The sequence below is a fragment of the Leiobunum rupestre genome, chromosome 1 (genome assembly GCF_980474605.1).
Source record: "Leiobunum rupestre chromosome 1, qqLeiRupe1.1.hap1, whole genome shotgun sequence".
In the NCBI taxonomy this organism is placed as follows: Eukaryota; Metazoa; Arthropoda; class Arachnida; order Opiliones; family Sclerosomatidae; genus Leiobunum; species Leiobunum rupestre.
Window position 1 is genome coordinate 52,454,693 of NC_143384.1, and position 144,179 is coordinate 52,598,871.

Consider the following 144,179-nt stretch of genomic DNA (forward strand, 5'->3'; position numbering starts at 1 on the left):
ATTTGAAGTTTCTGATGGTATTCAATTAGTGCCTATTAATGTGGATTTTATCAAAACGGTTTATTCGTTCCTTGTTACCTACACACGGAACATATAGTACACTGTTGATAATTTCATAAAGCCACGAAATTACTCTCAAATGTAAGTACTATTATTTTTCCCAACAAGAATTTGAGGTTTTTAATGGAACCAATTCCCTTCTCTGCTGAGATGTTGAAATTCCAAATGAACAACAGTCTACCCTTATTATTATTAGATTGATTTCATAATAAAGAACACTAAAATAACAAAATTATCGTGATTCAAAAGGAATTTAAGCTGGTTATTATTATTAATATTAACTTTTTTGGCCAAAATTCACTAGACTTAAAAAGCGTAAGACCAAGTTTATGTGTAGATCAGGGTAGTTTATTTAGGAAATTCTGCTTTTTCTAACAATTAAAAGCCAGTTTGTTTTTATGAGATAATAACTGTTAATAACCGGTTTAAGCCACCTATTTTACTTTTTATCCGATTTTAGTTTGTTTTTTAATGGCTCTTTTTAATTTCAAAATGATATTTAAAAAATATTCGCGAACAATAAAAATAAATATTATAAAAAAGTTATAGCTATAGTGAGTTGCAGGCTAAGAAAGACAAAATATATAGTACAGTTGGTGCAAGGATACCTCAGATCATTTCCGGCCAGTCGACCGCACGTAATTTAAATTTGACCACTTTACGGTCAATTTCAAATAGCGTGAGTTTCATCGTTTTTTCGCGCCATCTAGGAACCGAAATTGGAATCTATTTTTTAATTTCATGTTGTCACGAATTTAATTACTGAATACAGCTAAAGAAGGTTCGATAATTGAAGCTCCAAATATTTTAAATAGCCCAAGAGGTTACTATAAAAAGCATGATAAAGGTTTATTGTTAACAAGTAAAGAGAAAAATATAATTTTAAACGTCTATAGCTCATTAAGACAACGTTACCCCCAAGAAAGCGTTTTAACTATTTTAAAAGAAACTGCTTATTTAACTGGTAAGACATAGTATGTATAATTATTTATTTTTGTAAATTTCTATTTTAAATTTAAGAATGATAGGAATGCCTTATTTTTTAAATTTGCTCGCCACCACAATTATGAAATTAAAAATAAAGATTCCAATTTCGGTCTCTAGATGGCGCTAAAAGACGACAAAAAGAGCAAAATTCGAATTTGACCGTAAAATGGCCAAATTCAAATTTCGCGCGGTGGAATGACCGGAAACGATCTGAGGCATCCTTGCGCCGATTGTACTATATATTTTGTCTTTCTTAGCCTGCAACTCACTATAGCTAGTTTAAATCAGCCTCGCTGGTTCTTGCCAACCCTAAAGAACACTCATAAATAATTATTTATTATGCATCAGCTTTCCATGACAGTTACCTTGACTAGCTACAGCTCCACGATAATCTGCTCCTCTAGAACCGAAACTGGTTCGAGGGGCCAAGGAATCAGCGCCCCTAAAACCGAAAGAAGCACGAGCCACAAAGGAATCTGCGCCATTAGAGGTAGATCGGGAGGGCGCATCAGATCTGGTGAAGGTTCTGGATCGCGACGGACAGGGAGAAGGGCCTTTAGAGGTAGATCGAGTTGGAGCATCTGATCTGGTGAAGGTTCTGGACCGGAGAGGCAAGGAAGAAGGACCCTTAGAGCTAGATCTCGATCGAGCCGCCGAGGGTGTTGCACCACCCGAGCTGGATCTGGCACGATTAGACAAATATTCTTCTCGCCGGAAAGATATTTTAGACTCCGAAACAAAAGAATCCGGACCTCTAGAATTTGAGCTCGCTCTCGATTGGGTTGCTCTGTAAAGAAATTGAACAACCAATAAAAGGTTTATTCTTGAAAGATTATTGTAAGATATTCTTACGTGATAGCTCTTGTCAACGTTGCAGTTCTTTTCACAAATGAAGGATGACTCTGCAAACCCGATTGACCATTTTTGTCCTTATTACCTTCGTTGTTCTTATTAGAAGCTGGTTTATCGGCAACAATACCCTTACATGCAGACGACCTCCATTTGCTATCTGGCTTCTTTTGGGTTGGTTTTCCATATTTATTGGTGCCCCCAGTACTTCCCGTATTCTCAATTGGCGCTCGAAGTTTTGCTTGGAAAACCTTTGCCGTATTTTGGGAACTACCAACAAAATATTGTCGCAAGGGTTTTGGAACTGTTGTTCCCATGTTCTTTTGTATTCCAGGCTTGGCGTATTTGCTGATTTTAGAGGAAGTGGTTGGGGATTTGCTTTTTCTTGGCTGGTCCAACTTCTTATTTGAATTAAAGGTAGGTGTCGTTGAAACTTTAGTGCATTTCCCGGAGCTGTCCGATGTGATCTTTTTAAATCCTACATTGCTTTTCATTACTTGTTTAGGAAGTAAACTAGCTTGAACCTTTATTTTTTTATCAAGTTTAGCAGTGTTATTATTGTTTATATCTACAGATTGTTTTTTAGTATTCTTTGGTAAATTTACAATTGAAACGTCAACTTTTGAAGTAGTGCTGCATAAATCCAGCTTGGGTTCCACTTCGTTTTGCTCATCAACTTCCAACATGAATGGAATGGTCTTATCCAGGTCTGGTGAATCGGGGGCTTCTTCCGTAATAGACGTTATCACTGATATATCACAAAACGTTATGGATTGATCGGCTAACATCGTCAAGTCGTTTATATAAGAGAATCCTGGCATGTCGTCTTTGAAGGAGGACTTTCCCAAAACGTCCAATTCAAGGCGATCCATCAAGCAGGTTCTAGCTTTAGGTTTGACTTGATCAATTGCAATATTCACGTGGTTCTCCAGTTCTTGAGTTATATTTAAATCCGAACTGTCTCCCATCGGAGACATATCCACGGTAGGGTTTACTGGTGACGTGGTAAAGGTTCGTCTGGCGGCACTTTGAATGTCAAGTGGTGTTGATGACGTCCTGTGTAGAACGTTTTTCGATGTCAAGGCCTTCGGCGTATCACTTAATTTGAACTTACGTGGCCTGGACTTTACGGTGGAATCTTCGAGCGTACCTTCTTCAGGGATGTCATTCAGATCATCGAAAAACCGAGTAATTAAAAAATTTGAATGGAAATCAGCTTCGATTGTAAAATCTCGCATTTGACTTTCGGACAGTATACCTAAACTGTCATCTTTCCCGACTTGATGTTCCCAAGTTGAGTGACCGCTAATTTTGAAGGTTGAGTTTAGTGGTACGTGTTGACGGAATGTACTTTCGTCTTCTATAGAAAATGTGTTGTTCATATCGCTTAAAACCATGGTTGCATCAGCTGCTAAGGGTGTTCCTAATGGATCTTGTTTCGGAGCTAGAAACGATGTTTCGCTGTTGGACGTAGAATTCATAGCTTTATCTCGGTGATTGGTACTGACCCGAGTTTTGGTTGAAAATGTTTCGAATGTAGCTAAGTTCATTAACTAGATCATGTGGAAACCGTTGGTTTTTTGTTTCTGAACATCAGATATCTTTAGAAAGAACGAAACCACTTGCAGTATAAACGGTTTTTAAGATTGTAAAAGTTTTTAACTACACAATTTAATTTAGTTTAATTTAACTTAGAGCAATCTCATTGTACAAATCGGGGCTTTCTTGTTTAACCCAAGATATTTTTGGCGATAACCACCAAGTTTTTTAAAATTGGTTTATTTTCTTTAAAAATGTTTTTTTTCACCCTGCCTCTCACAGATAACCGAATATTTTCTTAGACAAATTGAGTTTCGATTAATAAATGCATAGAGTTATAACTAACTTTTTAGTGCCATCTCTTATTATTGATCATCAATTTTAATTTTAATCATTCTTATTCCGCCTTTTCCAATTTAATATTGGAATATTTTAGTTCCATATTTGGACACGTTCAATTCTAATACAGTTCGAAATTAGAGAGATAACAATGCAATTTTACGAGAATTTATTTTTGTTATCAGGCAGGAATTTTTAATTAAAAGTTTCATTTAAAGTAATACCTCTGCGTGTGGTGCCATACCAGAGTGACTGAGAAAAATCATATCACCTCGGGTAGGAATCGAACCTACGACCGATGGGCTAGTCACTCCGCGTAATCGGTGTACAGGCCATCTGACAGTGGTTAGCTCCTCGCCTACGACCTTTGGGTTACGGTCTCAACGCCGCTACCATTGGACTACCGATGCCACGAATAATCAGGCCTCGGACACCCAATTTATGAATGACTCGATCTGGTTCACTTTATTGACTGGATACATTTAACCGGTTTTTTTATGATGCCGTAGCATTTAACGTCAACTAATTTATAACAGGTCCTTGATAGCCTGTAGCAAGAACCCATAGACGTACTAAGAACACGCAATCGTAACTTTAGGCCCTCGTGGAGCCTCTTAAATCTATATTTTCAAAAGAAGCCCCGCCTTTTTCTTTTATTTTTCCTTCTTTAGTAAATTTTTTCGGGCAATCTAATTTGCCGGAATATTAAAAATTAACGGCAGAAATAAAATTAAGCTAAATCAAGAACAAAGCATGAGCTTTCCTACAGAATTGAATTCGTAATCAGTTTTAATGGCAATAAAAGTAACAATAGTGGTAGAAGACTATAGCTCCGCCTCCTAAAAAATATAGTTTAGGAGGCGATCCAGTCAAATTCCCATTCCTCTGTTCTTAGTACGTCTATCGGTTCTTGCCTGTAGTCATAACAAATGATAATTTATTTGATATATTACGCAGGGATTTTTAATTATGAGTTTTATTTTTCTCAGTCACTCTGGTATGGCACCACACGCAGAGGTATTCCTTGGTTTAAATGAAACTTCTAATGCAATTTTAAATTTTTAACAATAACCCAAATATAGCTAAGTGCTACAAGTGAGATGCGTCTCGCCAAATTCCGTTTCGCGATTCCAGGGAAATTATAAATTCGGTACTTCTGGCTTCTTTTCATACATAATAAAAATAATAAGGGCAGCGCTAATTTTTGTCATGGTAGTAATAGTAGTTATTAATTTTCTTACGGAATACTCATGAGATAAATAGCTATTTCATAAGGACTTAATAAAATCAATATAAAAATACATTACTTTATTTACAACTTAAAAACAATAAAAGTTGGACACAACGTTTCGAGCCTTACTAGGTTCTTTGTCAAGTGTAACATTTGTTCGTCGAACTAGTCTATTTATTAACTTTATACCAGTGGAATATTGACGTCCCCTTTTTTTTACTGTAAATAAATTTAGGGGAACAACATCAAGTTAGGTCGGGGGGCGCAGTATTTATATTCTGAGTGACCATGTTACCATTTTCTATATTCCATATAGGGGAGATATAGTTGTGATTAATCAAGTTTAAGTTGCCAAATTTTTTCATTAGGATTTTTTCTGCGATTTTTCTTTAATAATTTGATTTACCGAGAAATTATTTAAGTTCCGCTTCCACGGACGCTTGTAGCTTGAAGTTTAATAGTTTGTGATATTTATTTTTGCATGAATTTAAATTTACTTCAGAATTTCGCGCTAATCGCCAAATGCCAATAGATTTGTGTTTCCACGAAGTATTTCGTTTCGGCCTCAGAGATTTCAAAAAACAATTCTTTTTTTTTCACTTTTTAATAATCTTGTTGTGATAAACCCTACGCGGGACCTATGGTAACATCTGGAATTGAGGATTTGCACTACGAATTCAAAATAGTTCCCCATTGGCCGACTGCAGTCACGTGGGTAGCCCAACGCGCCAAAATTGGCTTGGGTGTGTAAATATCAAGTTGGATTTGATCGAAGCTAGAAAGTTGTACCAATCCCGTTTCGCAAGCGCAAAATACAAGCTAAAGATCAAGCGATCTTGGAATCGAGATGTTTCTTAAATATTTCTTGCTCAAGCCAAATTTTATACGGTACATGCGTTCGTGGAAACCCGCCTTCAAGATTGTTGCCGATTTATTTCCATATTTTATTCGAATGAAAAACCATTAATTAAATTTACGAACAATGAATTTCGTGGTTTCAGTTAAATTGCCTTCGAAGTTTTCAACTGTTTTGGGAAATGAATTATAACTGTCGCTAAGTTGGTAATTTTAACACAATCCGCAAGCGATTTTTTGGTACTACTATAAAGTTTGGAAGGGTCTATGATATGTCAAACGAAAGCAAAGTTTTTGAAATCTAATTTTCCCATTTTTGTGGTTTTTTGCGATTATAGCGTTAAAATCTACATCCTTTTTTTAAATGAATATCGATTTGTTTGAAAATTGTATTTTTAGTTAGGAGTGAGCATTTTTGAACTACGTTTTCAGTTGCATTAAGAAATACGCACTATTGTGATATTTGTATTTCGTACAAATTGATACTGTCACAATCTAACGCCCAAAAATTTCGTTTCGCTACCTTATTTAGAAAAACAGGTAACTAAATTACCGGTTTGTCTAAACATTAATTTAAACTAACGTGTTTGCGTTTCGCTTCCTTATTTTCAAAACCAGGCCACTTGAAAAATTCCTTTTCGGGAATATTCTTCTTAGACCCCAAGAGGCCTCTAGTTCTAACCTTTGTATATATAAAGTAACCTTGCAAACTATACAAAAGCATAGTTTGATCATAAGGAGGATATGCTTATTCTGATTAAATTTAAACTTATTGCATCAAACCTCTAAGAAACATTTAAGTAAGTTCGGAAATCATCATAACTTAATAAAGCATAGACCAATTTTATCGAAAAAGAATTTTTCGAGTAACCTGGTTTTGGAAATGAAGTACTGAAAAATTAACACGTAAATTTAATTTAATTTTAAGACCAACCGGATTTTTTGAGTTAACAGGTTTTGTAAATATGACAATAGTGCGAACGCGGGTTGTGGGGTCCCGTGAATCGGCCAGAAATCTCACTTATAATTAAAATTTCTCAGTGAAACCAGAAATAATCAGTATTAACTACGAAATAAAATAATCAACCAAGTCGCTCTTAATTTATAAATACTAAAATTTTGTTCTATGGTCGAATATCTTAATGTAAAATTTAATAAAAGTTCTGCTACTGCTCTTAATTTAAAAAAGTATGGACATTTTAAGGCCCCGATCTCACCATGCCGACGAGAAGGTTATATTTCCAATTGATTGACTTATCATGTGTTATGGTACCTCTACCGTACCGTGATAAATCGGGTGAACTTAAGCAAGTACAATAAACTAATAAAAATTATAATAATTCTATATAATGGTAATATATTATTACGTTTTGAAATAGTATAAAATTATAACGTAATAAAATAAAACAGAATAGCAATCATGTAATAATAACATATTATTAAACGCAATAAGAAAATTATAAATATCATTATATTAATGAAATTATATAAAATATCAGTATTATAACATAACGTAATAAAATAAAATATCAATCATGTTATAACAATATATTCTAATTTAATAAGAAAATTAAAAATATCAATAATTAAAGATAAATTAATACATTAACTCCACTAGTTTGTAAACGGCAGCCTAATTTAAGTTCTAAACTATACAAAAGAAATTGTAAAACCAAGTGAAATATTTTGGCTTACCTGTTAAATGTTTAAATGAGCTACCAAATATTGTCTTCTTTTTAAGTATGTAACTTCAATGAAACACAATCAATGGTGATGGGTGTTTGAAACCGATTATCATTGCACTGTGAACCTGATGCCCTGTGAATATGGACCGAGTATACCCAAAGAACAAACTAAGTGTTGAAAACGCAGCGTCGCGGTGTAACAATTGGTGGTTTTCGTTAAATTTTAAAATAAATCGTAACAGCGTGATTGGTCAGAAGATTATTGTATCAAAGCATTTGGTCATGGATAGTAGATTTTAGAGGATTGGTAAAAAGCCTGGTTTTTAGCCCCCGTAAACCAATCACACTAAGGGAGTCGGCCAAGGTTATTTGAAAAAAAAACAAGTATCGCTAAGAGTGGACGATACTGTTGGAAAAAAGTAAAAAGATAAACACGAAGTATATTTTCACGCCAAAAGGTATTTTTTCACGTTTTTATAGATTACATATGATATACTAAATATCAGTTGATAGTTTTTATTGAATTAAAAATCCAAAATTAAAAATTACGTAACAATATCAACCGCTTTAGATTTCCATTTTGAAATTTTAAGATCACGTGGTACAAACGACCTTGCAAGACTACCTCGGAGTCACTCGAGCTGATTGATACGCGGGGAGAAATAAAGGGTATCGAAAACTTGTCCTCTTAATTTACTGTCCATGATTTGGTAGGGCGTATTGACTTTGAGGAGCTACACAAAGTATAAATGCTTCTGATGTTACAATAGGACTAAGGTATTGATTTTACACAATCTCGGTGAACCTTTTCCAGTTTACATAGATATGCCCATTGCAAGAAACTCGCAAACTTCGGGATTTTAGTCTGCTAAGCAGAACCAATTATGTGTCTTAGAACCTCATACGTAGGACACGAAAATCCGGAAATTTTTTAAATAATCGCTTTGTTTGCCACGTAGCAAAGTGATACTGATAAGGCTTGTGCCGTATTTCGTATAACTCCTCATACGTTAAGATAACGGTAAATGGGACATCAACCGTAATGAAAATGCAATCGCGCATATGCCAATTATTTGCTGATGGAGTGCAGAACTCGGAAAGTTCTAATTTTAGTACCTGGTTTCACATTGTAACGTAAGACGCCATAGAGCGCTTCAACACACTAGCGAGAGTCCTCGGGGCTATCGTCAATTCGTCATCACTGAAGTGTCATAGCAAAAGCAGCCCGAAAAATAAGTAATTAAAGTTGAATCTTATGTCCCACTGGAATAGAATTCGTTCGTCTAAGCTAGGAGCAACAAACACAGCACCCCACACAAGGAGAACGCAGCTAACCTTAAACACGCTACCGCAGGGGCAGTGTTATGTACAACTTCCATGGAACGAGCCTTTACGATGAATATTTCACCGAAAAGGGGAAAGAAAATTTCCGAATTTTCCCCTTCCGACGCCAGCAGGTGCTAAAGCGTCTAACCAAAGAACACTGTACACAAGAAAATGCACGCCTTGTGACTGGTTGATTTCTCCTTGTGTGGGGTGCTGTGTGTGTTGCTCCTAGCTCTAAGAGTATTAATATATGTTTTCTGTAAACTTTTTAATTTAGTATGCCTGATGAAGACTGCTTGGACAGTCGAAGGCTTGCTGTGGCTTTTTAGTAATGAAAGGTTTTATTAAAATTCAATGAGTTCCTTCTTTTAAATATTGTATTATAAATTTATTTACCATGGTTCATGTATTTCTGATGATATCAATAGGTTTTAAAGTTTTAGTATTAATATAGTAAGGTGCGGTGGGTTCAACTTATTTCGTTTACCACTATTAGAATTTTCATCGGTTCGACGATTTAGATCTTAGTCCATGAACTTTAAATATTGAGCAATCCAATTTTGGCTTTTCACTGCTACCTAATTACAACGTGCTAGTGGGTGGCGGATCTTTAATCTATCTTGGCTAAAGGTAGGCCACTGGTAGGCCTTTTCGTCGGTAGGCTTTTTAGTAGCTCCCGTGTCGACTGTTTATAACCCCCTAATATTGTGCAGCGCCGCATTTTATCCAAAAACATTTCAAGAACCTCATTCCTGTGTGGTTCAAAAACCGTTTACGAAATTTTTGCATTACGGGAATAGGAAGAGACGTCTCTATATTATACAGTATACACTCCGATACACTCTCTGCAATTACGCACTTCTGGCACCTGACCCACGCACTTTTAATTTTAACGGAAAAAACCTTGAAAATAAATATTTTTTGGCCATACGTGGCACTAGCGTCGGGCTTACGTCACATCATTCCCTCACCCATTTTCAGACAAAACCAGCCTTTATTTTTTTTCACCGTCTATATATTATTTTTTTTTTGCTAGAGACGCTAATGTTGTTATTGTATTCCTCGATGTAGGTGGTTACAGTAGAGCTCGTGATAGTTTTTAAGTTCGATTGATGTTATTAGTAGTGCTGTTTTCTTGTACTGTTATAAACATAGAAAATTAAATATAATGGAGATTGAAAGTGGACATATTAATTAAGTCAATATCGTTTAAGTTAAATTGTAGATTTGTCATTTTGAAAATGATCATCTAAATCATCACTTGTACTTTGTGTGTGCTACTACACCCCTAAAACATATCAGCATTATACCACCTTAATATGTATACTTTTCCCACAAAAAAACAAAATATTGAAAAAACCTAAATAAAATGGATTTTCTAAAATGTTAATAAATAAGCGCGATAGGACCAAAATGTTCACACTAGACAAAGAATCTAGTTAAGATTCGAAACGTGTCTGCGCGAATTTATGTTTGTAATAACATCCTGGCTTTTGTTCTAAACCAATGCATTAAATTTACTTTTAAAACGTCATGAGTTTCAATGTAACTTCAATAAACTTACAAGGAGACTACCCGAGGTGTAACTCATCGATTTTGTTTAAATTCAGGGATTATTAGCCTAGCTTCATATAACTTAAAAAATCCCAAAGGGAAAAAGTGCGATGGGCTTTAGTTTTACCATGGCAACCGAAAACTTTTTGACAACTAACATATTATATTTCTCTATGTTAATTAACATGGCTAAATCGAAGATTCTTAGGGTCCCCCCTTATGAAATTATTCCAAATTTCAAAGATTTTTTAAAACAGAGGTGGTTAAATTTGGGTAAATAACTAACTTTGGGTAAATATCTAATTTTGGGTAAATATCTAATTTTGGGTAAATATCTAATTTTGGGTAAATATCTAATTTTGGTAAAATATCTAATTTTGGGTAAATATCTAATTTTGGGTAAATATCTAATTTTGGGTAAATATCTAATTTTGGGTAAATATCTAATTTTGGGTATTTAAATTTGAGTAATAATTTGGGTAAGTATGTAAATTTGTATTAATATTTTAACTCAGGTAAGTATGTAAATTTTGGTAAATATTTTAATTCAGGTAAATATTTTAATTCAGGTAAATATTTTAATTCAGGTAAATATTTTAATTCAGGTAAATACTTTAATTCAGGTAAATATTTTAATTCAGGTAAATATTTTAATTCAGGTAAATATTTTAATTCAGGTAAATATTTTAATTCAGGTAAATATTTTAATTCAGGTAAATATTTTAATTCGGGTAAATATTTTAATTCAGGTAAATATTTTAATTCAGGTAAATATTTTAATTCAGGTAAATATTTTAATTCAGGTAAATATTTTAATTCAGGTAAATATTTTAATTCAGGTAAATATTTTAATTCAGGTAAATATTTTAATTCAGGTAAATATTTTAATTCAGGTAAATATTTTAATTCAGGTAAATATTTTAATTCAGGTAAATATTTTAATTCAGGTAAATATTTTAATTCAGGTAAATATTTTAATTCAGGTAAATATTTTAATTCAGGTAAATATTTTAATTCAGGTAAATATTTTAATTCAGGTGAATATTTTAATTCAGGTAAATATTTTAATTCAGGTAAATATTTTAATTCAGGTAAATATTTTAATTCAGGTAAATATTTTAATTCAGGTAAATATTTTAATTCAGGTAAATATTTTAATTCAGGTAAATATTTTAATTCAGGTAAATATTTTAATTCAGGTAAATATTAAATTCAGGTAAATATTTTAATTCAGGTAAATATTTTAATTCAGGTAAATATTTTAATTCAGGTAAATATTTTAATTCAGGTAAATATTTTAATTCAGGTAAATATTTTAATTCAGGTAAATATCTAAATTTGGTAAATACTTAAATTGAATTTAGGTAAGAATTTAAATTTGGGTAAGTATTTATATTTGAGTAAGTATTTAAAATTGAGTATTTAAATTTGGGTAAATATTTAAATTTGGGTAAATATCTAAATTCGGGTAAATATCTAAATTGTGTAAATATCTAAATTGTTGTTAACTTCTAAATTTGGGGTCATTCCACGACAAACCGACCAACTGTTTTGGAATTTCCCACCCTACCTTTTTTAATTTGGATAAAAATTAGTCTTAGGGTTATTCTCGTCGATAAAGCTGAATAAATAAATTTATGTAAAAATTAGTCTTAGGGTTATTCTGATCGATAAAGCTGAATAAATTTGGGTAAAAATTAGTCTTAGGGTTATTCTGGTTGATAAAGCTGAATAAATTTTGGGTAAAAATCTAAATTAAAATGGGTAAATTGGGTGAATTTACTATAAATATTCAGGTAAATTGGGTAAATTCATATGATATGTCTAAATTTGGGTAGATTGATCAGGTACTAAAAATTGGGTAAATTCATATCTAATGTCTAAATTAGATATTTACCCTAAATTAAAAATTATACACGTACTTAATAAAGCTTTTCGAATTAAATAACCTGATAAAATTTCATCCAATTCACAGTACCTGATAAAATTTCATCCAATTCACAGTACCTGATAAAATTTCATCCAATTCACAGTACCTGATAAAATTTCATCCAATTCACAGTACCTGATAAATCTACCCAAATTTAGATATTTGATATGAATTTACCCAATTTACCTAAATTTAGATATTTATAGTAAATTTACCTAATTTACCCATTTGAATTTAGATTTTTACCCAAATTTATTCGGCTTTATCGCCCAGAATAACCCTTATGACTAATTTTTATCCAAGTCTAAAAAGGTAGGTTGGAAAATTCCAAAACATTTGGTCAATTGGTCGTGGAATGACCCCCAATTTAGAAGTTTACCCAAATTTAAATACTAACCCAAATTTAAATACTAATGTCTAAATTAGATATTTACCCTAAATTAAAAATTATACACGTACTTAATAAAGCTTATGAAATTATTCCAAATTTCAAAGATTTTTTAAAACAGAGGTGGTTAAATTTGGGTAAATAACTAACTTTGGGTAAATATCTAATTTTGGGTAAATATCTAATTTTGGGTAAATATCTAATTTTGGGTAAATATATAATTTTGGGTAAATATCTAATTTTGGGTAAATATCTAATTTTGGGTAAATATCTAATTTTGGGTAAATATCTAATTTTGGGTAAATATCTAATTTTGGGTAAATATCTAATTTTGGGTAAATATCTAATTTTGGGTAAATATATAATTTTGTGTAAATATCTAATTTTGGGTAAATATCTAATTTTGGGTAAATATCTAATTTTGGGTAAATATATAATTTTGGGTAAATATCTAATTTTGGGTAAATATCTAATTTTGGGTAAATATCTAATTTTGGGTAAATATCTAATTTTGGGTAAATATCTAATTTTGGGTAAATATCTAATTTTGGGTAAATATCTAATTTTGGGTAAATATCTAATTTTGGGTAAATATCTAATTTTGGGTAAATATCTAATTTTGGGTAAATATCTAATTTTGGGTAAATATCTAATTTTGGGTAAATATCTAATTTTGGGTAAATATCTAATTTTGGGTAAATATCTAATTTCGGGTAAATATCTAATTTTGGGTATTTAAATTTGAGTAATAATTTGGGTAAGTATGTAAATTTGTATTAATATTTTAACTCAGGTAAGTATGTAAATTTTGGTAAATATTTTAATTCAGGTAAATATTTTAATTCAGGTTAATATTTTAATTCAGGCAAATATTTTAATTCAGGTAAATATTTTAATTCAGGTAAATATTTTAATTCAGGTAAATATTTTAATTCAGGTAAATATTTTAATTCAGGTAAATATTTTAATTCAGGTAAATATTTTAATTCAGGTAAATATTTTAATTCAGGTAAATATTTTAATTCAGGTAAATATTTTAATTCAGGTAAATATTTTAATTCAGGTAAATATTTTAATTCAGGTAAATATTTTAATTCAGGTAAATATTTTAATTCAGGTAAATATTTTAATTCAGGTAAATATTTTAATTCAGGTAAATATTTTAATTCAGGTAAATATTTTAATTCAGGTAAATATTTTAATTCAGGTGAATATTTTAATTCAGGTAAATATTTTAATTCAGGTAAATATTTTAATTCAGGTAAATATTTTAATTCAGGTAAATATTTTAATTCAGGTAAATATTTTAATTCAGGTAAATATTTTATTTCAAGTAAATATTTTAATTCAGGTAAATATTTTAATTCAGGTAAATATTTTAATTCAGGTAAATATTTTAATTCAAGTAAATATTTTAATTCAGGTAAATATTTTAATTCAGGTAAATATTTTAATTCAGGTAAATATCTAAATTTGGTAAATACTTAAATTGAATTTAGGTAAGAATTTAAATTTGGGTAAGTATTTATATTTGAGTAAGTATTTAAAATTGAGTATTTAAATTTGGGTAAATATTTAAATTTGGGTAAATATCTAAATTCGGGTAAATATCTAAATTGTGTAAATATCTAAATTGTTGTTAACTTCTAAATTTGGGGTCATTCCACGACAAACCGACCAACTGTTTTGGAATTTCCCACCCTACCTTTTTTAATTTGGATAAAAATTAGTCTTAGGGTTATTCTGGTCGATAAAGCTGAATAAATAAATTTATGTAAAAATTAGTCTTAGGGTTATTCTGATCGATAAAGCTGAATAAATTTGGGTAAAAATTAGTCTTAGGGTTATTCTGGTTGATAAAGCTGAATAAATTTTGGGTAAAAATCTAAATTAAAATGGGTAAATTGGGTGAATTTACTATAAATATTCAGGTAAATTGGGTAAATTCATATGAGATGTCTAAATTTGGGTAGATTGATCAGGTACTAAAAATTGGGTAAATTCATATCTAATGTCTAAATTAGATATTTACCCTAAATTAAAAATTATACACGTACTTAATAAAGCTTTTCGAATTAAATAACCTGATAAAATTTCATCCAATTCACAGTACCTGATAAAATTTCATCCAAATCACAGTACCTGATAAAATTTCATCCAATTCACAGTACCTGATAAAATTTCATCCAATTCACAGTACCTGATAAATCTACCCAAATTTAGATATTTGATATGAATTTACCCAATTTACCTAAATTTAGATATTTATAGTAAATTTACCTAATTTACCCATTTGAATTTAGATTTTTACCCAAATTTATTCGGCTTTATCGCCCAGAATAACCCTTATGACTAATTTTTATCCAAGTCTAAAAAGGTAGGTTGGAAAATTCCAAAACATTTGGTCAATTGGTCGTGGAATGACCCCCAATTTAGAAGTTTACCCAAATTTAAATACTTACCCAAATTTAAATACTAATGTCTAAATTAGATATTTACCCTAAATTAAAAATTATACGCGTACTTAATAAAGCTTATGAAATTATTCCAAATTTCAAAGATTTTTTAAAACAGAGGTGGTTAAATTTGGGTAAATAACTAACTTTGGGTAAATATCTAATTTTGGGTAAATATCTAATTTTGGGTAAATATCTAATTTTGGGTAAATATCTAATTTTGGGTAAATATCTAATTTTGGGTAAATATCTAATTTTGGGTAAATATCTAATTTTGGGTAAATATCTAATTTTGGGTAAATATCTAATTTTGGGTAAATATCTAATTTTGGGTAAATATCTAATTTTGGGTAAATATCTAATTTTGGGTAAATATCTAATTTTGGGTAAATATCTAATTTTGGGTAAATATTTAATTTTGGGTAAATATCTAATTTTGGGTAAATATCTAATTTTGGGTAAATATCTAATTTTGGGTAAATATCTAATTTTGGGTATTTAAATTTGAGTAATAATTTGGGTAAGTATGTAAATTTGTATTAATATTTTAACTCAGGTAAGTATGCAAATTTTGGTAAATATTTTAATTCAGGTAAATATTTTAATTCAGGTAAATATTTTAATTCAGGTGAATATTTTAATTCAGGTAAATATTTTAATTCAGGTAAATATTTTAATTCAGGTAAATATTTTAATTCAGGTAAATATTTTAATTCAGGTAAATATTTTAATTCAGGTAAATATTTTAATTCAGGTAAATATTTTAATTCAGGTAAATATTTTAATTCAGGTAAATATTTTAATTCAGGTAAATATTTTAATTCAGGTAAATATTTTAATTCAGGTAAATATTTTAATTCTAGTAAATATTTTAATTCAGGTAAATATTTTAATTCGTGTAAATATTTTAATTCAAGTAAATATTTTAATTCAGGTAAATATTTTAATTCAGGTAAATATCTAAATTTGGTAAATACTTAAATTGAATTTAGGTAAGAATTTAAATTTGGGTAAGTATTTATATTTGAGTAAGTATTTAAAATTTAGTATTTAAATTTGGGTAAATATTTAAATTTGGGTAAATATCTAAATTCGGGTAAATATCTAAATTGTGTAAATATCTAAATTGTTGTTAACTTCTAAATTTGGGGTCATTCCACGACAAACCGACCAACTGTTTTGGAATTTCCCACCCTACCTTTTTTAATTTGGATAAAAATTAGTCTTAGGGTTATTCTGGTCGATAAAGCTGAATAAATTTATGTAAAAATTAGTCTTAGGGTTATTCTCATCGATAAAGCTGAATAAATTTGGGTAAAAATTAGTCTTAGGGTTATTCTGGTTGATAAAGCTGAATAAATTTTGGGTAAAAATCTAAATTAAAATGGGTAAATTGGGTGAATTTACTATAAATATTCAGGTAAATTGGGTAAATTCATATGAGATGTCTAAATTTGGGTAGATTGATCAGGTACTGTAAATTGGGTAATTCATATCTAATGTCTAAATTAGATATTTACCCTAAATTAAAAATTATACACGTACTTAATAAAGCTTTTCGAATTAAATAACCTGATAAAATTTCATCCAATTCACAGTACCTGATAAAATTTCATCCAATTCAGAGTACCTGATAAAATTTCATCCAATTCACAGTACCTGATAAAATTTCATCCAATTCAGAGTACCTGATAAAATTTCATCCAATTCACAGTACCTGATAAAATTTCATCCAATTCACAGTACCTGATAAATCTAAACAAATTTAGATATTTGATATGAATTTACCCAATTTACCTAATTTAGATATTTATAGTAAATTTACCTAATTTACCCATTTGAATTTAGATTTTTACCCAAATTTATTCGGCTTTATCGCCCAGAATAACCCTTATGACTAATTTTTATCCAAGTCTAAAAAGGTAGGTTGGAAAATTCCAAAACATTTGGTCAATTGGTCGTGGAATGACCCCAAATTTAGAAGTTTACCCAAATTTAAATACTTACCCAAATTTAAATACTAATGTCTAAATTAGATATTTACCCTAAATTAAAAATTATACACGTACTTAATAAAGCTTTTCGAATTAAATAACCTGATAAAATTTCATCCAATTCACAGTACCTGATAAAATTTCATCCAATTCACAGTACCTGATAAAATTTCATCCAATTCACAGTACCTGATAAAATTTCATCCAATTCACAGTACCTGATAAAATTTCATCCAATTCACAGTACCTGATAAAATTTCATCCAATTCACAGTACCTGATAAATCTACCCAAATTTAGATATTTGATATGAATTTACCCAATTTACCTAAATTTAGATATTTATAGTAAATTTACCTAATTTACCCATTTGAATTTAGATTTTTACCCAAATTTATTCGGCTTTATCGCCCAGAATAACCCTTATGACTAATTTTTATCCAAGTCTAAAAAGGTAGGTTGGAAAATTCCAAAACATTTGGTCAATTGGTCGTGGAATGACCCCAAATTTAGAAGTTTACCCAAATTTAAATACTTACCCAAATTTAAATACTTACCCAAATTTAAAAACTTACCCAAATTTAAAAACTTACCCAAATTTAAATACTTACGCAAATTTAAATACTTTCCCAAATTCAATTTAAATATTTAAATTTAAATATTTACGAAATTAAAATATTTACCAAAATTTAAATATTTACCTGAATTAAAATATTTACAAAAATTTAAATATTTACTTGAATTAAAATATTTACCAAAATTTAAATATTTACCTGAATTAAAATATTTACCAAAATTTAAATATTTACCTGAATTAATATATTTACCAAAATTTAAATATTTACCCGAGTTAAAATATTTACCAAAATTTAAATATTTACCTGAATTAAAATATTTACCAAAATTTAAATATTTACCCAAATTATTACCCAAATTTAGACATTTACCCAAATTTAGACATTTACCCAAATTTAGACATTTACCCAAATTTTGACATTTACCCAAATTTTGACATTTACCCAAATTTTGACATTTACCCAAATTTGACCTTTACCCAAATTTTGAAATTTACCCAAATTTTGACATTTACCCAAATTTTGACATTTACCCAAAATTAGACATTTACCCAAATTTAGACATTTACCCAAATCTAGAAATAAACCCAAATTTTGACATTTACCCAAATTTAGACATTTACCCAAATTTAGACATTTACCCAAATTTTGACATTTACCCAAATTTGACCTTTACCCAAATTTTTACATTTACCAAAATTTTGACATTTACCCAAATTTTGACATTTACCCAAAATTAGACATTTACCCAAATTTAGACATTTACCCAAATCTAGAAATAAACCCAAATTTTGGCATTTACCCAAACTTAGACATTTACCAAAATTTAGACATTTACCCAAATTTAGACATTTACCCAAATTTAGACATTTACCCAAATTTTGACATTTACCCAAATTTTGACATTTACCCAAATTTGACCTTTACCCAAATTTTGAAATTTACCCAAATTTTGACATTTACCCAAATTTTGACATTTACCCAAAATTAGACATTTACCCAAATTTAGACATTTACCCAAATCTAGACATAAACCCAAATTTAGACATTTACCCAAATCTAGACATAAACCCAAATTTAGACATTTACACAAAATTAGACATTTACCAAAAAATTAGATATTTACCCAAAATTAGATATTTACCCGAAATTAGACATTTACCCGAAATTAGACATTTATAAAAAATTAGATATTTACCTAAAATTATATATTTACCCAAATTTAACCACCTGTGTTTTAAAAAGAATCTTCGATTTTGCCATGTTAATTTACATAGAGAAATATAATATTTCAGTTGTCAAAAACGTTTTCGGTTGCCATGGTATAACTAAAGCCCATCGCATTTTTTCCCTTTGGGCAGTGGCGTAAATAGGGCCCCCGCAACCCCGCGGTGCGGGGGGGCCGGAGTTCCAGGGGGCCCCTTTTTAGTTCGTTTTATAACCTTGCTTTTGTTCTATCACGGCACGAGCTTTCCAGTCTGTAGGAAACGATTTTCGGTCGGCGAAATTATTTGAAAAAACTACTATTACACAATAAAATGTTTTTATTTTTACGTACGACATGTTTTTTCAAATAATTTCGCCGGTATTATACACAAGCAAAAACGCTTTCTAGATTAATTCGATTTTCGGTCATCATTTCCGATAAATCGAGGATAATTATAAGTGAAGAAAGTCAAGAAACTTCGTTAGCAGAGTTTCTTAAAAACTTGTGCAGGGGTGGCGAAATGGGGTACGCAACTGCGTACGGGCGCAAAGATTTTTAGAGGCGCAAATTTTCTAGTTCTATTTGGTAAGCATTTTTTTATTTGGTGCAGTGGCGGTGTTAGGAAGTAGTCTTATTTTTAATAAAATAAAAATTTACCCTGCCAAATGCATCTGATACAGTTAAAAAATAAGTTACAGAGTAAATTAAAGAAGAACAATCAAATAATAAATCATAAATATAAATGAATCTGTATTAGTATTATTATGCTTCCCTGAGTCCAGCGGCTAATAACATAGTAATAACCGTCGAAAGAAGTTGGTCCGATTCCGCCGAAGTTTAAGCGGATCTTGTTCAGTTTTTAGATTAACGGAAACGGATTATACAGATAGTTATTCTCTTTACTGTGTTCACTCATTTGACACTGACTTTTAAGTTTGAAAGTTCTTTTTCTTTTCTATATTTTATATTACTTCATTATTTCACATGACCTTGATAATACATAGTGTAAATTGTTAACCAAGTTTATTAATCTTGAATTAACCTTTTAAAATCGAAAATCTTACATAACCTAAAGTGAAACTAAAACTATCGTTCCATATTTATTAATATGTAATAGTGTGCACGACCACACAAGACGACATAATATTTGTTTAGGTAATACCATAAGTCTATATTATTGTTTCATAAGTTTGTCACTTTAGGTAATATTTTACTGAGAGCTAGTAACGGAGTGACGTCATTACAAGTAGAAAATCTCCCTCTAGCGAGGCGCTGTGAAAGACTACGTGTGACGCGTTAGCAAGCGGACGCAAAACGGTTACTAAGCCCGTAATGCAGGCTGTCTTGTGAATAGCTCTCAGTAAACTTTAGCATGTGAAGAATAGGTAGTGTCACACTTATGTAACAATATTATATTTTATTTTCAACCATTCTCTAACATTTATTGAGGCTAATCAACATGCCACTAAATTATTCTCGAGTTATTTTATGGTCGAGTTATTTTATGGTCGAGTTATTTTATGGTCGAGTTATTTTATGGTCGAGTTATTTTATGGTCGAGTTATTTTATGGTCGAGTTATTTTATGGTCGAGTTATTTTATGGTCGAGTTATTTTATGGTCGAGTTATTTTATGGTCGAGTTATTTTATGGTCGAGTTATTTTATGGTCGAGTTATTTTATGGTCGAGTTATTTTATGGTCGAGTTATTTTATGGTCGAGTTATTTTATGGTCGAGTTATTTTATGGTCGAGTTATTTTATGGTCGAGTTATTTTATGGTCGAGTTATTTTATGGTCGAGTTATTTTATGGTCGAGTTATTTTATGGTCGAGTTATTTTATGGTCGAGTTATTTTATGGTCGAGTTATTTTATGGTCGAGTTATTTTATGGTCGAGTTATTTTATGGTCGAGTTATTTTATGGTCGAGTTATTTTATGGTCGAGTTATTTTATGGTCGAGTTATTTTCTGGTCGAGTTATTTTCTGGTCGAGTTATTTTCTGGTCGAGTTATTTTCTGGTCGAGTTATTTTCTGGTCGAGTTATTTTCTGGTCGAGTTATTTTCTGGTCGAGTTATTTTCTGGTCGAGTTATTTTCTGGTCGAGTTATTTTCTGGTCGAGTTATTTTCTGGTCGAGTTATTTTCTGGTCGAATTATTTTATGGTCGAATTATTTTATGGTCGAGTTATTTTATGGTCGAGTTATTTTCTGGTCGAGTTATTTTCTGGTCGAGTTATTTTCTGGTCGAGTTATTTGATGGTCGAGTTATTTTATGGTCAAATTATTTTATGGTCGAATTATTTTATGGTCGAATTATTTTATGGTCGAGTTATTTTATGGTCGAGTTATTTTCTGGTCGAGTTATTTTCTGGTCGAGTTATTTTCTAGTGGAGTTATTTTCTGGTCGAGTTATTTTCTGGTCGAGTTATTTTCTGGTCGAGTTATTTTCTGGTCGAGTTATTTTATAATCGAGTTATTTTATGGTCGAGTTATTTTATGGTCGAGTTATTTTCTGGTCGAGTTATTTTATGGTCGAGTTATTTTATGGTCGAGTTATTTTATGGTCGAGTTATTTTATGGTCGAGTTATTTTATGGTCGAGTCATTTTATGGTCGAGTTATTTTATGGTCGAGTTATTTTATGGTCGATTTATTTTATGGTCGAGTTATTTTATGGTCGAGTTATTTTATGGTCGAGTTATTTTATGGTCGAGTTATTTTATGGTCGAGTTATTTTATGGTCGAGTTATTTTATGGTCGAGTTATTTTATGGTCGAGTTATTTTATGGTCGAGTTATTTTATGGTCGAGTTATTTTATGGTCGAGTTATTTTCTGGTCGAGTTATTTTCTGGTCGAGTTATTTTCTGTTCGAGTTATTTTCTGGTCGAGTTATTTTCTGGTCGAGTTATTTTCTGGTCGAGTTATTTTCTGGTCGAGTTATTTTATGGTCGAGTTATTTTATGGTCGAGTTATTTTATGGTCGAGTTATTTTATGGTCGAGTTATTTTATGGTCGAGTTATTTTATGGTCGAGTTATTTTCTGGTCGAGTTATTTTCTGGTCGAGTTATTTTCTGTTCGAGTTATTTTCTGGTCGAGTTATTTTCTGGTCGAGTTATTTTCTGGTCGAGTTATTTTCTGGTCGAGTTATTTTATGGTCGAGTTATTTTATGGTCGAGTTATTTTATGGTCGAGTTATTTTATGGTCGAGTTATTTTATGGTCGAGTTATTTTATGGTCGAATTATTTTCTGGTCGAATTATTTTCTGGTCGAGTTATTTTATGGTCGATTTATTTTATGGTCGAGTTATTTTCTGGTCGAGTTATTTTATGGTCGAGTTATTTTATGGTCGAGTTATTTTATGGTCGAGTTATTTTATGGTCGATTTATTTTATGGTCGAGTTATTTTATGGTCGAGTTATTTTATGGTCGAGTTATTTTATGGTCGAGTTATTTTATGGTCGAGTTATTTTATGGTCGAGTTATTTTATGGTCGAGTTATTTTATGGTCGAGTTATTTTATGGTCGAGTTATTTTATGGTCGAGTTATTTTATGGTCGAGTTATTTTCTGGTCGAGTTATTTTCTGGTCGAGTTATTTTCTGTTCGAGTTATTTTCTGGTCGAGTTATTTTCTGGTCGAGTTATTTTCTGGTCGAGTTATTTTCTGGTCGAGTTATTTTATGGTCGAGTTATTTTATGGTCGAGTTATTTTATGGTCGAGTTATTTTATGGTCGAGTTATTTTATGGTCGAGTTATTTTATGGTCGAATTATTTTCTGGTCGAATTATTTTCTGGTCGAGTTATTTTCTGGTCGAGTTATTTTCTGGTCGAGTTATTTTCTGGTCGAGTTATTTTCTGGTCGAGTTATTTTCTGGTCGAGTTATTTTATGGTCGAGTTATTTTATGGTCGAGTTATTTTATGGTCGATTTATTTTATGGTCGAGTTATTTTCTGGTCGAGTTATTTTATGGTCGAGTTATTTTATGGTCGAGTTATTTTATGGTCGAGTTATTTTATGGTCGATTTATTTTATGGTCGAGTTATTTTATGGTCGAGTTATTTTATGGTCGAGTTATTTTATGGTCGAGTTATTTTATGGTAGAGTTATTTTATGGTCGAGTTATTTTATGGTCGAGTTATTTTATGGTCGAGTTATTTTATGGTCGAGTTATTTTATGGTCGAGTTATTTTATGGTCGAGTTATTTTATGGTCGAGTTATTTTATGGTCGAGTTATTTTATGGTCGAGTTATTTTATGGTCGAGTTATTTTATGGTCGAGTTATTTTATGGTCGATTTATTTTATGGTCGAGTTATTTTCTGGTCGAGTTATTTTATGGTCGAGTTATTTTATGGTCGAGTTATTTTATGGTCGAGTTATTTTATGGTCGAGTTATTTTATGGTCGAGTTATTTTATGGTCGAGTTATTTTATGGTCGAGTTATTTTATGGTCGAGTTATTTTCTGGTCGAATTATTTTCTGGTCGAGTTATTTTCTGGTCGAGTTATTTTCTGGTCGAGTTATTTTCTGGTCGAGTTATTTTCTGGTCGAGTTATTTTCTGGTCGAGTTATTTTATGGTCGAGTTATTTTATGGTCGAGTTATTTTATGGTCGATTTATTTTATGGTCGAGTTATTTTCTGGTCGAGTTATTTTATGGTCGAGTTATTTTATGGTCGAGTTATTTTATGGTCGAGTTATTTTCTGGTCGAGTTATTTTATGGTCGAGTTATTTTATGGTCGAGTTATTTTATGGTCGAGTTATTTTATGGTCGATTTATTTTATGGTCGAGTTATTTTATGGTCGAGTTATTTTATGGTCGAGTTATTTTATGGTCGAGTTATTTTATGGTAGAGTTATTTTATGGTCGAGTTATTTTATGGTCGAGTTATTTTATGGTCGAGTTATTTTATGGTCGAGTTATTTTATGGTCGAGTTATTTTATGGTCGAGTTATTTTATGGTCGAGTTATTTTATGGTCGAGTTATTTTATGGTCGAGTTATTTTATGGTCGAGTTATTTTATGGTCGAGTTATTTTATGGTCGATTTATTTTATGGTCGAGTTATTTTCTGGTCGAGTTATTTTATGGTCGAGTTATTTTATGGTCGAGTTATTTTATGGTCGAGTTATTTTATGGTCGAGTTATTTTATGGTCGAGTTATTTTATGGTCGAGTTATTTTATGGTCGAGTTATTTTATGGTCGAGTTATTTTCTGGTCGAATTATTTTCTGGTCGAGTTATTTTCTGGTCGAGTTATTTTCTGGTCGAGTTATTTTCTGGTCGAGTTATTTTCTGGTCGAGTTATTTTCTGGTCGAGTTATTTTATGGTCGAGTTATTTTATGGTCGAGTTATTTTATGGTCGATTTATTTTATGGTCGAGTTATTTTCTGGTCGAGTTATTTTATGGTCGAGTTATTTTATGGTCGAGTTATTTTATGGTCGAGTTATTTTATGGTCGATTTATTTTATGGTCGAGTTATTTTATGGTCGAGTTATTTTATGGTCGAGTTATTTTATGGTCGAGTTATTTTATGGTAGAGTTATTTTATGGTCGAGTTATTTTATGGTCGAGTTATTTTATGGTCGAGTTATTTTATGGTCGAGTTATTTTATGGTCGAGTTATTTTATGGTCGAGTTATTTTATGGTCGAGTTATTTTATGGTCGAGTTATTTTATGGCCGAGTTATTTTATGGTGAAGCCAATCGTAACGCGCAAAGAGTTAGTGAATTGTTCACCGTTCGATATCAAGATAGAAGACCAAGCCATAACACGGTTCTTGGAGCTGTTCGTGACTTTCAGACTTACGGAAACGTCAATCCCAGATTTCGTGAACCAGGTCGTCAAGACATCAACATGGAAGACACTGTTCTAGCCTATTTTGTTGCGTATCCTCAAGCAAGCGTCAGGGGTGCAAGCGACGATCTCGGGTTATCGACGAATTACGTGTGGACCACTCTTCACAATCATAACTTCCATCCGTATCGAGCGACCCTCCAAATCCTCACTAGGGTTTTCCTCACCATCATCAGCAACAACTAGAACTGAATGTTTGGGCGGGTTTGCTCGAAATCGAGTTATTGCCCCTTTTTCTTCCCAGCTCGTCTTAATGGACAACGCTACTTGGTGCTTTTGCAGAACGAAAAACCAGACGCTGTAGAAGGTATTCCGCTGGAAGCTTACCGACAGATGTGGCACCAACATGATGGCGCACCACCCCACGTACCTAGATGTGAAGTGGAGCATCTTAACAACGAGTTCCTTCAGCGTTGGGTCGGCAGGAATGGTCACGTTCGATGGCCTGCGAGGTCTCCGAACCTAACTCCGATGGACGTTTTCTTGTGGGGGTTCATCAAAGCACAAGTTTACGGGACACCCGTTGAGAATATCGAAGATTTGCATCACCGAATCATTGCAGCCTGCGAACTTGTCACTCGTGATATGATCAGACATTTTCGACAGCACTCTACAACGTTCTCATTGAAATGTTTTTTCTAGCACCTACCGGTAAAAAAAAGATTTTTTTACAAAAACCCGAAATTATTTCTGATTTTTCTGAAATTTAGGTATTAAAGCGATCCCACACTAGAAATAATGCCCTGAACATTTCGCAACTCTATCTCTTGCAGTTTCTGAAAACAATTCAATTCAAAACACCCAGTATAAAAGCCGTTTTAATTCTTACTTATTCTAAGTTTCTACGTAAAATATGTTGGAAGAATATAATTTGAAACTCTTTATAGTTATTCTCTATACCGAAAATTCTGTTTAAATACATAGTCAGTGAGTCATGCCCTGAGTTACATTTTCATAGCTAAGGGTCATTTACGAATCAATTTTCGGGCCGGTTTTCGCTAATCGGGAAGGTTGGGAGAAAAGTAAAGGTGGTTGAAACATTGCTTTGAAAGTGCTAAATCCCCAAAACCCTCCTTAAATACGCCATTGTTTATTAGTAGTAAGCAAAAGCCTCGCTAAAAGAGTCAGATAAGGGGGCCCCAAAAAGAGTCTCGCGGGTGGGCCCCGAGGACCTTAGTTACGCCACTGCCTTTGGGGGTTTTTTAAGTTACATGAAGGTCTACTAAATCCGTGAATTTAAACAAATTCGATGAGTTACACCTCGGGTAGTCTCCTTGTTAGTATTGCTAAGTAGAAGGAAAGTGAGGGTGTGGCTCCGATCCCGGGGTCGGGGTCAGGTTCGGGATCGGGGTCCGGGATTTAAGGGGTGAAATGAGGGTAAAATCGTCGAAAACTCAATGTATTTATGATATTTCTCGCGACGATTTGGTTTTTCGTATATCAACATATTGTGTCCAGGCCAACTTGTTCATTTATCTACGCTTATCTCGAAAGATACTTGAACGTATATCTTATCAAGCTTTATCGTACGGAATAAGTTGAAATGATGTAAAAATTGATAACCTAGGCGGCGCGTGCGCAGATTACCCCGGGGGACGCGGTTAATTTGAATTGAAGTGTTTTGACGTCATGGAATATTCGTTGTTAAAGTAGAATGGAAATATTTTTAAACTTCATTTTAATATCATTGTAGTACGCTTGACACTTGAACCAATCTCACGAGTATTTCTTAAAACGAATATCTCGATCGCGTTTTATCGTACGAAATAAGTGGAAATTATGTAAGTTGTATGATACTTAATAACCTAGGCAGGAAAATAGCGCGCGCGTGCGCGGATTACCTGGGAGGCGCGGATTGCCCGGGCGCGCGGTTAATTTGAATTTAAAACATGGATTCCCTCTCCGAAATAATTCATGTACCCAAAATTGGACCGCAAGTTTTTTTTCTTTTTAGGGGAATCTCTATGGGAGTTTAAAATTACAATAAAGCTAATAGGTCCAGTTTGGGGTACTTTTGGTCCGAAATGGGGTACATAGGGCCGAAAATGGTGACTTTGGTCGTTTTTAGGGTACTTTTGGTCTAATTTGGTCCATTTTTGGGTACATCAGAAAAGCAGTTGGAAAAACGAAGAGCCTTTTTTTTCTTCCACCCATCTCCAAACCCCAAAAATTTATTGCTTTAATTAATTTATCGCTTCCGTAGGTATAAAATAAGATAAAAACCACTTACCTATATTTTAATTACGGTAAATTAAAAATACTTAATTAGTGTACTAAGTAACGTTTAAAAGAACCTTTTGTAACAATTCCAATATGTAAATATAGGTAAGAGACAAGGCTACCATCTATAGAAGCGTTTTACAGTTCATTTAAAAATCTATTTTTTTTTAAATCATCATCTCGTTCGTAATTGCCTTTCTATCTCTTCAATTTTAAAAGTATCCTAATTAATTCTATATTTTTAACATTAACAAGTCTCCAAATTATACCAACTTTTAACCAATTTTCCCCAATTATACTAATTTTTAACAGAATTTCCTAAATTATTCTAATTTTACCCATAAGCCAACTTAATTTCAAAACTATTGTCTATTTATGAAAATTGAGTTTTGTACGTATTTTGAATCGTTTAATTTTTATCCCTAAAATGGGTGATTTGTAGGAAATTTATATTATTTTTATTGGCTTTACGATATTTCAAGTTAATTTATAAAATTTATAAATGAGTTTAATTAAATTAATAATTAAGTTTCGTTCGTATATTCAATCGGTATTTATTTATAATAATTTTTCTACCTAGATTAATTTTTTATCCCTCATACTCTCGATATAGCTCCCTACTATACGTGTCCATTTATAATATCAAAATTGAACCGTCATGAATAATCCATATAAACGTAAAAGACGCGGGCGTCTTGAAGTCCAAGTTTCGTTTCCACTGAAATAGAAACAACAAGAGGAAAGGGTCTTTCTGGTGACCTAACATTTAACATTGCTGGACGTTTTATATGTATTGTGTTCTGATACTTATAGGCATATGGATTTCCATTCATTCGAGGAAGTTAGTGAAATAGTAGAAGAGTATAATAGGACGTGGTTAGATATACAAGAAATAAAAGAACATTTGGACGAAATAAAAAAGCATTCAAAAAAGTGGGAATTGAAGTTAGAAGAAGCTTGTCAAAGGGAAATTGTACTGAGAAATAAAGTTAAAGATATAAAAACAAATACAATTGAGTAGAAGGAAAGTGAGGGTGTGGCATCGATCCCGGGTTCGGGTTTGGGTTCGGGATCGAAATCCGGGATTTAAGGGATGAAATGGGGGTAAAATCATCGAAAAGTCAATGTATTTGGGGTATTTCTCGCGACGATATGTTTTCCCGTATATCAGCATATTGTGTCCAGGCCAACTTGTTCATTTATCTACGCTTATCTCGAAAGATACTCTAACGTATATCTTATCACGTTTTATCGTACGGAATAAGTTGAAATGATGTAAAAATTGATAACCTAGACGGCGCGTGCGCAGATTCCCCGGGAGGCGCGGTTAATTTGAATTGAAGTGTTTTGACGTCATGGAATATTTGTTGTTAAAGTAGAATGGAAATATTTTTAAACTTCATTTTAATAGCATTAACGCGTAAGTAGTACTTAAATATGCTTAACACTTGAACCTATCTCACGAGTATTTCAAACGAATATTTTAAGTATGAGAAACGTATTGTTCTCAAATGATACTTGAATATACTATAAAAGAGGTTGTATAGCGTTGTAGGAGGTCATTCCACGGTTAACTGCGGTAGCTATATTCAAGATGCCTAAAGCCCAACATATTTGCCCTACGTGCGCGAAAAGTTTCGCTACCAAGTCCTCCTTAAATCGGCATGTTAGAGAAGTACACGGTGATAGACATACGTTTGTCTGTGAAGTATGTGGTAAGAATGTTGCTAGATTGGAACATTTCAAGAGCCATCAACGAACTCATGACTTGAACGCACCCGGCCCTTCCGAACCCATGGACCTGTCTCGCACACCGTCACCAATGCAACGTTCGCTAGCATCTTTCCGTCCACCATCGCCATACCGTCCACCTTCACCTAGTCTGGTTCAAGAAATTCAACTGGAATCTATCCAACCATCTACAGCGGATTTACCCAACAACCCAACGCCATCACCTGTTCCCGCCTCATCAATACTTGATGAAACACCACCAGCATCTCCAAGTATGGTCCAGGCCTTGAATGATACGTTAGCATCTATCCGTTACAATGCTGAAGAATATGATATTGATGCGGGGATGTTTATCGGACGTTACCGAGCCGCTTTCAGTAAATTTCTAATGGAAAGACTCACCAGTAAACGTGGAATTAAATGGTTCCTACTCGTAAGATCTGTTTATATGAGACCTTTAGGGGGTGAGGAACAAAGAGCGGAAGTACGACCCTATTTCCGGAGCACTATGCAAACAACATTAACGCCCGATGTCATTGAAAGCCAGCCGAATGAATGTCTTGAAACAATACAGTCAGCAGCGGAAAACTTTGAAGCGACAGGTATGTACTAAAATTTATAAGTTATATTTTGAACTAAAACATTATATTTTTGATAGGATCGGGTTGGGTAATTGACCGTGTTCTGTATGTAGAATTAAATGTAGCATCTTACCAACCGTTGCAAGGGTCATCGTATATGGAACTACCTGAAAAACTATCTCGACGTCACGCGATTCTTAATATTAGAAACGAAAATGACGAGAAATGTTTTCTCTGGTCAATTCTCGCTAAACTTCACCCAGTTCCTCGGACTCAAAACGCTAATCGTGTTTCCAAATATACACCTTATGAAAATGAACTTGATACCAGTGATATATCTTTTCCTTTCAAATTAAACGCTACGGAACTTAAAAAATTTGAATTAATGAATAATTTATCAATATCTGTGTTCGGCTTTTCGGGAGACATATTCCCCCTTTACGTAAGCGCTAACAAGTGTTGTAAGGAAAGGGAGGTTGATTTGCTATACATCACCGACGAAACTAAAGATATTGACGATGGGAATAGACATTACTGTCTTATACGACACCTAGGAAAACTGCTACAGCATCTAACAAAACACAGAAATACAAGTTATTATTGCAGGTAATTTAGTTTCCAATATATTAGTGTGCAATCTACTAATTATTTTCTTTATTAGAATGTGTCTTCACCGATTCAGTGGAAACAACGCGGAACAGCGACGTGATGCGCATATCGAAGAATGCGCCACCCACGGCGTCCAAAAAACAGTTTTCCCTACCAAGAAGAAGACGCTTTATTTTGATAAATATGAGTGGACAGAAAAGGTAAAAATAAAAATTATTTAATTTAACTCTTAATGAAATGAAATTATTAGGTGCAGTATGTATTTTACGCCGATTTTGAAGCAATCCTACCGAGAGTTCAAGGATGTGATCTAGATCCCGATTTAAATACCAGCAAAGTAAACATGCACATCAGCTGCGCGTATTCGTGGGTGCTTGTTGGGCCTAACGGTAAGTTATTTGACAAAATTCCCTTTAGATATATTACAATAGGATACTTATAGGTGTACCTGTTCGAACCGATTGCTATCGAGGACAAGATGCAACTCGAAGATTTCTGGAGTCTATTCTGGAATTAGAGAAGGAGTTGATGGAACTCATTGAGACAAATGTACCAATGATTATTACCCCGGAGGAGGAGGAACAGTTTCAAGCTGCTACGCATTGCTACATTTGTCAGAAGCAGCTAAATCAGGGAAATATGCCCGCTGTTCGAGATCATTGTCATTTCAGCGGCAAATATAGGGGGCCAGCGCATAACGTCTGTAATCTTCAAAAGAAAGTTCCAGAATTTATCCCTATTTTCCTTCATAACCTTAGCAGGTGAATTTATTAAGTTAATTAACCAGGAAATAAACCTAATAATAATAAATCTTCATAGATACGATTTACATCTTATATGTCAGGAGATTGGTCATTTTAAGGAACAGACACTTGACTGTATTCCTTCCACTAGCGAAAATTATATTTCGCTGAAACTAGGTAAAATATATTTAATTATGAATTTAACCTTAACATTAATTTTATTGTTTTTTAGGGAGATTTCGGTTTTTAGACTCTTATCGATTTCTAAGTGATAGCCTCGATGCTCTAGTATCTAATCTCGTTTTGGAAGGAGCCAGTAAATTCCAGATTGTTAAGAAATATTTTGAAAGTGAGAAAGTTCAACTGCTTTTGCGGAAGGGGGTCTACCCGTACGAGTATATGGACGATGAAAAGAAATTTGACGAGACGATGCTGCCACCTAGAGAAGCGTTTTTCAGTTCATTGAAAAATCAAAATATTTTAGAATCTGATTATTTACACGCCCAAAATGTTTGGACAGCGTTTAATATTCAAACATTAGGTAAAATTACTATAGTATAAATATTTCAAATCTCTTAACCTCGGTTTTCGTAGGGGAATACACCGACCTCTATGTGAAAAGCGATGCGTTGCTCTTAGCCGACGTTTTTGAAAATTTTAGAACATTATCTATAACCCATTATAAATTAGATCCCGCTCACGCTTACACCGCACCAGGTTTAGCCTGGCAAGCAGCTTTGAAGATGACCGATGTTCGCCTCGATCTCATACTTGATATAGATCAACACTTATTTATTGAAAAGGGTAACGCTTTTGTGATATTTTAAATATTGTTGTATTTACATTGAATTTTTAGGGATTCGAGGCGGTGTTTCAATGATCTCAACTCGTTATTCTGAAGCGAATAACAAATATATGGCCGACACATATGATTCGTCTAAAGAGAGCAGTTATATATGCTATTTAGGTAATTTACATTTTTTTAAAAATAAATATTTTTTTTTATTTTTATTTTTTTTATTTTAATTATTTTAATTTTAATTATATTAATTAACTTAATTTAACTTAATTGAAGATGCTAATAATTTGTACGGTGCTGTTATGTGTGAACCACTACCGCTAGGCGACTTCCAGTGGGTTCAGGAGGATGATTTGCAAACACTCAGTGAAAATATTCTGAGTATTCCCAATAACGTTGAAAACGGATACATTTTAGAGGTAAATAACAAGTGTTATAATTATTGAATTATATTTTTAAAGAATTGTTTCCTTTGCAGGTGGATCTTGAATATCCTCCAGAGTTGCATGACTTACATAACGATCTCCCAGTAGCGGCGGAATCTAAAGTTATTACACATGATATGCTATCCCCATACTCCAAAGATCTCTTAGGAAAATTAAATATTAAGGAGAATCAAAGTCTACCAAAACTTCTTCCTAATTTAAATAATAAAGAGAAATACATAGTACATTACCGCAATTTAAAATATTATGTAGAATTAGGTTTGAAAATAACCAAGGTTCATCGAGCTCTAACCTTCACTCAAGGAAAATGGTTAGAAAAATATGTTAGATTCAACACTGAACAGAGGAAATTATCCAAGAGTTCATTTGAAAAGAATTTCTGGAAACTAATGGTTAACTCTGTTTTCGGGTAAATCAATTTAAATAATTTATTGCTGTTTTTTCCCTTACTTCATTTAATTCTTTAGAAAAACAATGGAAAATTTACGGAAGCATATAAATTTCGAGTTGATTCATAAACCAGAAAGAATGTTAAAAGTTACAAGTTCCCCGCAGTTTGAACACTTTACCATCTTTAATGAAGAGTTAGCCGGCGCTCATAAGAAGAGAGCTAAAATTGTTCTTAACCGGCCTATATTTACCGGATTCACCATTCTAGATTTATCCAAGGAGCTCATGTATCGGTTCCATTATGGATTCATAAAAAATACGTACGGGGACAAAGCATCACTATTATTTACAGACACTGGTAATTTAATTTAATATGCATTTTTTATTTAAATAGTACTAATATATAAAATATTTACAGACAGTTTAACGTACAACATTAAGACGGATGATGTTTATAAAGACTTTGAAGTTCATAAAAACCGCTTTGACTTCTCTGATTATCCACCTTCGCATTTCCTTCATTCTAATCAGAATAAAAAAGCTCTCGGTTATTTTAAAGACGAGACAAATTCGCAGTTAATTCAAAGCTTTGTAGGACTTCGTCCAAAGCTTTATTCTATTAAATTGTACGGGGAGTCTAAGACCGCTGAAGAGATAGAAAAGGAGTTGCGATTGGGGAAATCTTTAGAGTCAATTTTAAACCATAAAAAGGTTTGTAAGGGCGTTGCCATGAACGTTATTAGAAACGTCATCCGCCACGAAGACTATGAACGTTGTCTTTTTAATCAAGAAACCATGTCAGCCGAGATGATGCGTATAGCTAGTTTCAAGCATGAACTATTTACTATAAATACTAGAAAACTTTGTTTATCACCAAATGATGATAAGAGATACATTCTACCCTGCGGGGTTCGTACATTAGCGCACGGTCATAAAGATATTGAAAAATTATAACGAATGCTTGTATTTATGTATATATAAAAAAAAAACTGCTATTGCTATAAATTGTAAAAAATTATTTTATTGAATACATTTTGCACATAAACTCTTTAATCATTTTATCGTTTACATATTTATCTTTCTTAAACCTAGACACAATGTTATACATTTCTATTCCTTTACACCTGTTTATAGCAAAATAGATACAGAATGCTCCACACGTATTACTAGAATTACTCTGTAATTGATTAGAATTAAAAGTTACAGTTTTACTGTTTCGTTCAATAAAGTCATTAAATTTAAAATAATCTGGCGGGTTTCCAAAGGAATCCATGAATTCACAATTTTTATGTTTAGAAAAATATATTAGAACCCAGTGTTCTCCAGGTTCAGCACTCGTATCGGTATTTACAATAAATAGAGAAGGGAATATTTTTACGTATTTAGGTAGCTTGTCAGCCGCGAACACGCCTTGAAATATACTTTTAGTACTTAAATCTTTTTCAAGTATTTTAGTTATCTGTAGCGAATCCATTAATTACTGTAATCGAAAATCACGGTTCGATTTTTATCAATTTCAATCAAATTTTGAAACTCGGCGTAAATTAGAATGGAAATCGTCTCCGGTAACGGTTTTGCAAATTTTAATTCTAATCTCAGGTTACTGTTTTTTACAAGATGCAAGTGATTAGCGTTGTTATTAAGATCCGAGGTTAAATTGTACGCGAATAAACAATTTCCGTTAGGGTAATCTTCCCGACTTATCTGATTCCCTTCATCTACGTTCCACTGATTAGTTTGAATGAAAAGATTGCAATACGCTTGAATATATAGATTTTCCTCAAAGTTTAGAGATAACGCCTTATGAGGGACGCTGCTACCGTCAATGTACAATCCAATGCTTGATAAATCGAAATGTTGAAAGTTGTACGGGGATTTTTTCAAATCTCCTAGAAACGCTTTTTGTTCCACAAACCCGATAACAACTTTCTTAGGTGCTTGTCCGGTAAATAAATGATCTTGCACACTAGCCATAAGACCAGCGGGTATAGAAAATGAGGTGCACTCCGAACGAGTTACAGGATATTTAGCGGTTCCATATTGTAACGCCTTGGCTTGAGCGAGCTATAGTTCCGGTATCACTTTAACTTTCCTCAGATAAAGGGAAGCTGATAAAATCTCCACTTTACATTTTACGTCGGAATGAACGCAAAAAGCTGCTCTATTTTTATCGAATTTAAATTTCAAATCAACCATATTTAATAAAAAGCGTGGTTGTTGACATAAATCAGTATGGACTACGCCTAACAAGTCAATCGCCCCTTTTTGCGCTAAACTCGCTCGTTTAGAGAAACCATCGTTATCGAAAAATGAATCGAACTTTCCAGGCGTATCCCGATAGAAAAGTGAACTCGTTAAATAACTTTTTTTCGCAGAATCTCCGAACGTTAATAAAGTTTGTATCATACTTTTATAAGCGTAATTTTGACTGGAAGGTGTTACTGATCTTTCATTAAGAAATACGTGGACGTCGCTAAAAAGCGAATGAAGAAACAAATTCTCGGGGGCGATATTGTCGGCTGGAGTTCCGGCGGCCCCACCCGCAACACCTGAAACCGCGGGTTGCGGTAGTTGACCATTATCTTTAGTTACCTTAACTCGAACGTGCAGCAAAGTTTGTGAAAGGTCTATATACGTTTCAGAGTTACCGTTGATAGAAAATGTAATTGATGCGTTATCAACTATATTTGATATTGGATTATACTCAACCCATTCTCCACCAATAATCGAAGATTGTGTCATAGGTACTTGAAACAAATCTAGCTCGGAATTTATACACTCAACTGAGTGTGGGTGTAAAAGGGACATTATGAGAATATATCGGAACGTTTAGGGAACCGTCCTTTCGCTATCCTGCCTGCTGTTGAAATGGCGCTTTTCGACTGAGTTCGTTTCCTTTTATTTCCGGAACCCGTCATTCTTTTAATATGATCCGTAGCTGAAGATGTTAGTCTCATGGCTTCATCAGCTGCTGAAGCTAAAGTTTCCCTTCCAGCGTTAATAGAATGCGATTTAAGCGCTGTTTTAATTGGGACTCCACTAACAACATCGGTCGCTACTTTCGCTCCGGTACTTAAAAGTTTTTTCCCCAAGTAAGAAGCGCCTTTCTTCAGTAAAGGTACCGCGAATCTAAACGCTGAAGATAATATATTTCCTAGTCCATGTCCTCTTTGCACGGCTAAACCTCTATATACGGTTATTCCACCGAAACCAACCTGGTTTAAATAGTAACTTTCATAATCAGTTCTTGAAGGTGAATATTCAGACCTCATGATGTTAACTGTTCGCTCTCTTAAGCTAGAATGAGGGTGTGTCCTGAATGATTAAAGGTTTATAGTGAAGTCCACATTTTACGGGGTTTAAAATGTAATACAACGTGAGCTTTTCCACTATGAAACTGTATTGGCTCACCTAAATCATCTGTTATATTAATCTATATAGTCTTAATATTATTACACACGACTGGTAGGTAATGAGGTTGTGAAAATATTTTTGTAGTTGTTTTCCCATTAGACTCGGCTTTCTCTTCGACGCTTATGATTCTTAATAGAGGTGCTAAACTATCCCCAACAACGCTATTTTCAACCAGATCAGAATAAACGAATAAGGAATGTAACCCAGCGTTGATATCAACTGGGTAGGGGGTTATCATTGAATTTAAAATGGTGAAATCATTATCTCTTCTATCCTTAAAACCTAGTAAAATCGATAGATCAGGGCCAATTACAGCTCTGATTTTCGGTTGCAATTTAACTTTAATTCGATTAGAATAATTTAAATAAGCGAATGTAACTTGTTCTTCTTGGTTGTGGACGTTCATAACATGTAATAGTTCTTCCGGAGTTTTATAAAAACCCGCGGGAACTTCAATTATTTTATCATATTCGAGAGGGTCTTTAACTAGAGGGTTATCAGTCATTTTATCATATTCGAGAGGGTCTTTAATAACCAATAGATTAGGTTTTCGAACGTTATGCCATGTCCGAGGATAGCTTATTTCCGCTAACCCAACTTCGTACTGTTCCTCAAATCTTAACGGTTCAGCTAAATACGTTCGAAATTTACCAACGCTATTATCTTGGTAATATAATGATGAGGAATCTGAAGGTAGCGTTACGTAAAAACTCATTTTAAATCCACTTCTTGTATCCAAGAATTAAATGTAGGGTCGTAATCTTGCCACTTGACATACAGTTCTACGCGGCCGTCCGATTTTTTCCTCTTTTTTATTACTTTTTCGATTATGAAGTAACAGCCTTTTAAATCTCGACCAACAATCTGAACCTCCTCTCGATAGAATACTCCTAAAATGGGGTTAGAATTTAAATCCATCAGCTTATATACAGGTGGGTCACGTGGCAGTCTCTCAGCTATTTTAAACAATTCTGTAGTAAAATTCGGGTTATATTTCTTATCGAAAATTGATAAATTTCTACTTATTCTACAAATATCTCCAATTTCAAACGCGTATGTTAACGGAGGAGAAAAATTTACCGAACCGTAAAGATTTTTCCATATTTTAGCAGAGTTATCTAGAGTAACTTCCGCGGGTTTACATTTAATTGATCTGTGATAACTATTGTTATAAGCGTTTATAATATCATCTAAAACGTCGAGATATTTAAGGGTGTTATTCTGCGTGAAATAGCGATATAAACGAGATTTAAAACTTCTAATGAATCTTTCAATAATGGACGCTTTCATTTCCGATCGGGTAGCGAAAAATTTAATGTTCCTTCTTTCTAATTCACTCTGCACTTCTTGACAGACAAATTCGTTTCCATAATCACTTTGAATTCTTTTCGGTTGACGGCCTTTTTCAAAAACGTTACGTAACGCTTCTAAAATTGTTACACCTTTCTTATTTTTAACCGCTACAGCCATAGCGTATTTGCTAAATATGTCGATAATACATAATACGTAGCGAGATCCTGAATTATATTTAGACAGCTTCTGAAAATCTGCCAAGTCCGCTTGCCACTGTTCGTCAATTCCATAAACAATAGTTCGATTTCGTTTGAATCGTCTTCTAGCAGGTTTATGCAGCGTATATGTATCCTGCTTTATTAGAAATTGTTTTACTTTTTCCAATGAAACCTTTAAACCTTTATGTCGAGCTGAATTATAGAGCGCTCGAACTCCAGCGAATGACCCTGGGTCTGCGGGGTTAGTATAGATCTGCTCAAGTTCTTTCTCCATATTGGGTAATATTTTGATGTAATGGCATGTAACGTCAAAAAAGGAAATTAAATAATTCTAATATTATAATAACTATGATAATTAATACAGCTGTGATAATTTTCGGTGATTTTGAAAATGATTGTGATAAATAGGCTAAAAGTCCTAAAGAGACCGTTTCTGTACAACCTTCCATTGTAGGCTTATACTATGAAATGAGAACAAAATTATCAGGTTAATATATTTTATTTAGTATGTATCCAAGATCTTAGAGGACTAGGTGAAGATGATGATAACATTGAACTACTTGGTGGTGTATGAAATACAGCGAATGTTTTTAACAGTGTCAATCTTACAGGATTTTTAATTAAACGTTTTGAAATATTTGACTTATGAATGCCCTCGTAAAACTCTGTAACTCCTATAGGATCAATCGCTGTTCCAGGCGTTTTTCTCACAGCGTCATACAAAAGATCGATTATATTAGATCCTCCAATCACTTGTCCTCGAATAGAAAGCTCTCCTGAGTTAGCCCATCTAATATATCTCGGATCTTCCGTAGTCGCTCGGTATAATGAAATCGCATCACTAACATAAGTTGCAGGTAGAGAATAAGATATTTGCGCGAACCAGGTTTTAGGCCGTTCAGAGTTTTCAATAACGGGAGAGATTTGCTCTTTACGTACGTAAGTTAACCGTCGTTGGAGAGTTTGATTGTATAATGCTAATTTCTCTGATTCGTTTAAATCTGGATTATCTAGAATAGATTTCATTTCATCATCGAGTGTCTACTCTTTTTGAAGAGGTGTTTCTTCTGTTTTGGAAGGTGGAGTGTTTTTTAATCTCTCCATTACATCTTCAGGTACTAGAAGCATTTTTCGAGCCATCATCGGTTTATAGCTCGGCTAATTGCACTTCCGGCGACTGAGCTAACGATAGATAGCAGTGGCGCTAATAAAAATGGAAGAAAACCACCTTTTTGTACCAGTATCTTTCGTCGTTTTGATATAGGGTTCTTCTTCGACACGTTTCGTATAACCGCGCTATGTTTCTTTAACCGCTTACGATGACGTTCTGACAGTTCAATTGTTCCGTGTAATACATTTATACAACATTCAACGAGAGCCAGTATAGCTTCCTTGCTAGCGTATTTAATAGCTGTCTTTCTTTGATTTAGATTACAGGATGTCAGGAAACGTAGAAAGTCTAGGTTTTCCTTTACTCGTTTTGAGACATCCATTTAGAGATTTTCTTAGCCTTTCTTAAAGCGCAATGAACAGCTTCGGAATGAAAAGGGCAGTTTAATTCAACGTCTTCTAGTTCTGATAATTTAGGACAGCCGGTATCTTCGATGTTAGTTACTGAAACACCGAGGAGTGTCGATAATACTGCAGCTTTTTCTAAACCTTTGGTGAAAAACGAAGTAGCTTTTTCCGCCATCTGATTGCAAATGTCACGTCTCGTTCTGTAAGGACGTTCGCCGTCATCCCATCGAAGATGACAAATGTTATGAGATATCCATCTGCATTGTCTTTTATTTTCGTTTGAAAGCTCTTTGAAAGGGCATGGAGATTTGAAAGTAAACACTTCCGATTCTTCAGTTTCTAATACTACGTAAGCTAATTCTTTAATAATCCACTCTCGATTAACCCTAAAAAAATTCCCTTCTATAATACACTTCATTTTGGAATAAAGACAGCCGATTCTTCACCCGGTATTAAACCTGTTCGTAGTAAATACTGATCTGGGGTGTGAGGTTTCAAGTCAACTAATAAATACCCAAATTTCCGTGACGTAGCTTGTTGAAACGCATCAATAACGTATTTGCTATTGGTTGGAGATATCTGCCTCGCGAGATGATAAATTGTTGATTTATCTCGTGGTGATTTAAAAATAAATAGATAATGAGCATTTAAATTTAAAGTTCTTATTTCTTTTCCGGGGTAATAAAGGTTTTGCATTAAAATTAGTACGGAGGTGTTTCTGTGATGAGATCCACGAATAAATAAATTAGTTACATCTTTATTATTAGATATCTCGCATAACAAATCGTCTAAAATAACTAAATTCCTAATTTGCGGGTTTAATATATTAACATCGAGTAACCCTTCGTGAAACTCGACTGAAGGTGTGTGTTCTAATATTGATTGAAATAGTTTCGGCTGATACTCGGTATAACACCATATTATCCTCTCCGGAGGAGGGGATATGCAGGTCTTCTTATGTTGAATCAACCGTCCCACCAGGAATGACTTTCCGCATTGGGTGGACCCGGCTACAAGCCCATTCATTGGATGTTGTAAGCTTAAATCCATAATGGTTAATGAGAATCGGAACATTAGTGCAATCAATTTTATTAGTTTTTTAACAAGTTTTTAGCATTGCATATTATTAGTGACATTATATTATTTAAAATTTCTTTCGACAATTCACAGCGAATAGTAAACATTTCAATAATATTTTCACAATCTACCGACATAATTATTTCATAAAAATGCAAATCTACACGCTTAGAATAATCCGTCATGATACAATCATGCTGGAGTTGAGATGGATGATCAATTTGGCAGCCATTGCACGCTTTCTTAAGAGCTCCGTGTAATTGTTTAATTACAACGTTAGTCATCGCCTCCTTTATTTACTTGATTTGCTTTAAACACTTCTGAATAGACTCGTACTGGTCGAGGAAATTCAACCAAGAAGATTGAGCGAAAGCTACCCCCTCTTTAGTCGGTAACAGTTTTCCATAGTTTACCCCATAACCATGGTACATTTGTCTAACATCTAAAACCTTTTGTTCGGTAAATCTATGAACCGAAAACCGTTTGGTTTCAGAACCTGTGAAAACCCATGAAGTTTCAGCTTCGTTATTGAAATAAGCTTCAATGGCATCTTTCTTTGTCCATAGCTCTTGCAGTTCCGCTTCTGTTAGTTTAATGCCCTTTGTTAAATCTAATAGACCGCAGTAGATGGTTTCATCTGCATAAACGATTAACCCTTTATCACCAGACACAGGAAATGAACAATTCCTATAAAATAAATACATTAAGACAAGTTAAGAATTATCACTGAGTATTCTTACTTACATTTTAAGGTTCCTCGGAGTCACTTCCAATACAATTCAGATGGTGAACTTTCTAAATATGGTCTTACTATTATACGGTTTTCCCTTTTTATACTCTGAAATTATTTATCTTCGATATCTTATTTATTAAAATGGAGTTTAAAATTAATTCCATTCTACTTATACGCATTTTGAAGTGTATCGCGTTACGTATATAGGGATTTACCCGGTCCTCATACGGAATCACGTGTACAATTACAATACTTGAGAACGATACGTTTCTCATACTTAAAATATTCGTTTGAAATAGTCGTGATATAGGTTCAAGTGTTAAGCATATTTAAGTACTACAATGATATTAAAATGAAGTTTAAAAATATTTCCATTCTACTTTAACAACAAATATTCCATGACGTCAAAACACTCAAATCCGCTACAATTATATTAAAATAAAGTTAAAAAATATTTCCATTCTACTTTAACAACGAATATTCAATGACGTCAAAACACTTCAATTCAAATTAACCGCGCCTCCCGGGGAATCTGCGCACGCGTCGCCTAGGTTATCAATTTTTACATCATTTCAACTTATTCCGTACGATAAAACGTGATAAGATATACGTTAGAGTATCTTTCGAGATAAGCGTAGATAAATGAACAAGTTGGCCTGGACACAATATGCTGATATACGGGAAAACATATCGTCGCGAGAAATACCCTAAATACATTGACTTTTCGATGATTTTACCCCCATTTCATCCCTTAAATCCCGGATTTCGATCCCGAACCCAAACCCGAACCCGGGATCGATGCCACACCCTCACTTTCCTTCTACTCAATTGGATTGAAAATATTGCAAGATAGTTGGAAGGGAGCAGAGAAGTAAAGGGATAATATTGTATGTCATTGATTGGCTTAAGAACTGTTAAATAAAATATAAAATAAAATATGAAATAAAATAAAATATAAAATGAAATATGAAATAAAATAAAATATGAAATAAAATAAAATGTAAGTAGGAATACTCGGTGATAATTCTTAACTTTGTCTTAATGTATGTATTTTATACGAATTGTTCATTTCCTGTAACTGCTGACAAAGGGTTAATCGTTTATTTTATAAATTAATTTATTAAATTAAAAAAAATATATAAATATAATAAAAAGTAAATTACATAAATCCATCGGAATTGATTTGCGGGTGTTCGGGGATTTGATAAACATCGTTAACATTTCTTATTGGACGAGGGTACGTACGTTATAATGCTATATAAAAATAAATTTTATCGGAACTCAAAAATTAAAAAACGAAAAATCAAAAAAATTACTTACTTCAACCTTTCTCCCAGTTATTAGTTTCGTTTTAAACTTGGTTTACGTTTTAGTTTTACTTTGCTATTCTAGAAAATTCCAAAATTCCTTTACAGTTTATCAGTAAAACCACTTACTTTAAGTATTTTTTTAATTAGTTCGGTCTAATAGTAGATTACGCACCTATAATCCATGATGTTTTCATTTAAATTCAAATTATAACGAATTGAAAGTTTGAAGAAAATATTAATTTAGTTTGTAAATGAAATCCTTTTATAGTACTCTGAAGGGCTCTTAATACGTTTTGAACTTCCAAAATAAATTAATGTACTAAGTTACGTTTAAAAGAACCTTTTGTAACAATTCCAAAATATAATATATATATATATATATATATATATATATATATATATATATATATATATATATATAAAACCGTGATAAATAGTAAAACCCACTTATTTTTCAATTAATACATTTCAGATACACAAATTAATTAAATAAAAGTATTTAAATAAGAATTGCTTCACGAAATTATGCATTTGCACTTTAAATAATACCTGATTTTGAAATTATATTAGAATAATTATATTGTTAAACTTCTTTCATTTTTAAAAATGTAGTAGAAAATGAAAGATATTTTAATTAAAACATTTCTTAATTTCTTTATTACCTAAAAATATTTACATTATTTACAAATTTTTATATTGTTTAACTTCTTTCATTTTTAAAAATGTAATTGCTTAACTTAAATAAAGCGTGAAAATTATTAGTTTCAAATGATATTTACAAATCTTATCAACTCTTAAGTCCATTTTTCAGGTATTAGTAAGTATTTCATACAAACTAACTTCTAAAATATGGATTTAGTTCGTAAACAAAATTCTTTTAAATTACTTTAAAGGATTCTTTATACGTTTTGAACTTGAATAATATTAAAAACAATAATCTAAGATACCCTTTAAAGTTAAATTCCTTTAGTTTATCAGTAAAACCACTTACTTTAAGTATTTTTTTAATCCGTTCGGTCTAATAGTAGATTACGCACCTATAATCCATGATGTTTTCATTTACCTTTTACAGTACTCTGAAGGGCTCTTAATACGTTTTGAACTTCCAAAATAAATTGATGTACTAAGTTACGTTTAAAAGAACCTTTTGTAACAATTCCAATATATATATATATATATATATATATATATATATATATATATATATATATATATATATATATATATATATATAAAACCGTGATAAATAGTAAAACCCACTTATTTTTCAATAAATACATTTCAGATACACAAATTAATTAAATAAAAGTATTTAAATAAGAATTGCTTCACTAAATTATGCATTTGCACTTTAAATAATACCTGATTTTGAAATTATATTAGAATAATTATATTGTTAAACTTATTTCATTTTTAAAAATGTAGTAGAAAATGAAAGATATTTTAATTAAAACATTTCTTAATTTCTTTATTACCTAAAAATATTTACAATATTTACAAATTTTTATATTGTTTAACTTCTTTCATTTTTAAAAATGTAATTGCTTGACTTAAATAAAGCGTGAAAATAATTAGTTTCAAATGATATTTACAAATCTTATCAACTCTAAAGTCTGTTTGTTTTATTTAAAAAATAGGCTTGTTCACTTTCGATTATTTAAACATTTAACAATTTTTATTTAACTATTGGTTATTTAAATAAATACCACTTTTATTCAAATAAATGCTTGGTTGGGTAAAAAACACAATTAAATAAGTTAAAATGATATTCTTTTTACCAACGTTTTTTAAATAAATCGGAAAATTTGTGGATAAAAATTAATCGACTGCCGAACACTAGAAGCAATTCTAATTTAAATGCGTATATTTAAATAGGAAAAAATGAACGATTCGATCGGAGGCATATCATTAATTTAACGTATTAAACGTAGAGTAAGAGGCTTTTGTAGTAATTACTACCTATATTTGCATTTCAGAAATCTATTTTAACATATTGAACGCCAAGAAAAGAGGCTTTTGTAGTATTTACTACCTATATTTGCATTTCAGAAATCTATTTTAACATATTGAACGCCAAGAAAAGAGGCTTTTGTAGTATTTACTACCTATATTTACATATTGGAATGTAATTTAACGTATTGAAGGTAGAGTATAGAGATTTTGTAGTATTTACTACCTACATTTGCATTTCAGAAATCTTTTTTAACATATTGAACGCCAAGAAAAGAGGCTTTTGTAGTATTTTTCCTCCTATATTTACATATTGGAATGTAATTTAACGTATTGAAGGTAAAGTATAGAGATTTTGTAGTATTTTACTACCTATATTGGCATTTCGGAAGTATATTTTAACGTGTTGAATGTAGAGTATAGAGAGTGTTGTAGTATTTTTCTTCCTACGTGACTGTCTCTGTGTTATTCGCTTTAGTAATCAAGCCGACTCTGAACATATGTTTTACTCTTTATTCTACGAGGTTTAAACATACACCATTTCAGTACATTCTTAACTTATTCCATACGCTATTTAAAACACATGCGATAAAGATAACGAGGAAACAAGTTAACTCTGAACATATATGTTATGCTCTATACGTGAAGGATGTTGTAAGCTTAAAATCATAATGGTTAATGTGTAGTATTTTTCTACCTTTTTACATTTTATAGTATTTCTTTATCTATATTTGTGTATCGGAAATGTATTTTAACGTATCGAACGTAGAGTAAATTTTTTTTTATATTTTCTTTATATATTTGCGTATCAGAGTTGTGTGTTGTCGTATTAAAAGAAGAAAAAGGAACTTTTCATAGTGTTATTCTACCTATTTACATATCGGAAATGTATTTATATTTTACCGTATTTAAAATATAGGTAATTGTTTTTATTGGCTTGACTTAAATAAAGCGTGAAAGTTATTAGTTTCAAAATGATATTTACAAATCTTAACCACACAAATTTAATTTAATTTTAATTTTAGTGTTTTATAGTATCTTTCTGACTATATTTGTGTATAAGAATTATATTTTACCGTATTTAAATAGTAATAAAAGCGAATTGAAAGTTTGAAGAAAATATGAATTAAGTTCGTAAATAAAATCCTTTTATAGTACTTTGAAGGACTCTTAATACGTTTTCAACTTGAATAAAATTAAAAACAATAATCTAAGATACCCTTTAAAGTTAAATTCCTTTAGAGTTTATCAGTAAAACCACTTTAAGTATTTTTTCAATCCTTATACCTATATTTACATATTGGAATTGTTACAAAAGGCTCTTTTAAACGTAACTTAGTACACTAATTAAGTATTTATTTAATTAATTTGTGTATCTGAAATGTATTTATTGAAAAATAAGTGGGTTTTACTATTTATCACGGTTTTATATATATATATATATATATATATATATATATATATATATTGGAATTGTTACAAAAGGTTCTTTTAAACGTAACTTAGTACATCAATTTATTTTGGAAGTTCAAAACGTATTAAGAGCCCTTCAGAGTACTATAAAAGGTAAATGAAAACATCATGGATTATAGGTGCGTAATCTACTATTAGACCGAACGGATTAAAAAATACTTAAAGTAAGTGGTTTTACTGATAAACTAAAGGAATTTAACTTTAAAGGGTATCTTAGATTATTGTTTTTAATATTATTCAAGTTCAAAACGTATAAAGAGTCCTTCAAAGTAATTTAAAAGAATTTTGTTTACGAACTAAATCCATATTTTAGAAGTTAGTTTGTATGAAATACTTACTAATACCTGAAAAATGGACTTTAGAGTTGATAAGATTTGTAAATATCATTTGAAACTAATAATTTTCACGCTTTATTTAAGTCAAGCAATTACATTTTTAAAAATGAAAGAAGTTAAACAATATAAAAATTTGTAAATATTGTAAATATTTTTAGGTAATAAAGAAATTAAGAAATGTTTTAATTAAAATATCTTTCATTTTCTACTACATTTTTAAAAATGAAAGAAGTTTAACAATATAATTATTCTAATATAATTTCAAAATCAGGTATTATTTAAAGTGCAAATGCATAATTTAGTGAAGCAATTCTTATTTAAATACTTTTATTTAATTAATTTGTGTATCTGAAATGTATTAATTGAAAAATAAGTGGGTTTTACTATTTATCACGGTTTTATATATATATATATATATATATATATATATATATATATATATATTGGAATTGTTACAAAAGGTTCTTTTAAACGTAACTTAGTACATTAATTTATTTTGGAAGTTCAAAACGTATTAAGAGCCCTTCAGAGTACTATAAAAGGATTTCATTTACAAACTAAATTAATATTTTCTTCAAACTTTCAATTCGTTATAATTTGAATTTAAATGAAAACATCATGGATTATAGGTGCGTAATCTACTATTAGACCGAACTAATTAAAAAAAGGAAGTGGTTTTACTGATAAACTCTAAAGGAATTTTGGAATTTTCTAGAATAGCAAAGTAAAACTAAAACGTAAACCAAGTTTAAAACGAAACTAATAACTGGGAGAAAGGTTGAAGTAAGTAATTTTTTTGATTTTTCGTTTTTTAATTTTTGAGTTCCGATAAAATTTATTTTTATATAGCATTATAACGTACGTACCCTCGTCCAATAAGAAATGTTAACGATGTTTATCAAATCCCCGAACACCCGCAAATCAATTCCGATGGATTTATGTAATTTACTTTTTATTATATTTATATATTTTTTTTTAATTTAATAAATTAATTTATAAAATAAACGATTAACCCTTTGTCAGCAGACACAGGAAATGAACAATTCCTATAAAATACATACATTAAGACAAAGTTAAGAATTATCACCGAGTATTCCTACTTACATTTTATTTTATTTCATATTTTATTTTATTTCATATTTCATTTTATATTTTATTTTATTTCATATTTTATTTTATATTTTATTTAACAGTTCTTAAGCCAATCAATGACATACAATATTATCCCTTTACTTCTCTGCTCCCTTCCAACTATCTTGCAATATTTTCAATCCAATTGTATTTGTTTTTATATCTTTAACTTTATTTCTCAGTACAATTTCCCTTTGACAAGCTTCTTCTAACTTCAATTCCCACTTTTTTAAATGCTTTTTTATTTCGTCCAAATGTTCTTTTATTTCTTGCATATCTAACCACGTCCTATTATACTCTTCCACTATTTCACTAACTTCCTCGAATGAATGGAAATCCATATGACTATAAGTAACAGAACACAATAAATATAAAACGTCCAGCAATGTTAAATGTTAGGTCACCAGAAAGACCCTTTCCTCTTGTTGTTTCTATTTCAGTGGAAACGAAACTTGGACTTCAAGACGCCCGCGTCTTTTACGTTTATATGGATTATTCATGACGGTTCAATTTTGATATTATAAATGGACACGTATAGTAGGGAGCTAGATCGAGAGTGTGGGGGATAAAAAATTAATCTAGGTGGAAAAATTATTATAAATAAATACCGATTGAATATACGAACGAAACTTAATTATTAATTTAATTAAACTCATTTATAAATTTTATAAATTAACTTGAAATATCGTAAAGCCAATAAAAATAATATAAATTTCCTACAAATCACCCATTTTAGGGATAAAAATGAAACGATTCAAAATACGTACAAAACTCAATTTTCATAAATAGACAATAGTTTTGAAATTAAGTTGGCTTATGGGTAAAATTAGAATAATTTAGGAAATTCTGTTAAAAATTAGTATAATTGGGGAAAATTGGTTAAAAGTTGGTATAATTTGGAGACTTGTTAATGTTAAAAATATAGAATTAATTAGGATACTTTTAAAATTGAAGAGATAGAAAGGCAATTACGAACGAGATGATGATTTAAAAAAAAATAGATTTTTAAATGAACTGTAAAACGCTTCTATAGATGGTAGCCTTGTCTCTTACCTATATTTACATATTGGAATTGTTACAAAAGGTTCTTTTAAACGTTACTTAGTACATTAATTAAGTATTTTTAATTTACCGTAATTAAAATATAGGTAAGTGGTTTTTATCTTATTTTATACCTACGGAAGCGATAAATTAATTAAAGCAATAAATTTTTGGGGTTTGGAGATGGGTGGAAGAAAAAAAAAGGCTTTTCTGATGTACCCAAAAATGGACCAAATTAGACCAAAAGTACCCTAAAAACGACCAAAGTCACCATTTTCGGCCCTATGTACCCCATTTCGGACCAAAAGTACCCCAAACTGGACCTATTAGCTTTATTGTAATGTGAAAATTCAAATTTACCGCCAATTTTCAGGTGTACATAAATAGTTTTTTTTTAAATCGATTTTACCTTGGACGAAGACGTTACTGACAAATAAAGTTTTAAAACCGACGCGTACATTTATGAAAAGGTATTGCTTTACTTTGAATTACACGCTTTATTATTTCAATGCACCACAGAACGGAAACGACTCCAAATAGGCGATATAATAAAGTAACGTGGCCTTCTTGTTTTGATGGGAAAGACCACCTTCCACTATGCTTCCATTAGCTTTCCCACCAAAGAGCCTATGAATTCATCCGTAGGCTTTAACTGTACTATTCCGTTATCCCATTTTAACAAGTTGAGCAATCATATCTGACTTTATAATATCGCCTATTAAACCCATTTTCGCACTGGTAGACGCTACATCTACAATAAGTGGCAAAAAAACGCCGGCACCGCAACGCCACCTAGAACGGTTTCTTTCGCAAATATAAATATATTATATTTAGTCAATTTGAGCCCATTAATTTTTTTTTCTTAAACACGGTGACCTGTATAAAACAAAATTTCCACGCTTAATTTTCGTTTCTGCTTTCAAATTTCCCGCTTGGCATTTCTTGGCATTTTTTCGAGTTCGATCCATAGAAATAGAAATTAGACTAGAAGCACGATTGGGGGTAAATGTACCAGCTAGATAGCCGCCATTAGAGTGGAATTGCACATATACGCGCCATCTAATAAAAATAATTTAAACTAAATATGATCACGTGGCATAACGTCTTATGCCACGTCGTCTGGTTTGTTGGTGTTTTTCGATCGGTTTTCGACATTGTTGAGTTGTAAAAAAGACAGATTTATTATTTCAACGACAATATAGAAGTTATTTAAACAAATATGAAATTCATTACGTTCCCAAGAATCTACATTAAGGTAAATTACAGTTTTATAAACGTTTTAAATTTACTGGCCTTGGAATAAAATAGGCTTAGAAAACTTATGTATAATTGCTTTCCCTTTCATTCCCAGGTTTTTGTCTCTTGAAAAATAATTCTTATAATATTACATACTTATGAAATGAGCATTTTATTTCCGAAATCAGTTATTACGAAGCAATTTTTTTTTTACCATTTTTAATTATCCGATGTTATGCTTATAGACGCAAAAAACGCAAACACAAAAGTACCGTCATTGCGCACAAAGTAATGCGCAGTGGCTATCCGGCTTCAAAATTTCCTCCGTAACCATGGCGACAATGTTTAACTCGCTTGTCAGATGGCGCGGATAGCCCGATTCCACTCTAATGGCAGCCTTCTAGCTTACCCGTTTCCCTTGGGATTGGCGCAAAGCGCAATGGTTCTAGTCTCATTTCTATTTCTATGCGTGGAATAACATAAAACAGATCGTAGGCAACGTATTAAAAACTTTTTTTTTATTTATCTGACATTATATTAAGTTATTTAAACAGCTTTAGGAAAATCATAAAAATCTCAAGAATCTACTATATCTACCGTGTCACCCTTAAAGTCACACGTTAACTTTGCGCAATCATTGTAAGTCTGAAATACCACAAATCATCACCGTTTAACTAAATTTTAATTATTTCAGTGTGGTATAAAATATGCCTACATGAGATCCAAAATCTTGGTTTCAGTGTCTTTTAAACTCTCATCAGTATTAGTCAAGTCAAATTGTGTGGTTTCCGGTAGTTCACTTTTTCCGTAAGTTTTCTGAAATAACCTCTGATAAATAGGGAAACTAAATAACAATTACTAAAATCAATAAATTGGCATACTCTAGAAGATGTAAATACGCTTTGTTCTGGAATAGATATTTTTGGGTGCTCTTTCAAATTCTTGTTTTAATAAAGAAATTATTCATATTTCAGTTAGTTTTTTTATTTCAGAACGTATAGGGTAATTTTTATTTGTGTAGGTACAGCATTTGCTTTCAAATGGTGCCTTCCATTTTTAAAGTAAATTTCATCCGGCAGAAAATGTTTACTACACACAAAGTCATATCATGAATCATGGTCATATGAAGTAATTGAAGATGGAGTTCAATTTTCGCGATTTACCGATAAAACCCATTTTCCTAGTAATTCAGCATTTCTCAGAGGAAATCTTAGTGTAAAAAAAATCTCTTATTCCGAGATAATTATAAAATATTTACTATAATATTACATACTTATGAAATTAGAATTTTATTTCTTTCGCAGATATCTCTTTACAATGTGAAAAAGCGCAGTTTTTAACCATTTTTGCGGATATGCTTTTAGACGCAAAAATTTAAACACAAAAAGACCGCCGCTCTCTTCGAAACTCACGTCGTAGCCATGGCGACAATGTTTAATGCGTTTGTCAGATGGCGCGTACATCGCGATTCCACTCTAATGTCAGCCTTCTAGCTCCCCTGTTTCCCTTGGGATTGGCGGAAAGGGCAGTGCTTCTAGCAAGGATCCTATATGTTAGAAGGATCTGAGGCGAGGGACGAAAAATGGCAGCCCCGTCGGTGGGTCATGCGCGATAGAGAATCCGTCTTTAGATTCCGTCAAGGACAAAACAAGGAGGAAGCACCGCCAAAATTTGTCCTTAAGGGAATAGAAACAAGACGTCCTACGTTTAGAGGCTCTTTTAATACCGACGGCGCTGCCGACGTTTTGAAAACACGGGCTGAGCGGAGGGTTACGTATCCTTTTAACATATAGGATCCTTGCTTCTCGTCTAATTTCTATTTCTATGGTTCGATCTTGGAATTTTGTAAATCACAGAGTGGCAACACTGGCCTTGGTAGATAAATTCATTTTCAGGACCTGCTGGTAACGCTGGGTTCATGATTAAAGCCAAACGCTATCCTGACCATTTAGACTATATGTAAGTTAAAAAGTTTATACATGGCTGCTTTCAATATAAATCACAGGATTAAAGAAGCTATCTTTGTGTAATTGTTTCTTTAATTATCGTTATTACTATATTTCTTACGTAGGTAACCACAGTTTTTTTTATTACTGGCTTGCGCCAGTTTTAGCTCAGTGTTGTTAGCTGAAAGAATATTAAATTTTTGTTTTTGTTCACAGTTCTATCGGGAGCTACAGGAAAATCAAAATCACCCTGCTTCCTTAGTTCTTGATTTCACAGAACAAATAGTTGTCCATTGCCAACTGTCAGAAATCTTAGTCCCAATGGACGAGATTTATCAGGGACATATCTCCTAATCCTATCCATTTGAACTTTTTTACAGTCAGAGTAGATAAGAGTAGGAAATTTTTGCCATTTGCTCCTGTGTTGCTTACTGTTTACATCAGGGGTATCATGGGAAGGTTATCCAGATTTATTCGGATAGCCAGGCCGCTCTTAGAGCTCTCAGCCAGTATAGTATTCTTTCTAAACTGGTTTTTAGCTGCTTAGATCTCCTCTGTGCTCTTGGGTTGCACAATAAAGTTCAACTTTGTTGGGTGTCTGGGCATAAGGGGCATCTTGGGAACGAAAGGGCCAATGCTTTGGCCAAGGAAGGTGCGAGGGCTGGGTTCATTTGGCCGGAACCTGCTCTCCCCATCTCCCGGGCACATGTACGCGGCTTGATCTCCAAGTTTATGTCAGATCGTCAACTCATTTAATGGTCTGAGATTGAGGGTCAAAGGCGCAGACCAAAGAGTTTACTCTTGGCCCTTCTAGGGAGAGAGCCAGAGAATTACTCTTGCTCTCTAGGGCTAGTATTAGGATTGTTATTGGCCTACTTACAGGCAACTGCCATCTAAACAGACATTTAACTCTTATTGGGGTCAGTGATGACCCGATTTGTAGAGCTTGTCTAGCTGAGGAGGAAACTGCCTCACATGTACTCTGTAGCTGCGATTACTATGTAGCCCAGAGGTTTGAGCATTTGGGTATGCCCTGGTTGGAGATGTATGACGTCTCTAACATCACGGCCAGGCAGATTTTAAGCTTTGTGTCAGCAATAGGACTTACTTAAGTCACCCAGTTTGGGGATGCACAATGGACCTTAGGTCGAAGTGCTTGGCTTGCCACCCCACTCAATAATAATAATTAGGTCTACTCAATGTTCCTAAAAAGCCACCTTTTTGGATTTTTGTCCAGGCCATTGGCAAATAGTGGCTTAAAAAGGAAAAAGGGCTTTTGAAAAGAGAATAAGTTGCAAATCTAAAAGTTATCAATAATAAAATTTTGAACTTATTTATTAATTTTAAAATTATATATTAACTACTGTAAACTACACAGTAACGCAGGCAACTTGCATGTTCAAGGTTTTAAAACAAAATTCGTTTTAGATTAGAAATTTGTATTTTATAGCCCAAAATGCAAAAACTCGTATGTATTTGCCACTTTTTGCCAAATTGACCACGGCTTTGACCAGGCTGGTATTTACCACCATTTGCCACCTGGTATTTACCACCTCGGAAAACTGGGTCTACTTTTCAATGCAATGATCACACTTTGTAGCTTGATAACATCAGATCAAAGCTCAGATAAAGCTTCTCCAATGAACGATATTGCTAGTGGATTTGGCTATACACTATGGCAGCCTACCACGTCTTTTCGGGATTAACGGTTGACTAAAGCTTACAGCTTCATTGTATTCAAATCCATGCTCGAAGAGGAAGACCCTGCGAACAACAAGTGGCGCCAATAAACTTGTTCCTGCACTAGTACCATTATAAGTTACCACACCATTTGATTAATTAATGAAGACACTGCCAATTAGGGATGAGGATGGTTCGTTCAAAATTCCAAGATTTCGACCTTGATCAACAACAGAGGAAGAATACTGGCCATTTTTTCACGCACTGCTACCTTTTTTTCATATTTCTAATATTTTATTATTAATAAATAGAAGTAACAATAGATATGTGGTATACTATAAAACTAAGCATAGCTTCAAAAAGGAAGATATGCATAGCTTTTGTTTTCTGTAGCAGTTTGATAACCTTAAATTTTGATATTTGTGTAAATAGAGTGCTAATTTGAATATAACATTTCTTGAAGTATGATTTTGGCACTAGTGTGATTTGTGCAAAATGGCCTATAGAATATTATATTATCTCTCTGAAAAGGGTTCAAAAGTCCTTTATGTATTGGACTCGCCTAACTAGGAGTGTCGGAAAATTCTTCTTAGGATAAGACATTTTTTATGGACATTACCCAGAAATATTTTCTATGTTTGCAAAACGTTGGTTATGTCAGTCTATATCTCAATTCAGGCAATCTTTCTTCAAACACTTCCTCGAAAGAGTTATGTTATTCATTTATTTTATCAAGGACTTTTTTCATCTTTTAATAATGCACATAAGAAATGATTTGAAAAATAATACTGACTTCTTATTGGTTGATTTTGGTGTCGTAGATTTTCAAGTTTTTTTGTTTTGGCTTATGTGATCATTTGAGTTCTGTAATTATTATCAATAATCAACATCCATGCCATTATCCATGTTTGATGAGAAATTATTTATTCACAGTGAGATTCCATGTTAGCGGGGTAACTTCTAAGGGTAATAATATTAATCAGCTAGACTAATCACCCAAGGCACCACCTTAGGCCTAATTCAGCAAGCGACTTTTAAAGCCATTAATTGGGTGGCTGGGTTACTATTATTGCTGTTAACCTCAACAAGTTTTTATGGAAGGGGAAACCGAAGAGCTCGGGGGAAAACCCCTTTAACCAGTGGGTCATAGGGAATGCTATATTTAGTCGTAAAACCTGAGATGTTCATTTCTGTTGTACCAAATAATTGGTCAATTACTCGAGGAAAAGATTGATACTAAAAACAAAAATGAGGAAATTGGAATTGAACCATCAAGATCTGACTTTTCTGCAACTGCAAGCACTTATGCAGATCGAGCATCTCACTTTTATAATAAACAACTAATGCACTAAAAAGGTGTTAAAGCAAAAGCAATTCCGAAGCAAATTGGTTACAGAATCTCTAAACGAGCTCAGGGAACTAGTAATTCGAATTTTAAGTACTCAAGAGGTACCATGCCAGTAGACTTAAGAGTGCAATGTGCTATAAAGTTTTCTTCTACCTATCGAAATTATTTTATTGGAAATTGTGCGAAATATATATCCGAAAAACACATAGAAGATCTCATAAGAAATATTGGATTGACTCATACAAATATAAGAAAGACAGCTCGTTCGGTTCTAGCTAGTGCAACTTACAATTGTTTTGTAATAAGATCGTCAGACAATATGGACCGTTTTCTGTGCCCTGACATTTGAACGAGAAGGCTCCAGAAAAATATGGGGTACAAATGAAGAAGGATCCTTAAAGCACTATGTATACGCTCCGGTATACAAATATACTATCTTGAATGGAGATGAGGAAACAACAGAGAAAGATATTGTGGACCACCTGAATAAATTAGGAATTGAGAATCCGTTGGTTTCTATTCTTGAAGAGAATAGTTGGGGAAAATCGTTATTTTTAAAATGTAATCAAAAATATCATAAAATTGTATTTGATCTTTAAAGCTGGTCGAACCCTTTGAAAATTATTAGATATAGATTATCAATAAAAATCAGTCATTAGATAGTGACACAAGGAACTATAATTTAAATCCAACACCAGAAGTCTTAGAAAAGACTGAGTGACTAAATATAAATATTAATATTGCAATAACGAATACTAGTAAACAAAAGGGTCTACTTATTGGTCATCTAAATGTGAGAAGTATTAAATATACTGGACGTTTGGAGGATATACAACATCTCATACTTCAACACAATCTTGACATTTTTACAATCTCGGAAACCTGGCTTACAAGTGACATTCCCGATACAGTTATAAATATAGCTGGTTTTTATGTCTTAATGAGAAGAGATCGCAATGGTCAAAGGGGAGGGGTATCTGTATATTTTATAAAGACACCTTAGCTATTAGTCAAATTGATTTATATGTAAATTTAAACATCAAGAATGCTGCTCTAGAAATACTCTGGTGTAAATTTACTGAATTTAATTCAAAAGCCCTCCTTATAGGAATATGTTATCTCCCACCTGATATTGAACATATGATAATTTCAGAAGAGCTAAAAGAAGTAGTACATAGTGCAAAGTCGGGTGGCAATGAAGTAATACTTTTAGGTGATTTCAACTGTGATCTAATGCTTAATCCTAGTCCAAAGAAAACTAAGTTTCTGACAATAGCTATGGAAGAGTACATGCAAATAATTGAAAAACCAACGAGAGTTACTTTGACGGGAGCTACGTTAATTGACCATATTTATATTACTCATTTAAATCTGATTCAATTCCAAAAGGTGATAGCTACGGGTATATCTGACCATGACTTAATCATTTGTCATTTGAATTTCAAAATTTAGATGAAGGGTAGCTAAACTAACGATATTGATACAAGACACGATGGACAAACATATACCTATGCGACTAAAGTCTAAATCGCTCAATAATCCTCCTTGGCTAACGAACGATATAAAACATTTAATACATAGACTTGATGTACTAAAGAGAAGATCGTACTGTGTACCAAGACTTTGGGAAGAATATAAAAGTATCCGAAATATTATTACTAGAAAATTGCAAAGTAAAAAAAATATTTTTTTCACTAAAGAAATACGATCTTCTAAGAACCCTACCCAAATTTGGAAAACACTAAAACCATATTTGAAGAAATCAACCCAAGGCATAAATTCTATAAAGATAGGTGACAGAATTACTAACTACTCTAAGGAGATTGCTGGAATATTCAACTCACGATTCATCAAGAATCAAACATTTACCACTACTGCCTCTGATATTATTCAAGGAGATAAGTTAGTAACTGATCAAGTTTTCTCCATACAAGAAGTAATGGAAATGCAGGTATTTAACTACCTAAAAACAATGCATAAAACAAAAGCAACTGGAAGTTCCTTAATTAAAGGCCTAGCTATTGTAATTGCTCCAATTTTGACAAAACATAAACTTATCTGTTACTACAAACACGTTCCTACTACAATGGAAGGTCGCTAAAGTTATCCCACTTCATAAGGCTGGGGGACCAAACGGATCCTGAAAATTATCGTGGGATATCGGTTCTACAAATTTTATCAAAGGCTCCGGAGAGATGTGTTCATGATCAACTGATGACTTACATACTTGACAATATTTTCTTATCCCCAAATCAATCAGGATTTCGCCCAGGACATTCAACAACATCATGTGCAGTTAATCTCCATCAAAACATGGTCCTGGAACTTGAGAAAAATAAAATTGTCGGTGTAATTTTTCTTGACCTGTCGAAAGCATTCGATAGAGTGAATCATAAACTTTTATTGCAGATTTAAAAAAATTACAGTGTTGATAGTGATTCTATCAGGTGGTATCTCGAGGATAGGTCCCAAGTTGTTTCAGCAAATGGTGAACAATCAAACCCAGTTAAAATTGTGTCTGTGGTGCCGCAAGGGAGCATCTTGGGCCATCTGATGTTTAATCTTTATGTTAGTAATAATTACGTGTTTAAAAACATTGAGCACCTTTGAATATGTCGACGATGACTCTGTTTTAAACTTGGACCTGGATATAAATAAATTAGTTAAGAACATGGAAAATTAATTTAAATCTCTTAGGCGAGTACTAGAGGCCAAAAATATGTTAGTAAGTTTGACCAAAACAGTCTTTATGTTATTTGCTCCTAACCGTTTTAGAACCTTGATTGGCTCTATTGACAATTTAGGTAATTCGGGTATAAAAAGAGGTAAGAGATTATAAATACCTTGGAATTATATTTGACGATTGTTTAAAGTGAAAACCACATATTAATTACGTAATTGCCAAAATTCATAAGAGATTATGGCTCTTAAATAAATTTTTTCGAATTTTGGATATTACCAATATAAAACTATTATATGGTCTGTTAATAATGCCTTTTCTCGACTACGGTTGTCTTTTGTATATGAATGGTCCTAAGTCATCTATAAAGAAATTATAAATAATTTATAATAAATGTGGTAAATTTATGCTTCATAGGGGTAAACGGTCTTCTGCGACTAAAGTTCGGGCTGACCTAGGTTGTTTGACGTTGGAACAAAGATTTATTTGAAAAACCTTTATCTTGATGTATAATGTCTATTATTTTAAAGTCCCAATGTGTATAACAGACAGGTTTAATTGGAATGATGATCATATTTAGAAAACACGAGGTAAAACATTTGATTTTCCTGTGGCCCGTAGGTTAAATAAATTTAGCCAACAAAACTTGAATTTGACAGGTACAAAGTGTTGGAATCAACTACCTAATGACTTAAAATCTGATAAATCAATTATCTCTTTCAAAAACAAAACCAAGGAATTAGTCTCTAGACAGTTGTATGATTTTTTGTATGGTTGTTGGTAATTTTAATTTAAATATGGACTCCTCTGTAAAAAAGTTTCCTTTTAACTTAGTAGGAATATCCAATAAAAGCTCATATGTTATTATTATTATTACTTTGTTCATATCAGTGCATCCAACAAAGTTTATGTTTAATTTTTGTGGGGCTGCAATAGTTAAACATGAGGGCTGACGATTTGGGTTTCTATAATGAAATTATCTGTATGTTATTATTATCATCCGCTCTACTGTTATGTGTATGAAATTATTTATGTCTGCTATTTCGATGATAGAAATATTAGATAGTAAGCAGATGATGCACCAAAGGTTCGAAAGTTCCGATGTGAGTTACATCATGGGAATAGCTATTTAAAACCCTTTTACCTCTTTAATCACACCTGTGGTAGTAAGTGGGTTTATTACTGATGTATTTAGCTCTAAAATACGGTAATCTATAATCAAATTGCTTTTTACAAAGCATGCAAATAGAATTACTATTCTGTCTGCACTAAAGAATTTTGTATCTTAGTTTTGAATATTGTTAAAATACGACTTGTGCCATTCTTTTCTATTTTAGTCTGGTTTAAATCTTAGTGATTTTAGCTTATTTTTGGTGTAAGGGACTCAATAGAGGGCGCCCGTTGGAAAGAGTAAATCCCCTGGTGCTTTTTTTGGTTTATTTTTGGGAGTTACAGTGTGATATCATTCGTAAAAGTGATATGTCTTATTATTGGCCCTCAGATACCCATTTTCCCTCAATTTCTAATATTTTTTTTAATTTTTGAAGATTGGTAATCATTTCATGTACCCAATGGAAATGGATGAACTGGAAAAGCTTAAAACTAAAAGGATTCGAATCCGAGCTATGACAACAGATGTCCTTCAAATGATTGATCGAGAGATACCAAAAGCCAATATAACTGGTAGCATTGACAGCATGGATGAATGCATGAGTTTACTGCTGGCCAAAGAAATTTTGCTATCGGACCTCAACTCCAAAATTGAACAAGAAATTAGAGACAGATTGTTGTATGATGACGAGGTCAGAATCAGTGAGGGCTGGAGTGAAACGATAGTTCAGTATAAATCGAAAATCAATCAGCTGCTGAAAAAACTACCATTCATCAGGAATTGTCGTCAAGACGATGGATTGCCATATACCAATCGATCATCTTTACCCTTCATCCAAAGCTTTTCACCTATGAAACTTTACAATTTCCCTTGTAAGATGGAGCAGCCGAGTGCTGATTTGTGTAAGTAAAGACTATATATTGTTATTGCATATGTGTCATAATCCTTAGATAATAAATATCCCTATCAAGTTTGCCATACAGATAAGCGTTCCTCACATCAAAGTGATTGTGTGCCCATCTGAAAATTATGACAAAAATAGCAAAATTTACTACTGGTGAGAATGTTTCATTATAATCAATTCCTTCTGTCTGTGTATCCCTGTGCGACTATTCTTGCCTTATAACGAAGTATCTCGCCACTAGTGTCTCTCTTGATTGCATACACCCATCGACAGACAATGTCATTCTTCTCATTCGGTTTCTCTACCAGTTCCGTGACTTCCCTTTCATTTATGATACCCATTTCTTCATCCATGGCTTCTTGCCATTTCTTTGATTGTAGCGATCTCATGGCGTCTTTATACAACTTAGGAACTTCTACATCTGTACAGTTAGCTTTGAATATTTCTGAAATATCCGCTGAGACCAATAATTGCATCATTGCCTGCTTCCTGCTGAAGTTAAAAATGTCAATATCATATGGTAGATTGTTTCTTGTGAGATGCTCTTGTACTTCTCTTGTTGAACGGAATTTATTCCCTTTATCATCATAATATATATCGGGTAATCCTTTTGTTTTTCTTGACTGTCGAATAACGATATCTTTTCTCCAACCAGATGGTAATTCGATCCTTCTCGGTAATGTCCGGATTAGCTTCGGCATTTACTTTTGGTATTTTTTCTTCAGAATCATCGCTTAACTCGTTTTTGGACAATCTGGCTGCTTCAGTATTTTAAACTTTATCGTCAGTTGTTGGTACTGAATCCTCACCATCATCGTCTTCAAAATGCCAGTTTAATATGTCCTTATCCCCTCTATGTTCTGTGCCTTTAAAGCAATCAATTCCCAATTTATCTTCATCAAAGGTTACATGTTTTGTCTCCACCACTGTATTTTCATCTGCGTACAGGATACGATAACCTCTTGTTCTATGCGCATAGCCTATAAATATGCCGAGCTTAGCTCTGAAGCCTAACTTTCCTTTTTGCCGTTGTTTTGGGATGGAATAATGTGCACAATAAATACCATTGATTTTAAGAAAATATATTTCATTTAAATACTACCGGTAACTCCTTACAATGATGCTAGTGGGCTCTTACTCAGAGAACTCTAACCAATTCCAACAACATATCTTCTATAAATTTTCAACGCGTTGTTTTTGTGTATTTTGACCTGTTGACATCATTTAAAATGGGCAAAAAATTCCCTAGTATTAGGTAACCTATAAAATGAACCTTTGACCTCGTTAATAACCAAAGGACCAAATAGATCTAACAAAACCAAATATTTATGGAGAGAGATAAATGTTTTTAGTTACAAGTTTATTTTTACTAATAAAAACTGGAAACCAATCAAACAATTTAAAAACAAGTAAATTTTGACCGACATTTTGAATTTTTTAATTAGTTTAAATGTGCACTAATGTTATTTTTAACTTCAAATTCGTACTCAGCACCCAAAAATACTTGGATGTTATGAGCTCATGGGTAAAATTCGGAGTGGCTCGATTTCTTACATTTTTTAATGGTATTCCTAGCCATCATACTAAATTTCATGCTTTTATACGAAAGTGCACAAATCATTTAATATCCGGAGCTATGCTGCTGGACTAAAAGCCTTAAATATTGCACATTTTTAGATTAAGAATATTTTGGGTAACCAACAATTATGGAAATAATAATATCTTTTAAAACAGTTAACCAAATCCCATGGAATAGCAGCTAAGGCCATAGTAGCATTCTTGATTTATACATTTTATCTTAATTAATACTTCTCTGTGGAAGGGTGGTTAGCACTTTCGCCTCGCTTGACGAAAGGAAAAGATAAACTATATTAATAAATTCATAGATCAGATCCTCCTGTAAGGAAAATAACAAAAATGCATGCATGAAAATTGAAACAAAAAAATGCAAAATATTATTAAAAAATAATGGGGCAAAGGAATCTACAATTACAATTCGAATATAATCCAAATTATAAAACCTGCATGAGAATTAGGCAGTACCAAAATGTGCAACAAGTAAACTTTTAAATATAAAATAATTAAGCTGGGAAACTAAGGAATGACACTATGGAAAAAGGAATTTAAACGGGTAGCAGTGATTGGACCAGGGTATGGAACGTTTGAGGGAATAACCTCTAGTTTTTTACCAATCACTTAAGGTGAAGTAATTATGCAGTGAAATTTAGAATTGGGTTATTATGAAAAAATTGTAAGAGGTAAATATTGTTAAGTTTATGAAGGATCCCAATATACTGAATGTTAAGAAATTTTAAGCAGAGGCTTAGGGGTAAGATTTGTATATTAATTTTGAGCTTTTTGGAGTTTAAATTTATCAGATTCTAAGCATGGGCTTGAGATAGTGGAACCGTAGTCATATAGAGGGAAAACCAGGGAGTTCGACAAGGCCAGTCAAGGAACGGACACGTTTAGAGACCTTATTAGTGTCTTGTTAACCTGGTATTAGTTATGATTTTTTTAATTTAGTGTGGAATACATTTTACTTAGTTTCTTATAATTTTAAATCAATCAGCTTATGTTCCTTTTTGTTTTTAGTAAATGAAGATGACTGTTTTATAATTGGAGCAAAATTTCAATCAGGAAACATAAATGTCAACACTTCTTACGAAATGGTGCCTCCTGCAGTCATTCACCCATCTATAAATGATGCTTCAAACTCTAAAACTGGCTACAATAGTTTTATAACGAAGCGAAATAATGAAACAGTCCCTCGGAAAGCAGACCAAGTAACTGGCTCCACTTCATCGAATGAGAAAGAATTAAATATTGATATTGTTGATTCAGATGAGCCAGAAGATAGGGAGATATTAGATCAGGCAAACAATACTAATTGCAAAGTCACATCAGATTATTCTTGCACTCAGATAAAAAAAGAACTAGTACCTTTTGTAGTTAACAATGATATAAACCAACGATTGCCCAATAAAATTGTCTGGATTGATGATGACTCTACATCTTCAAAATGTGAGGTTGAAACGGTAAATACTACGTCTGGAAAAACAAATCATGAAGCCAAAAATATTAGTAATAGTATCAATGAGCAAGACCAAATTCTTAGGAAAGAATCGGCTTCTGACAATATAACATTATCACATAATCTTATTCCTAACTCTTCTGCTGGAATTGAAAGTGAGTCTAGTGTAGATGAAATAGTTCCAAGACTTCCATCGTGTTTCTCCTCCCAATCTGCATTAGATGGAACTCCTCGTATCAATGGTAAGGGTACCTTAATACCGATATAGTTTATCTAAATAAGGTCAACACTGTATTGTTACTTTAACTATCTGTGGTTAACTTAACTATAGTACTTAATCTATTAGTAAGAGACAATAATTAACAATGTGACTTGCTTTAGTGATAGCCGCTTGGCAAGTGTCGAGATGATTTTTTAGTGTATAGATAACTTAAGAAAACATACAAAGAAGATGCTGTTAGAGTGGCGTCACCTAGTGACAATGACTTGTACTAACAATTAATCCAAACACCTAACAATAGGAAGACGCAAAGTTGATTTAGCTAGTAATAATTTTGATTGTGTAATCAAATGTATATTTATTTATATGTACTATCTTGCACCATGGCCAGCTATATATTTGTGGGATGTATATGTATAAACTCATGCACATTTTTACAAAACAAAGTTGCTTCATGTGAACGGAGAATTTTCTCCATTCGGTATTCATGAATACCATTTTTTGGGGTTGCCGAATAAAATATAAAATATCTTAGTAAGCTCATCGAATATCAAATGGAATACCTTAAGCATCGAATAAACACCCCTAATGAAAACATTTAACTGTTGATCAGGTTTCGCAGAACAGTCGGTGGTTTTTCTACTAGCTCAAAAGTTTTAAATTTAAACTAAATAATAATATACATACCTTTATTAATGGTAACTGACATTTTGTAGTAGGTAAGGTCCTTTTATTAAGAATAACTAGTAATTTCCTACGTCCGTTAAGGCTCAAAATCTCTACAGCTTTACATATAGTGTGTGAATTGACCCATAGTCTGCGAGAGTTGTTACCCATTTTTTCATCTAGCTACTGAAATTTTGATGTAGTAACATTTCTCACTTGAAAATGCACAAAACCATGGGTTTCGGAGAGTACCTTTTAACAAGCATATACTGTTCTGAACCCACAGCAAGGGTCTGCTTGCGAAATACGCATTGGTGGGCCCTAATAAGAATGCTTATGGGCACTGTTCTCCACCCATTTACGTAGCATCTGTTGATAATGATAAGCCCTTACCAACAAACTATAAATGCTTTACCCTGTTGTGGATTTGTTCGTAGGCATGACTGTAACATCCCCCACCCCATCTCTGTCTCTACCAGAAAGTTGGCATAGAAATAAAATGCAGGAAAACTTCTTACTCAGATTCCTTGAACATGGGTTCTTTCTGTTATTAAATGTATTAGAGAAAAAAGTGATTTACTAACAGTACTAGTACCATCAGTAACGGGGTGGGCCTACATCATAATGTATGACCGTTGTTATAAAAATCTGAGTGATATTAAAACCACTATTTGGAAACTTTTGGTGTATTATGTTGCTATTTAATATTTCATTTGGCAGATCAAGTTCATAAAAGAAACTACGATGGTTCTCCAAAAGCTGTTGCAACAGTGTCAATTCCTGAGAAGGAAAATACCAAATCTGTTTTACCCACTGTTGTTAGTGCTTGCAATGTTGTGTACCGGAAAGTAAATGAAGCTACAAATTCTAACTTTCATGTTTATTTGCGACCCACGGAACCAATAATTCCAAGTAACAGTTGCTCAGTACAAGGTGTGTCAAAAGAATCTCAATCTTATTCTGACGAAATTGTAATATCTGGTGTTGATCCTAACAATTTGAGTGAGTTGCCTGAACGTATTCAGATACCAACATCGTCGTTGCTATTCCAATCATTAAAGCCGTTTACGTTAGAAAGAAAAACATACAAAGCAATGAGAAAGTATCCCCACACATCGTTGATTTCTCAATTGAAATCCCCTGCTCCCCTAAACTCTAATTCATCTGTAAAAACTTCATCATCATCATTGTCATTCTCTATAACATCAAAATCCATGGCACCATCATTGTTACTTAGTACTCCGACATTACTCACCAACCCACCAATGCCCACTAAACCACGAATACTCACTAAACCACGAATACTCACTAAACCACTGATACTTACTAAACCCTCAACACTCAATAAACCACCAACACCATCTCCAGAAATAGTGTCATCTCCACCAAAACTGATAGCTTTTAAATCTTATTTACCACCAAAATCTCCACAATCCTTACCAAGACCATCAGGGTCACTGTCAAACTCTGTATCTTTAACCCAAAAATCAACAACTGCCATTGCACCAGTTTCATCCAAGAATGTAACAATAGCCTCATTCCCGAAAAGACTGAAACCATTAATTTTGTTAAAGAAAAAAACTTCGGACACAGCAGTGAGCAAAACTATGGTCAACTGTACATCTCGATCTACAGTGATATTACGCGATTCTGTGCCAGAAAATTTTGCAATTCCTCTGCAGCTAGGATTTACCAGAGAAGTGGTGTATAGAACAACGAGTGTGAAAGATAAACCGACACTTGATGTATACTACCGCATACCTGAACCACCAAGGAATCGCCTGCATTCTCGTGTTGATGTGGCACTATTTCTTTCAAAGTGTCAAAAGCCAAACATTTCATATGAGGACTTCAATTTCTCAAATCATGAAATATCTCATGAGCCCTATGAAGTGGTTAAATTTGCTAATAGAGTATCAAAAGACAAAGATGTGGTTACTGAGGAGAAACCAAGTAATGGTAAGTTAAATCTTACTTAATAATAAATTAAACATCAGTTATAAATCTTTTTTTTAAGTCTCTTAGTTGCTTGGCTTGCCGTCGGGTCAGGTTTCTGTTAATGTGTGGTATTCTAGATAAATTACATGTCCAATAAATGTACAAACTTATTTATTAAAAGTTAATACTGATTATTGGTTACAAAATATTAATTGGTCTAAAGCACATATTTATCAGCCATTATTGAGAGCTACTGGCCACAATCTAAAGTGCAACTAACTAGATTATGCAAACTCTTAAGTCAGAGACTAAACAGTTTACTATCTTATACCTCTATCTGGCCCTAGCTGTAGGCGCCATCTGGCATTTATGACTTACACTTTATATATTCAGGTAAAGTTAATTTCCTAATAACACTGCCTCAACTTTGGCAGAATTATAAAGTTAGAAATTCAAAATATACTTGTTACAATATCGAATAAAATTAAATTAAAGAAATACCTATGGTTCTCAGCTCAGTAACTGGACACAATTTACGAAGTCTGATTTTACTAAGTAGTTTTGGAAGAATATCTGCCCAATTATTTTTTGATTGAATATATTTCCGATTGAATAAACCTTCTCTAACTTTTTCTCGCACAAAATGGTATCTTAAATCAATGTATTTCGATCGACTTATGATTTTCTAAACTATTAAAACTAAACGTTGATTGGCTATCACAGTACATTTAAGGCTTCTCTAGGTCAAAATCAAAACTGTTCAGTCCATCTAGTATATGAGTTATCCATATAAGTTCTTTTGTTGCTTCTGACAGAGCAATTAACTTATCCAGCTTCCATCGTTGACAGGGAAACTGATTTTTGTTTCACGGATATCTAGTATTGAATTGCGAAAGGTAGTTATTGTATACATTATATCCGGCCTTCTTTTTTGAGCATCCAATCAAAGCTTGATACTCTTTTATATTTACCTCACCAGGTTTCTTTGGGCTACCATTTCTTGTGAGAATGTAAGGAACTAATTGAGTCGCTTGTAATATTATGGAAATATTGAATTACCAGAGTTATATATAAAATCAAATTCCTTTAACTAACAAACCCACTACTTAATTACGAGGTCCGGCCTGAGGTTTCCTTGAGGAGAGGGAGCGTTCTTACTGCCACTCGCCTGTCTGCCCTTTGACTGCTTATATAAATAGCTAATGCAGTGGTGGAGCTATAGGCTCCTTAAAGGATGTTTTTTTAACTATAATTGGCGAGTTGCCAACTCTCAGGCCTTACAAGAAAAATGCCCAGGCTCATAGGGAGACTGTAGGGGAATATCAGCTTATTGATTACAATAAACATTAAACTTTCATTTGAACAAAGTAATTATTTTAATAGTAGTATAAAACATTAACTGTATGCTATCGCACTGAACAGGAGAGTGAGTGAATGACTAGTAAGACAAAAACCACGCGCGCCAAAAACAAGTTCGCCAATCCCCAAATAGTTCATGACGTCATATTTATGGCAAAGCATAGTAAACCTTAGTTAGTTTTTCTCCTCCTTCTTCAGAGACTGACTGGTGCTTAAGCACGTATGTCAAATCGGTTCGCGAGTTGGTTGATATATGCATTTGTTGTAACTTTAAATAATAATAATAATAATAAAGGCTTTTTATTGTCTGAGAATTATTACATCGGACAGGGATATCCTCTTCAGAAAAGCTGATTTCCAAGGGGGTCCCAGTATTACTTAAAGCAAAAATGTGTATAAATTGAGAACAATATTTACATATTTTAAAGTGACAATAAATAAAGTAAAAATAAATTAATTTGTGATAGCATTGCATAAAGTACTTTTGAAGAGTCGGGCGTCCTTTGTCTCGAATTTCATTTGAAAGACTGTTCTATAGTGATCATCTCTTATTTCAAAATCCATCCCCAAAAGCTTCTTGATAGAACCCAGCTAACTTCCTTCATATTTCATTGTTGTTCTTTGCAATCAATGGGATATGTCATCACTCGTCAACATATACAAGTATAATCGCATTTCTGGGTATGAAATAAACGCAATTAGTGTTTTTTTCTGTTTCAGACAATAGAAGTCAGGATTATTTGATTCATAAAAATATCTCGATCTAGTGATCCATGCAAATAAGCGTTTTTAACATCGAGTGTAGAGTGAACCTATTGTGATATGTAAATATTTGGTCACTTTGACCTACCACCACTGTAATGCTAAAATCTCTCTATGACTTCTCCTTTTTTATAGTGGCCCCATTCTGGCGCCACCACTTGGGCAATAAAATTATATTTTTTAAGTTGGTAATTAGTTGGTGTAAAGTTGTTTTTAAGTATGGTCTTAGTTAATATTTAGTTTGTGTTTGTCTCAAATAAAAACTTAAAACCAAGTTCCTAGACAACTTATTTTTGGTACGGGTTATACTTTTTCATTATTTCTTCAATTAAATTTTCAACCTGTATTTTTGTAGAATTTTCCCACAAATTTACAGTTATTTAGACTTTTTTTATGAATCATAATACAGTCCACTAACGTAAGCTCAGTTGATTGCAAAAGGGCAGGATCAGAAATGGGTTTATATTAACTGGTCCTGAGGACTAGTGAAGCATGAAATCTCAGTGTAATATTTTTTTTATGAATATACAAGACCAGTCAGTCCCTTACCAAAAAATAAGTTGGCTTTTAGTTTGTATTTAGTTGGTATACACATTTTAGTTGGTATTAAGTTGGTTTTGAGTTTTCAGCATTTTTCAATAAACTAGTTAAAGGGGTAATAAGTGGATATTAAGTTGGCAGTATGGTTTTAGTTGGTATTTGTCCCAAATACAAACTTAAAACCAAGTTCCTAGACCACTTAATTTTTGGTAAGGGGATCCACAATTATATTGGGGTTCACGGAAGTGACAGCGATGGGTAGCAGAGAATCGCTAATGACTGGGAGAGTTACGTACAAGCACTGTCTCATAGTGTACTTCTTTGGGTGACCAACAAAATAATGCAAAATGGTAAGTTTTAGCTTGGCTGTCGAATCTCTGGCACTAATAGTTCAAAATTGAACTTCATTTTAAATCTAACTGGTAATATAACTCGTGAAAAACTATTAACCAAGGCAATTGATACCTTTAATTATAAATTTAGACTGCTTTTTTTTGTTTGAATATTGTTTTGCTAAGGCTTAAGTTAGGTGCAGGGTTTTCAAAAACCAGCCTGACCAACCTTAACCACTTATTAAAATCCATATTTGGTTAAATCTTTTTTTTAAAAGCATTAATTAAAGCTTTGTAAACAAGCAAAATAATCTTTTATTTTGAATGAAGTGTGAATAACAAGTGTCATTCAATAATGAAAGTACGAAACTAAACTTTCTGATTGAAATCGTCTGCTAAAAACATAAACACTGGGAGCAGCCTTGGAAATAACGGTGGTCAGGTGGTCAAAGACCAGTTAATTAATTGCTCAGACGAGTTTATTTATTCAAAATTTGGAGGGTTACTGGTCACCATGTCCAGTTTATTAATTCGAAATAATAACAAAAAAACTGAAGGTAACCAGTTTAATAATTCCAAATAAAAGATGACCTATTAATTTAAGGTTTATATCAATTTTGATTTCCCTATTCACTGGATTTATATGTACAGCGACTCCGCTTACTACCGCCACAGCCGCACGTCGAGGTTTTATGTAGAGTCCCTTCGCTCGCATCTCTCGAACAAGTCAAACTGTCTAACCCCCCTCTGGCCTCAAACCCTCAATCCTCTAGTCTCGCTTTCCCTGGAGTACGGTAAGCTACCTGGCTACGCGGCCGGAGACTCTGGAGTTACGGGGCCTAGAGAAAGAGAGATAATACGGTAAATTATGAGGGTCTTCTAGGCTATGGTAGTAGTCTTAGGTGAGATAGTACTATATTGTACTATTCTTGTGGTACTCAGAAAATAAAGTTAACTATTTTGAATACGTGTAAAGTTAATGTTACCAACATAATCTAACTTCTAAACATGTAGTATAGGTTTTTTAGGCTTATAAATGACATTAGAACGTTTTATATAAGACCAGTTTAATAATTCATAAGCTAGGGGGTCACTGGTCATAACCCTTACCAAAAAATATTTTGGTTTTTAGTTGGTATTCACAATTGTATTAAGTTGCTTTTAAGTGGTCAGCATATTTCAGTAAACTAGTTAAGTTGGTAATAAATTGGTTTTAAGTTGGTGGGTAAATGCCTTTTTCTTTAAGTTGGTATTTAGTGGTCAGAAAATTACATATTTTTTAAGTAAATTTTAAGTTGGCTTTAAGTGGTAATAAGTAACATTTTAAGTAAGTTTTAAGTTGGCTTTAAGTGGTCTTTATTAAGTAACATTTTAAGTAAGTTTTCAGTTGGTGTTAAGTTGTTTTTAAGTAGGTTTTTAGTTGGTATTTGTCTCAAATACAAACTTAAAACCAACTTAAATAGTTCTTAGACCACTTATTTTTTTATGACAAATAACTGCTTAACTTTCAATCATTATTATCATTTTAACCATAATATTTTTGCAAGAAACCTTTTCCTTACTGTAGGTATGCACAAATAAAATTGAGAAAATCCACTTTTTTATACAATGAAATTTCTGTTATGGGAAGTGAAACTCGTTCATAAGAAACCCATTCCATATTTCCATAATAATAAATACTTAATATTTAAACTTCGGAAAAGTATCTGCGAGCAAAATTGGTAGATAAGCTTAGATGTAATCAGTTTTTTCGGGTCTCATTTCAATTTTGTATGATTTCTTTTCATTAAAGAAAAATTTGGATACTATGATTGTTTTAATTTCATGAAAACCTCAGTTATAATGGTGTTTTTAAAAGAACACATTTTCTACTTTCAATTGGCCAAATAAGGCTTTAAAAGGATAGTGCGTCAGCGTCAACGCACATTTTAACGGCCGCTACTAAAGAGTTCTTTAAAACCAAGGTAGAAAAGAGTTTCTTTTAAACAGCGGTTGGACATGTCTTTGCGTCTTGTGAATTGCGGAAATAGGATTAATAAAATTAGAGCCACAGCCATTTGGAAAATGTGCAGAAAGTTTGACAACGCTAATTTGTCAAGAATTCATGTTACGTTTTTGCCAAAGACATCAAAATCGCCATTTTGAAATTGCGATTTTGATTTCTTTACATGACCCAACTGGAAAGCAGTTTTAAACTGAGGTGGATTGTAGGACAACCGTTTCCACAAGATTCGCGCTCCTCTCCGTAAAGTCCACGCTCATCCTCATCGGAAATACCGGAAAGGAGCCCCACGGTACACCTTTTGTACAAGGACCTTCCGCCCAAACTACCACTATCAATAACTTGTAATACGAGTACAGAATAAAAGTAATTTTATCCATCAACTCGAAACTTGTCATCGAAATATCCAAATAAACCCATATTATTATTATTGTGTCTCTAGTAGCCCTGTTTTTAAAGAGAAATTACAAATTAAAAAAACTAATTCATTTTTATTACATTTTCTGTAATTTTAATACTAATAAACAAGTTCGTTGTGTATCAGCTATTATGAAAATAACTTTAAATTAGATATGGAGGTATTGTTCGAAGTGCCCTCCTCCATGATCAAGGTGTAGCCGCCAGGATTTTCACCCTAGTTTCCATCAACCTAGGCCTAAGCAAATGGGAAGGTTCTTATTGTTCTTTACCATTGACAGCTTGACATTCCTATATCCTATGAGACCAGAACAATCTCTTTATACACATTCTTATTTATCTATTATTATTTTAATGTTCCTACTTATTACTTATTGGCATAGGCTTAAATTGAACCAAGCTTAGTTAACTACACTTTAGCAGTCGACGTTAGTGACGTCATGGACGGCATGTTTTAGGTAGATGTCACTTAGAACACGTCTCTCATGACGTCGTTAAATTATATTTTTTACTCCTTTTGGCTGTATGCCCATAGTGGCTGTATATAAAGGGAGGTTAGCTAGGATTGAGGGAGATTGATAGTGATGATGCTGTTGGAGTAGGTTGATTAGGTATTTCTTAGGAGATATTATTATTTAGTTGTAAATATAAATGTATTTTGTAATGTTAGGTTAAATTATTATATGTTAGAAAGAGTTAGTGTGTTTTTGACTTGTCATAACCTCGCCATTCTTCACTCTTACGGAGGAAGTTAGTAATTATTACTTTATATTAGTGCTATGCTATGTCTGCTGCACAATGGTGGAAAAGGGGGGAGAGGTGGAGGTTCTCGAAGAGAGGGGTTAGATTAGCTTAGCTACTCTGTTAGAAAAGTTACGTTGTATCGGCTTCCAGGAATATGGCTCTGTCTGTACTGGTAAATATATGTTGTATTGCTAAATGATCTCTGCCTTATAAGGGGTAAATGGATATTCTCTTTAAAAACCAATAAAATATTGTTGAGACTGAATTCCCTTACGGGCCTGTTCGTGTTTCTTTTCTATAATCTTACGTTCGTCTGGCCTAACATTTCCCTTTAGGGAAAAAATCGGTTACAACGTACACCTTCGCCGTTTTCCCTGATGAGGTTAAAGGCGAAAATGATCCTCTCGCGTAGCGTTTCTTCGCTCGGAACTTCGGTAGCATAGACTAGATCCTTTACACGGCCCCAAAGGTAGTAATCCAATGGTGTGAGGCAGGGTGATCTCGCCGGCCACGGTGTAGGACCTGCTCGACCTATCCACCTTTTGCCAAAGTTATCATCTAAATAAGCTCGGACTTTACGTCAAAAATGGGGTGGCGTACCATCAAGCTGGAACCAGAGCCTCGCGCGATTTTGCAAAGGCATACTTTCCAAAAAATCTTCCACCTCGTTTCTTAAAAATTCCAAATACCTTTCGGCGTTGAGACGCGATGGTAGAAAAAAAGGACCGATGATGGTATCGCCAACCATGCCTGCCCAAACGTTGATTCTCCACTCAGTTTGAAAATTCGAGTTTCGAATAACGTGGGGGTTTTCGTAGGCCCAATGGTGGAGATTGAGGATACCTTTCCTCGTAAATTGCGCCTCATCACACCATAGAATGTTTTGGTGGAACGCGCCATCAGCTTGGTGTTAGTTCAGGAGCCATTCGCAAAATATGCACCGTCTGGGATAATCATCAGGTCGCAAATGTTGGACCCTTTGGACGTGGTAGGGATGCTGCGAGTCATCGTGTAGCGTGCGCGTGCGCCAAACGTCTAAGTGCGGAATATTGAGCATTCTACCCATGCGTCTCGTGCTGAGCGTAGGGTCATCAGCGACCAGTTCCAAAATTTCTTCTTGCACCGCAACCGGTCTTCTTTGAGGCCGTCCAAAATCGAAATTTTTTAGCATCACCGATCCAGTCTCGCGAAGTCTTTGCTGGATTCTCGCAAAAACGCGGGCATTCGGATGTCATCTATTTGGAAATAAATGCGCGTAGCGGCGCGAAGATTCTTTGAAATTGCCTTCGCAATATCCCAAAGCTAACAACGTATCGGCGTATTCGTTATTGGAATACAATGCCATTTTTAAATCTCCAGTACTTTTAGTAAGCGCCAAAATGTGTGGTTTATTAACCCTAACACAATTATCATTTATTTAAAACGCGCGATCACAAGCACGCGCCACAAACATTCGATTTCAAAAGGAAAATTCTTTCCGTTCATAAAAAAATTCACGTGCTTCTCACGGCGACGGGGTTTTTAATTTGTTCGCGTGCTGAAAGAAATGATTGAAATGGCTAATTGTACGTTTATTTGGTATTTTAAAAATGATGCCAAATTAAGGGGTCATCCCAACATGAATCGCTTCGTAACTCCGCAACGGAGTTCTAAATCGAAAAATAGCCATAGAATATTTTCGTTTTAAAATAATCAAAGGAACCCATGGACGCTCACTCTGTCTACCCTTTTTGAAACACCCTGTATATACAGAGTAGAGAGGGAGAAGGAAGCAGAACATTAATTAAGGTAGACCAGCCGGGAGTAGCGAAGTATTGAGGTAGAGGTTCTAGCCAGTGTCTCCAAAATGTTATGATTACCGACTGATATTGCGGCTTTTACTGTGAATTTCTACATTTTACTTAACATTGTCACAGTCTAACTTTAAATTTGAGTATCTCAAAGAACCTGTATGTCAAGCCATATCGTGTTATTTTAGGCTATTGCTAAAATATATTATTTCAATAAACTTTTGTTTTTGTTTTAAAATGGATGTACGACTTTCTAATTTCAGATATGGGAAGAAATGTGAAATGTTTCCAGTCGTATTCCTTTACTCAAAAGGAAGGTACTACGCTTAAAAAAAATGAGTTTAAATGTCTTATTTGTAACCAAAGCTTTCGACATCAACGTAGTTTGAATTTACACTTGAGTTTTGTGCGCAGAAAATTACATGGTAGCATCGAATGTGCATTGGATTTTCAACAACGGTTGTCACTATTAAAATTCAATGAAAAGGCACATGGAATTAAAGGAAATTATATTGAAGCACCATCCTGCAATGGAAAACCCCCAGAATGTACAGTCAATAGCCTCCAAAGCAAGATGGTTCCTAAGAATGTAAAGAAGAAACAAAGACTGTTAGATAGCTTAATTCAAAAGGCAGTTGTACCCAATATGGATTGCAGAGTAGATTTGCAAAAGCTTTCGATGAAGGTTATCAATTCATGGATTAAATATAACTGTTGTTAGCTTATATTGAATTGGATTTTTCTACAATTGTAGTTTTTGTTTGTCTTAAAAAATTTTACAGTACACCATTATATTTTACATTGTTGTAACTTCTTGTAGATGCTAGATAAAGATAATACTAGTTCAAAAAAAATTGTTGCCTTTTACATTTATTGGTTCTTGCCAAGGTTCTTGCTTTACGTAAAATATTAGATAATAGCTAAACAAGTCAGTATTGCACAATATTTGTAGCTTAAAAAAGCACTTGTGAGCAATAATTTTAGCTCAACAGTTTTTGAACAAAGATTGTAAAAGTTTTTTATTACCGATTATGCTGTAAAAACTACTTTCAACTGCCCAATAATATTTTTAATCCATAGAATTAATTTTTTTACCATTAATGAAGGTGTAATATCAGAAGTATATAATATTTTTCTTAGACAGTTAAGGAGTAAAAATACTGACTTGGAACAACTTTGTTAATGTATTATATTGTGTATATAAATCACTACATAAACATCAGTAATATATTTTACATAACTCATACCACCGCCAGCAGACTCCAGAATGCTTCAATATTATCATTTACTCTAATAACCCTAATTCATACTAGAGGGCGCCACGGTCTTAGTTCCAACGGGATTATCATAGGTCAAGGTTAAATCAACGCATCTCTTTATGCCGCTAATTTTATTCCCTTGATCAATGTTCCTTCGCAAACTCCCCCTGCTTTTTCAAAATATATTTTAGAAGAAAATATAGTGCATAATAAATATTTTTGGTGAATTTCAAATAAATTCACATCCAGAAAGTATGGTTTTTAAAAAAAGTACTTATCACTACTCTAATTCAAGACTAATTTAAGTAATAAAATTCAGTACTGCCCAAAAATGTTAAGAATCTTCTTTAAACAAATCATCTTCCACTAAATTTGGAAGTATGCCTTCATGTCTAAATTTATGTTTCTACAACCTTTCCCCCAAAATTCAAATAGTGCGCAAAAATCCTAATACCATATACCAGGTGCTGCGCGACCCCTTGGGCAACCCCTAAGCTTCACCGCAATGCTTGCGTGTATTGTGTGTTGGAGCGATGCGGTATGCTCGCAGGAGCAAATGTGCTTAGCCAGACGAGGCAGTGCAGCGCAAAGAGAGGGAGTATAAAATGTGTTATTCATTTGTGGGTTAAGGAGGAAGGGGGGAAAGGTACGTCACGCTTTCCAACTTGCTTAGAAAATAAACTTGAAAACAAGATTTCTTTAACGCCCACCCCCCTCCCCCTCCCCATCATGCAAGAACAACTTTCTCTTCAATTAGAACTATAGTTTAGTTTGAAAAAAAAATTAAAAAGGAAAAGTTTTTGTTTTAATTGTGCAGAAAATAAACAAATTAGATTTGTCGGAAGTTTGACTAAAATTAAATGAACAAAAATAAAAGAATGTGAACATGAATATGAATATTCATACGCTCCAACACATAGACGCAAGCATTGCAGTTAATTTTTTTTGGATACTATAGATGATACTGAACATTCCTGTGTTAATTATTTTGCGGAAATGAAAATTCACAGAAATATTAATTTTCTAAAAAATAAACAAAATTAAGGTTTTCTTCCGTTTGTGGTATAATAGGATGTACGAAAGTATTTTTTATTATGTCTTCTAGGTCGCGATGCTAGACGGCCTAAAGTGATTAGGAATATTTGGTTTGTGGAATATTAGGTGGTCACGAGAGCGTAGTGAATGTGCGGCGCCGTGAGCCACCAACACTTAAGTTTATAATTATATTTTACATATTGTTCCTTGATTTATAGAAATGATAATAGCGTTGAAATAACAAGGTGGAAATTAATAATAATGTTCTTAAAAATTAAATAAATTTTAGTATTGCAAGGCTTACCAGTACCGTTGATATCTGAGCTATTTTCAAGAATAGGGTCCCCTCTTGTATATTTGTTTTGATTGTGCTATATTATAGCATTTTTACAGGGAATCTATTGCCATTAAAAATGATGTCAGTAGATGGGGTTTATATATGCACCCATGAGGATTAAAAGAACGGGGCTAAGGGGCGGTGGTCCGGCCCATAGCGGAATAATGTATAGAGTCATTGAAAATTTTTAAATTTACTATATCTCCTTAAGTATTAATTCCCGAAAAAATTGCCCCGTGATCGAGACCCCTTGGCAGTTTTTTGGAACAAAAAACCCCTGACAGGAGGAGGTACGGTTTAATTTTGCTAGATCTAGTGGCAACCTATAATTTATGTAGTATCATTTAATTCCTTGTGATAACCTATAATTTACCTAGTATAATTTAATTCCTTGTGACAACCTATAATTTACCTAGTATCATTTAATTCCTTGTGAGAACCTATAATTAACCTAGTATCATTTAATTCCTTGTGACAACCTATAATTTACCTAGTATCCAGGAGCCCCGCCATGAATTTTCTGCACATACGCCCAGCCTGATTTAGAGGCCCCATCTATAATGTTTATTTAAAAGATTCCCGACTTTCAATGATTGCTTTTAAAGGGATCCATCACTCACAATAGGGGTAACATAAAATCCAGACTTGCAGTGTGCTTAAAAATCAGTTTTTTGTGACCCTTATGCCTTCCCCTGTTGTGAGTGAGGGATCCCTTTAACATATTTAAAATTTTGTCATGATTTCTAAAAGTTTCCCCCGCAAAGGATTTTTAAAAGGCATTTTAATCCAGGAATGACATTCTCCGATTTGATTTTTTCACAAATTCATTGACCACTAACCTTGGGTTTTCTTTTAAACAATCCTACAAATAACAATTTAACGACAGTGAAGCCAGATTTGAAAGCCTATATTCTCCCATAAATGTTCGTAGACGTGTTTCTATTCTTTTGAGTTAACTGAAACTTCTTTCTGAGATAGTATTTGCCACAGGAATGCAAGGAACAATTTTACAGTATTTAACTAAGTCAGGGAACCCAACTGCCATTTTCATTAAATAGTGGAAGCAGTCGATTACGCTGGTAAATTTCTTGGGGATAATTAAATTTCTGGCTATTTTAATTTGGCTTTTTATCAAATCCAGGTCGAATGAAACCATTATTATTTTCAATGTGAAAAATTAAATTTTTTGTTGTCAAAAATATTTTTGTTGCCATGACAAAACAGTTGCAATGTCTAAAGTAAAACTGACGTTTGGAAGAACCTCAGAAATTTTATAACCTTCAAATTCTAAACCCTCTTTTTTTTCCTGAACTATCATTATGGCTCTTGCCCGATGCTTTCCAAAATTGGTCCATTGCACCTTTCTGACTACTATCTTCTCACCTCCATTTCTGGCGTTTTTGGGTCCTAGATAAAATATTTTGGGTTCTCATATTTTAAAACCTATTTTGAACGAAGCTAATTATCGCTTAGTAGTCTTGGAAAAGACTGTTGGTAATAGCTTAATAGTCTTAAAAAAAGGCTGTTTTTAAAATTAGGCTACAAATGGCTTATTAGCCTTGAAAAGGGCTGTTTGAGACCAGCAGCTAATAGTTAGTAATTAGATTCCCTGTGAGGGTGAAGTGAACTACAGCGGCCTCATTGAATTTCATATTAATTTTGGTTGCGCCTGATAGACCTTGTCACGTAGATGCCGAGGGTATTTTTTATTTTGGCCGCAAATGATTATTTAATTTTTTAATGTAATTTTAAAAATTTCACATTTTTTTGCATTTTCACGTGTTTCGTTGTACTTATTTCCGTCGTGTGTTCGCCGACACCACAGTTTCGATGTCCTAATATTTTCCACGTGATATTCCCGTACTTTATAAAATCAATTACAGTTTTTGTTCATTTTCTAGGTGTTTTGTATTTTTGGGCCATAAAGTGATATTCCCGTACTTTATAAAATCAATTATAGGTTTTGTTCATTTTCTAGGTGTTTTGTATTTTTGGGCCATCAATTATAGGTTTTGTTCATTTTCTAGGGGTTTTGTATTTTTGGGCCACAAACGCTTATTTCAGGTTGCTATTAAAAGTATATACCTGATGCGTAAGGCTTGGTACTGTCCTCTAGGTCGCGTTATAGATGGCCCATCGTTTTTTTTAGTATGGGGTTGGGGAGGCGCCGCGCGCCCCAGCGCTTGAGCGAAGCGAGTGCGCGGCGCTGTCAGTTGATACGATTTCACTAATTACGATGCCACTATGTACGATTACAGAAGGGCCACCGTCAATGCTCGGAATGGGGCTGGGGCGCGTCTGAAAAGTTGTGTCGACGGATACACGACGAAACTATTTTTTAAAAAAACGTTACTAATCCCCTAAAATGACTTAATTTTAATTATCATTTGCGGCCCAAAAAAAATAACTACGTAATCTACGCGTCAAGCGCTACATTCTCCGCAAAAAAAAACGGTAATTCCCTAAAATTACTACTTTTTTAAAATTAAGTTAATTAAAAAATTATCATTTGCGGCCCTAAAAAAATAGTTTCGTAATCTACGCGTCAAGTGCTACATTCTCCGCCAAAAAAAGCAAAATTACATGAGGCCGCTGTAGTTCAATTTTGCCCCTTGTGAAAGTTGGGCACACTTTTGCAGATAATTTTTTTTCCTATCAAAATATAATAGATGGCGTTGCTATCAATTTTCTCTAATTTTTTTTTATTTCAAACATTTAAAGTATAGATTTTTTTGCAATTTAGATTCAATAGATGGCGGTAAACTCTCAATGAATAAATAAAATTTCCAAGATTTTGTGTCTATATATAAATTAACTCGCGTGAAGTTAGTTGTTGAAAATTTACGATCATATCAGTATCAATTTTTTCCTTAATGACTTATTGGTAACTATCAATTATATATTTTTTTGCATTCTACATATAAATTTTTCTCTCATATATATTTTTTTACAGATAAAAAGCTATAAATCATACCTCCAATAAAAATATTTTTTTGTAAACCTATCAAATCAAACTCATCAATGAAATATGTTATAAACTAGCCTATCAAATCAATCATACCAATGAAATGTTATTTATTAACCTATCGAATCAATGCTATTATTTTTTTAATTTTATCGAATAAAATAATATACAGCGAATTAATTAAATAATTTTTTTCAAAACAATCAATTTTAATTCCTCGTTTGCGAAATAATGATAATCACAAACGCTTTGTTTAGTAGATATATATCACAATAGGCTCAATAGCTTTGACATGGAGTTTGACATTGTACAGCCCCAGCCTCTTCCAGTCAATAAAACGATAATTATGAGGTAAATCAGGTAATAAGTAAAAATGCGATGCAAACTTTCGATAGAACTTTTGAAACGTCCCATTGGAGTTTAACCGTCATGTGATAATACCCCCTCCGCAAGCTCAGTTGACTCACCTCACGGCCTTTTCACGTTTGCAGCGAGACATAAAGAAATCCATGTACCACTCCCCTGTCTTACTTCATCCCCCCACTTTGAGGAGGCAGGAAACGGTTTGAAGTTTAAAAAAAACAGTCACATGCTTCACATCATCATCCTTAATATCTGCCCTTTTCTCCATGCTTCAACTCTTTTTAAAGGTAAATTAAATCTTTCAAATCAAACTATAAAAAATCGTCAAATAAATTTTATAGAAGATAATTTTAAAATTTTTTGATAGTACAGGAATACATTTTTCTATAAAAACTTAAGCTTTTCATATCATAACTATCAAATTTTGAAATTTTTACTAAGAGATGGCGTGAAAAAACATATTTCAATATTTCTCCCAAAAACGCAGGTCGCATCATTTTTTCGTAATTTTTTATACTAGTATAAATACTCCTTTCAAGTGAAAATCTATATATTTTTGGGTAAATTTTCGTCAAATCTATCAAAAAACTAAAGCCATTACCGAGATTTCAACTCAATAAATCATTTAGAAGTTTAAATCGTTGATAGATCACTATCAAAAATGATATTTTAATAGGATGAAATTTGATTCCCTATCAAATCAAGTACCAAAACAATCAAAAGATATGATAGTGCCCAACTTTGCTTGTGACTTCTTATCACAAAATATTTACTAAAATTGAAATTGGATATTACTTTACCTTGTTATGTACAACATTATTTGCCTAAAATGAAATCCAAGATTTAAAATTTTGTGGAATTGAAAAAAGTTCCAAATATTACAAAAGAGTGATTCCATGGCCCAAAACACGGATTTGTAGTAAAATTTAAGATCAAGTGCAGTTGTGCAGTCAAGGAATTTTTGTGTTGAGGAGTTTTGGAAGTGTTAAGACAGAAATAAAAATGATATTTTTGGAAAATGTCACAAATGGCTATATATCTTTGGTTCTAATTTAAATAAATTTTCATCCTGTAGCTCATATTGAAGGTAATTGAGCCACAGTTATGCATCACGTTGGAATTTTTATATTTTTTACTATTTCATGTTAGAGACAATTCATCTTCCAAAATTTATCAAACCTAACAGAGTAGTAGACCAAAACTAGTAATTGTCAAACAAGGCCAACACAAGTGGGAGAAATTGTAAAAATAAATTTTGTATTTTAAATTTACTCATTATGTTCCCACATTTCTATTGCCACAAAAATCTATCATATTTCCACTTAAGCATTTTATACAGAACTAAATTAGTACAAATTTTAAATTTAAATATTTTAATTACTAAAATAATAATAATAATAATAATAATAATAAAAATAATCAGCTAGGCTAATACCCAAGGCACCACCTTAGGCCTAAGTCATCATGCGACTTTTAAAGCCCTTAATTCAGGTGGCCGGGTTACAATGCGTAGGAGGGTGGTGGCAAGCCCTGCTTTTTAAATTTTAGGTAAATCTTTATTAGAATTTTATTTTCTTAGATAATTATAAAACTAAGATTAATTTATAGGAATCCAAAAACATTTTTTAAATTATTGCTTCGCATACTTAGATTCTAATATAATGGATGATTGCTTCTTTTGGGAATAAGCTATGCAATTTATTACTGTTATTACCTTTTTTATATTCAAATATATGTATTCATCCTTGAACTAACCTTAGTTAAGTTTTTTGTAATAAAGAATTTATTATTGGATATTTAAATTTTGACTACAGTACCGCCTAAAAAAAGTTCACTAAGCGAGCGCACGCTTAAGGCGCTTATGGGGGGGAAACATGAGCTAGGGCTGCTGCCAGACCCCCGCTTTGCTTTAAGCGAGCGCTCCCTTAGTGTACTTTGTTCTAGGCGGTACTGTAAATAATTATTTTTGTTTTGGTTCATTAAAATTATAATTTTTGACATAGAGAAGCAATTTTTTTTATTAGTAATCCAAGTCAATGACCAAATTATTATGCTTGATATCCCTTTAATAATCTTGATTTGATATTGCAAAAGTAATTAGATGCTAAAGGTAGTGGTTAAGTAATGCTTTTGAGTTTCAAGTGGTAATATTTTGTGATGAGGGTGGCATAATGGGCACACATATGAGGCCGCCATAGTCTGGGTTAAAAGGTTTTTTCTGCCATTAGGTTTAGATTTTCATTTGGTTTTCTGTTGTGACTGAACATATTTTTATTTTGGTACTTTAATTAAGAGGAAAGTGTTATGTATGGTAATACTAATTATTTTCATTTATTCTAACATACCAAATTATCATATCAATTATTATCTTTTAACTAGGAAAAGTATTTAGTCATAAAACAAAAATTAGTTTAATAAATGTATAAAATGTTTGTAACTATTTAATCATTTCTTAGGATTCAGGAAGAATAATACTAATGCAAGCTGTAAACATGTGGCTCAGATAAGCAGGAGCTTGGAAGGTAAGAAAACTAACCAGTCAGTTATTTGCAAAAAGAAGGGACAAAAGAATATCAGGAAATGTGAAGAATGCCACTTGATTTTCCACATGAACCATTATTTAAAACATTGTCTTGACGTTCATGGAGATCCTTACCCGTACAAGTGTCAGAACTGCAAATTTTCCACTCGTATACCTAGCCAATTAAAGAGCCATATAGGACGTAGAGTCTGTAAAAAAAACAAGAACCACAATTGCACAAATTGCAATTTGAGTTTTAAAACTGAATTGGGTTTAGTTAATCATTACCTTGAGGTTCACAAGGATGCCTTGCCTTTTCATTGTGAAAGCTGTGACTTTAGAACAGACGAAAAACATGAGCTATCTAATCACCGGAAGATCCATGCTGAAAATAAATTTTCAGAATGTGAAATTTGTGGAAGAAGTTTTAACTCAGGAAATATGACTAATCACCGTTATAAGAAACGATTCAATTGTAAAGTTTGCTTTAGGCAATTCTGTTTCAAAGGAGACTTGACTATTCATGCCCAAGCACACACTGATCCAACTTTTGGGGACCAGAATAGAAGTGCTGCCATGGAAGATGACCTTCCTTTTGAGTGCAAATATTGTAAAGAACTTTTCCTAGATAGAAAGACTTATACTACTCATTGTAGTAACTGCAATTCAATGGAAAATACACTTTCATCAAAATATATTTTGCAACGTGGATCGTTAAGAATTCACAAAAAGCATCATTTTGTTAAATATCCTCATTGCGAATACTGTTAGAAAATTTTATGATGTTTATTATCTCAGTAACATTTGCAAGAGAGGGGTAATAAAAAGCCTAAACAAGTTACCTTCTAGGGATATTTGGTTTAAAAATAAGTATAAAGGTAATTTTAAATTAAACCAGGCTGAAGACTTGCCGCACTTTGATATGGAGAAAATTCATGAAGACACTTTCCCTCATTGGTCCTTTCTGCGTGTGCTCCATATAGTGTGTTATCTCAAAATTGGAGGGCAGGGTTCGATTATCAAAGCACCATCAGCTTTAAAAGTTACTATTATGATGTACTTTTTACAACAAAGCACTAGCTTATCCGCAGAATTGTGTTAAAAATTGTTAAAATGCACTTATTCATACAACCAGATTGAACATTTTTATTGCCATCTCCTTCAGACGTTCAGTGTATTCATGGACTGTGTTTGGAAGAAGCTGACCACGTGAACTTGAACTAATTTGTGATATGCTAAAGTCAAAAATTGTGTTCCTAATAAACTAGGACCAAAATGTTGGCTCAATCCGAAATCCAGCGATTGTATCCAAGGCTTTAAGAAGAAGAAAGTACAGACAAGATGTAGGGTATTCTAAAACAAGGCCATGGGTTATTATTAAAAAATCATTGATTTAAATAGAGGCATAAAGTGTTAAAATGTCTTTTGCTAGGGCTAATTATTTACAGAAAGTAACTTTTTAAAGTTTTTCATTGAGCATTTTCCCAGAAAGGTTTGTTTAAACTTTTAACTCTGTAGTATGTGGATCTGAAATCTTTGTGTTTTGGGTTTTTGGTACTTAATTTTTACTTGATAAATATTTTTTTATTAGTGGGATTCAATACAATAAGCATTTTTCCAACCCATTTGAAATCTATTGATTTTTTATTCTACTTCATTTTTACTATGGAAATACAATTTAAAGTTCATCCTTTGAAGTATTACATTACTTCATCTTAGTTGAATGAAATTTTATTTTCACTTTGCAGTTATTTGCTTTTTAAATATAATTATAATTATTCTGTGCATAATATATGGACAATTTACTATTGCGTACATTTTGAAAATTCTTTACTTTATTATAATCAAATAAAAACTACATTTTTATTTTGATAATATGAAAATTGGTCAGCTTAACCATATTCTACTACTTATGGTTAAAAATATTTCATTGCCATTTACAATAAATATAACTTTCATTGTCAATTTGATTTATTTATAAATAAGCGTAAATAACCATATTTTAAGTTAAAAAAATACAATAAAAATTTGAGTTCAGGAAAACCAAACTTTTTCATGAAAGGAAATTGTATTGTATACACTTGGAATGTTATTATTATTATTATTATTATTATTATTAGAGGTTGGGTGGTAAGTACAAGCCCAACCTAGCACTCCAAACAGAGGTCCATTGTGCAGACCCAGCCTATTAGACATGGAAATTCCCAGTCCCCAAAACGAAGCGGAGATATTGGAAAGATCTCTCAGTTCCAACCCATGCATACCAAGAAGCTCAAAACTTAGAGCCGCATAAAATTCACAGACACAAAGGACATGATAGGAAGTATTCTCCTCGTCAAGGCAATGCCCTGCACATTTGGACTACCACTGATACCAATCAGATGCAGATGGCTATTAAGCTGACAGTGACATAAAAGTAGGCCCGTAACCAACATTAGCTGCTCTTAGAGAACGACAATAACTCAGTTGCTCTTTCTTAGATTTTAAGACCCAGCGATAAACTCCTTGGCCTGCCTCTGACACTCCATCTCAAGTCAAAGCTTGACCGGTCTTTCAGCCATAGTGCCATGCACTTGGCTGCTAACCAGGCCATTGGATATTGGATAAGCAGGTTCAGCACTAAAGAACCTAGCCTCCGCACGTACCCTCCTTGGACAATTTTTCCTCCCTTTCATTACCATGAGGACCCAATAAAGTTGAGCCCTATTATGGGTGCCGAGTTCTGCAAAGTGATCCAAACAGCTAAGAACGAGCCAGGGCTTTGATTTTACTATTTCCGGTGCTAAATTTCTGTTTAATAGGGCTTCACCTTTGTTTAGGAAGGTTATCCGGTTGACGGGTTTGTAATCTTGTGTCTGTCATCGGCACAACAGAGACAGTCATAGGGCAGTCGCATGTGTTTTTTTATGGGTGTGTTGTTCATAATTTACTTTTATTTTTTTTCTTGCCCCAGGAAGCTTTTAATCCTGGGTTGTCGTTTGAATTTTTACAAGTTTGGTTTCGGGGTTCACCTATATCGATTCCGGTTCTCTTTGAAGCCAAAGTAGCACCCGTTCTCAACTTGTACGCATAGCAAGTTCTTCATTTTGTCCGGTATCAGCTCAGTAACGCCGAGGCCGCATTCTATTCCGCTCGTATGGGTTTCCCGATCGTGGGGGTTGCTTTGACGTGGAAGTCGTGTGACCGCAGTCTTCATTAGTGCTCTCTTGGGTTCTGGTGGGTGACTTTCGCGAGGATGGTCCGGTGGTAATTTTTGACCCCAGGTTCTTAGCGTTGATGAGTCTCATGAGGGACTTTCGCCAAGAAACTTTCCGCGTTGATCCAGTCACACTCCCTAGCTATCCTTTGCTTCGGAGTTTCGTATGCGAGTAATCCCCGTCTTCCCACGTGTTTTCGCTGCCGAATGCGACATCATGTCGTTCAGGATGCGGGGTTACGTTCATGGTTCCGGGGATCGGGTTTCTGGACGACCTGATCCGGTTCACGACGTGCCGTCAAGGCAAGGTTCATCCGCGGGTACCCAAGGTCCAGCGGTCCCTTCTACGTTACCTGTGCCGTCAACCAGTTCCGCTGTCTCCACTGCTACCGGTATTGACACCGTTCTACAGGTTGGTGTGGATGTTTCGCCTATTTCAAGCCCTTCTCAGTCTACGTCGGGTCGTCGAGAGGACCTGTTGGCTGTGGAACGAGTTTTCGGTGGGGCGCATGCGTGGATGGCTTCTCCGCGTCGTTGGTCAGCTAGGCGCCACCGTGCTTACCACCCAACATGTTGTTCCCGTTAGCGGTCGAGTGGTGCTGACTAACGGTTGATAGTTTCGGTGATTGCTGTGTGTTCGGTTTATTATGTTCTTGTATTTGCAGTTGTGCATTGTAATTTTTGTTTGCCAATAAAAGTGGCTCTTTTTTGAGGGGGAGAGGTGTGGCGTTCACCTTGTTAATTCAGGAGGGGGTTATTTAACCTACCTATTTGGACGTCGTCCAAAGAAGTCATATGACGGGAGCTTTATGCCATAATGCCATAGTAGGCGTTTTCCCACTAGGGGGCCGTTAGTCAGACGTATTTCGGAGCTCAAACGAGCAATGATGAACGCTGTTTCTCTGCCGCTTCCACGAAGGCACGCCTTGTTTGTCATTCCATTTGTTAGTTGTTGATTTCCTACTTTCACAAACGGAGAAGTAAGCCTATCGGATCTTCCTTATGACTCTTTCCTTGATTGTAATTGAGAATATAACTCCTGCCGAGGTAGAGTACGTTACAAGACGATACTGAACATTTCTGTGTCAAAATTATTTTGCAGAAATGAAAATTCGCGGCGATATCAGTGGCAGCGTAAGGGTGGGTGAGGGGGCGGTCCGCCCCGGCTGCCAGGGTAGCTAGTGGTGCCATTTGCCTGTCAAAAAGTTGGGTAGGGTGGTGGGCCAAAGTTAGGCAGGGGTGAAAACACGAGAACCCCAATAAAGCTTAGTTTTCTCCCCCACTTCTTGGTCTCTTTACTTGTTCGCGTTTTTACTCCTTAGGCAGGGGTGGGCGAGGAGACTGTCCCGCCGACGAAACATTGCCGCCCGGGGGATCCAGCCATCTTAAGCCGCCACTGGGCGATATTAATTTAGTACCAATAATATTAATTAGCGTTACCTTTCGCCAAAATTCAGCCCGCCTCATTGTTGTAGGTGAAGTAGGATATGCGATGGGCTTAAAATAAATAAATAAATATGCAATAAAAGTAAAGCATTGTTAAATTTTTATTTGCGGAAATGATTAAACTAGCGTAAATTCAATGTTAGTAAAACGTTTTACATGGTTAAGGAGCAGGCGAGTGCAAGGTAGCTGCTGCCTTCAAAAATGCCAAAAAACAATGCTCCCCTTGACATTTCGCGCGACTGCGGCCAAATATCCAGGGATAAAACGTTCAGTATCGTCTAAAGTATCCAAAAAAAATCGGACGTGCGTTTCTGTGTGGATATTTACCCTCAGTTTCTGTGTACAAAGTTAAATAAAGAACTTGAAACAAAATTTGGTATATTATGTTTGTTAAGAATATGTAGTTTAGTACAAACCAAATATTCCATTAAGTCATCGTCACGTTGGTTGTAGTCAATGCTGCCCCATGCAAAATGGTGTGCATTGGCATCCATTGACAAGCTTCTTGCCCAGACATCTAGTCTCCACTGACAAGCTTCTTGCCCAGACATCTAGTCTCTCCAATGACAAGCTTCTTGCCCAGACATCTAGTCTCTCCAATGACAAGCTTCTTGCCCAGACATCTTGTCTCTCCACAGCCAACCTTCGACAGAGAGCTGCCGAGGCTTCCTTACAGTGATGCAGATTAATCTGAATCACCTGCATACCCATACCCACAGCCACAGTGGCCGGTGTTGAAGCTGGGTTACTCGCCGCATACGGGGTGGGTACAGGACAAACTAAATCAGGCACCTCCAAAAAACATAACATACTAAAAACATTGCGTTCCATCTACTAGAATTAAAGAAACAAACCGCAAAAGGGTGTACATTTGCTATACGCCTTTGCGCGTTCTGTGATGAAAAAGTGGGACTGTCCCCTCCCTGCAAGAAAAAGCTTGAAGTGTGGTCCATGAGATTTCCAAAACTTTCCTTTGCCCAATTTCCAGTATATTCTAGCTTAACTTCAAAATTATTGGAAAAATATGCATTGCCAAATAGAAATTTCCTCCCCCCACTGATAAAAGTGGTCCAGTAGTGCATAGGAAAATGGAAATTGATAACAGCATTCCCGAATAAGAAAAGGATTATAATGAATATCCTGTATTTACTTTTCTTGGAAATGAGTTGTCAATAGACAGACTTATTTTTCGTTTTAGATTTGCTAATTAAATAATAACTGTATTGAGTTGATGCATCTTAGGAGGATGGAAATTCGTATTTCTAGATGCATCTGTCACACTTTCTAAGCTGTAAATATCCACAATAGATCGCAAAGACGTTTTATCGGTTATATCGGTTGCCATTTTCCCGTGTTTCTATAAATTTCCACCAGGTACCGATCTAGGTCTTACTCGCATGATAGGGGGGCCAAAATTGTCATCCCGCCTAGTCTCCCCCCCCCTCTCTGGTAGGTCAAATGCGCCCACAGTGGGCTCTATGATAACTTCCTCATTAGGCGATAGCATAAATTGATTGGTATTAGCTAACTTGTTAAAATGTTCCCGGAAATTTGTCATAGCACTTCCAACTTCTATAAAGCACTTCCGCGGTCGAGGTTGGCCGTGGTTAAAAGATACGGGCTGCTTCACTAAGCCTAGTTAAAAAAATTGTTCTGTTCTAAGTCTTTCATTTTTTTACAATTTTCTAGTCAGAGACTTAACTTCTCTATAATAATCAGCTAGGCTAATACAATAAAAAATTAAATAAATTAAGTTTAACAAATTAATCTTTTTTCTTTTAAAGTTAAACGTTTACAGATTTATTTAATGAAGTTGGAAGTCGCTGTTCAATGTAAACTTTAAAGCAATTTTATAGCCACGTTACTAATTTTAAAGGTTTCTATCGTTTGATGGCGCTCAAATGTTTCCCGAAAGAAATTTTACCCAGTATACCTTGCAATTTATGCTATCGCCTATTCTACTTTAGCTGATTTTCTCCCGCTTTCAAGTTGTGAACATCAAGATGGGAAGGCAACTCCGAACAACACCCCGCATACTTACATTTTTTATATTTTTCTGTTTTATTTACTTTTGCTATTAGATTTTATCTCGCACTCTTGACCATTATTGATACTAATTTGGCTATTTATCGATAGTTAATTTTAAGTATTCTTAAAGCCCACTATATCAAAGCCATTAGAATTCAGATATCTATTTAATAAAAACTAAATCCAGTGTTAAATATAATTTAAATTATTGTTAAACTTAAATAACTTAGAACACCACATACGAATTAAATATAATTTATACAGATAATAGAATTTGACTTACCCCCGCTATAATATATAAAATTAAGCTAATTAATTAAACCATTCTCTTGAAATAAATTATAATCTAAATCCCTGCCTTCAGCAAGGCTAAACTTAAATCTCTCGCTAATTAAAGTGTTTTCTCTCTGTCACAAAACGATGGTGCAATACATTTCTCTCCCGTCCCAAGCCCAGACTTTTCCCAAAACTTCCCCGAGGTCTGAATTTGACAAAAGACAAGACCAGCAATATTCCCACAGCTCACAGCGATCCCATGAAACCATGTTCATGTTCGTGGGCTTCAAGCCTAGTGGCCTACCCCCAGGTAACAAGTCCCCAACAAAAGCGTAATTTTCCAAGGCTGCCGCCATAAATTCACAGGGGCACCCGGACATTTCCGCTTGGAGACGAAAATAGAAGTAACCTCCTGACTCTGTGGCATCCCGCAACCCCGAGGTTCTCCCCAGGTTAGACGACGTCATCATGGCATCACGGGACACGAGTCTTGAGTTCACCAATGACCCACATAAAACTTGAGGTCACCAGTTGTTTTGGTTTCAACTCCGCCCCACAATCCCCGGAACAAAACCAGAAGACAGAGCCCCAGAAGGACATAATTCTGATTTTGCTAGTGATGTAGAGACCTCTGATCCTCAACGGTCAGAAGAATACTGATTCTCGAATCAAGAGAGAGACCATGTCGGAATAAACACAAAAGAAAGATGCTTTCATGTTAAAGTATTTTTTTTGTTATATTACTTTTAAAAATTGAATGTGTCAAAGTTAAAGTGGTTATTTATGGTCTCTGACCTTGGATCTTGCGGGTGGTGTGCGGGACATAACGACTTCATTGACCCTCGCACATTCTTGACCCTCGCACATTCCCTGAATCCCTCGCGCAAAGTCGTGAACGAGATTCTCACAACCAACCACCCCGATGACATCCATTTAGGGCATTCCGACAAGAAGAGCATGGTCCAAGCTGCTATGAATCCGGAAAATGTAGTGTTCCCTCCACCCTCAAGTCATCTGTTGATCACCAATTATCTAACAATTCCGAGAGAGCAGAGCCAGATGAAAAAGACCGATTCCCTCGCCTAGCGGGACATTTCAGACCTAAATCCGAAGTACCTACGCCCTCATCAGCTTGTAAGAAATCAGAAGAAAGTAAAAGAAAAGATTATAAGAAACCCGCAATCCGGCCGTCAAACCGTAGACGAGTAATAAAGAGTGAAAGATGTAATGGCCAAATATTAATTTTTCGTTAAGTTTTCTTAGTAACAATTATCCCTCTCACGCTTCTCCCCCCTTAAGTTTCGTTTAAAATATCTTTCCTGAGTTTGAATGCTGGCCGTTCGCTCTGACGATTGTATATTCTCAGTTGGAGTTCTGCGATGGTGCCCCCCAGGGGCTGTAGCAGAGTCGTCCCTAAATTGGTTTAGAAGACTAGTGCGCATAGTCTCTATTCCCCGACCCCGTTTTTGTCCTTAGTCCGATAATCCTTTCCCTGTTTTTTTCTTTTGAGGAATTGTCATAAGCCACCCGTTCCCAAATGTTAGTCCCATAAAGTTCCTTAGTTTCATTATTCATTTCGAGCTCTTATTCCAAGAATTGAGAATTGCCATAAAACCAGTAATGTGTGCATCGGTATCGATGCTTTCATGTTAAAGTATTTTTTGGTTATATTACTTTCAAAAATTGAATGTGTCAAAGTTAAAGCGGTTATTTATGGTCTCTGACCTTGGATCTTGCGCGTGGTGTGCGGGACTTAACGACTTCCAGCGAAAGTGTCCCGACCTCTGACCCGGGGGGTAATCAAGACTAAGTGCCCCTTGGTCATTAGACTTGGTACACCCCACTTCGGCCTATTGGGCAATTTAAATATGGATGCCAAGAGGTTATTGGGTCCAAGTGACACTATATCCGACCCGGATGAAATAGGTCACGGCCCCCTTTTGATTAAAACCAGAAGTCAGTGATTTAGAGAACCAGAACGAAAACTAGAAATAGAAGCAGAAGAAGTTGGAGTTTATCTCTCTCTCTCTCTCTCTCTCTCTCTCTCTCTCTCTCTCTCTCTCTCTCTCTCTCTCTCTCTCTCTCTCCGAGTCTGAGTTAATGTCGCTACTTTTTACTCCACTTTAATTAGTTGAGTTTCCTAGTTTTTCCAGCAGTACCGCCACTGTTTTCCTGTTTTTCGAGTGTCTAAACATTGCGTGTAGAAAGTACTGTGTTTATTTTTAATAATTTCGTGCGTTTTAATTATTAATTTGAAGTTTTTGCGTTTTCGAATTATCGCGCCGCGAACGGGCCTTGGCGCCATTTTTCGCGTCGCGTCACTATGGATAGCGGAGATAGCGTACGCGCCGGCTTTCAGCCGGGTAACGCTACGCTCTCGCCGTCCGGATTTTTTGCGTCCTACCCGCCTCCGCGCTGCTACGGCGGGCCTCCGCTGCCCGGAGTTTTCGCGTCCCAAGGCTTACCACCGTCGTCGCCTTCACCGCATCCGCGATGTTACGGCGGTCCTCCCGTCTCTTCGCTGCCACAAACGCTGACGGCGCCATCTACGGTGCATTCTCCGTACTTCGCTACGCTTCTTGATCCGAATGCGGGTTATCCCGGAGTTTCTTCATCTACTACTCACAATTACGGCTACCAAGGTATGGATCTGAACGGAAAGACGACAACTTTTGCCTCAAGCAGCTATATCCCGACGAACCCCACTTACCTCGCTATTAAAGCGCAGAGTATTGCTAATTACCAACATGAAATCTCTCAAAAAACTACTTCTACCAACTGTTCAACCACACCCTCCCAGACTTTTGTTTTTAATACATCGCCTGCTACGTCGTCCCTTGAAATACCCGGATCGTCGACCGCTCAGTCACCTACCTCGTCGACCGCTCTTTCGCCTACCTCGTCGACCGCTCTTTCGCCTACCTCGTCGACCGCTCAATCGCTTACTACGTCGACCGCTCAACCACTTGCTACGTCGACCGCTCAATCGCTCGCTACGTCGACCGCTCAATCGCTCGCTACGTCGACCGCTCAATCGCTCGCTACGTCGACCGCTCAATCGCTCGCTACGTCGACCACTCAATCGCTCGCTACGTCGACCGCTCAATCGTCTGCTACGTCGACCGCTCTATCGGCTACTACGTCGACCACTCAATCGCTTGCTACGTCGACCGCTCAATCGTCTGCTACGTCGACCGCTCTATCGGCTACTACGTCGACCACTCAATCGCTTGCTACGTCGACCGCTCAATCGTCTGCTACGTCGACCGCTCTATCGGCTACTACGTCGACCACTCTATCGTCGGCTACCTCTTCCTGGGCTTCCGTAGCTTGTGGCCCAAATACCTCTACTTTCCCAAAGTCAACAAGTGGTTCTTCGCATTACGGACAAAATCTTCCTCACACTTACTCCTTCACTCGCAACTGCGTGGCTGCTAATCCTAATGAACGGGGCGTAGCGATCCGATCGACGCATCGAAACGCCACCGTGGAGGACTACTTAGTAGCTGTCGCACTCACCGTCCCTTCAAAAAATATCACCGATAGCTACCGAGCGAATGGCTTCATTTACATCTATTTCTCCGATGTTTCTTGGGCCAGACAGCTGATCGCTGATGGACTCAATTTCCGGAACACACTACTCGAGTGCCTTCCTGTTGGCATTGCGCCGAAAAAAGTTCTGTTATCGAACGTAAGTCCTCTTATAGAAGACACAATGATTACGTCCATTCTTTCTCGCTATGGTGTCGTCCAGGGAGGAGTGCGTAGCATTCCCGCGGCCGTGACCCGACCAGAATTCAAGCACATTAAGAGTGCGAGGCGAGAAGTTTCGGTTCTTTTTGAATCGGACGACGCTTTTCGCTCCCTCCCGGAATTCTTCACGGTTTTTGTTAACCAGGAAATGTTTGTCTTACCGGTTAACAATCCGACTCGCTGCGTCGCCTGTGGTGAGACCGGCCACATTAATCGTAACTGTAAACGCGCCCAAAAACCGACCACCCAATCGACCAAATCTTCGACTACGCCTAACCCCGCGGTGACTTCCTCGTCCGATTTAACTACCATGAAAGCAGTAGAGTCTTCACAAACGCCTTCGAACGTTATCGAAACCGTCCCGATTATCGTAGAGGTATCAAACCTACCTCCCAAATTGCGTGACTCTCCCCTTGATCTTACGGGAACCAAGACTACTGACCAATATCAATCGGTCTCGGGGTCCGAAGCCGACTTCGAAGACGCTAATATGGACTTTGACAACGATCCTACTGTTCAAGTCGTCAACCGCAAAAAGTCGCGCCGCTCTAGGTCGCCACCCGAGAACACTAAAAGGAAAACCCCTATGGGGCCACCCGCGAAACAACCAAAGAAGCGTTTTACAGGTGTAAAGTACCGTCACGATCCTCTAAATGACTCGTGGGCCGACCCTAAAGGTTCTTTTAAGCCGGTTTTCTCATATGATGAAGCTAAAAAATTCGTGAAACGTGCTCTCGGTCAACCCGCACAGATCGCTCGCACCATCTGTGGCGAATTCGCGAGTGACGCGTCGACCATCCACTCCTTATCGCGCCAAGTGCTCGTTATCGCCTACACAGATCCAGCCATCATCGCCATCGCGTCTGACAGCCTCAGGAAAAATGAACGTAACAAATACTACCGACTATCATCAACCATCCGTCGCATTTTCCCTGACCTTTCCGACGTCGAGAGTTCTCAAGAGAAATGAACTATTGTTTTACTATTTTTCCATTTCCCAACTGTTTTATACTTGTTATGGTTTTTAAAATTTTATCTTTGAACGTTCGCGGCATGAGCCAGGCCGTAACATCTATCCGTGCTCGCGATTTTATAGGTCGCCTTAAACCAGATATAGTCTGTCTGCAAGAAACTTTTGTTTCCACCGCCTTTTCTAATTCCTATATATGGTCGCAATGGCCATATGTGTTTTACCACGCCCCCTCGCTCATGCCACGTAGCGCTGGCGTGTCAATAGCGATACACCCCTCTCTTCGCCAACACGTCAACTCTGTTGACTGTTTTCAAGATCGTTGCTTGTATATACGTTTTAATGCGGGTATTTTTAACTCTCAGAACCCGGTACATTTATTTAATACCTACATTTCCTCTTCTTGCGATGCTACCGCTATTGACACTCTTACTTACATTAAGACCATCTTAGAAAAAATCGACCCGTCTGATACAGTTAAAATATTCGGAGATTTTAATTGTTGTTTAAACCCTCTTGATCGGAAGAACTGCTCCGAATATCGTAACGCCGTTTGCGCTAATTTGAACGCTCTTGTTGGTCTTTTTGACCTCCAGGACGCGTTCAGAACGCTAAACCCCCTCACCCAGAGTTTCACTTGGCGTGCTAGAAACCACGGAAAACTTATATCCGCTCGGTTAGACCGACTTTACGTTCGGTCCTCTTTCCGCCTTAAAGCCGTTCAGCACATCTCATCGGGTTTCTCAGACCATGACGCGGTCCTGTGCCAATTTTTCGACACTTTTCCGATCCCTCGTTCTCCACCCTTTTGGCGGATGAACATTCGATGCCTTGATGATCAGCAGTTTCTATCCGAAACTCGCGAGTTACTCAAAACCCTTATTGACGCCAAGCCACCAATGAGGACTTGGACCTCTTGGTGGTTTGACGTCATGAAACCCGAATTAAAGTCTTACTCGATGATTTTTTGGCACCGTCGTCACTTCCGCGACACGGCTACAATCAGCTATCACGAAGCTATGGTCACTGCCCACCCTCCTGGTTCTCCCGAGCACCACCAGCACGCCGAAAATCTTAAAAGTCTTTTACTCGACCGCTCTGTGGACTCTCTCGTTCGCGCGCGAGAATCGTTTTATAAGTGCGTCGACACTCCGTCGAGAGATTTTTACAAGCTCGAAAAAAAGGCCGTGGCCTCCAACATCATTCCAGCGGTTTACGACTCACAAGGAGTTACCGTCTCAGACCCTGATTCCATTCGCGAAGTGGTAGTTGACTACTACAGCGACCTATACTCGAAATCCACCAATATAAACCAGTCTAATATCTCCGATTTCTTGCCCGATGATCTTCCCAAACTTGATAACCAAAATGCGGCGCGTGTTTCTGGTCTTTTTCACCTCTCGGAAACTACGGCAGCGCTAAAAGGGTTATCTCGCGGTAGGGCCTGCGGCCTCGATGGTTTACCCGTTGAATTTTATTTAGCTTTCTGGAACATCCTTGGGCCTGTTTTGGTTGACGCTTTTAACGGCCTTTTGACCTCCCCCGCGTACTGGAAGAAATTCTGTTGTTCGATCGTGTCTCTTCTTCCGAAAACCGGGGACTTAATTAACTTGGCTAATTGGCGTCCTATCTCCCTGACGAACTCCGACTACAAGCTTTACTCGAGAGTGTTGGCCAACCGCTTGAACTGCGTGATTGGCGCGCTTATTCACCCTTCCCAGACTTATTCGATTCCTGGGAGATGCATTTACCACTCGCTCTCCGTTTTGCGTGACCTAATAACCATCGCAAACTCTAAACGCGAAACCCTGGCAATCGTCAATATTGACTTTTGCAAGGCATTTGATCGCGTAGACCACGTCTATCTTTATGATGTACTCAGTCGTTTCGGGATTCCGACCGATTTTCTTAATTTCTTGCGCGTTGTCTACACGGACCCGATTTTTCGCGTACGCGTGAACAACACAATCACTCGCGAGATCCCTTTCGCGAGTGGTATTAGGCAAGGGTGTCCTCTTTCTGGGCTTCTTTACGTCCTAGCCTTTGAACCTCTTTTACACTCACTGCGTAAGACCATTAAACGCCCCTTTGATACCTCCCACCTTAGTATCGTCAATGCTACATTCGCCGATGATCTAAACGGTTTTCTTAGAGATCCCTCGGAATTTGCCGTATTCGACCGTTGCCTCGCTGATTTTTCCCTAGTTTCTGGTGCTATCGTAAATCACGATAAGTCTTTCGTTCTTTGGTGTGGTGAATGGCGCTCCAACCCGCCACCGATCCGCATACCATACCCCGCAAATAACGACGGTGCAAAATTTCTTGGTGTATACCTAGGAAATACCCCCGTTTACGAGCAGCGAAATTGGCCAGAGCTCTCCACGCGGCTTTCCAGGGTGCTGGGACGCTGGTTTCATTACAGACACCTATGTTCTCTTAAAGGCCGAATATTACTAATCAATCAGCTAGCCGCTTCTACCTTATGGCACAGACTAAAAGTCTTAAATCCGCCAATCTCATTCGTTCGTGAATGGCAGGCGTCTCTGATAAATTTCCTTTGGTCGGGAGTTCACTGGGTGCCGGCACACTACCTGTATCCCTCCACTCTAGCGGGCGGTCTAAGTCTCGTCAACATCGAACTCAAAATTAGAGCCTTTAGAATACAGTCGCTCGCGCTATATTTGTCATCCCCAGAACGCGAAACTCCAAATATAATCTGCACTAACGCCATCTTTAATACTTTTTTTCCTCGCTTTTCCTCTCCGGAGGCAATTTTAACTGACCAAACCAGCAAACACGCCAAAATTCCATTTTATTCATCAGCGCTATCTTCTTGGTTCGGAATGCCCTTAACACTCCAACCAACACTCACCTCTCGGCAACAGTTCCTTAAGATCCCTTTCATTTCTTCTCCCTTTGTAAGAAACGTCGATGGCTCTTGCCTCAACGCCGAAGCAACTTCCGCGCTAACTTCTCAGGGTATTAGCCGGCTGAGCGATATACTAAACCATCGTGGTCGCTGGATCTCACTGCAAGAGATACTAGTCTCCCGCCCCCCCTCTAGGCTATTCATACAACAGCACAAACGAGTGGTCAACGCCTGTATCCACTCTTTTCCCGAGATATTTAATAACTCTGGCGTTAATCCAGACTTCTCTTTCGGAAATGATGACCACATTTCCATCGCGGCCGAGTCTCGGATAGGGCCAAGGGCCACTCGTTTCCTGCTAACGGATAACCCGCAAACTCGCGACATCACGCAATGCCTAGTTAACACGACTTTTCCTGGTAGACCACCATCTCTACCAGTGAATGACCCCACCTTAAATACCGCCGCTTTCTGGAATCTAAAAAAGCTGTCTCCACTGAGCTCTCGCGCTGAACTCTGTGCTCAATGGAGAGCTCTTCATCTCGCTCTCCCTGCGCCCGCGAGGCTTTCCCACATTGTGGAAAGTCTCGACTCAAACTCATGTCCCTATTGCCCGACTAAAGGGACAGTGAAACATTGTTCGAAGCGTCTCACGCTACACGGGCCACAATCACTCGCTGACGGACGTCTGGACGTTAGTGAGTGATTCTACCAGCAACCACCATCTTTGCAACTTCGCGTTTGTACTACTCAAAGTGGTACTTTCCGAGCTGTACTCGGAACTTCAAACGATATCTTTAGCCACTAACACCTTCGACGAGTATGTGCACCGACTCCATCGCCAAATAATAAATCGACTAATTGCGAGATATAGGGCCAATAGTCAGTCAGCTGCCACTTCCGGGAACCTAAATCGTCTACGAGAGCAGTGGGGTGTCGTTAATGAACCTAACTGGTAGCAATGTACAAACTGTAAATATATCTATCTCTATCTATCTTTGTAAATATTATATTATATTTATAGTGGTTTAAAATTTGATTTCTGATTTATGTTTAGCGTTTTTTTGTAAACCGACTTTAATTTCTAATTAAGCTGTATTCTCTGCAATAAAGGTAGTATTTTTTGAAAACAAAAAACTCTCTCTCTCTCTCTCTCTCTCTCTCTCTCTCTCTCTCTCTCTCTCTCTCTCTCTCTCTCTCTCTCTCTCTCTCTCTCTCTCTCTCTCTCTCTCTCTCTCTCTCTCTCTCTCTCTCTCTCTCTCTCTCTCTCTCTCTCTCTCTCTCTCTCTCTCTCTCTCTCTCTCTCTCTCTCTCTCTCTCTCTCTCTCTCTCTCTCTCTCTCTCTCTCTCTCTCTCTCTCTCTCTCTCTCTCTCTCTCTCTCTCTCTCTCTCTCTCTCTCTCTCTCTCTCTCTCTCTCTCTCTCTCTCTCTCTCTCTCTCTCTCTCTCTCTCTCTCTCTCTCTCTCTCTCTCTCTCTCTCTCTCTCTCTCTCTCTCTCTCTCTCTCTCTCTCTCTCTCTCTCTCTCTCTCTCTCTCTCTCTCTCTCTCTCTCTCTCTCTCTCTCTCTCTCTCTCTCTCTCTCTCTCTCTCTCTCTCTCTCTCTCTCTCTCTCTCTCTCTCTCTCTCTCTCTCTCTCTCTCTCTCTCTCTCTCTCTCTCTCTCTCTCTCTCTCTCTCTCTCTCTCTCTCTCTCTCTCTCTCTCTCTCTCTCTCTCTCTCTCTCTCTCTCTCTCTCTCTCTCTCTCTCTCTCTCTCTCTCTCTCTCTCTCTCTCTCTCTCTCTCTCTCTCTCTCTCTCTCTCTCTCTCTCTCTCTCTCTCTCTCTCTCTCTCTCTCTCTCTCTCTCTCTCTCTCTCTCTCTCTCTCTCTCTCTCTCTCTCTCTCTCTCTCTCTCTCTCTCTCTCTCTCTCTCTCTCTCTCTCTCTCTCTCTCTCTCTCTCTCTCTCTCTCTCTCTCTCTCTCTCTCTCTCTCTCTCTCTCTCTCTCTCTCTCTCTCTCTCTCTCTCTCTCTCTCTCTCTCTCTCTCTCTCTCTCTCTCTCTCTCTCTCTCTCTCTCTCTCTCTCTCTCTCTCTCTCTCTCTCTCTCTCTCTCTCTCTCTCTCTCTCTCTCTCTCTCTCTCTCTCTCTCTCTCTCTCTCTCTCTCTCTCTCTCTCTCTCTCTCTCTCTCTCTCTCTCTCTCTCTCTCTCTCTCTCTCTCTCTCTCTCTCTCTCTCTCTCTCTCTCTCTCTCTCTCTCTCTCTCTCTCTCTCTCTCTCTCTCTCTCTCTCTCTCTCTCTCTCTCTCTCTCTCTCTCTCTCTCTCTCTCTCTCTCTCTCTCTCTCTCTCTCTCTCTCTCTCTCTCTCTCTCTCTCTCTCTCTCTCTCTCTCTCTCTCTCTCTCTCTCTCTCTCTCTCTCTCTCTCTCTCTCTCTCTCTCTCCCTCCCCTAGCTCTCGGTCCAAGAGAGAGAGACCAGCCGTTCCAAAATAAAGTTAAAAAAAGACATCGAAGTGTTCACCGGTGCTTCTCGGTAGCGGTTCCTCGACGCCAACTCTAACTATGTGCGGTCCGCGATAACAGGAGCCGACGATCCTCCCTCTCGACGGACTACCTCGTTGGACGCTGCCTTTTATTTCACTTGAGTATAACTCATAATGGCAATTGGTCGCTACTTCCGCGTTAACCACAAACTATGGTTAGCGGTATGGATAATACGGCACCCAAAAACTTTCAAAGGCCTTCGGGCGCGAGGGGCAGATCATTTTGTTACAGGATGTCCCAATAATCACGATTAAAAATTTAATCAAGATTTAATCTTTGTACAGCCAAAGCTACAGATACATTTTAATTTAAACTAATCGTGATTTTATCATACGAGGGTGTTCTAATAATCATTGGAGTGAGCTGCCCCTCGTTCGGGCGTAGAACATTGTTAGTGTTGTTTTAGTAATTATGCTATTTTTGTATTTTGGTCAAGTTACCATTTTTATATGCCTCTGGCATTAACCCTACGGGTTAATTTGTTATGTACTTGAGTGTATAACCTTTTCACGGCCTTTGCGCCATTTCTTGTTTTGTTTAATGAAATTAATTTCAGGAGCCCACTATTAAATTTACCTATGGCAATTCCCAATTAATAGTTTTAATTCCTTAGTAGCTAAGCCGAAACACATCCCTAAGATTTTTGAGCCAAGTAAAAGTTACTATCTCGCTAACCCCAATAGGGTCAGTTATGCGAGTACCCGGAGCTACAATAAATTGTTAATGGGATAAAAATCCTGTTACAAAGAATAGAGAAAAGAATAAACGCGTAATCAAGCAACCCCCAGAGACGTCGCGTTCCGTAAAGTGCGTGTGTCGGGCATCTTGCGTAAGCCGAGGAACGCGAAAGCCCGTAAACGGAGAGACGACAAAATAGCGGAGGATATCGAAATAAAGTGTTAAGTAAAAAATTTCCACTCCCCCCTCCCCCTAGGGTCAAAATCTGAAGTAGCCAGTGAAACGCAGAGAAAATTATTCTTGGATAAAAGGTTTAGTCCCCCGCTATTGTCCGAGAAAGAGGTTAAAAACAGATCCCCACGAGGCTGAGAGTTTATTCCGCTTAGTATATTTATACCGTTAGGATTATTGTATTTTTGTTTGTTTAACCCTCACCAATGTAATTTAAGTAAGTTGTTTTGTTTAAGAGTTAATTGTTACCAAAATTAAATTGTAGAATCTTTAATTGTTGTATTTGTTATTTTGTGTATATTTGTTTTTCCCCGCTTCCTTAGCCATAGAATGCCGGAATTTACAAACGTTGGAACTGATCCGATGGAGAATCGTAAGAGATAAATTTGTTAATGAATATATGGTCAAGTAGTGTATTATTTTATGTTTAAACCTCCTTCCTCCCGTTTATTTTAAATAGAGAAATTAAAAATAGAGTTATGGTGGCCAAACCCTCACGAGATTTATTATCCTCGCTATTCCCCCATTTTGTATCTAGTGTTTTATAAATAAGTGTTAAATAAATATTTTTGTGATTGATTATAAACAAAGGGCTTCCATTCTTAATTCAAATCTTTCCTCTTTCCATTCTTATGTAACTCCCTCTCTCTGATTTAATTCACACCACGAAAGGCCACGACTTGCACTGTGTCCTTTCCCCGCCTTGGTGAATTATTATCTTTGAGCAAGGGTAGGAATATTTCCTAGGCCATACTCGTTATCCCAACCGATACGATACGCGTTGTTTGCAATGCACCAGAAAAACTCAACCTGAATGTCAACTATTTTTTCCAATAAATCTGCTTCTTTTATTTGACAATGCAAAATTATTTTAAAACCTGAGTCTCCGAAAACTTCATAAATTTGCAATTAATTGCATTAACAGCACTTGTAGCAAGGATAATACAAGAGAGGATTCGAAATGTTTAGTTGAACTCCTACCTGGCTCGTGACAGGAGTCTCCCACGGGTGGATGTGTTGGGTTGAAAAAGTGGGGACCGCATCCTTGTAAAACGCTAGCTATCAGTTAACCCTTAATCAGTTTCAAATTTAATTACATAAGAAACAAAATTATATTTACCTGATTGAATCTTTTGTTACTGAGCCATAGTAGGTTTTTTGAATTTTTTAGCTTAAATTAACTGTGATCACTTTGAATTTGATCCATGTTAATAAATAAATAATTACTTACTAAAAGCATGGTCTGAATTGGGATTATTGTTATAAACCCATAAGGGGCTGCTAAAAAGCTGTTTTACCAGCATCAAAACGTTCCCCATTTTCATTACCCCTTCTTCTTCTACGGGCGGGAGCAAGAAACGCCATTCATTTCGTATCCTCTCTTGTTCCTACCTGGATATATCACTTGGGAAAAAATCTGACAAGCAAATGGCTTTTGCGACAGCAGCGCCGCTTCGGCGAAGTTAACGGCATTTGATATTCAATGACGTCAAATATGACATCAAATATTACGTAAGGTACGGATGACACAATATCTGTGAAACAAACCGTTAGTGAACAAATAGAGCTAGTGGCATACTTATGAGAATTATTTTACATATGGTAACCCGGCCGCCTTAATTAATGGCTTCAAAAGCCGCTTGATGACATAGGCCTAAGGTGGTGCCTTGGGTATTAGCCTAGCTGATTATTATTATTTTTAATAGTAATATGCAGCATTCCTATATCACCGAATTTTACATATAATTTTTGAAATAAAAATTTATATTTTCTAACAATCATTCAACGTAAATTGTGTACTAGACTAAAATAACTAAAGTTTAGGATTTAGCTAAATATTATCCCTTTTAATTATGGACTAATCTACTTTTTCGCGTATTTTATCATCCTTCTCACAGTCCATAGGTGGTTTCTTCTAACTTAACTTATCCACCACACTCCCCCCCCCCCGTTTCGGTTTTCCGTTGTTATATGCAACGCATTTTGAAATTTTTAATGTTTAGGCTTAGTTTCTCTTTTAGATTTGACAGTCGCCAGCCAGATTTCCCGCACGGTACTGATGAGTTCCAAATAGAACGAAACCGGTCTACCGTTGGAATTTCTGGCTATTTTATTTATTTTTAATTTAGTTTATTACTCGAAGATCTATTTGATCCGAGTTTTGCGTTTTTTGTTTGCTCGGAGACTTATTGGTACGAGTTATTAGTAAGTTTTTTAATTTCTTCAAATTTGTTTAGGATTTAGCTATATTATCCCTTTTAATTATGGACTAATCTACTTTTTCGTGTATTTTAAGATAACTAAAAACAATAATCGTGTTTTTAAATATGACATCATTCGCTAATATTGTAAATTAAAAAAATTAAATTAGAAAAAAAACTAACAGAGTTTGTAACCCTTAAGGCTCACCTTTACCTACATTTTTTGTTTATTGTTTGTTTACTTTTTATCGTATTTCCCCCCGCCCCCCGCACTCTGACTGCCTATTTAGACGTCTTCGAGGAATAGAATCTATCTGGTCTTGACCATATTGTAGGTTGTATATATTATATTAATTTCGCTAATTGTGATAGTTATTCTCTATCATTCCTAACGTTCAAGATACCAAAAGTCTTATAATGCTAAGATCTAATACCTAATAATCATCATCTCCCGCCAGCTACAAATAATTAAGATTAACTTCAACTAAAAAACTTAAATAACTTTTGAATACTACGTATGAATTAATTATAGTTTATAAAGATATTAGAATTCGATTTACCCTCACTATAAAATATAAAATTAAGTTAATTAATTAAACAGTGTTCCTATAATAAATTATAAACAAAATCCCTTCCTTCCGCAATGCTACCCTCGCACTATAGGCGAATTAAAATTATTTTCCGATGTGTCATCCAGCCGCGTGACAATACCCATTTCCTCAATCCCAGACTAGAGCCTTCCAAAAACTTTCCATATTTAACCAGCACTCTTCCCTCAACTCGTAGCGATACCATGGGACCCTTTTCGGATTTGCTGACTTTATCCCTACTATCAGGTAAGAGACTGCAGCAAAAAGCGCGATTTTCCAACTCTACAAGGTCAAGACCACGTCTCTAGCAGAGACAATAGATTCTACCGGCTTCAGCGTTCTCCCCCGCTCGTACCCAATGTCAAGGTCCCGAGGGAGATCCGAAATTTCCACTCGAAAGGGAAACTAAAAGTAACTTTCTGAATATCTAACCCCCCCCCCCCCCGCGGCCACGTGGAACCAATCAAGATTGACTTTTGATAATTCAGCCGACGCCATCCGCCACCTTACAGGTCATAAGATATAATTAAACCAATGTCCCAAATTCGATATGAGGTCACCCACGGTTTTTATTTTCAACTCCGCCCCATAACCCTCGGCCCAACAACGAACCCTCGCCGGAACCCCTCGCGCAATGTTGCGAAACAAACAACCATCGCTAACTACTCAGCTGATATCCATCCAGAGTATTCCAACAGGAAGATTCTAACGAAAGCAACCATGAATAGAAATCCGAAGTACCTACGCCTCGCCAAGCTTGTTGAAGAAGTTCATCGTTGAAATCCGAACCTCCGTACCGTAATCTGGCTCTTTAGTTACAGTTATCCAGGCATCCGTGCCGTAAGTGAGACGAATAGTCACCGCGAGACAAGAGGCCCCGTTGACGCCCTCCGTCGAAACGGCGTGTTCATAAGTCTTGCGTAATCAGAACCCCGTAAACCGGAAGCTCCCATAATTCGGAACCCCGTAAGCGAAGAGAATCCAGTGATAAGTAGAAATCTTTCACACCCCCCCCCCCCGAAACTTTAAATGATTAAAACTAATACTTAGACTAATTTTTAAATTTTACGACAAGTCATAAAAAAATTTTATATGGTGATCTTAAACTTTTGCAGTTGGAAAATCAAACTTTGCACGATTTCCGAAGTAAAATTATTTTATTTGGACATTGACCCGCATTGGCCTCCTGACTATATACAAATATCGAGTAGGAACTTATTAGAGCTGATACATTCCGACTTTTGGAGTCCCTCTCAGGTTTCGTAAATAGGACGAGCGAAATATTAATATTTTTTTATTGAACACTTGATACATGCAAGTACATACAATAAAAGGAGATTGGTTCAAGATATATAAGGCTGATGTGGAAAATTAACCGGTTTGAACAATCAAGGTACTAAGAACTGACAACGGTTTACGAGCTATTGTCGGGTTGCTGATATAACACATTAACTTACAAACGTTTATTCAGCGCAGATGTATGGAGTCGCAAAACGGGCGAACAGAATTATACTAAATACAGTACGTGCATTGATGGACGAAGCTAAATTACCATATTCATTGTGGGCAAAACTGGTGATTACAGTTTCTACATTGAAGAACCGATCTAGACACTCGAAATTAATCTTAACGTTTCCTACTTTACTGCCAGCCTTCATATAAACCCCGTCACTCTAGTATGTTTAAGCGTCCGGTTACCGTAACAGAAAATGAAAATGTTATGATTTTCCACCTTTATAGGTTTAAACCCAGGTAAAAACTTTTTCGGTTTCAAACTAAACCATTTCATATTGGTTTAAAATTGAACCTTCGCGATTGGTTTAAACCTCCACCATTAAAAGTTGTGTATTTGCACCCTCTATAAGTTTGGATCTACACCTCTAAACGGTGCGTATGCACACCCTTTACGGGCTCGTATCTTAGCCTTCAAAAGGTGGGTATTCCAACCTGTAAAAGGTTCGGATGTGTACCTTCAAAAGGTGCCTATTCGCTAAAGGTTGGGATCTGCGCCCTCAAAAGGTACGTATTCACACCTGCGAAAGGTCCGGATCGGCACCATTCAATGGTGCGTATTCACACCTGCGAAACATTCGGATCTGCACCAGTGAATGGTTCGGATCTGCACCAGTGAATGGTGCGTAGTCACACCTGCGAAAGGTTCGGATCTGCACCAGTGAATGGTGCGTATTCACACCTGCGAAAGGTTTGGATCTGCACCAGTGAATGGTGCGTATTTGCACCTGCGAAAGGTTCGTATTCACACTTCTAAAGGTAATTAATCACACCCACGAATGGTACAGACGTTCACCTCGAAAGGTTCGTATTCACACCTCTAAAGGTTCATATTCCTGCCCAGGAAGGTTCGTATTAACACTTCTAAAGGTAACTAATCGCACCCACGAATGGTACACAGGTTCACCTCGAAAGGTTCGTATTCACACCTCTAAAGGTAAATAATCACACCCGCGAATGGTTCATACCTTCACCCCGAAAGGTTCATATTCCTGCCCCCGGAAGGTTCGTATTCACACTTCTAAAGGTAACTAATCACACCCACGAATGGTACACACGTTCACCTCGAAAGGTTCGTATTCACACTTCTAAAGGTAAATAATCACACCCTCGAATGGCTTACACCTGCACCCCAAAAGGTTCATATTTCCGCCCTCGACAGGTTCGTATTCACACCTCTAAAGGCAATAAATAATTTCTGAGAACGGTTAACAACTTCACCTTAAAAGGTTCATATTCGTACCATTTAAGACTGCTTTCACACCTACTAAAGGTTGGAATTGTAAGCCGGTTGCAATTGTATTTCATATAATATACAATACAATATAAAAACATTTGTAAATGGAATCTAATATAGAATAGCAAAATCAAAAACTTTTTGTGCGGAATACGTTTATTTTCGTAATAAAGAAGAAATAAATCATATCATTTATTTAACAGTCCAATTGAATTAAGAATAGTTTGGAAAGATCTAGGGATTTTTGTGGGTTTGTCTATTTTTAAAATTATTATCTTAGTAAATTCCATAGTTTTCTTAACTCGGGAGGGCTATTCTAAATTGAAAACATAATAAGGGGCTGTTCACAAATTACGTAACGCGGTAGGGGGGGAGGGGGGGTTGGTTCAAGCGTTACGAATTGTTACGTGGGGGGAGGGAGGGTCGACTAAAATGTTACGTAACACATCTTATTTTTAACATCGTAGAATAAAATTTTCATAACTTTCAGAAACAGTCGCAATTATTAAAAACATAAACATTTTCATTGGCTTACTCACGTTTAAAAGAATTTCATATGACCTTGATCTACAGTTTCGCCTATTTCCCCCCGCTAGAGGGATGGACAAAGGTGCGAGAACGATTAGTCCGGATCTACCACGTAAATTTTAAAGTTTTTAATTTTTTCCTCAGTTTAGATTGATTTTTCATTGTTAAAAATGGACAATTTATGTCCCTCATATCTGCTTACGGAAAAGCGTTCCCCCATAAGACACCACAATAAAACCCGTGGGTATTAAAGTGTTGCATAAAAATACAGTTGTAATTTCAAATGTAAATTACAAATAAAATGTAGTACCTGATCTTATTGTACTTTATTGCCAGCATATTAGTTGTTACGTACTAAAATTATATAAGGGGGGAAGGTCGATATTTGTTACGTAATTTGAGAAGAGGGGTCTTTCCATTTGTTACTTTTTGTTACGAGGGGGAAGGGGGAGTCCAAAAAGTGGTTTTTCTGCGTTACGTAATTTGTGAACAGCCCCTAAGCTGCAAAGCAAACCGAGGCTGCACTTGCAATGCTGGTTGAAATTCATCTTAAATATAAAATCAAATATAATGGATGCAAGTGGATTCAGTGGCGTCGCTAGGGTTTCAAGTTTGGGGGCGCTTAAGCCATAATCACTGCAGGGATGTCCTTCGGGAGGGGGGGGGGCAAATGGAACCCTAACCCCCTTGGCCGAACCTTTCTTGGAACAGCTCTTTTCAAAGAAAATTCCAAGATTGCGCCAAAATTAAGATAGAGTTGGCACAATCCTAGAATCCCCCTCAAACCTGACCATTTTCGGTACGTCCCCGAAACCTTGTTTGATGTGATTCTTAAGATTTACTTTCACCAGGTAACCGGGCATTGCTAAGGAAATTCCTTTGGCTTAAAGTAGGAGAGTAGCCAGTAGTTTCATTTTAGGAGGCGCTTTTAGAAAATTTTAGGTGGTGCTTTTGAAATATTACAGGCGGCTTAAGCGCCGCCTAAGGCCGCCTGGCAACGCCACTGGCGTCGACAAGGAGTTATTTTCCGTGTCCAAAGCCCCTCCCTGGGCGTACCTTCACTATATTAACCCCTCGTTGCTTTTTCTAATTTCCATGGAGCTCTCCCTTGGATCATCTGCAGCTGAAGCATTATCTCTTTTTTTGTACAACTGAACCATGTTTATTGTTTCGCTTTAGCTTGATCCACTTCTTTATCTCCCGAGAGTGTTTTACGATACTGCTTAAACTGTTTTTTTAATGCAGCCCACCATGTAATCTGTGCATTTTATAAAACAATAAGAAATCATAATTTAGTATATTCACAAATACAGCAGACATACATATGCTCCAGAACTCTTCCGAGGGTTTCCCTCCTCATCACGGTCACTCAAAATCGGGTGTTTTCGAACAAGCCCTCTCACCACTGTTTGGTATTGATCTCTAGATGGATACCTACTTAAGTAGTTGAATTAAAAGAGCTACTAAAATAAAAATTCCGTTATACAATAAATGGTTATATTACTTTCTAAATCTGCATAAGTCTTCGAATAACGCCTTAGATATTCGGTTTCTGTTCCTTTGCAATAACACCTCATCATTTTTCAGTCGCAACATTTCTTCAATATCAGGGGCAAACCTAGGAACTCTATATAACATTGGGAAAGTGGCTCCTCCTATTTCAGTTGAGCCTAAAATATTAAAAATAATATTGTTTTTTTGTGCCAATGGTATTTATTTTAACTCACCTGGAAGGTTCAGTTGAAGGGTTTGCTTCATCTGCGCAATCCTTATTGTGCCTCTATTACATTCGTAACCATGGTAGCTTTAATTCGAGATTCGTCGTTGGGGACTTCATTCTCTAAATCTCTCCAATCTTCATATTTGGCACTGAAAACTTGTATCAGAAATTGTTTGTAAAAGGTCATCATAGTTGGAATCCTCTGGTAATTTAAAAAAAAATGATTCCATATAAGAAACGTCATATTCTGGCATCTAAAATAGATAAAATCAGTTACTTTTGACTATTTATCTGGAATAATAATAAACGTTATATTATAATCGGAAATATTGCATTTAAACAGCTGGTATGTCTTATAGGTGCTAAATCAATAGACTCAGTTAAAGCCTTTTATAAAAATTATAATTATGTGGATAAACTATCGATTAAGATTATTTAAATATATTCGAGTCGCCTGTTGGTACTATCGGCTTAGAAAACAAAGAAATTAAAGTCTTACTCAGGGCTAGACCGAATAGACAACCGCCTACCTTGGAATTTGAAATGGGCCCCAAAATCCTACCGAGGGGGTTCAAACATTATTTATACCCTTAAATCCCTAACTTATCTCCGAAATTTAGAAAGTGAGCTTAAAAATCGAAATATTGAAGGTAGGTCACCAGGATGATCTAGCTTTAGAAAAATTAAAATAGGAGTCCCTAAATCCTTCTAAGGGGCACAAAATTTAAAAATTGGGTTTCCCTCCACTAACTTTGCCTACCTTGGCGAATTTTCCTGAAATAAATATAATAATATAATATCCCGTAATAAATATATATTAAGAAACGAGCCCTTATCCTAAAAAATGGTATTTTCCTATACACCTTTTTGCTTTTTATTTCACGCATGCGCTTACGGTCCAATGTTTCTTAGAAGCAGCCGACGCCATCTCTCTCCGTATGTTAACTATGGATAACGAATGTTTAGTGAAACTTATAATAAAACGTTGAAAGTGTTATACACAAGTTTAGGAATTAAATTTAAATGAAAAAAAGTGATTATATTACTGAATTAAAGAAAAAAGATCGAAAACGAGACAATATTACATGTAAGTGGTAACAGATACGGTTTGCCGGACTTAGATCATGATGAAAATCTAGGCCTTGACGAAAACGTGTATGTTGTTGGCCTTACCTTGGATAAAGGAATTTACAGACGTTGGAAAGCACATAAAACTATTTTGTTAAAATTTGAGGAAGCTCTACAATTTTTTTAAGAATTTGATGTGTGCAATGGTTATTGGAGGAATGCTCTTGTAAAAGAAAAGCTCCAACTACAATATCAAAGGAATCCAAAAAGAACAAGCCTGAAATTTTGCTAGGTAGTGGTGTTCATAAGTTTTTCCAAGGTAAGTTGATTAAAAAAATACTGCTAGGTTTTAATAACTTAAGTCATTAAACATTTTCTATCTTTAATGAATAGATTTATGCGGGATAGATGCTCCACAACCAGATAAAATATTCTACTGGAAAACCTGTACCCTTTCCTCAACTCTACTACAAATTACATCTGTTGAAATTTACAATTATATGAAAAATTGATCATTGACAACAACAGCAATAAACATTTCAAAGGTTTTGAAAAAGCAGTGGCCCATCTTGAAGCGAACGATATTATCGGTGGGTTAGAATCGAGTGTGGTGAGTTGATAGTGATATCGATTAATTTATTCCTGCTTTAATTCGTGACTAATTTTTCATTCTAAATAAATAAATTTATGGGCAGTTTCTTTACATCAAATCAAGATATTACCCGTCTATGAGCCTTTAACGAATTGTAGGTAACATGCATTTCAGTTATAAGATTTCGAAAAATAAACAAATAATAATTAGCCCAAGTGACAAATGTTTTTTAATGACTTCTACAAAATGTTTTCAAAAATGCCACCTTCTGATGCAATGCACAAATATGCACGATGTTGCATATTGCGAAATGCTCCCCGAACCATTTCTTGAGTCACCCGGCGACATGCTTCGATGATTCTTTGTCGTAAATCTTCAACGCTCGTCACAGGTGTTTGGTATACGTAGTCCTTTACGAATCCCCAAAGAAAAAAGTCGAGTGGTGTTAGATCAGGGGATCTTGCAGGCCAACGAACAGGACCAGTTCTTCCGATCCATCTTCCAGGAAACTCGTCGTTTAGATATGCAACCACGTCACGATATTGGTGAGGTGGCGCCCCATCTTGCTGGAACCAGATGCGTCTGTACTCGGCCAGAGGAATGTCGTCCAACACGTTGGATATTTCATTTTGAAGGAACTCCAAGTAGTTTTGACCGTTCAGACGATTTGGCAGGAAGAACGGGCCAATAATTCTGTCACCTAACAGACCAGCCCACACATTTAAGCGAAACTGCACTTGGTGGCGGTGAGGAAATCCCCAGTGTGGATTCTCGTAGTCCCACATATGTTGGTTTTGACGGTTGAAAGGCCCATCTCTTCCGAATGAACTTTCGTCGGACATCAGTAGTTGATCGTGAAAATTCTGGTGTGCGTCAGCCATGAGGCAAAACCAATTGCAGAAGTCGAGTCGGCGCTGTCTATCACCGTCATGCAGTCCTTGGTGAAGTGTCGCTCGATAAGGATGAAAATGGTGTCTTTTGAGTGTTCTCCAAACGTAGTTTCGATCCAACCCTAAGTCAAAGCTGGCAATCCTGACGCTCGCTCGAGGATAGGCGACGAAGTAGGCAAGTATGGTGTTTTCCATGTCGATGTCCTGGAGACCAAGACCACGAAACCTCGTTTTGATATTACCCCAGTTGTCGAAGTCGCGGACCACTCTAAGAACCGTCGTATGACTTGGTCTGCAATTGGGAAATCTTCGTCTAAATAACTGACTTACTAGAGTAGCATTACGACGACCTTCTCCGTAAAATAATTCTAGCATATGAGCGCGCTGATCTCGAGTGTAAAGAGGCATACTGGACAACAATCGGCCAAGCTGAGATGATGTTTTAACTTTGAAATGTAAACGCTTTAAATACTACTCGGACAATTGATATTTCACGTTAAAAAACAACAAAAGAAAAATAAGCGTAATTTTTGGTCTACAAATCTTTGTTTGATGATCTTACTCGTAACCACGTCGAAATGGAAGACGCGGTCTTTGTCTACTTTGTCTAATTAGGTGTTGAACGTAATAATTTTCTTTAACAATAACTTTTTGCAGATCTAATTATTAACTACATAGCTGAAAGCATAAGTTCCCTAAAATAAATGTACATGTGTGTTGTGATTATGTACGATTGTTTACGTTAAAGGCTATTGCCTGCTAGTACAACTTGTTTTTTCCCCCGACCTCCAAACTCAGTGAAAAATAGGTCTTTTTCAACCGAACCAAAATTATTTTTACACTTTCGACTATGCCCTACAACTTTTCCATTGAAACATTTTGCGTGACACCTACCGGTGAAAACATAAATTTTCCAAAACGGCACAAAATCGTTTGATTTTTCTGATATTTAGTAACCAAAGCCTTCCATACCTAACAAATAAACCCTGAAAATTTCAGAACCCTAGCATAAATACATTTTAAGAAAAATGGCCTGATCGAGCAAATTGAGACACCCTGTATAAATAATTATACCTTCAAATGACTTGGTATATGAGGTTCAATACAGTAGTTTAAATTATTGATAATAAATAGTTAAATGGTCTGATCCGAAATGGTTATAAGGGAATTTCTAACTCTTAATAAGTAATAATTTTGACAACTCTTCCATTATATTAACAGGTGTAATCTATGGATCGATTACTCTCAGAGAGCAGATTGAAGACAAAAAGTGCAACATATTGCTACAATAATCTTCGATTGTGTTCCTCCCATTTCAAATCTCCAGAATTTGTGTCTAGAAAAAAAGTTGATTCGAAATGCTACTCCTTCATCACCAACAGTAGTGCATGAAATTCAACAAAATGCTTTGATTATTGAAGTTTCTCCCAGCAGTTCTATGAGCATAGTTGCACCAGAACGTATAACGAAAACAACCGTGACTCCAACTTTTCACAGGAAAAGACATTTTAATTCAGAAACTGAAATACCACGAAAGAAGCTAAACTTTGACGAAGAAACCTCTAAAGCTAATTCCATGTTCTTTCCGAAATTATAAATTGATTTCATGGTAAATGAATATTTATTAGCTCAAGGTTATGGAGAAACATCAAAAATGTTTTGTTTGGAAGCAAGCCTCGAAGAACTAAGCTCTTTGGAGGAAAAGCCTCCAGACTTGGTGTAACTTTTTGCAATAAGTAGATTAAATGTTGCCTGCTCACGCAAAGCAGAATCACCCAAAGAGGAAAATCCTCTAGGCGCAGCTGAAAATTTTTAAATTGATACTCAAAATGTTACCTGTTTACACAAAGCAGAGTGCCCCGAAGTGGAAAATCTTCTAGGCGCAGCTGAAAATTTTGAAATTGGTACTCAAAATAGGCTCATTCTAATTTACTACTCTCACGACGTCAGTACAAACGTTTGAGTTAAAACAGTCTGGTAATGGGTAAATTAAAAACAATTGATGAGATTTTATATATTAATATCAATTTCAAAGTTTCAAACAAACGTTTTCTTACGAACCGAAATCACGAAGCACCTAATTTCATACAAAAATACAAAATCGGAGAAGACATGGGGGTAAAAATATAGTTTAAAGACCAGCCGCTAGGTGCCGCCATTCCAAGGTTTTAACAGTTCTACAACTTTAAGCCGCCAGTCTAGTAAGCGTAGCTTTATTTAGTCTATGGGGTAGTGCTATCAACTATACCCATATTATCCGGCGGCCCTGCCTGTGACTAGATGGCACAGCATAAGTATTGCTGAAACGTGGTTAATTTTAATCGGATACATACATATCAATTGACATATTTAGATATAAACACTACAGTAAACTCCCGTAATCCCATGCATCTGGGAGCCAAGACTGCTGAGGATGACAGCTCACTCTCTATCGGGTGGTTGTATTGCTTCATAATAATAATATCAATGAAATCTTGTGAATGAAAATTTTAATATAATATTAATGAAAATTTTAATATAGTAATGAAAAGTTTAATATAGTAATGAAAATTTTAATGTAGTAATGAAAATGTTAATATAGTAATGAAAATTTTTAATATAATAGTAATGAAAATGTTAATATACTAATGAAAATTTTAATATAATAGTAATCTTGTGCATAATATCAATGAAATCTTGTGTATAATATCAATGACATCTAGTGTATAATATCAATGAAATTTGGTGTATAATATCCATGAAATCTTGTGCATAATACCAATGAAATCTTGTGCAAAATATCAATGAAATCTTGTGTATAATATCAATGAAATCTTGTACATAATATCAATGAAATCTTGTGTATAATATCAATGAAATCTTGTGTATAATATCGATGAAATCTTGTGTATAATATCAATTAAAACATAATATAATAGTAATTTATGAAAGGATAAAAACTTCGTTAGATTTGCATTATTAATAAAAAACAATGATGATATTTACGTGCAAACATACGAAGCCTTAATATAATAGTAATAAAAATTTTAATATAATATTAATGAAAATGTTAATACAGTAATGAAAATTTTTAATATAATAGTAATGAAAATTTTAATATAATAGTAATGAAAATTTTAATATAATAGTAATGAAAATTTTCGTTTAATAGGAATGAATACCTTCATGTAAAAAGTTGTTTGAACAAGATTTAATTAATAAAATTTTGTCAAGAAGTATCAGGTCTCTTTTATAGAATTTTATATAAATTAATTTAGCTATGACAGTTAAAGAATTTAATGTATATGATTGTTGTAGAAATAGTCTCCGACTACCAAATTGTCATCCGCTACATCTTTTACGCCATCTAGGCCGTCTAATATATTTAGCAAGCGACGATGGAACTCCTCTGGCGCTGAGGAGAGCCCAAATGGAACCCAATAGTACTTATACCGACCAAAGGGAGTCCAAAATGCAGTGAGTTCGGAGCTCGCGTCAGTGAGTTCAATATGGTGGAACCCGTCTTGGGCGTCCAATGTTGGCATTTGGCAGCGCGGACGTCGAACTGCTTTATATATTTTGTTGGGGTCTAGACAAATATGAAGTTTTCCATAGGATGCGAGTCTTTTCTATGATTTTATTTCTGCTGAATATCATCCAGTTTTTCCTTCAATGGGCCCGTCAGAGCCACTTTTGTCCGCCGAGGAGCGTGTTGGAAGGGGACCACGGCTTGATCATAGATTCGTCCATGGATTGATCAACCTCTATATGGTACTTTCCAGCAAAGCATCCTAACCCTTTGAAAACGTCTGGATATCCTTCTATGATCTTCCATGCTGCAGCCCTGGCTCGACGAGTATTTATGACTTCAGTTTCTGTTAACCAAGAAACGCCCAGCTCTCGAAGTACTGCGGTTGATTGATTGACCAGCCCCCAGGCAATTCACGTATTTACCGATAGCAGTAGCGTAACATGGCGATCCAATACTTGGAAAATGTATGACATTTCTTCGATCCCAAAAGACAGTGTAGACGACATGCTGCTACTGACTGAATTAACGAGCCATGGTACAGACGAAGTTGAGCGTTTGATTGCATTAAATTTGTATGTTGCTGATTCTTCAAAGAACGATTGTCATCATACGGCAGTATTTTACAGGTGGCTTAATTAGGTTTTTATTCTCAATAACCAGAAGAATGATGAAATGACTTGAAGCAATAAATTAAATATGAAAGTAATTAATTGATAAAATCAACATGTTAAATAAACTAGTAATGCGCCGTAGCGAAGTGAGCTACTAAAGGAACCCAAGTGACAAAGTTAAATGAGCTCCAGGTGAGTATAGATACTATACATAAAAAACAAGGCAGATTCTTATCTGACATAACCTTGGAAAAAACATCGTGACGTTAACGGGTTTATTTATCGTAATCTTCAACATGACTACTGTGTCTATCTGAAAAATCAAAGGCCATAGTGGAAGTCCTGGTTCACTTTTATGGTGGCGAAGTATTTAGTATTTTCTTACTGATGCAATGGAACAAAGAATTCCAGAGTATTCGGTAGATAAGAATAAGAGACACTCTGATCTGGTGACAAACTTAAACTGAAAGCCGAATGCAAGGTTGATAATGCAGCATGCACGTAAGCATCGTGTACTTGATAAACTTGATTTGTTGTACTTGACTGTTAGAGCTTCTCCCAGACTTTCTGGAAATGATTCTGACCTCTACAAAAATCACACTGGTCTCCCCATGCGGGACATTCCTTTGACCGATATATATGTGCTAAAGCACCTCCAAAGTAATGACATCCGCTAAGCCGTAACGTACCACGAGAGCCTAACTTTCTGTGTAGTCACCGTCTGTACTGATGAGGCTGGTGTCGTTGTACTTGATGTATCATCTCCGGTCCCATATCTGCACTCGAAGATGAACTACCATTAATATTGGGATCTAGCTTATTCAACTCCTTCAATTGTTCTACTCCTAAATCAATATTGTCTTAGGGTTCGTATTACAACTTTTACATTATTGTTTCCACTAATTATGGTCAAATGAAGATAGCGTGCTAATAACGTTTAATTTTTGAAGTTTTAGGCTTAACCGTTTGAAGTTTACTTCAATTATAAAACGAAACAGTTTAGCAAGAAATGGTGACGAAAATATTTTAAATCAATTACTCCGATTTTTTAGTATAGAGGGGAAATGAGAGTAGAATATCCAGAAAGCAGCTTTCTGGTGAAATTGAAGAAATTTAGCAGAAATTCTGGATATTAGAAAATTTTGCGGATGTCCCGGATCATGCTGATTATTCAATCCTTTGCTCAAATTAATGCAATGTAAAAAAGTTCCTTAGCCTATAAAATAAACTTTATTTCAAATAAACATTGAATTTTTGGATTTCTTGTCCAATATGTTTTTTTTATATTTACACAATTAGCTAAAATATAATATTTAAAAATGAGTATCTTCAAATGTTTTTAAAACAATATTATGTTAAAGATCTGTTTTTAAAAACTTGTGCTTACTAATAACGATACTCCATGTTAATTGAAATTAAAAATACTTAAAATTATAAATTTTAAAATACTTACTTAAAAATTAAATAAAACAGTTACACATGGGTATTTAAAATTAAATTATTTGTAAATATAATAAATAAAAATTAATTAGTACTATTTTCAAAATACAAATGTAAGAGTAGCTTTGTCCGTAACAGGGTTGGCAGTCAGCGGGTCTCTTCAAAGGTACAGATTGCAGTTCAGACCTGTGTAATTAATTAAAAGAAAACTAATATAACCCTATAAGTTAAATTAGAAGAGACCACCTATGGACTGTGAGAAGGATGATAAAATACGCGAAAAAGTAGATCAGTCCATGATGAGTTCCAAATAGAACGAAACCGGTCTACCGTTGGAATTTCTGGCTATTTCATTTAGTTTTTATGTACGAGTTATTAGTAAGTTTTTTAATTTCTTTTAATTTCTTCAAATTTGTTTAGGATTTAGATATATTATCCCTTTTAATTATGGACTAATCTACTTTTTCGCGTATTTTATCATCCTATAAGTTAAACACCGCCATAGACGTATAACCAAGAATGTATTGAAGTTACTAAGAATATTGGACTACAGGATTCTGATTCCCATCCTCGCAGCCTTTGTAGCTCAAATTCGTCTGCTTTCCCATTCAAGTTTGCTTTATGGTATGACTTTGAATGACCCTTAAATGCAGACGAACTTTCTCCACAAAAGCTGTGAGGATGGTACCAGGGGTTAATGCTATGCTGAAATATTCTTAATAACTTCAATACATTCTTGGTAATACCCCTGTAGCATTTTAGAGTCGGGCCGACGTCGGCTAGTCTCTTAAAACAGAAAGGTCGGGCCACCCCACTCTGAAAGGTCGAAATGTCCTAGTAGAAAAGTTGTCGGCCGACCGTCGATCGACAAGAAAATTCGACTCACTTCCGATGTATGTCCTACTCAGAAAGGACTATGGACCAACTCAGAAAGGACTATGGGCCGACTCAGAAATGACTATGGACCGACTCAGAAATGACTATGGACCGACTCAGAAATGACTATGGACCGACTCAGAAATGACTATGGGCCGACTCAGAAAGGACTATGGGCCGACTCAGAAAGGACTATGGGCCGACTCAGAAATGACTATTTGCCGACTCAGAAAGGACTATGGGCCGACTCAGAAATGACTATTTGTCGACTCAGAAAGGACTATGGGCCGACTCAGAAAGGACTATGGGCCGACTCAGAAAGGACTATGGGCCGACTCAGAAAGGACTATGGGCCGACTCAGAAATGACTATGAGCCGACTCAGAAATGACTATGGGCCGACTCAGAAATGACTATGGGCCGACTCAGAAATGACTATTTGCCGACTCAGAAATGAATATGAGCCGACTTCAAATAGGCATATTTCCGACTCGGAAACGACGTTGGGCTAACTTCATACACATACAATTCCGACTGTGAAACGACGTTGTGCCGACGTCAAATTAAATCGCACTTCGGAACTCCCACTTAATACCAATTTGATGCCTTAACAGTAATTTAGCTGAGATTGAATCGATAATAATTTTCAATAAAAATGAGCTATTTATATTAATAGAACTAATCCAAACAATATACAAGTCTGAAAATCTTTTGGCGAAGTACATAGAATTAATAAAGTAGTGATATAGAAAAGAAACATTTTAATTAAGCTTCTAGATTTTAATACGTAAAAACAATTACAATTCAAATACTTTTAACAAATATCATTATCTTTTGATGTTGTAGTCTATTTTATATGTTATTTATAAAACACATGACCTTGTAATTGCCAAGGCCTAACAGCTCATGCAGTGCCGGATCGAGGGGCTGATCACTCCGCGTAATCGGTGTACAGAGCCGTACCTTTGACTGTACTAATGGGATTACGCGTAATCTTTGAAGTCCCTGCCTTTGGCAGTGGTAATCTAAGCGTAATCCGGTGTACAGACTTTCTAAGAGTGGTTAGCCCCTCGTGCCGGATTAAGACCTTTGGGGGCCTCTAGGCATTAGGCTATCGGGGTCCCTTTTAATACAAGTAGAGGATTCAAGGATGGAGTAAGAGGGTAGCTAACGAAACCAACTTTATCTAGAGTGGACACAATGACCATTTTGAAAATAGGAAGTGTTTTTTTTATAGGTGCCCGCAGAGGTGGGCAAACGGGGAAATTGCTCCCCCCCCCCCCCCCCCCCCACTTGCCCTGTTGTTTTCTCTGTCGAACTTTTTGGGGAGTGCAGTGACGATGAAGAGTGATCCAGTTACTTGAAATGTGTGTAAATGTTGTATATACCATCGAGCGATTTCACTATATGACTCCCCCCTTGAAATAATTTCTGCCGGCGTCCCTGCTCTCAGTAGCGTAGCCTGGATTTGATTTCGGAGGGAGCACACAATGGGAAACAAAAATAAAAAAGTAGTGTTGTTAATTTTCCGGAAAAATAAAATGCGGAAAATTTTCCAGAAAAGTTTCCGTAAAATTTTCCGAATTGCGGAAAATTTTCCGCAAATCGGAAAATAAAAATTTTAAACATAAATTACCTTTTAAGGGTTTTTAATTTTTTTAACTTTTTATCGATATAAAATGTCTAATATCAGTAAACAAACTGCAAAACATTAATAGCGTTACATTGTTAATCAGTTTAAACTAGTCTAGAGGTTTAGTTTTACTTTCAGATTCGAAAAAATGAGGCGAAAATACCGCTTTATTTCAATTTGCAAACAATATATTAGACTAATCATGGAATAAAAACTTTTTTATTTTTTTCGGAAAAATACAGAAAATCTTCCCGAAAAAAGGCCTCGGTCATTTTCCGGAAAATTTTCCGAGCGGGAAATTTTCCGACTTACAACACTATAAAAAGGCCATACGCTTCGGGGGGGGGGGTGGACTTGCCCCTTGGTCCACCCACCTGGCTATGCCACTGCATGCTCCTCTCTATTTGAACCCAAAAACCAACCCTTTTCTATTCGACTAGGCTAAAACCGAACTTTTCGCCCTACCCCTCTATAAGACGAAGCACTTAATTACATACGTTCCTGATTTCCATGCGTGACAATTCACATCGTAACTAAAACAAACAAACAAAAAAATTACATAGCACCCACTTAAAGGTAGAAACAACTGGACCATGATTATCCAAATTATAGTTCGACTATTCAAATTTGTTTAATGCTGGGAAAATATTGTCAATTCAAATCCTAACGATGTTTATATGAAAGACTATGTTGGAGCCAAACAAAATGAACAGGGGTGGGGCAACCCCCTCTCTGCTGAGCGGCCTGACACGGAGTCACAGAGTGGACAAGAGATTGGTTATGCAAGGTTAAAAGATAGTCGTTTTGGTACGGTTTTACCTCTATAGATCACCGTAAAACGAATTAGAGGCTACGCGGTACCCTATTTCGACTTACTCGAATTCGTTTTTCAGTGTTTTTCGAAAGAGTATTTCATATCTCATTTACACTATAAATATTAACATAAGTGTATCATTCTCTCTAAGTAGACAAAACGCTATGCTACCTATGACTAGAGTCTTTGTCGGGGTCGGTCTGGCAGCCCTCTATAACCGCCCTATACTGTGTATCACCTCAACTTAACTCTGAATTTATACTGCCGAATGTAACGTTTCTTACATCTCATATGGTACTCTTAACGTCTGGGGGTTGGCCCATCGAATTTCTCCCCCCAAAAAACCTGTACCATATTTGTTCAAGGTCAGTTTTAGATCCAAGGGTTGAGTTTTGTTCAATAAACGCCCCTTTAGTTGCCGTCTTGACCACTCGGTGGCGCCTCCGCCGAAACGTTTTCAAATTTTTTATCTTTGGAGTCCCGGAATTTGTATACTTAGAGAGAATGATCCACTTATGATATTAAAAATAGAATCAATATAGTTTCAAAGTTATTGATGGTTTCATTTTGAAATAGCATGGCGTAAAACTGTTATTAAATTTAAATATGCTTAATGTTTTTTTTTCAAATAATTGTTTTTTTGAACTAGCGTATTGACGTGGGAGTTTTCGGGCCCCCTGACCCTCGGGGGCCCCTAGGCACGTGCCTAGTGTGCCTAGTTCTTAATCCGGCACTGAGCTCATGCAAAACATTGTTCACAAAGCTATAATTAATTGATATAGATATTATTTATATTGATATATTATTGAAAAACTTACTTTGTTAGTTTCGATTTAACGTATTTCTCAATATTTCAATGATTTCTCCATTAATTTTGAATAGAAAATTAAGCGCACAAGTCAACAATTACACCTCTCATCTCAAGCGAGTTCGCCAATAAACTTCTAACATGCTGCTAGTCCGGAGATGGCGCTGCGAAAGTATTAACTGGCGCGTGCTTTTGAATTTTTTAAACTATGAAGCGTTTGAAAAACGTTTGTGCTCGTATCAATAGGCCTATTTATTAATACATTTTAAATTTTTTAATCTATTTAGAGTATAATTAATCAATATCAATAAAAATCAGGAATTAATATTTTGAAATAATATCGTAAATCGCAAACCCCTGCAACACATGAAGTCGGTTTAGAGCAAAGACTATATACGCTTCGCTTACTAGACAGGCGTCGCCATACAAAAAACCTGTTAACACTTTCGAAACACGGGAGAAGCCTTTGACCAGCCGTTAGTGGCACCACTAGTAGCACTCTGAAGCGCGGGGAAAATTTTGACCAGCGTCTGCTATCGTATGCAAGTTGAGCCTTGAACACGCCAATCTATTTTTATATAGTTTTTGGTTTAGGGTCGGGGTACGGTCGATAAGTCGGTTTATAGCATTGAGTTGGGAATATATAGAGGTACAACTAAATCTGTCTGGCGCGGGACCAATTTCGTTCCATAAGGAGACTTTATCAACTTTATCGTTCAACCGTGGGGGTATCTGTCTTTATTGGTGGCAACTATTGCAATTGAATTTTTTCGCGAATCTGATGCGAAATTGAAATCTATGATTTCTCGTAACAAACAAACCTTTGAAGTTGTTTAAAAATAATTTTATTCTGTCAACACGATTCTTTTTAACTCAAGTTACGGTGAGTTAGCTAATAATTATTTATTTTTAGCCATATAACTTTACAAAATATAGATGGCGCTACCGCCTAGTTATAAAGATGAATTTCGTACAGTCTTATCAGTCCCGCGTAACTGGAACCGTAATTTTAATTCTAGCAGTATTATTCCCAATTCAATGGTTTATAGTCGACGACCAAATGCCGACCTAAAAACGTCGAAACGTTTTTCGACACTAAAACCGTAAATCCTTTTTTGGGACTATTTATGGTCGGTATGCCGACCATTATCCAACTTAATTATCCAATTTAATTATTGGATTCGACATTAACTTTATGAAACCGACCATATTTATTTAGGAAAAGGGGATATTTTAATTATTTTCTGACTATTTGATGATGATGAATTTTTTATTCACTTTTATTTTTTCTTCAAACTTATTTGTATTCGAAAATCTAATAATGAGATCAGTTTTGGGTCGGAAATAATCATTAATATAAAGTCGGCCCGACGTCGTTTTGGAGTCGGTACTTAGTTCTATTAATTGGCGGTAAAGAGTCGACGTTTTGTAGTCGGCCGACCATTTTACCCCTACGACATTTCGACCCTCAATCCAAAGGTCAGCCGACTTTAGTGTTTAGTACCTTCTGCGACGTCATGCGTCGGCCCGACTCTAATTTGCTACAGGGAAGTAACTTCTTTTGCAAATTAATTTCTAAAAATTAATTAATCATAATTAGTAAAAATGAACTTCAAGTATAATTATAATTATACAATAAAATACAATTATTTTAAAAATATGAAAAAAATACATGTGTGGTCCTTATCAACAGGGCCGGCTTGGTGTTTTGCGGGGCCGGGTCGGAAATATACTTGCGGGGCTCTCGACTTTCGGATTTCATAACCCCTAAAGCTTTACCATCGACTAACAAAACGTAAGGACGGTTCGCAGTCGGCAATCTCCTTTAGAAAGGCTCGTCAGAGTTCCGTTAAAAGTATACTCCCTTTTTACCCCTCCGCGATTGAAGGTAGCCGATTCAAAACGGAAAAAGGTACTGCCATCTTTCCGCAGAAAAAATATTTTTTTTTAGTCGAGACAAATAGTCGAGTTCTAACGGTTTTTTTAGGCTGGCTTTCTTTAAAATTGAGTTACAATATAGGAAATTAGACTATTAATGTATGGTTAAAGATTAAATTTCGCAGTTTATTATACTTTAAATCAATGTTACCTAAGCGTTAAGATGGCCTTATATCACACTGCTATGACCCATGGGTAAAATAAATTTAAAATATACAAACTGTACAAAGCGTATTAAGCCTTGGTTTAAACATTCACTTACAATTATCAGAAACAGTTAAATTCGTTTTTACTCTTCTTTTTTCCCCGGCGACATTCATAACAAAGCTTCAAATGTATTGGACGAAAAATGCATTATTTAAAAAAATTACTCTAGAAATAACTTGAATCGCGGCAGCATAATTAAGGCATGGACTAAGGGGATAATTTTTCACACGTTTCTCAACTTTTTTTCCTTCCCCTTCCAACGATTTCATCCCCCTGACTCAGTTTGTCGGTAATGCCGAGAAACGCCGCCAGAGCGCACATTTAACGATCGTAAGCCGCAAAATTTGTTCTGCCCTCCCTTTTACACACCCCCGTTTTACCGCCCGTCGTTTTATTGATCAAATATTGCACTATTTTAAGTTTCTAACATTGGAAGACATTAATTTAATTTTTCATAGTTCATTTACAGTTGTAACAGTTACTTGTTACCTTTACCCTTTAAAATTGACATCTAGATCTTTTGGCAGAAAAATCTTTTATTACGCCATCAAACTTTAATGATTTCGCCACTTTATTTTCGATTGACAATAAGGCTAGTGATAACAGTCTCTCTTGGCTTATAGTTGATCTTAGATAGTTTTTAATTAATTTCAATTTTGAAAAAATCTTTCTGCTTAGGCTACTGAAACTGGAGTGGTCAACCAAATTTTCAAAGCTATTACAATATTAGGGTACAACCATGTTATTTTTAGTTATATAATTTAAAGTATCAATAGCTGTCAAGACTGTTACAGGAATAACATCTTTAAACAACTAAAACTCTTCAAATAATTCTTCTCCGTCTACATCGTCAATTAACGTCGTTTCAAGATTTTTACAAGAATTTTGTAGGTCCACCCTCCTACGCATTGTAACCCGGCCACACTTATAAATGGCTTTAAAAGTCGCTTGATGACTTAGGCCTAAGGTGGTGCCTTGGGTATTAGCCTAGCTGATTTATTATTATTATTATTGATTGGTGACAAAGTTACGCGTTCGAACGATGATTCAATCGCGCACACAATTTTATCTTCTTCGACACCCGATGACTGAACGAAGTTCTCTCTTAATTCTTCGTGAACCCGACAGTTTTCGTTGCTTATGTGTGCCAGTACAATTCCTTTTTTCGAAATATTTTGAAGGCACATCCTTCTCTTTATCGGCAATTTCTTCATGCTTTCTTTTCTGCGCCGCTCGTATACTTTCTTCCCATATATTGGATATTGGAAATGAACATTGGACACCTGCATTTTTGTTACCTTATCTATAACTGGATTTTCCAGGAATTTCCCGTTAAATGCTTGAAAGTGTGAAAAACCGAGAAACCAGCGGGGGCCCCGCTGGCCAACTACGCTGCGGGGCCGGTTTATTACAAAAATAGTCACCCGCTTCGTTTAATGGTTTCTTAGAAATTTTAGATGCATAATAAAATAAGTGGAATGATACCACAATTTATTTGAATATGAAAAAAAAATGGTTGTCAAAATCATTTATTTTCTAATATAAAAGAAAATTTGCGGGGCCCCTTAAATTCTAGCTAGCTCGGGGCCGGGTGCGACCGCACCCTTTCCACCCGCATCACGCCGGCCCTGCTTATCAAGTCGGCATATCGACTGTACACTCTGTTAAATAAGTCTTCGGCCGTTGGGATTTTGGCACTTATTTGCGATTATCTCAAAAAATGCTCGAGGCGACCGAGAAATAATATCTTTTTGTTGAGGAAAAAAACAACTTTCGTCGTTTCATTGCGGGTAACACAATAAGCATTTATATTGATTTAACGAGTTGTTGGAACGGTGTGGTTATATGCCGGATTAATAATATTTAATAATTAATCATTTTAGAATTTTCCGAATGAGACCCGAATGTTCGATAGGCCATATCTTAGCAGCCGTTCGACGTAGCCGGATAACAATGACACTTTCTAAATATGAATCGACCCTTGTGAATCCAAAAATGCAGCTTTCAGGTGCGTAACATCATTATTAAAAAAGTTGTCAAAAACGATATTTGTCGTTTCCGGCGGATATGTAAAATGCTACACGCGAATCAAGACATAGGTATGAAAGATATTAGTAAAATATTAAAAATAAAATTGGTTTCAACTTGCTATCTTTCATAGTTTTTGAGATAATCGCAAATAAGTGCCAAAATTCCAACGGCCGAAGACTTATTTAACAGAGTGTACATTAAAGTCGACTTGCCGACTTTATAAAGTCTCAAAATGGAAATTTGTAATTTTTGGGGTAAAAAAATTGAACAATTTGAGTCGGCATACGGTCGTCGACCTGAAAACGACTTTTAGACCCATACCCGACTCTTGACCGACACCCTAATGCTACAGGGGTACACACGGCGATTTCTTCCAAAATTGCCGCGGTTTAAGTATAGAGAGGAATAGGAACCACGTGGAAAATGGCACGTCATCAAAGTAGACCGTGATAGGATTATACAGCATCCGACGGAGGTCACGTGCCGGAAGTGGGTAAATGCTTTATTACAAAAAGATCTCAGAATTCGAATCTAGGGTACGGAGTTCTATTCGCGCCCGAAAACTATCGCTACGTCCTCTATTATGTGTTGAAGAACTAAGATAGGTAGCTATTAATTACGGATGCAACGGTTCCACTTTTTTGGACTATCTCGGTTCCGGTTCTGGATCCGGTTCCGGTTCTTAAATTTTTGCTTTATCGGTTCCGGTTACGGTTCCGGTTCTTAAAATTTTAATTTATCGGTTCCGGTTCTCAAAATTTAGAACCGAACGGTTCCGGTTCCTATACGGTTCCAGTGTGTTTAGTATTAATTAAAGTTAAATACTACGGATGCAACGGTTCCACTTTTTTGGACTATCTCGGTTCCGGTTCTTAAATTTTTGCTTTATCGGTTCCGGTTCCGGTTCTTAAAATTTTAATTTATCGGTTCCGGTTCTCAAAATTTAGAACCGATCGGTTCCGGTTCCTATACGGTTCCTATACGGTTCCAGTGTGTTTAGTATTAATTAAAGTTAAATACACAAGGAATTCAAATGAAGTTAAAGAGAAATAATATCCACCACATTTATTTATATATTTAGAATATAAAATTTGTTTTTTACGAGTTTATCGAAAAATTTGTTTTTGATAAATTATATTTTAAAAATAGTAGCTTTCTCAGTGACGTAGCTATGGGTTCGGGGTCCTCCTGCGAAACTGTTTTTGGGGTTCCTTATAATCATTAAGGCTGAGTCGCGATTATCGCCATCTAGAGTAAGGGCTATCATGTATCGCCTTCTACAATTCGATTTAACACGTACTTGCACGTTAAATATATAAAACGCTTAAAAATGGCTTTAAGCCCAAAGTGAAACGATTAAGATTAAACACGGCAATCAGCGTCTGGAGCATTAAAAACAAAGTTTCTTGTAGAACTCGGAAGTCTGGAGTTCAGACTCCCAAGTCCGACCAGAAACACGATCTAGATGACTTAATGCAAAATAATTAAAAAAAATTATTGCTACTATTCTCTCGTAGGTAACTCATGTAAGCGCGTTATTTGTTTATTCAATAAAGTAGGGTAAAAATGAAATCTTCTGTTCGAAAATTCCCACGGTTTCATCCTTTCAAGTTGGAGGGGGGTGCGGAATGATGTACTTTCAATGTTTGTGGAGACATTGCCTTCCCTTCCGCTCCTCATTTCAGGGGCGTATGAACGTTTTAGAAGTTGGAGGGGGCAAAGAGAAACGAAATGGGGGTCTAGGAGCTTAGCCCCCGATGTACAGTGAGTAGTTGGTCGCGAATGTCATAAAGGCATTAACAGTAACAACAGTTATCATACCAAGTGTATTTTAGTCTTTAGAGTCGTTTATGAATTTAAGATACACAAATTCACAATAATAAAATGAGAATGGTTTTGAATTTTTAAATTAGTATAGCTTCACCGAATGCATGTGTTCCTTTTTGACCACTATGCAAATTGGCGGGAAAAGACACAGTTGAGCTTCTATAAGCTTTATATGCTTTTAAATTGAGAATTTGAGCTTTTGAAGATTTCAACTGACCAAAAAGTTGAAGGGGCAATAACATTAGTTGCCCCTCCCAGCAAAATTCTAGGGAGGGGCATTGCCCCCCTGGTTCCTACGCCCCTGCCTCATTTCATTGAAAAATATAAAGACAGGATTTCTATGACTCGTTTTGATTTCAGTTGAGTATATCGTTCTAAATATTATTTCGTTCAATAAGCATTGTCATTTGTGAAATGTAGGCAAATGCATAAGTTGAAGTTTTAGACTTTCTAGACAACAACTACCCAGGCCAGCGATTATATTATGCAAACGAATTAGCCTTACCTTAAAAATTTAAATTCAGAAACACAACTTAGTTATTAATTTACAAGGTTTAACGATCTGCTATAAAACATGTGTCTTGATACTTTTCAAACTTCACTATGATACTTTCATTGTGTACGTTGTTTGGATATTTATGCGATGGTTATTGTGGTTGTATTTATAAAGTTTTGGGCACGCCTGTTGAAACATAAAGAAATATTTGAAGCAAGTAAAACATTAACTTGAGCTTACAAGAGAAAAAACTAGACGAGGTCTCGCGCGGTTGGACTGTACACAGTCCCATAGGCAATTTGGGGGCCCCTAGATAAAAGCCCCCCCCCCCCCCGAGCATTGCGGAGTCTGTCGGGGCGTTATTTACGCCACTGGCTTTTCTGCTGTTTCTCCTCTAAGTCGGTTGCGAAGGGGATCAAAAATTATGTCAGCTAGGCTAATCAGCTAGGCTAATACCCAAGGCACCACCTTAGGCCTAAGTCATCATGCGACTTAACTAAATAATTTCTCGGAAGGCACACTATAGTAGCAGTAGACAACAAATACTTTTTGTGGCCTTTGCTACATTTGTGAAATTGTGTCGAGTTTTCCGACTGAAGAAAATAAAACTGAAACTATCGCAGATTTCCGGATGATGCCAGTTTTGAAAGCAAACATTTGGAGGACGAGCCCATTTTCAATTGAGAATACGGAAGGGTGTGTCAGTTGACAGTTACGTAGAAACCCACATGGAGTTATCTGAGATAGGATAAAGATGAGCTTATATGAAAAACTAATATTAAATTAGGAAGTTTAATTACTAAATTTCAACATGCGCTAAATGTTGGTAATTAAAGTGATAGAACCGTTTAAAACAATGAAAAACTCGGTCCCGGTTATCATTTTTTTACAAATATTGGTTCCGGTTCCGGATACGGTTATCAAATTTTTATATTATCGGTTCCGGTTTCGGTTCCGGTTCCTAGAATTTACTAGGTTCTTCTCGGTTCCGGTTCTGGTTATCCGTTGCATCCCTTCTATTAATATACACACCTCGAAGAGCTAGGCGCCGTTGCGCCACCTAGACCCATTTCCGTCATGAAAGTTAACTTTACAATCGTCTGACTTTACGAAATTCGCACCCAAATTTCAAACTTTGAGGATTTGGAGCTCTTAAAGTGGAGGAAACTGGGGACTTGCATCTCAGATTAGCAAGAGACTTACGCAGCAGGATGTCAGCGTTTGATAGTACAGATAGTAGTAGTTGTTGAATATTAGTTTGACAATATGATGCTAATTCCGTTTGCAGAAATATCCGCCTAACCTAAAAAAGGTGTTTAAAATTAAGAGGAATTAGCAACATAGACAGATTGAAAATTTATTTTTAATTAATAAATCGTTACATTAACAATAAATAATATTTTCACACAAGGACATGGAAGATAAACTATATGATTTGAAATTAGTGTTGAAACGTGGTTAAGTGATGGATTCAATTCGAACCAAAAATTATACAATATTAATTGGCTATATTTGATGGTTTCCTAAAAAGCATGAAATTGCTACAGAAGCTCACTTACTCCTGATAATAGAAATGACGAAGAATTTTACCCTGACTATGTTGAATATGGCTCCACAACACTAGAGGGCTTTAACATTTCTAATTTATAACGGTGCGCGACGCATGATCGGTGGCAACGGAGCGTGTGTTGAGCGCCGTTAGTAAATAGAAATGGGAAAGGCCCTAGTTTTGTGTGGCGCCATCTTTATCATTTTTGGAGTAATGAGACCCGTCTTTGTTCATAAATTCCAGTAGCAGTTTCCCAATCAGAATTTAAGAGTTACAATAGAATATTAATGTGTGAAATTGTTAAATGATACGGAAAGTTGATTCAAAACTTTTGATCAATTCAGAAGTTAACCGTAATTCAAAAGGTTCAGAAAATTCGGATCACAGAATAAATCCGAAAACTAGTTTGGGTCTTCGTGGCAAGTCGATAAATTAAAAAAATATAAACGCCAATTTATAAGGACACGCTTTTTGTGTTATATTACTTTTGCTAATGCAAAATAATTCTAGAAAGAAACGATATTTCCAAAAGGCTTAAATGACGATATTTCTTATAACGTGCGAAAATTAAAGGGAAAACAATTCTAGTTACGCGAATGCGTTAACTAGAAGGTACCGTGAGCTACAGAATGACCGAAAAGTATTTCCGTATCTTTACGTTTCCATCGTGTGACCTCTCTTGGCGCCCTCGTCGCCAAACCGAGTCTTTATAAGGCCCAAACTTGCCATACACCGAATCTGCGCTTGGGCGTCCGACTGACTAGCATGCTCTAGCGCTGCTTGACAATTGACTTCAGATTCATCAGTACCGAAGACCAGTTTCGGCTCCGAGATTCTTTTAATGGTTATTTCGGATACAGAGTTCCTTTTGGCAATTACTTCAGAACCAGATACACTTAATGCTGCTACTTCCGATTCAGAAATACTTTTAATTGCTACTTGGTGTTCGGAGTTCATTTTCTTGGACTCTTCGAATCCAGATCTATTTTCCTTGGGTACTTCAAATCCAGATTTCCTTTTTTGAGAGATTTGAAATCCATTTTCAATTTTTTGAGACACTTTGATTTCATATTTACTTTCTTGAGACACTTCGATTTCAGAAATACTTTCCTTGGAAACTTGGAATCCAGAGGTACTTCCCTTGTCCATTGAGATTCGCGATTTTCCACGAATATGTGCTTTAGTGTGTAATGTCAAACTTGATTTTCTAGGGAACGACCGATCACAGTAGTTACATTCAAACCATGGACTTTGAGAGATTTTCCGAGGACTAGTCTGCAATGCACCGCAAGTCATGTCTGCATTATCTGCTTGTCCGTCACGCTGTATAACAGCCTGTATTTCTTTCTGTGTGGTTGGTGATTCGTTTTGATAACTAGTAAATTTTCGATCCGCGTGTTTCCTCTTTTTCGGGCTTCGACGGTGCAAGTTGCGCACGTGTCGAAGCATGTTAAATTTGCTGGTAAAACGATCTAGACATAGTTCGCATTTGAAGGTTCTCAGGGAATTCAATCTACGATTGGTTTTGGAGGTGTCCGATAAATTTAGTGTCGATGTTGTGAATTCGATTGTTGAGCAGGGCATCTCCAAGTTTGGTTTGGGGCTGTGGAAATCTTGAGAAATGTTGTTTATCTCTTGCGGAACGCTTTGTGGAGAGTCGTTCTTATGTCCGTTTAAATGAACGAACAACAGCAATGAGTTTGATGTGGCGTGTTCGCAAATCTGGCATTTGTATGGCTCAGAATCTCCATGTACCTTATAACAATGTTTCTCGAATGCATAATTGTCTATGAAATCCTCGGAACATTCTTCGCATCTAAGTGGTTCCACAATTTTCGGAATGGACTTAGGAACCATTTCCAATCCACTACTTAAAAAGTCGTGTCTTGCCGGAGATACTGCAAAAAGGAAGGAAGAAGTTTAAGCAAGAACTTATTTAGTTCCATAAGAACCTTGACCATTTGCTCCTGCTGCCAAGTTTTCTAGAACGAACATCGGCTTTAATCCACTTAACATTTCACTTTAAAACAATTTTACGAGTTTCAGTTGATTAGTTAAAGGGTTCCACCAACCCCTTAAGGAGCAGAAACACGTGCCATTTATCGAACCTATCTGATGACGGAAACCGAAAAAGAAAGCAGAAATATAAGAAAAATACGTCTGATTTGCAGCGTCCTTTCCGTTGGCGCAAAATATCGAAATTAACGTCCATATTGTCCGTAAGGAGACGCATGTTTATCCCCTATCGTGGCTGGTTGAACCTTTTAATAAGATATAATATCCTAACTGAAGGCTAGTTTTGGGGCGAATATACCTTTATTGCAACTTCATATCTGCTTCGATAGTTAAAACTCATTAATTTTTAATTTAAAGCTATTGAAAGTTATTTCAAAGGACCACAGAATTTTAACTTGAATTATAATTTGTCATTTTTCTAACCCTTTTTTCTAAATTAAAATGGTTCTGTAGTCCTTTAAGCACCAGAGAAAAGTGTGCTCTATCTGAGAAAATTAGTATTAAGAGTGTTAATAAAAGAATAAAAGCGTTCTACTGGAACAAAAACTGAATAAGGCAATTGCTACGGTGATCATTCCCCTGCTTGTTCAAAACTACGATATTTTGGTTATAGAATGTTCCATGTCTTACCAACTGCAAGACTTAAACTGGGTGAAGAGTTGAGTTTCATCATATTCGAATAACCGGTACTATTCATCTCCTGCCCACTGATCAATGTGTCATCCAATGCGACAACGCCGTCGGGTTTTACCATGTCAGCACCAGGAGATTCGTTGATGTCCGACTCTATCTGTGCAGATTCGGATGGTGCGAAATCCGTCGTCCATTTGCAATGTTCTTTCATCTGATGAGAGAACAGAGACGCTCGGAACTTGAACCGGGCGAAACACACGTTGCATTTAAACGGCTTAAAGGTAGACTCTCGCGGCAAATCGAAATCGACAACATGGTGAACTCTGCGCACGTGCGTCTTCAGATTGGCCTTTTTGGAGAAGTCTTTGGAGCACATCGGACATACGAATGGCTTTTCTTCCATGTGGACGTTGTTGAGATTATTCGGGTCGGTTAGCGTCACGGCCTCATGTTTGCGTAAATGCAGGACCATGGCTTGGTGATACGCGGTGGTAAATTCGCAAAATTCGCACTTCCGCTCAGAAACTATTTTTTGAACGGACGGTTTCCTGTGCGATAGCGAGTGTTTCTTAAGGTTAATTCTTTCCTTGAAACGTTCACCGCAAAGTCCGCACCGAAACGGCTTCTCGCCAGTGTGCAGACGGAGATGCGCCATCAGTGAACTTTTGAAACTAGTGGTGAAATGGCATTGCCGACACTTGTAGGGTTTCTTGTCGCGGTGCACTTCGAGACGATGTTTGACTAACTGCGTCTCGTATTGAAAATTAACGCCGCAATCTTGGCACTGTCTGATGATGGATTTGACTTCGTGTGGCGGCGAGGGAGGCTTTTCACAGCTGCTTGTAATCTGGTCGTTCTGGGACGAATTCATTGGAGGGGTTTCGTTCGTATTGGTCGGAATTTTCTCCGACTTGTGCGTCAAGATGTTCAACTGATCTGGGACCACTATATCCACGACTTTTTCAGTTGGTTCCTCTAAACAAAAACAAATAACAGGTCAAACTACTGTTCTAGGAAACCAAGTATCACAATGAAATATCGAGAACTAATTTACGCGAGGAAGAACCCGCGACTGCAGTTTATAGCTCTATTGTTGTGCTGTTAAATCGTCGCCTCACCCCATTTTAGATTAAACATTAATACATTTTATTATATTCATTATAAATATATTATTTTTATAAATACGATTTATTTGGTATATAGCATAATAATAATATCCAAGGCCCACCCTAGGCCTAAGTCATCGAGCGACTTTTAAAGCCTTGAATTCAGGTGGCCGGGTTACAATGCGTAGGAGGGTGGTGGCAAGCCCTGGAAACCACACAAGCCAACAGCTTCCTACACTAACTATTACCGTTAACCTCAACAAGTTTTTATGGAAGGGGAAACCGAAGATCTCGGGGGAAAACCCCTTAAACCAGTGGGGAGAGAACTTGCAAACTCAACGCGGAAGGAGTTGTTCTGAGTTTTCACCCAGTGCCACAAGTTGAGATCGAACACGTCTCCTCTTGCTGCGAGGCGAAAGTGCTAACCACTCCGCCACCCCACCTATCATGTTAGATAGATTTCATTCATATCCATAGCTGAACGGGCTCGTCTCACACTTCCATAGATGTAATGTAACGCGAGCCCGAGCCGAGCCCTTCCTATGGACAATTGACATGCGGGCTCGCGGAGATCACGAGCCCGTTCAGCTATGTTCATATCACTTTGTCTTTTTATTTTTAAATGTAATGTAATATTAATCATTAGTAATTAGCAGAGGTGGGCAAAAATTGTGAGCGAATTCTGAAATGAACGCTCAGACCTTTTTAATTTGAGTGATCAAGTAAGCTAGTGCTCAATACTGGCGATTTTTTTTCTCTCTCTTAAACTGAACCAGCTCTATTTTAAGCGCCGCTTCCCCTAGCGGCGGGATAATTCGTTCACTAGAAAGCGCTGACGGCGGCCTGAGTGAGATCGCGACGAGAGAAGCGGTAGTTTTTTAACATTGGGATTCCTCAACGCCTTTTGGAATCCCACCGGGGTCTCCGGTGCCAGCTGTGTCGGGTTACTTGGACTGCTGTGTGCCCGTCATCCCCTTTAGGAGCTCTCTCCTAAGGGCTTGGCTTTCTACCTCCGTAGGTGGGGTGCCGGCTAGCGTTGCTATAGCTGGTCGAACCATTGCTGCGCCTTTTGTCGGGATGAGTGGCTTGCGTCGAGGGTGAGACCATCAGTAGTGGGGTTCTCCTACCCATGCTGGCTTTGTCACCTGTCCGGGCTTGTGGACGCTGGCGTAGGGCATTCTGATGAGACCACCGGTGTAGTAGGCTTTTTGATTCGCTTGGAGCACCGGTATATAAATTTCGGACCACATGCTCATTTGAACGACTGCTCATTTCACCGACTCTTATTGCCTGTCCATCTCTATGTCTTTAGTGTTAGGTTGACTTATAGAACGGGCAATGTATTCTAAGTACTGACGCCTGACGGCACCGTGAACTCACTTCTCTTGAGCGCTGGGGACCCGGCCCGACGCCCCCTCAACCCCGTTCTTTATAACCAAGCTGGGCCTTCTAAAACGCGACCTAGCGGACAGTACCTAGTCAAACGCACCTAGTATCGTCCAAATGCCAAATGAGCAGTCGGCCAAATGAGCAGTCAAATGCACTGTCCATTTGGCCGATTGCCCATTTGGCCGATTTCTCAGTCGGACAAATGTGCAGTCGGCCAAATGGACAGTCGGCGTAACGTGTATTTTGTGGTTGGCCAAATGAGAAGTCGGCCAAACGAAACTCTCCCCTGAGGTAGTCGTTTGTTGAATTGCCGATGTCAGCTGTAGACGCTTCGCCTTATTTCAGTGGCGGATTTTCCATAAAATTTAATTTAAAAAATATAAAAATTTATCCTACAAAATGTATCTCATACACGTTAAAAAATTAAGTTACGGAGTAAAATATAAATAAAATATAAATACATCTGTATTAGTATTATCCAAGATTCCAAATAAAAATTTTGTTTTCCTGAGTCCGGCATCTACTAACTAATGAGGGGGGGGGGGCACAAAAATTCTTAAATTGCTTAGGGCAGATATTGGGGTTAATCCGACCCTGAGGCTAGCGCGTCGATCGGCCGATCTCGCTCACCGCGCCGTGAAAAATCACTGACTGAGCGAACTAATCGGCGATCACCCTGAGCTGGCTCAATTTCTCTTTCTCGCTTAACAAGACCAACCGACCTTCGTATTTGAAGTGCTCACTCGTTTCGAGAAGATTTTCGAAAATGAACGCTCATAATGTTTGCCCACCTCTGATAATTAGTAGTATAAAAGGGTACTCGTTTTAGATTTCACATTATCGTACAGTATTTTTCCAAAAGAATATTTATAAATAGTTAGAAATCTGGAAAATTTAGTATTTGTGAAAAATTTCATTCTCAGTTTTGCGAAAATTATTAAGAAAACTGGCCGAACTACTTGGAAATGAAAACTGGGGTTGGGCTTCTCCAAGTTATCCCTTGATTATTTGGTAATACGAGAAGTAGACAACAATAAAGCAGTACTGAAATCAGTGAAAGCCACTTTTCAATGGAAGCGAAATTCCTTTCAAATCGCGGATATGTACACCGCAACACGGCTTGGCTCTAAGTTGTATTACTTCATGTAACGATATAAACCTTAAAAAATTAACTCAGTTGGGATATTTACTTAAAAACCATATTTTTCCGTGGTTGTAATTTTAGAAAGTTAGTATATGACGGATTTCGTGGGCAAATTACCGGAAGTCTGCTGAGGCACATTAGACTTCAATTCTATGAGATGTATTTTATACTTCTGTTCAAAGTAACTGCAAAGCAGATTTTTCTTGGTTCGAAGCGAAGGTAGCCAGCCAATAAATTTGTAAAAAACTCGGAACGTCTTACATTCGAGGTAGTTTAAGCCAGCCCGTTTCTCGAGCAGCTTTCGCGGCACGGCAGGGGCGTAGGAACCCGGGGGGGGGGGGGGGGTTGGGCAGGGTGGGCAATGCCCCTCCCTAGAATTTTGATGGGAGGGGCAACTAATGTTATTGCCCCCTCCAACGTTTCGGTCAGTTGAAATCTTCAAAAGGCTCAAATTCTCATTTTAAAAGCATTTAAATCGTATAGAACCTCAACTGTGTTTAAATTTCAGTCTTTCCCCGTCAATTTACATAGTAGTAAAAAGTACTCATGCATTCGAAGAAGCTACACTCCATTAAAAATTCAAAACCATTCAACAGACAACTTTTCGTTTCTCTTTGCCCCCACCAACTTTTAGAACGTTCCTACGCCCCTGCGGCATGGTGCCTATGAATCTTTAGACATTCCAAGTGTATACAGATATAGTTTCCTGCTGTTTTCTACCGATAATTATTTTGAAATATTAGCGGGAGTCTGCTAAGGTACATTAGCAGCCGACGTTTAAGGGACACGCTTGTTGAAATTCAGAATATGTTACCACATGGTAAATCCAGGCCGAATGTTTCCTAAAGCCGGTATGGCCCTTTAATGACTACTTCTATAATAAAAGAGAGTAATATATACTTCTGTTCAAAGTAACTACAAAGCTTATTTTGCTTTTTTCAAAAACAATAACCTGACTAACCACCACCAAATGAGTCTACGCAAATAAATAATAAGGGAATTCTTCAAAGATAGTAACCATAGAAAGATAAATCACTCACTGTCTGACAAGCTTCTGATATTTTGAATCTTGAAAATGGATGCTTCGTTGGAGGTCGGGGTGGCAAGAGGCGTCGTCATTATATCGCAGCCACGATTTGCGTTTATCGGAAGAGCCGACTGGTGCATTGCACTGATCTTCTTTATGGCCTTGCCTATTTTGGTTTTGTACGAGAGGAACTTCTCGCGCCATATTTCGCTTTCCTCGACTTCCGTCTCAAAGGCCTTTTCTTCGAAGATATGTCCTTCGATTTTGGCGTCGAGGACAACGAAAGTCTTCTCTTTAGCGTCCAACTGCACGGCGTATTCGTCCAGTAAGTCCTCCGAATTACAGGCTATCAACTGGGCATCGATCCTGTTCAGTAGGGCCGAGGCCAAGTAGCGGATTTTCTCCCGTTTCGTCTTTAATTTGGCGTAATCGTCCATTTTCCACACTAGTCAGTTCCTGGAACAATATTCGGTTAGAGAAAGAAGTTGATAAAACTGGAAAGCAGACGACCAAGTCACACTTGAGGGTAAAATCGGTTAAATACACAGTTCGAAGCGACTTACATTTCGGTTATAGCCCAGGCTTAACGTCATTTCAAATTATCGCCAGAATTTTGAAATAACGAAAATCTATCCTAACATAATTAGTTAAACATGTTTACTAAATATACCGTAATATTATTTGACATAATTTCGAATTTTAATCGCGTTATTTTTGAAAATATGAGCAATTCTCCGTGCACCTGGTCGTTTTGAAATCGATATTAAGCGAACCGACTTGACCAAGCTGCTTCCAGAACCATCACGCAGGGATTTTTAACGTTGGTTTTGAAAACCAATTATCTAAACGAAATTATTTTAGGGGCCATTTACGTAAGTTTGAACGTGGCTATTCCCACATTCTTAAATGCTCAACCCAGGTTTACTTTAAAGGACAGCGCCATTAAAATTTTTTTAAGCGAAAATAAATGTATTTTCTCCTACGCCAAATGTGCTATATATCTCTGGCGCTAGGAGTATAACCTACTCGTAGCGCCAGAGATGTATAGCGGACGGCACTAAAATTAAAGGGGCTGGAAAGTGGGGTTTTGAAAAACGTCATCCGTGACGTCATTAACGAAATTTGGCGCGTAGAACTACTTTTACTCAAGTTCGCGAAGACGTAAACAGGCACCGCTGTGTTGGGATTTGTGTATGACGAAATCCAGCGTGGTCTTGGTTAGGGTTAGCTGAGCTCGTAGGAAGTTATAAAAATTCGTTAATCTTTAATGAGATTTAGTTTAGTGAACAACAAATGTTTAACGAAAAATTCATTTGAGCGATAAGATCTTTTAGTAGTAGTGTGTTCGTAATTTTTTTAATTATTATTTGCGAGTTTCATCGAATTTTGTAAAAAAACGCTAGATGAAATGATGAATAGAAGCCAATTTCTAAGGGCCTTGGTTTCACTGGAGCATTTTGATAAACCTTAGAACTCAACCACAGTTCTTTTGCCTTTTCCCATTCATCTAATTCACCAACAAGAGATATCTTCGTATCATCACGTTTCCGTTTTTTATTTGAATTAAACTCGTTCATTGTAATTAAATAAATATGAAAATAATAGAACCAAAACCACGTCCACGAAGGCCCGAATATCTTAGTTCGCGTATGAATACCTCTCACCAGTCTCCCTCTCGCGGGTCGCTCCTCACTATTTTCAAAACATCTCCGTCAGAGCCAAATTCCTCAAGCGGGGAATTAAGAAAATAAAGCAGGGTCCGGATTTTTTTGGAGATACAACGTCACTGGACGATTTCAAAACCCCACTTTCCAGCCCCTTTAAATCACACAGCAAGAGAAGGAAAAACGCGAACTAACTCCCGCTTGAGGATGTCGCTATTGTCTTACTGTTCCATAAAATCACATTTATAAAATTAATTATAAATGAAAAATTATTTTTTAAATTACGACCAGCCTTTTTATAAAAACTATACACATTTTGTAAGTTTTTAAGGTAAGTAAATTTTATTGACGCTTTTCATTTTTAAAAGGACGCACTGACTTGAAACCCATGAGTTTCTAATTCGTGGGCAAAACCTATCGATAAGCCCTCTTTTGGTTGCCGTCGAAAACTAAATAGATAGAGTCTTAGCAGACGCTATTATGGTATGAAATTACGCATATTAGAGGACTAATAAGGATGAAGTAAAAGCTATAAAAGGTTAATCGGTGCCCAAATTTAGGCATTACTTAGCAGGCGCTAGAACGTAGGCGTTACACCGCAGCGCTAGGGCTGTGCAAAGTATAATAAGTATTCGTCTTTATTCGATTTGACCAAACTATTTGGTTATTTTAAGGCTCAACTATTCGTACCAACCAATCGAATTCTAGTTTTTAAAATTCTAGAATACCAAATAGTGAACTTTGAAACACCGACTATTCTATTTAAAAAATATTTATTTGATTTTGTCGATTTTAATCCAAATTTTTCAAATTATTTGGTATTTGCATCAAATTTCTACCGCCAGAGGTCAGTAAGTAAACAAAAAACCTAGCGTTCTTTTGTGCGCGACGAAACCGAAGGTCACGAGTGACGAAGCAAACAAAATTTGAAATTGCAAGTTATTTTGACGTTTGTAAATAGGAATTAATTGTATGGGCACAAGATAGCTATGAAGTAAATGTATACACTATAGAGTGGAAGAAACCATTTTGGGAGGGTTAATTCCATAATATCTAGACTAGTTTGAACTCGATAATTATAGACATTTAGACCAATGAGGCGAGTGAGCAGGGGCGTAGTAACCGGGAGGGGCAGGGGAGGCAATGCCCCTCCCTAGAATTTGGCTGGGAGGGGCAACTCATGTTATTACCCCCTCCAACTTTTTGGTCAGTTTAAATCTTCAAAAGGCTCAAATTATCATTTTAAAAGCATATACAGTTTAAAGAATATCAACTGTGTTTAAATCAGTGGCGTAGCCAGGGGGGGGGCAAAGGTTCACATCCCCCCGAAACGTATGGTCGTACGTACAAATATTTTTATTTTTTTACTTTTTTTCAATGGCGTGCCCTCCCCCCCCCCCCCGAAATAAAATCCTGGCTACGCCACTGGTTTAAATTTCAGTATTTCCCCGCCAATTTACATAGTTCTAAAAAGTACACCTGCATTCGGAGAATCTACACTCCATTAAAAATTAAAAACCATTCTCTAGACCCCTTTTCGTTTCTTTTTGCCCCCTCCAACTTCTAGAACGTTCCTACACCCCTGCGAGTGAGCCTCTTTCTTAACTGGATATATGGAGGTAAATGTTTTATTTTGGGAAAAAAGGTCAAACGGCAGCTACTACTAGGTAACGGATGGATACTAGAGTACTAGGTGAGCTGTTACCGGCGTGCGGTTGTTTGTGGGGAAAAATCTAGAAGTGTCTTATTTTCTGAAACTGTATTGCAATCGTTTTACTCATCAGCGATAGGCAGAAGCGACTTATTTTCTAAGCTTGTTAAAACCTACTAAATCATACGCAACTATAATACTACTCCCTTTAAATACTTTAATACACTAAAAACGTTTTTCAAACTAAAATTTGGTATTTGATAGAATAATTTGATAAAAAATGAATTTGGTCCAAATTTTAAAACGTCGCGGTATTTGGTAAAATTATTTGGTCATTTTCGAAATTCGATCCGACAGATGGTTCCCAAAAACCGACGTATTTGGTATTCGCCTAATACCTAAAAAAACACTATTCGCACCGCCCCAAGACTAGTTGCGGTCGCGAATTAACTAAATATGTAATTCAAATATGCATCTTGCGGGATTAAAATTACTGAACTCTATCATTATGTATTGGTGCCATCTATCTATAAACTAAAAATAAAAATAAAATGGTTAGTTGACCCCTATATTTCATTACTCAAGTAGGAGTTATGTTTTCAACATTTCGGGTAATTGAAACAACATTAAATTTTAAAGTAATAAATTATTTTCGAGAGGTGGCGGAAACACAATCTGAATCGTAGATTTCAAGTTTATACTCGACCTCATTGCTTGAGATGTATTTAAATAAAGGGCCCATTTTATAATATTGTATGTGGTCGGGAAGACTGTTTATAACTTAAAAGAACAAGAGGATGTTTGCGCCCACTCTCGTTATCCTGCCTAATTGATTCGTTTAAACAATATTATTCTACAAAATTCGCATAAATTTTTCGATTTTTGAAACGTTCCGTATTTTACGACCAAGGCTTAAATTAAAATTTTAGTTCTTAACGACTATGATTTTATTTCGTATGTTTCGTATTAACGATTTAGTTGAAAGAAATAGTTTAAAATGTGAATATTACATACCTTAAGTAATTAATATTTTTTACCGTTTTGAAAAATATACAAAATCGTTGTTACCCAATAACACGTGGAAATTGCTACTTCCAAAATGGCCGTATGTGGTACCGATTTGCATGTACAACTCCACGAATTAAAATGATAAAAGAATGATAATTTTCAGTACTGTTTACTTCTAAGAAAATCTTGGATTACTCACAAATATTTATCATGGTATTAATGAAAATCCCAAAATTAATTTTTACGGTCAGCTTACTTTAAACCTTAGGGTGAACGGATTCAAGTTTTATTTCATCCTAGAACGCAACTATTGAAAAATCTGTAAAACACCCCATTTAATAGCTCTATCGTAGAACCTAATATCTCTTTCGCTGACCCTAGGCATTGGGCCTTTGCCCTTGCATTTTTCCATTTCTGCTATGTATTAATTTATGCCCAAAGTTCAGTACTTACACGCCCGAAAAATATTTAGTCAAACGAAATTAATTTCTTACCGTGATTTAATTGGTTATCAACTTCACAACTATAAATGAAATAAAATTATCTGGTGTTTTCAAAATAGCCAAACGCGATAAGAGTCAATCTGAAAATGACCTTTATCCTCCGATGACAAAGAGGAAACTTGTGGATGATTTGCTGCCGTCTTCTTAATCAAATCGCTGTTATTGTAAATAAGGGGGAGGGGTGGTTATGTACATGTTTAAGTTATTTTTATGCTAAACGACTATTTATAGAGCGAGCTAAAAAATAATGATCAACAATTCTTTATGTAATCAGCCTGGTTTTGGTTTTAACTTTGTGTAGCTCCTCCGAATTCATTAACCCACGGGTGTTAAGATAATTTTCTTGATAAATGGCACTCTCCAAGCTAGCGCTGTGACATTTGCGCTTGGTGCCATTGTATAGGCACTTGGTTGCATGATGTCACGTCGTAGCTTTGGCTATGGCCGTCATGCTGGTATGCTTTTTTCAATAGGCGCTGAAATAAAACATCCTCCCAGAAAATAGGCAAGAAGTAATTTTATCGAGAGCCAGGACCCGCAAGTTATTGTTTATATAGTGCTTGTGGAAATAATCCAAACGTGTCACGTCGTGTTTTTGCCAAGCCTTAATATGTCAATAAAACTACCTGGTTAAAAGGGAACGCCATGGGGAACGCTTGTTGCTGCCGTAAAGGTGACAAATTCCCATTATTTTAACCAGCACTATATAAACAGTGACTTGCAGGTCCTGGCTCTCGAAAATATTACTTCTTTGCGATTTCCTGGAAGGATGATTTATTGAAGCGTCTATTAAAAAATGCATGGGTGACTTATTGTCTATGTTATGCTGTCAAGTCCATCTTCCGAACGAAACAGTGGCTGCGTTCAGTAACTCCAAAGATAAAATAGAACTCCGTATCGTACCCTAGATTCGAAATCTGATAGCTTTCCGATTGACGGTTTTTTAACAAGCCATTACCCACTTACAGCATGGGCCTTCCAAAAATTCGACCTCCACGGTTGATGTACGGTGCTATTTATAGTTTATTATATATATGGTAACTATGGAGCTAATTCTTTCGCAGTTCCACCACGAAATGGGGACTTGGAAGCATGACGTCACCTTTAACTATGGTTGCTCATCGCAAAGATAATACAAGAGAGGATACGAAATGAAGGGCGTTTCTTGCTCCCCACCCGTAGAAGAAGAAGGGCGAATGAAAAAAGGGAGACTAAGTTTTGATGCTGGAAAAACAGTTTTGTAGCGCCTAGCTCGCTCCACCCCAATACGAAGCAGCCCCATATGGGTTTTTTAACAACAATCCCAAGCCAGCCCATGCTTTTAGTAAGTAATAATTTATTAACATTAAGCAAGACATGGATCAAATTCAAAGTGATCACAGTTATTTTAAGATAAAAAACTAAAAAAAAACTAAGGCGCAACAACAAAAGATTCAACCAGGTAAATATAATTTTGTTTCTAATGTAATTAAATTTGAAACTGACCAAGGGTTAACTGATAGTATTTTCTCTTCTACGGGTATAGGGTTTAATAAAACCCTTTTTGAAAGAAAATTTAAAAAGCGTTCTGGCTTTTGTTTGGTTTTGGTATGGGATAATATTTTGTACGATAAAGTTGAGATTTTTCGTAATTTTTACATTCCTTATACACGCAGTATTATCCCATTTTCACAATAGCTCAAATAAAATATTTTGATAGTTAACCAGCTTGGCATAGGCCTAAGCCGAATCTGTAGCTTTCACCGCGTAGCGTGTCGCGGGGTTTTGCCCCTAGATGGCAACCAAAGACTATATAGGCTTCGCTCACTAGACAGGCGTGTTCTATGGCTCAACTTGCATACCGATTGTGGCTCCATCTCGACGCTGGTCAAAATTTTCTCCTAGATTGAGCTGTGTTACCAGTGGCGCCTCTAGCCGCAGGTCAAAATATAATCCCAGCTTTTACAGTGCTAGAGAGGTGTTAACAGGTTTTACCTAGGAACACGACTGTCTAGTAAGCGAAGCGTATATATAGTCTTTGATGGCAACAGCTAGCGTTTTACAAGGATGCGGTCCCCACTTTTTCAACCCAGCCCATCCACCCGTCCGTGGTAGACTCCTGTCACGAGCCAGGTAGGAGTTCAACCACGGACTGTAGTCCAGTCCGTGGTTCAACTCAACATTTCGAATCCTCTCTTGTATTTTTCTTTCTTACAAAGTTTGTACACGTGAGGTACTCTTAGGTTTAAATACTTCAAAAGCTTAACTAAAATTTTCACGTATACAAATAATTCAGATAAAATGTAGCAAATTTTGTTAATTATTTTATTGTTTTTTCGTAGTAACTTTGCAATTTTATGTTGAAAAGACTAAAATTATCAATCGATCGATCGATCGAATGTCTTTAAAGACTAAATTTAATGTTCGCGTGATTCTGCGCTTGTGATAAACCCGGTATCGGCGTTCAGCGCCACGTTCGTTTTTATATCGGCTTAAATCAAGAAGGGCCTCCAAAATTTAATATATGGGCCTCCAAATTATTTTATATCAGAAAATTCTGTAATTTGTTTGCGAAAAAATATTTTATAATTAATTTTTCAATGTTCAATGCCAGTGATTCGCTTAACGATACTGCTGTTTTTATTCCTTTCAAAGGTACGAGTAACTTTTCTTCGACAGTAATTTTATTTTTTAGATTATTTTTTGGTGAGCGCTATTATATCCAAATTGTATCTTCAATTTTATCTTTACAAATAAATGGTTCTTAAACTTACTTTACTTACGTAGTTAGTGTATCTACGTACATTCATTTTCGCAAAGTTGTAAGTTCTGATGTAAGGGATGTACATGCGAAGTACCGAAGGAAGGAATGTAAATTGATAGACTGGAATTCAGTCGTAGAAATATGTAAATAACCACTCATTTGTAAAGTGTTATCATAAGTAACATAATAACAATAAGTATGACAATTAACGAGATTTAGAACCTAACTGATTTTCATAGTTCTTGTGTAATCAAGATGTTTTCTCAGCACAGAGCCCTCTAGTGTCTAAAATATGCGAGAATTCCGCTTAGCCGAAATATCTGGTTTCCAATAGATAGGCGGAATATTAGGCTAAAGTGATAAAAATTAATAAAGTTTTTCTTGGCGCCACGAGCTCATGTTTTTTTATCACGCGTGATTCGCACGTGGACTTCAAAACAAAGCCAAAGCTCTCCGATATTAGGCTTAAATTTTTCAAGAAGTAGTCATCTTAAACGGTAAGTCGCGAGTCCAAGTCACAGCTTGAAAAAAGGTTCAGTTAGAAAATTAGCATTAAAGCAATAGGAAGTGTCATACTTATTTTTATTACGTTACTTATGGTGTTATTAGTTCTCATTTTTTCGTCACGTACCCATTTTACCCAAAAATTGCACCCTTTGCTTTAAAAAAAAATTTAAAATTATGATGGGGGGCCTCCAAGTGGTTGGCCTACGTCCCCAAAAATCCTGGCGCCGCTACTGGGTATTGCGCGAGTGTCAAAGTTGGATGTGCTTGTGATAACATCAGAGTCGAACCTGGAGAGAATATTTGAGAGCGCGCGCACTGACATTCGTGGTAATCACGGCCGTTCGATTGGCAAGATTTAGCTGGATGTTTTGTGTTACTTTTTAACAATAGGTACTTTTTTGGTTCGTTTGTTTGTAAGGAATACGTTGTTATTATTTTTCGCTCGTTATTTTTAGTCACCCCAAATGATTATTTTAACTTATAAAATTAATATTTAAGTGTAGAACAGCCTCTTGTTAAGTGACTAAAATAATTTTTACAATTTTAAATTTAAAAGTAGTTAAGCTATTACGTTTTAATTCGGACCCCCGGAGCTAAACAAGTTGTACAAGCGCTCAAACTACCCTTTAGTTAGGACCTTATATCTCGTTGACTATTAATATTATAATTATCAAAATTATTTTAAGGAAGGTTCAGCCTATTAAGAAAAATATAATTCAATTATTTAATTGTTAAAACAGAAACGTTCAGCTTGAACGAAAAAGAGCCTTTTACTGTATTTTTCCCCCTTAAAGAGTAAGTTGCAAATTATTCGTTACCGCCTCAAAGGGGCTCCAAAGTTCGGTGGCAAAAAAAGAAAGAAAATTGAGCATGCTTTTCCTTTCCCCCAACCCCTCACTCGGCCTTGGCAGAGGCGGGCAGAGTCAACCGTAAATTTCGCACACTACTGAATTTACACACATTTTGCCACCGAACTTTGGGGCCCCTTTAATATTACTTTTAAACCAGAATATAAAGTTTATTTGCTTTACGTTTCGTAGATAATTAGAAATAATTAAAAGAACGCCAAGTGTCAGGGGGCGCCTCAGTGGTGACGAAAAATTAAGGAAAAAATATTGTTATATTAGGGGCAGGCAAGGGGGGCGCCATAATCGGATCTCGCTCCATCCTAAAACTTGCCTCGGGCCGGCACTGCGAGACTGCGAGTACGGTCTAGAATGTATTCCTAGCCCTTGCTCAACGATATTAAATTTGACCACTTTACGGTCAATTTCAAAATTCGTGATTTCCATCGTCTTTTTGCGCCATCTAGGAACCGAAATTGAAATCTATTTTTTAATTTCATGTTGACATGAGTTTAATTACTGAATACAGCCGAATTATTTTGCTAAAGAAGGTTCGAAAATGGAAGCTCCAAATATTTTAAATATTACCAAGAGGCTACTATAAAAAGCACGATAAAGGTTTATTGTTAACAAGTAAAGAGAAAAACATAATTTTAAACGTTTATAGCTCATTAAGACAACGTTAGCCCCAAGCCCCCAAGAAAGCGTGGTAACTATTTTAAAAGAAACTGCCAATTTAACTGGTAAGACGTAGAAATAAATTTACAAAATTAAATAATTATGCGCACTATTTTAAATTTAAGAATGATATGAATGCCTTATCTTTTAAATTTGATCGCCACCACAATTATGAAATTAAAACCTTT

At 35.7% G+C, this 144,179-nt stretch overlaps 4 protein-coding genes and 1 long non-coding RNA gene across 6 annotated transcripts; 2 read left to right on the forward strand and 3 right to left on the reverse strand.

The window, feature by feature from the left end:
* Positions 1 to 28,364: 28,364 nt before the first annotated feature.
* LOC149963221 (uncharacterized) lies at positions 28,365 to 56,666 on the forward strand. The gene is made up of 15 exons (XM_090165303.1): positions 28,365 to 29,387; positions 29,444 to 29,902; positions 29,973 to 30,175; positions 30,226 to 30,364; positions 30,418 to 30,736; positions 30,795 to 30,895; positions 30,951 to 31,259; positions 31,313 to 31,522; positions 31,575 to 31,685; positions 31,794 to 31,936; positions 31,996 to 32,137; positions 55,165 to 55,445; positions 55,846 to 56,007; positions 56,317 to 56,405; positions 56,483 to 56,666. The coding sequence occupies exons 1-15, from the start codon at positions 28,649 to 28,651 to the stop codon at positions 56,664 to 56,666; spliced, it is 3,591 nt and encodes a 1,196-aa protein (XP_090021429.1). The 5' UTR covers positions 28,365 to 28,648.
* LOC149963222 (uncharacterized) lies at positions 50,633 to 82,589 on the forward strand. The gene is made up of 6 exons (XM_090180422.1): positions 50,633 to 51,041; positions 58,284 to 58,749; positions 61,347 to 62,027; positions 63,392 to 63,740; positions 63,771 to 64,630; positions 80,971 to 82,589. Exons 2-6 carry the CDS (start codon positions 58,299 to 58,301, stop codon positions 81,804 to 81,806), a joined length of 3,177 nt encoding a protein of 1,058 aa, XP_090036548.1. The 5' UTR covers positions 50,633 to 51,041; positions 58,284 to 58,298; the 3' UTR covers positions 81,807 to 82,589.
* On the reverse strand, positions 66,159 to 77,467 carry LOC149963223 (uncharacterized). The gene is made up of 3 exons (XR_016482229.1): positions 77,272 to 77,467; positions 66,451 to 66,645; positions 66,159 to 66,345 (listed from the first exon to the last, which is right to left on the reverse strand). It is a non-coding gene; the product is annotated as an uncharacterized LOC149963223 (long non-coding RNA).
* A 23,618-nt stretch (positions 82,590 to 106,207) lies between the features above and the next one.
* On the reverse strand, positions 106,208 to 106,894 carry LOC149963224 (sterile alpha motif domain-containing protein 3-like). Its single transcript, XM_090170515.1, has 4 exons — positions 106,795 to 106,894; positions 106,572 to 106,736; positions 106,390 to 106,501; positions 106,208 to 106,325 (listed from the first exon to the last, which is right to left on the reverse strand). The coding sequence occupies exons 2-4, from the start codon at positions 106,703 to 106,705 to the stop codon at positions 106,230 to 106,232; spliced, it is 342 nt and encodes a 113-aa protein (XP_090026641.1). The 5' UTR covers positions 106,706 to 106,736; positions 106,795 to 106,894; the 3' UTR covers positions 106,208 to 106,229.
* A 20,036-nt stretch (positions 106,895 to 126,930) lies between these two features.
* Positions 126,931 to 139,337, reverse strand: LOC149963225 (uncharacterized). Of its 2 annotated transcripts, none has more exons than XM_090180423.1 (4): positions 139,210 to 139,337; positions 134,406 to 134,848; positions 129,724 to 130,701; positions 126,931 to 128,975 (listed from the first exon to the last, which is right to left on the reverse strand). In XM_090180423.1, exons 2-4 carry the CDS (start codon positions 134,827 to 134,829, stop codon positions 127,732 to 127,734), a joined length of 2,646 nt encoding a protein of 881 aa, XP_090036549.1. In that variant the 5' UTR covers positions 134,830 to 134,848; positions 139,210 to 139,337; the 3' UTR covers positions 126,931 to 127,731. The 2 variants fall into 2 exon arrangements, with proteins under 2 accessions (XP_090036549.1, XP_090036550.1); XM_090180424.1 differs by lacking the exon at positions 139,210 to 139,337 and adding an exon at positions 138,776 to 138,806.
* Between the last annotated feature and the right edge of the window lie 4,842 nt (positions 139,338 to 144,179).

What these genes read in the sequence shown, in the direction of transcription:
- LOC149963221 (XM_090165303.1), top strand. Translation starts at nt 28,649, where the DNA reads ATGCCTAAAGCCCAACATATTTGCCCTACGTGCGCGAAAAGTTTCGCT. An exon ending in AAATATTAAGGAGAATCAAA is followed by an intron (nt 32,138 to 55,164) that starts GTCTACCAAAAC and finishes CCCTCCTTATAG; the next exon opens with GAATATGTTATCTCCCACCT. An exon ending in AGAAAAATAAAATTGTCGGT is followed by an intron (nt 56,406 to 56,482) that starts GTAATTTTTCTT and finishes AAAAAATTACAG; the next exon opens with TGTTGATAGTGATTCTATCA.
- LOC149963222 (XM_090180422.1), top strand. Translation starts at nt 58,299, where the DNA reads ATGTACCCAATGGAAATGGATGAACTGGAAAAGCTTAAAACTAAAAGG. An exon ending in CAATCATTAAAGCCGTTTAC is followed by an intron (nt 63,741 to 63,770) that starts GTTAGAAAGAAA and finishes CAAAGCAATGAG; the next exon opens with AAAGTATCCCCACACATCGT. An exon ending in TGAGGAGAAACCAAGTAATG is followed by an intron (nt 64,631 to 80,970) that starts GTAAGTTAAATC and finishes ATCATTTCTTAG; the next exon opens with GATTCAGGAAGAATAATACT.
- LOC149963224 (XM_090170515.1), bottom strand. Translation starts at nt 106,705, where the DNA reads ATGTTATATAGAGTTCCTAGGTTTGCCCCTGATATTGAAGAAATGTTG. An exon ending in GACTTATGCAGATTTAGAAA is followed by an intron (nt 106,502 to 106,571) that starts GTAATATAACCA and finishes CTACTTAAGTAG; the next exon opens with GTATCCATCTAGAGATCAAT. An exon ending in GGAAGAGTTCTGGAGCATAT is followed by an intron (nt 106,326 to 106,389) that starts GTATGTCTGCTG and finishes TAAAATGCACAG; the next exon opens with ATTACATGGTGGGCTGCATT.
- LOC149963225 (XM_090180423.1), bottom strand. Translation starts at nt 134,829, where the DNA reads ATGGACGATTACGCCAAATTAAAGACGAAACGGGAGAAAATCCGCTAC. An exon ending in TATCAGAAGCTTGTCAGACA is followed by an intron (nt 130,702 to 134,405) that starts GTGAGTGATTTA and finishes GTTTTTGTTTAG; the next exon opens with AGGAACCAACTGAAAAAGTC. An exon ending in CAGTTTAAGTCTTGCAGTTG is followed by an intron (nt 128,976 to 129,723) that starts GTAAGACATGGA and finishes TCCTTTTTGCAG; the next exon opens with TATCTCCGGCAAGACACGAC.